Below are 104,287 nucleotides of genomic sequence, written 5' to 3'. Positions count from 1 at the left end.
TCTTAACACTCATTCCAAATTAATTTGTACATGGATGGGTGCACTTTCCAAGTTGCAACGAAATACACTGCACACAATTAACACGGATAAAGTTTCATGTTAAAAAATGTATAGAATCTGAGATATAGCCCTGAAAAGTTATATCATAAAACAAAACAAAAAGGGCAATAACTCTTATTTAAGAAAGTGTAGGGTTGTGGTTCTTGTGAATGACACTTCTCTTTATTGATATCTAAACATCCATGACGTCTCATGTTGAGGTCTTATATAGTTTATAAGAAAGAGCCCTGAAACGTGACAGACGACCGGACAGACGGACGGACAACGCCAAAACTCTATCGCCTTCGGCGACAGAATAATTAATACATAACATTAATACGAACAACTCATTAAGAGCACGTTTTTTTCTTTCAAACGGATGTTCTTTAAAAAAAATCGGATCTTCAAAATTCAGCGAACAGCATATTAACATCATTGTATCTGGACATAAAAACAAAATAATTAAAAACAAGAGGGCCTGAAAGGCCCACAGTCGCTTACCTGAGATAGCAAGATATTATTGGGACAAATCTTCTGACCAAGTTTCATGAAGATCGGAAAATAAATGTGGTCTCTAGAGTGTTTACCAAATTTTACTATAGCCATATATAGACATATAAGGAAAAATGCCCCGCTCCTCGGCAGCCATGCTTTTCAAGCAAACGTAACCATTTTCGAACTCATCCAAGATATCATTGAGACCAACCTTCTGACCAAATTTCATGAAGATTGGAAATAAATGTGGCCTCTGCAGAGTTAACAATGCAAATGTTGACGCCGCACAACGCACAACGCACAACGTACGACGGACAACGGACAAAAGGCGATCACAAAAGTTCACCATGATAACGTTGTGCTCAGGTGAGCTAAAAAAACACCAAAAAAACACCGTCAAATATAATTATATACATTGGTCAAATAGTATTGTAATTTATAGCTTTCAAGAGGTTTGTCGGTATAATGACGTTTTATGCGTTGATACACAAGATGTTATTGCATACCAATCTTATTAAATAAAACATATAAAAAGCATGTAAAACACGACCACTTACGAAGAATTCCGAGTAATTGCACAGTCAGAGTGTGTGCTCCATTGCGTACCAGAACCGAGTGCTTTGGAGCTACTTCCGGTTAGTGCGTCGTTCTTGTGTTTGAGCTTAATGCCTTGTTTCATTTCAGTTACTGGAGTCTGCTCCCTGGCCAGCCGACCCATCTGAGGGAGCTGGAAGTTCGAATCTCGTGACGCCAGTGGTGACTTGAATCGCTGGATTTCCGGTTATGCTCGGACTCGTGGAATGCACACACTGACATACACGCGTATGCGATTTATTCCACGAATTAACAAACCGGCGTTATGCATTCTCGTTATCAATTCACGTTTGATGATTCCCACTCACTTTTTTCCATGGAACTGATTTGTATTTCTTAAAATCGCCGGTAAACATGTATGTTACTTCAATTAATTAATATCTTAAGATTGAATTACCACAAATTATCAATAAGCGCATACATAGAAAGAAAAATCTACCTCATGCATAATCATTTGTGCTTTTTCAGTAATAATGCTCCTCTAATGTTTTTTTCCTAGTCTGATTCATGGGTTGGGTCGACTTTTTATTTTCTAAATAATTAATCAAGCCCAAATCTTATCACCAGCTTTATGATGAGCGAAGTCGTGTTCAACAACAGTTCGATGAAGTTTTCTTCAGTTAGCTGGTATGCATGCAATTTACAAAATTGGATTATTTACACTAGATCTAGTACATCGAACACTTATTTAAAATATGACGTTCAATATGCTAATATAATTAAATAAGCCTTGCATTGTATAATTTCCAATACTTTCTATGAAGCGACATATTTTAGAATCAGCGATTTTCTGGAAAATGTACCTCAGAACCCAAGACAAATGTGTACCTCACTACGACACAGTCACATTTAAAATACAGCTTTGATATTTGAATTGAAACGATTTGTTTACGTGAACAAATCATCTTAAACAATCAGTAAACAATATTCGTGATAAATTGCATAATAATAATAGGTTTTGTGTGTGTGTACTTCAAAAAAATAAGTATTGTTTCAGCAAAGTTTTTTTTCCAAAGTTTGACATCGTTGTTTCATGTACAAAAGAGAACGGTCGTGCGTTTTTTTCTTACACATTATAAAAACAACAAGAGATGTGTTTGTCAGAAACACAATGCCCCCTATTTCGCCGCTTTGAAGCCATATATTTGACATTTGACCTTGAAGGATGACGTTGACCTTTCACCACTCAAAATGTGAAGCTCCATGAGATACACATGCATGCCAAATATCAAGTTGCTATCATCAATAATGTAATAGTTATTGCAAAACTTTAACCAATGTTTAAATTTTGGGACACACACAATGAATGACAGACAGACAGGCCAAAAACAATATAACCCCGATCTTTCGATCCGGGGGCATAAAAACCCCTCTGAAAGTCAAAATGACTTTCCAGTACACGGTCCCAGCGCATACAAATAAAGGAAATCGGGAATCGTATGTGCTGCATTTAACTGCTCTGTTCAATTATGCACCGATCAGATTATTATCTGTCTTGGCCTGCCCTACGAAGGAGACGAATCAGGCAATTGTATTGGACTTATCCCCTCCATACTGAAGTAAATAGAGACGATTCATTTTAACGGGTGCATGTGTTTTCAGATGTCTACAATATAACTCTCTTCAGTAGTTTATAGCTATAATTCGGTGAGCATTGACCGAAGCGTAAATCTCATACACATAATTAGACATAACTTCTGAAATATAAAGTTCTTTCGTTTATTCGTATTACGATATTACGAAGAGCGTCCTTTTTATTGCCGTGCATACCATTATACACGTAAAAACATTGCACGCTTACAATGAAGATTGTGTCTAATTAGATCAACATCTACACAATGTTATTATGTCCCAAAACACTCTTGGAACATCCCAAACGCACCTTGCGGGTACGCTTAAAGGAAATAAGTAAAGTAACACAAATCATGAAGAAAATCAGGTATTTTATTACAACTTTTTTAATACTGCAAAGAATTGAACAAATAGTATCCTGCATGACCACTGACAGTCACTGCATGACACAGACTTTCGAGTATTCGTTCTTCACGGTCAATGGCAGCGTGTTCTCCCGCCTCTGTACCAGACTGTCCACAACCTGTAAATATTCACACAAATGGTTTAATTTGAGAAGTATTAGCAACTGAGCCTCGCTCTGTGAAGACCGGGTTAAATGCATGATTTGCACGCCGCACACGCGAATCAGTGACGGCACTTACTGCTTTTACTGTATTGTTCGTTTAATGAAAGTCTCTACTCAACAAAAATCCAGTATAGGCGAAAAAACTCGTCTCTGATTAGCCTGTGCGGACTGCACAGGCGAATCCGGGACCACATTTTACGCAAATTCACAAAACCCCGTTTTCCCAGGGCGAGGTACACCGGTTGTGTTTTAAGATATTTTATTGCATACACCTTGAAAGGAGTATATTTGGATTCGTAATGTCACAAACGTGACACTGGCAATTAATGCGTGATGATCCCCATAACATTTTGATTTATTTTAAAACTAGAGTTCGTCACAAAAGGCACGAAGAATACAAGCCGGAGTAAAGTGCCGTTGATATTATAGAATGTCTGAGTTGAAAAGGGGGCACAACTGTCTTGATTTTTAAGTGAAATGATACAATTCGGGCACGGACAACTTCATACGACATTGAACAAAAATTTGAAAATTGTAGGTTGAAAAAAGTTGATGAACTCTAGAGGAAACGTGTGTGCTTCCACACATAATGAACTGAACAGACAGACGGACAGATGCCCATAATGATCCCAGTATGTCCCCTTTACTTCGAAATCTACACATCTAAGATAAATTGAAAAGAAAAATAAAGTGATGTGTGAAGAGTATTTTGTTTGTTTTATATTTTCGCCAACTTTGTCATTATTTCATTCATTTAACGGCAGTAAGTTAATCTACATGCACTGTTTCTGGTTACGCTTGTGGACCACTACTTATGACAGTTTACTTGAATAAGAGGTGGTGGGGTCATGACCAATCACCACACCAGTTACGGGCCTGCCTGGAATCGAACCGCTTATGTGAACAATGCGAATTATGCGATATTCACAACTGTTTGGATTTTTGTCACAGATGTGAACAATATTATACGGGATTTTTTTGTCATAACATCCATAAAACCATAACCCAGTTGGCAATTAAATGTAGGTCCAAAGTATTTAAATCAATCATTTCAAAAGAACATCTCGTCAACATCGTATGATCATTGAAACACAATACTACTATGCAGTTGATGATCTATTAAATAAATGAAACGAAAGGAAAATAACTTTTAAAACAAAGGCAAGTATTCCATTATAAACACACGTGTTGAACTAAACATTCCAACATTCATTACCTCATGTCATCACGCACACATGACCCGGGTGATTATCAAAGTAACAGTACCAATGCACATAAAAATCTTTAAAACAACAATTACTCTAGTATGGTGGCAACCACAATTGTACACAAATACACGTAAAGACCATTTGGAACGCTAACATATCAATCACAGGTGGTAATCAAAGCTGCTCCACTCACCGTGAGAACCTCGAGGAAATCCAGTGTTCCGCTCTTGTCTGTGTCGATCTCGTTGAAGGTGCCCTCTATCGTGAGGTCGGAAACATCCTCGCCCAGTGTCGACTTCAGCAGGCCTCGCAGTTCACACATCTCTATCAGCTGAAATATGTATAGAACAAGGCTATTGTCGAGCAATATGGTCCCCTACCGGCTCCACCATTGTCAGAAATTCCACCATTTTCAGATTATTATTTTTTGGTTGCCATAGCAACCACAATTTTTTACGTAGGAACAAAATCAAATGACGTGCATAATGTCCATATTGCCATCTATCCATGTTGCAAGTTTCATGAAAAAATATTAAGAACTTTTAAAGTTATCGCAGGATCCAGAAAAGTGTGATGGACAGACAGACTGACAGACAGACAGAGCGCAAACCACAAGTCCCCTCCGGTAAAACCGGTAGGGGACAATAATGCAATATTGGGATGTTATCTTCCGGGGCTTAGAAACGAAAACCTTGTATGTGAATTCTTTTTACTAACTTACTAAAGGAGCACATCAAATAACACGAATACATATTTTATAAAGAGTCATGATAAACAACTTTCCAATAAACTGCGCGTTTTATTGTCTCAAAAGGAGTTGAAATACACCAAAGTTCACCATGCAGATTTTTTTTCATGAAAGCAGACGCTATTACGATAACAATGCATTCCATCAATTGTAATCAGATTCAGACATGTTATTTAAATATATACGACAATGTGCTTGTTATTTTTTAAATAGTTAATGACATATGTACCATATTTTACATAAAGTGTAATACAGTCATCCTTTGTATGTTACTGAACATGTTGTAGTAAATAGAAACATTTAGACATGGCTTGGAAAACAAAGTAAAGTTAAGAAGAAAACATCATGCACTAAATAATTTTATACTTTTCGGCTCAGGTAGACGAATGCAAGCAAAAAAGAGCACGCACCCCGCTTTGGTCGGCGTCTGCATTTATAAATTTGAGCTCTGTAGTTAGTGCCCGGTGTAGCGTCATGAACGGGAACTGGTCGGCGATTTGCTGAAATGAATAATGCACTGCGTATAACGATTTGAACGCCAATCAAATGTTGTGATTGCGATTGAAGTAAATAGATGTTGCGAAATTCCATGTTTTAAGGATATATACTAAACTAGTGTTCTTAATATTACTTAACATGTGTTTATAGCGTTGAACAATTGGTCTTTGTTATCGAAAGATGATTAAAAAAATGACACAAATTTAAGGGGAAAAGTATTACAAGCATCTGTCATGTACTGAAAATTCAATGGTAGCAAACGTTGAAATCATTTCAGGAGTGGAGCAAGAATTCGCACGATATTCGATTTACATCGTCTATGAAAATTTAGCATTTAATACATTTGTACAATATAAACACAATTTAATTGCACTCGTGTAAAATTAACATGTCGGAATATCCTATATTTAAATAAGTTGACTGTATGACGGCTATGTGTTTAAAAAAATGTGTTTTACTACCAGTCCGTCTTGATTTTCGTTAAACATATTTTCATGGGTTTCGTTGACCTGCTTTACCTTGACTACTCATGTCATCGGAATTTCAAATCGTTGTTTACTGACCATTGCTTCATCATAGCTTCCGGACTCTTAATTGGCCGATAAAAGAAGATAAATCGGAAACCTTACGGACAAACATCAGCGCGTATCCTGTAACTCACCCAGTAGAACATGCACCGGACGCCGTCGGGCGGCTGAAAACTGGGTATGGGAGGGTGCTTCACGCCACACGAACACTTGGGCCAGCTATATATGAACTCTTCTGGCTCACCTTCCTCGACTTCCGGGTGCTTTCCTTTGAGGCTGATTCTTCTTTTTCGTATTTTCTTTTTCCCTGGCTTTGGAATCTGGAATATAAAATACGATATTTCACAAAAATCAGCGTTTCATTTGCTTTGATTGGCTATTGATTTTTGCGTGACGTATATAAAGCAACACTTCGTCAAAACATGGCATGATCATGATTGAAAACGTTTTAACGCCGCTGTGACCGTCAGAATAAGATAACCGCTGTAGTGAGCAAGACTTACTAATCAATAAATATAAATTACGGCCTCATGCATAATTCATGTATACAAACTTGGCACTTTAACCCGTCAACTCACCTTGCTGCCTTTTTCGTTCGATTTCATGAGCGCTGCTAGCTCCTCCATTACGGACGGCAGACTGGCGTTCATTTCGCTCACTTGATCTTCGTCTGATATGTAGAAATTCAAAACATGGGATGCTAAACTATGTTGATATGCACGTGAAAAAGAAAGAACGATGGAATATACGAACGGCATAACCATTACGACTGACAAATAAAAGCAAGGAAAGGTGAAATCTAGCTTCTCGTTTGAGGGTCAATATAACGCCGCTTATTCTCGTCGAAAACTCAATGTATATGGGATATGACACTCGTTGTTATATTATTTCACATTTAATAACACGAGTTCAATAACTCTTGTAGCAATCATGAGTTTGTCGAGCTTAATAACGAAATTCGTAGTAATGCGTTTCATTTAGTGTCAGATTATTTTATTACTAGCTTTGAAACGACAGAATTTTCATTTTACACCAATTACAACAACAACAAAAGCTCGATGACTTCCGGCAACATTTGAGCTCGTACCGGAGAATATCATGCTGTAATTATTTAAAAATAAGTGCGACTGTGTACATCGAACCCGGGACACATGTTTTACATGCGACATGTCATATCCAAATGCTAAACCCTTGATTTGAGTTTCTTCAAACCTGTCTGTTAATACTGGATGTAAAAGTGTGAACACAAATGTATCGCGCATTATTTGAACGTTGACCTCTACATTGCCTTGATTTTTTAGCCAAAAACGTGAGTCTTCCGCATGAAACGACATATCCGCATGATAGAAATTCGTGGAAAGCTATTAAATACGCTTATTTACCATAAATTTTAATTGAGTTTTCAAACAAAGACAGCTTCCTGAATTCAGCCATTTCGTTGGCCATTGAAGACGATCGTCTAAAGCCGACAGTAGCGACCTAATCGCTCCTTCCATTGCTAGTGACCGACAACTTCCATCTGTCATGTTTTGCCATATTTTCTTACAAAGAAAAAATATAGTTCGTAAATTACAAACACGCCGAAGTCTGACGGTGACACGATCAAATTTCAACTCTAAACGAGTTTACCCACGTTATGAACGCAGTCAAATACGGTTTCAATCAAGATACGTGTGGAAACATTATTTGTAAGTGCGCAATCTCGTTAATGGCGCATACGTTTCGAAATTTCATCAGAACTCAGTGACATTATAGTTAATGGAATAATACTGCATGATACAAGAATAATACTGCATGAAATAAACAAAAGCAAATAATTTGGTGCACTCTCCGTGAGAAACAAAACATTCGCTGATACGGCACCCGAGTAAAGGCTAGCATTCCATCTATCCGCATCCGTATCCGCAAAATCATAATACGGACGCTATATTCCATTTATCCGCAGACGTCGAACGTATCCTTCTTTTATTATACGGATAAAACTGAACATTATAATTGAGATGATTAGTTTAAAGGACAAGGACAGGCGCGAATTTAAGTAGATATAAGGTACAAATCATCATTCTGTCTGTAAAAGAATACAAATGGCAAATACCTGAAACATATTCTTATAGTGCCTTGGCTATGCTTTTCCAAACATTTGAATTGAAATCAGAGTCCCGATATGCAGAACTGCGTTGGTTGTATAATTCCGGGTATTTTTTCACGAATTCGATTAGTTTTTCAGTTGATTTTTTAGATAACAGCCCCCTCATCGTGCTAAATGCCGTCCGTATCTTGTCCGCATCCGCATTAGAATGCTCACGTGAGCGTTCTTTTGCGGACGCCTATTGCGCGTGCGGATATGCGGATGCATGGAATAAGCGCAGTGCATTTCTACTTGTTCTATTTTTTGCGGATGCGGATACGGACAGATAGAATACTAGCCTTAAGGGATACGGACAGATGGAATACTAGCCTTAGTATTCCATCTGTTCGTATCCCTTAAGGCTAGTATTCCATCTGTCCGTATCCGCATCCGCAAAAAAAAAGAACAAGTAGAAATGCACTGCGCTTATTCCATTCATCCGGATCCGCATCCGCATATCCGCACGCGCAATAGGCGTCCGCAAAAGAACGCTCAAGTGAGCATTCTAATGCGGATGCGGACAAGATACGGACGGCATTAAGCACGATGAGGGAAGCTGTCATCTCAAAAATCAACTGAAAAACTAATCGAATTCGTGAAAAATTACCCGGAACCATATTTTTTTCCCAAAAAAGAAAGATACGTTAATGGAATATAGCGTCCGTATTATGATTTTGCGGATACGGATGCGGATAGATGGAACACTAGCCTTAGGTTTAAATTGCACAAAAATCGCGACAAATTTAGTTCAAAATACTGAATAAGGGTCATATATTGTTTAACAGTTACCCACTGTTTGTTTTGTTGTATTGTTCATAATCTAACACAATGCACGTATGTGTATATTAACCAGCTAGTAAAAATGACGAGTAAAACAAATTTTATTTTGAGAGTTTTTATTGTGCGCCGAACAATGTCGTGTTTATACGCAATATTTACGGTAAAGGAGAAAACCACTGTTATCCACTATCACTGAACTTAATATGCATTTAAAAATAAATGCATTTCATAGATCCTCGGAGATTCGACACATACATATTTAGGAAATTTACGCCAAAAAGTTGTTTTTTCCATTACCATCTCAAAAACATTTTTCTTATCAACTTCTGCTTTTACTACAACTCAATACTCGAGCCATTTCCCGCTTGAATAATGATTTTAATTACAGCGCCCATAATTAGAGTCTGCCGGGTAAGACGAAACAAACAACTGTTTTGTTAACGCCTTTAACACAAGTTCGCTCATTTTTACTCAAGAAATTAGTTTACCAGTACATTAGTTCAAACCTATTTATTTTAGCTCGAATGCATAGAAAGCCTAAGCATTATTTGAAACGCTATCGAGTCCGTTTCCTGGAACTACAACCAGTACTTGGTGTCTATATGGGGGAGATCTAAAGAACGCTCCCACAATAGTGATCGAACCGGGGACCTCCCGATCGCTAGTCGACACCATTTCCACTATTCCATTGCGACTAACAAATACATTAAAATATTAAATGGCATAACAACAGACGCTTAACAAACTTATTAATTATAGATTAAAATGTGTGTGTGAGACAAATGCTTAACACAATTGAATGCATCTTTGCAAGCATTTTCAGTCCACTGTTATATAATTTTAAGGCGTTTGCAAGGTTACAGTTCACATTGTAAATATCGTACGTTAGCCACGTTATCGTTCCCAAGTATGTTGTCCGCAAAAACACGATACATATGAGCCGAATCATGCGAAAATGGGTCTAATGCCATATGCGGCCTGCATAGCTCCTCATGGTCACGAGCTTCTGTTTGCTACTAACAAAATTCCATGTGTATGACGGAAGCGAGCTATATATGCTGGCCGTATATGACATAATACATATTTTCGCATGATGCGGCTCATATAACAACACCACTTACATTATGAAATCGTACTATGACTTCCTAGCTGAATTTTCCGCAAAATACAATGAAATCCATTTGATCAGACCGTCTTGGTCCACCCCCATCCAACGCTGTTAATTGTATGTGTCGATAGGTCTAACGTAACGACGTTATAACTGTAATGACGTCATTAACCATTGTGACGTTGTTGTTTTTTAAATACATCATTTTGCGGTGTGTGTATCCATAATAAAAGCGTGACATTTTAACAAGAAATAAAATTGGAACTTTATACACAATGTCTTGGAAACAAATGACGCTACACTAATTGTATATGAACAACAACATATATTACACCCACTTTATTGGCACCACTAGAATAAAGGATTTCTAACTCCTCCGTCCAGAAATAGCACCAATTCCCAAACTTATTCCATCAATTAATTAAACATCGCATAGCATGTAAAAAATTCAGTACACATCAAAAGTACATCTCTCAGTACACACCAAACCCTGATACATCAACATTACCTACCAACGCAACCGACGTCATATAGGGTCATTTATATTAATGTTGTACTCTGTATATTTTCACAAATTAAATGATAAATACAACTATTGTATTGTATTGCACGAACAAATAATTAGCATTTGAAATATTACGGTTTCTGAACAGTTGCCAGCGAACAAATGTGTAATCAATATGTTTACTTGTTTTGAATATACCGGTAATCGCTGTAACCCCAGCCGCTTGTGTAAATTTCAGTATTATTTAAAATGGATTGGCAGAGATGACAATGAAAAGAATGCTATATAATCCGCAAGTTTTTAATAACATGTGGGCTATCCATTGTACAAATAATCAATGAACAGATTTGAAAGAGATGTTGGTAGTTTGTGTTAGCTAAATCTGTAGACTCTGTAAATCAGATGTTAACCCATTTATGCCTAATGGACTCTCACATCCTTCTAAATTGGATCAATTTATGTCCAAAAGTAGGGATGTCTAGTATATTTATTTCTATATTAAGAATATTTCTTATAGAAATGCTTTTAAGCAAACAGCTTAGACCCTGATGAGATGCCGCATCATGCGGTGTCTCATCTGGTTCTACGCTGTTTGCCAAGGCCTTGTTTCTAGACGCAAGGCATAAATGGGTTAAACAGGTCACTAAAATAGCGACAATTTTGCAGTGTTTTTTTTTGCATCATTTTGAGAAAGGAGCTTTTGCCCTTTTAAATGACAATACAGCCGATTTCACTGAAATTGGGAGACAAGTTGCTTTTCCTTTTTGACTTACATAAAATACCAAAATTTAGAATACAATTTTGACATTATTACTTTTTATGTTCAACTTCTGCGTTCAAATGACCAAATATTGCTTTGACTACATTTTTACATGACTGAGAATAAAAAACAACACAATAAATTATTTGATGAATACAAACCAAGAAAGAGAATACCACCATTAATGACTGCATATAAAATACAATTACCATAATGTTTGATCACTTCTGTACACAACCGTTTTGCCCAAGTGTGATCAAGAGCCAGACCTAGGCGTTGTTGGACCTCCATGTTCACTTGCTGTGGACTAGTGCATGCATTTCCCTGTAGAAGTATGCAAATGAGCTTCGTTCTGGGAAAACAGTGCTTAATGCATGTGCGTAGTGTAATCCCAGATTATTCTGTACAGTCTGCACAGGCTAATCAGGGACAACACTTTCTGCCTAGACTAGATTTGAGTTTAGAAGAGACTTCCTTTAAATGAAAAATTCTATTAGTGGTGTCGTGCCCAATGAAGACTGCACAGGCTAATCTGGGAAGACACTTTGTGCCTAGACTAGATTTTAGTTTAGAAGAGACTTCCTTTAAATGAAAAATTCTATTAAAGTGGTGACGTCCCTGACACAGACTGCACTGGCTTATCTGGGAAGACACTTTACACACATACATAAAGCTGACACAGACTGCACTGGCCCACTGGGAAGACACTCCACACACATACATAAAGCTGACACAGACTGCACTGGCCCACTGGGAAGACACTTTACATACATACATAAAGCTGACACAGACTGCACTGGCCCACTGGGAAGACACTTCACACACATACATAAAGCTGACACAGACTGCACTGGCCCACTGGGAAGACACTTTACACACATACATAAAGCTGACACAGACTGCACTGGCCCACTGGGAAGACACTTTACACACATACATAAAGCTGACACAGACTGCACTGGCCCACTGGGAAGACACTTTACACACATACATAAAGCTGACACAGACTGCACTGGCCCACTGGGAAGACACTTTACACACATACATAAAGCTGACACAGACTGCACTGGCCCACTGGGAAGACACTTCACACACATACATAAAGCTGACACAGACTGCACTGGCCCACTGGGAAGACACTTTACACACATACATAAAGCTGACACAGACTGCACTGGCCCACTGGGAAGACACTTTACACACATACATAAAGCTGACACAGACTGCACTGGCCCACTGGGAAGACACTTTACACACATACATAAAGCTGACACAGACTGCACTGGCCCACTGGGAAGACACTTTACACACATATATAAAGCTGACACAGACTGCACTGGCCCACTGGGAAGACACTTTACACACATACATAAAGCTGACACAGACTGCACTGGCCCACTGGGAAGACACTTCACACACATACATAAAGCTGACACAGACTGCACTGGCCCACTGGGAAGACACTCCACACACATACATAAAGCTGACACAGACTGCACTGGCCCACTGGGAAGACACTTTACACACATACATAAAGCTGACACAGACTGCACTGGCCCACTGGGAAGACACTCCACACACATACATAAAGCTGACACAGACTGCACTGGCCCACTGGGAAGACACTTTACACACATACATAAAGCTGACACAGACTGCACTGGCCCACTGGGAAGACACTTCACACACATACATAAAGCTGACACAGACTGCACTGGCCCACTGGGAAGACACTCCACACACATACATAAAGCTGACACAGACTGCACTGGCCCACTGGGAAGACACTTTACACACATACATAAAGCTGACACAGACTGCACTGGCCCACTGGGAAGACACTTCACACACATACATAAAGTTGACACAGACTGCACTGGCCCACTGGGAAGACACTTTACATACATACATAAAGCTGACACAGACTGCACTGGCCCACTGGGAAGACACTTTACATACATACATAAAGTTGACACAGACTGCACTGGCCCACTGGGAAGACACTTTACATACATACATAAAGCTGACACAGACTGCACTGGCCCACTGGGAAGACACTCCACACACATACATAAAGCTGACACAGACTGCACTGGCCCACTGGGAAGACACTTTACATACATACATAAAGCTGACACAGACTGCACTGGCCCACTGGGAAGACACTTTACACACATACATAAAGCTGACACAGACTGCACTGGCCCACTGGGAAGACACTTTACACACATACATAAAGCTGACACAGACTGCACTGGCCCACTGGGAAGACACTCCACACACATACATAAAGCTGACACAGACTGCACTGGCCCACTGGGAAGACACTTTACACACATACATAAAGCTGACACAGACTGCACTGGCCCACTGGGAAGACACTCCACACACATACATAAAGCTGACACAGACTGCACTGGCCCACTGGGAAGACACTTTACACACATACATAAAGCTGACACAGACTGCACTGGCCCACTGGGAAGACACTCCACACACATACATAAAGCTGACACAGACTGCACTGGCCCACTGGGAAGACACTTTACACACATACATAAAGCTGACACAGACTGCACTGGCCCACTGGGAAGACACTTTACACACATACATAAAGCTGACACAGACTGCACTGGCCCACTGGGAAGACACTTTACACACATACATAAAGCTGACACAGACTGCACTGGCCCACTGGGAAGACACTTTACATACATACATAAAGCTGACACAGACTGCACTGGCCCACTGGGAAGACACTTTACACACATACATAAAGCTGACACAGACTGCACTGGCCCACTGGGAAGACACTCCACACACATACATAAAGCTGACACAGACTGCACTGGCCCACTGGGAAGACACTTTACATACATACATAAAGCTGACACAGACTGCACTGGCCCACTGGGAAGACACTTTACACACATACATAAAGCTGACACAGACTGCACTGGCCCACTGGGAAGACACTTTACACACATACATAAAGCTGACACAGACTGCACTGGCCCACTGGGAAGACACTTTACACACATACATAAAGCTGACACAGACTGCACTGGCCCACTGGGAAGACACTTTACATACATACATAAAGCTGACACAGACTGCACTGGCCCACTGGGAAGACACTTTACACACATACATAAAATTGACACAGACTGCACTGGCCCACTGGGAAGACACTTTACACACATACATAAAGCTGACACAGACTGCACTGGCCCACTGGGAAGACACTTTACATACATACATAAAGCTGACACAGACTGCACTGGCCCACTGGGAAGACACTCCACACACATACATAAAGCTGACACAGACTGCACTGGCCCACTGGGAAGACACTTTACACACATACATAAAGCTGACACAGACTGCACTGGCCCACTGGGAAGACACTTTACACACATACATAAAGCTGACACAGACTGCACTGGCCCACTGGGAAGACACTTTACATACATACATAAAGCTGACACAGACTGCACTGGCCCACTGGGAAGACACTTTACACACATACATAAAGCTGACACAGACTGCACTGGCCCACTGGGAAGACACTTTACACACATACATAAAGCTGACACAGACTGCACTGGCCCACTGGGAAGACACTTTACACACATACATAAAATTGACACAGACTGCACTGGCCCACTGGGAAGACACTTTACATACATACATAAAGCTGACACAGACTGCACTGGCCCACTGGGAAGACACTTTACACACATACATAAAGCTGACACAGACTGCACTGGCTTATCTGGGAAGACACTTTACACACATACATAAAGCTGACACAGACTGCACTGGCCCACTGGGAAGACACTTTACATACATACATAAAGCTGACACAGACTGCACTGGCCCACTGGGAAGACACTCCACACACATACATAAAGCTGACACAGACTGCACTGGCCCACTGGGAAGACACTTTACACACATACATAAAGCTGACACAGACTGCACTGGCCCACTGGGAAGACACTTTACACACATACATAAAGCTGACACAGACTGCACTGGCCCACTGGGAAGACACTTTACATACATACATAAAGCTGACACAGACTGCACTGGCCCACTGGGAAGACACTCCACACACATACATAAAGCTGACACAGACTGCACTGGCCCACTGGGAAGACACTTTACACACATACATAAAGCTGACACAGACTGCACTGGCCCACTGGGAAGACACTTTACACACATACATAAAGCTGACACAGACTGCACTGGCCCACTGGGAAGACACTTTACATACATACATAAAGCTGACACAGACTGCACTGGCCCACTGGGAAGACACTTTACACACATACATAAAGCTGACACAGACTGCACTGGCCCACTGGGAAGACACTTTACACACATACATAAAGCTGACACAGACTGCACTGGCCCACTGGGAAGACACTTTACACACATACATAAAGCTGACACAGACTGCACTGGCCCACTGGGAAGACACTTTACACACATACATAAAATTGACACAGACTGCACTGGCCCACTGGGAAGACACTTTACATACATACATAAAATTGACACAGACTGCACTGGCCCACTGGGAAGACACTTTACATACATACATAAAGCTGACACAGACTGCACTGGCCCACTGGGAAGACACTTTACACACATACATAAAGCTGACACAGACTGCACTGGCCCACTGGGAAGACACTTTACACACATACATAAAGCTGACACAGACTGCACTGGCCCACTGGGAAGACACTTTACACACATACATAAAGCTGACACAGACTGCACTGGCCCACTGGGAAGACACTCCACACACATACATAAAGCTGACACAGACTGCACTGGCCCACTGGGAAGACACTTTACATACATACATAAAATTGACACAGACTGCACTGGCCCACTGGGAAGACACTTTACACACATACATAAAGCTGACACAGACTGCACTGGCCCACTGGGAAGACACTTTACACACATACATAAAGCTGACACAGACTGCACTGGCCCACTGGGAAGACACTTTACATACATACATAAAGCTGACACAGACTGCACTGGCCCACTGGGAAGACACTCCACACACATACATAAAGCTGACACAGACTGCACTGGCCCACTGGGAAGACACTTTACATACATACATAAAATTGACACAGACTGCACTGGCCCACTGGGAAGACACTTTACACACATACATAAAGCTGACACAGACTGCACTGGCCCACTGGGAAGACACTTTACATACATACATAAAGCTGCGTTTTCCCAGAACTGGGCTCAAATATTTTGTTTTGCCAATAGATGACTTTAAGCAAACATTTAAAAAAATAAATAAAATTGTTTTAACACATCAAGTATTGGTTGTCTTCTTGGAAAAAAAATAAACACTGTTTTTATAAACATTATATTGTTTACAGTTTTCCCTAGGAATCTTTCAATATTAAAAGTTAATTTTATACTGGAAAGATCTTCTTTCTAAGAATTGCATGTTAATACATGTACATGTCAATATTTTTCTTACCTTACACGCATTTGTGGGTTCTATGAAGTTTTGGGCTTTTAACTGAAAATCCTGTGAACTCCCCGACCTGTAATTGAAAAGAGATACTGGCACCAGGTTGCATGCATACTAAATATGGTTATAAATATAAATGTCTGTTCATAAAGTTTTTATCCAGTTGATGCATTCCAAAGACAAAGCATGTCTTATAATTTATTCATTTATCGGTACTCATGGTACAGTAAGTTTTCATGCAATTGTAGTAAAGAACAAGTGAGGGCCTTAAGAAAGGTAAAATATTGTCAATATTTTAAAAGACACATGATAGTATCATAAATACCTGTAAATGTGCAATTTATTTAATATAATTATACATGTAATACATGCAACTTACTATTTTTGCGTACCGTAACTAGCAATCATTTGACATTTTTATGTAAAAACAAAATATTTCCATCAATTTTTCACTAACACTGACATTGACATTTGTTCCGCATCCACGTGTAAAGCCATTTTATGTTCGGTGGAAGGAACGCTAATACTGGTAGATACAGCATTTGGTGCTGATTGTTCCGCATCCACGTGTAAAGCCATTTTACGTTCGGTGGAAGGAACGCTAATACTGGTAGATACAGCATTTGGTGCTGATTGTTCCGCATCCACGTGTAAAGCCATTTTATGTTCGGTGGAAGGAACGCTAATACTGGTAGATACAGCATTTGGTGCTGATTGTTCCGCATCCACGTGTAAAGCCATTTTACGTTCGGTGGAAGGAACGCTAATACTGGTAGATACAGCATTTGGTGCTGATTGTTCCGCATCCACGTGTAAAGCCATTTTATGTTCGGTGGAAGGAACGCTAATACTGGTAGATACAGCATTTGGTGCTGATTGTTCCGCATCCACGTGTAAAGCCATTTTACGTTCGGTGGAAGGAACGCTAATACTGGTAGATACAGCATTTGGTGCTGATTGTTCCGCATCCACGTGTAAAGCCATTTTACGTTCGGTGGAAGGAACGCTAATACTGGTAGATACAGCATTTGGTGCTGATTGTTCCGCATCCACGTGTAAAGCCATTTTACGTTCGGTGGAAGGAACGCTAATACTGGTAGATACAGCATTTGGTGCTGATTGTTCCGCATCCACGTGTAAAGCCATTTTATGTTCGGTGGAAGGAACGCTAATACTGGTAGATACAGCATTTGGTGCTGATTGTTCCGCATCCACGTGTAAAGCCATTTTATGTTCGGTGGAAGGAACGCTAATACTGGTAGATACAGCATTTGGTGCTGAATGACTTCCAAGTCTCTTTGCTGCATTTTTGCATGATTTACCTATAAAGATAAATTAATCAATATTTGTGACTAATTCATTTGGTAATTTTTATAATATTTGAAAAGATCTGAAGGAATTGGCATTTAATAAATACCTTACAATTTTTTCAAAGAATTATTACCAGATTTTGGTATCAAGTCGCATATTTCCATAAGATCAATACATTTACAAGAGCTTTTTTCCAAAAAAAGTTTGAATACAAAATTGAAGCATGTAGACGTTTTCTAAAAGCATTCATCATCCTAATGAACAATCAAATGCAAAGGATCTAGTGTTCATATTTAACTTAATATTTTTGCAATTGTAATTAATTTATATGTAATGCAATATTTCATTTATACAAAAATTAACTGTTGTCAACCTTGCAACTCTCATTATTGTGTAATTGATAATTGCATTTCAAAACAAGAGATGTGTTTGTCAGAAACACAATGCCCGCTATTGCGTCGCTTTGAAATAAAATTTCAATATATCATTTGGCAGGTTTAGTAATTATCTCCCTTTTAAAGCTTATTACTTTCCTTGGATTTTTTTTTTTTAGACCTTTGATTTTTAAGGATAACCTTGACCTTTCACCACTCAAAATGTGCAGATACATATGAGATACACATGCATGCCAAATATCAAGTTGCTATCTTCAATATTGCAAAACTTATCGCAAAACTTTAACCAAGGTTAAAGTTTTGGGACACACACAATGAATGACAGACAGACAGGCCAAAAACAATATACCCCCCATCTTTCGATCTGGGGGCATAAAAAGCGTCTTTTACCTAGAAACCAACTTATGCAAATTGTGTTTAATTTTGTTTGTGTAATTTGCATATTGGATTTAAAATTATAATTGATTGTGTTGTAAAAATGAACTCTTTACATAATGTCACATTTATGTTTATAATGTCCATTACAAAAAGCAACTAGCAAATCTTACATAATACAGTTTTATGCTATTTGAACACTGTAATCATAGTTAAAGTGTAGTTGTTAATCTGAAAACCTTTTTGTTAAAAATCGCTCGTGTTTATACATAAATAAGTATTAACAAGAGATGTGTTCGTCAGAAACACAATGCCCCCTATTGTGCCGCTTTGATTTTTTTTTATAACTTTGACCTTGAAGGATGACCTTGACCTTGAACTTCCACCACTCAAAATGGGCAGCTTCATGAGAACACTGCTTTGAAATTTATTTATTTTTGACCTTGAAGGATGACCTTGACCTTGAACTTCTACCACTCCAAATGTGCAGCTTCATGAGATACACATGCATACCAAATATCAAGTTTCTATCTGCAATAATGCAAAAGTTATGGCCAACGTCAAAGTTTTTTTCCGGACGGACGGACAGACTGACATACACAAACACACACACACATACTGACAGACAGTTCAACTGCTATATGCCACCCTACCGGGGGCATAAAAAGGATTTAAGCAAAGTAAAATATGCTAAAAAGGAAGAAGAATTTATATACAAATTAAGTTTTGTGCATTTATTTTGATAGTTATTACACAGTTAAAGCATAAGACATATGGTAAAATAAGTATATGCTTGTACATGTCTTTATAAATTGATTGTAACAAATATTAAGACATGACTAAAACTTTTAAACAGGAAAAAATATATTAAATATTTTTGTGAACATCTATAGTAAAATAAAAATGATTAAGTACCTGTGCGAATCCGAAATGGGAATTTTTTATTGAGGAAATTTGCACAACTCTTCCAGTATTTAGTATCGGTCTCACAGGGCTTTATTGGTCGAGTGCTGATATACTCATGCAAGGCTTTCTTTTCTGCCAGGGACCATCGAGACTTGAGCTTAAAATCAAAAGCAATGAAGACACATCACAAAATAGATCAGTATGGCAAAATCTTGGATAATAAATTGTTCCCTGTTCAGAAGGAGTTGGAATGAAAATCAGCTGTTCTTGCAGTGCTATCAATAGCACTACATTACTGAGGGCTGTGTGCAAATTATTACATCTGCATACATGTTACATTATAATAACAAGAGCTCCGCAGTTGGAGACAGATGTCCCTCCCCCACTCCACTCCAAACAGGGCCTTGTAACAGGATTTTGTTGCAACAAAACTGACCATAAGACATATTAGTGTGAATAAGCCACTTAAATAAGTTTTGAGTTGACACAGAATTATGCACTTCTGTTCAATCATTGTTATAGTAAATGGGTTAAGAATATTATAGTATAATAACTAGTTATGTCACGATTGATCAAACAAAATCAATTAATCCCTGTTGGATGAAAAAGTCAGGGATCATCGATTTTCTTTTTGGAAAATCGATGTCGCCCATTTAGTAGATAATTACATAATTGCAGGGTTGGCACCAATCGACCGCCCCCGGTTTTAACCGGCGGTTTTTACCGGTTAAAACCGCCCTGGTCAATACTCCCAAAGTGGTCATTACTGGTCAATACTGGTCGATTGAACTTTACCCCCAATTTTGATTAATATTCCATGCTTAATTAAACAATATTGATAATATAAATTAAACAGACATGTTGCCAATAATGTCTTAAGCTATTAAAACCCACTATTTTATACCTGTTCATGCAATTTGTAGGCCAATTTCTAAAAATTTTGCAAATGAGTCAAGTTGGTCAATTGGATTTTGCTGGTCGATTGATTTTTTTTAAAATTCTAACGAATTATGAATGCTCAGAAAATTTTGTGATTGATTCAACAAGAACCTTTCAATAACTGTGTATAAGTTGTTCCCATGATGCCCCACTGTCTTCACAGTCTTTTACAGTCTTCAAAGCTATTCAAGTTAGGGCACCCAATATTGATAATAGGGCCTTACATCGCACCTTTGACACAACCCTTACTTGTCATGTATTCTTGCCTGGATTTCTTTAACAAAATAGTGAAACAATATTTTATTTTACCATTGATATAAAAAAACTTAAAAAGAAATAATTATTAAAAGAAAGAAATAATTGAAAAGAAGAGTCTAGAGTAGACCCACAATTGGTAAACATTATTTGTTGCCAAAATCAAGAACTTGAAGACCAATTGAACTTTAAAATAAAAAACCCTCTTAATATAGAAAGGAGACAAGTAAGAAGTAACTATTAAATTAATAACATAAATAGCAAGTTATCTCATTTTGTTTGAGTGAAATGAAATAGCCTAAGGGCAGATTTGCTTCATTGTCACTATCAGAGACATACCATTGCATGCATTTTATTACCAATTAAGGCTTAGGGGCCAGATCATTTATGACCCTAGAAACCACAAGAGTTCTGTTTGTCCATCAGCTTATCAAATCGATATATCAATAGATCAGTGAAATACTATGGTAACTACAATAGTTATAATAATTCAGTAACAGATGTGACACACTGAGATAAAGATATTGCCCTAGTTCTTTTGTATTTGAGACCGTTTTCATAAATAATAAGAAGTAATTTTTACAGCTTTGAAGCTTTTTTTTTACAATAGATAACTCAAAAAACGTTTATCAATTACAGAATAATGATTGATTTAATATAGAATAGCTTAAATTCTTCCTTTGTCATGTTTAAATGCTACAATTTTCAATCGACCAGTATTGACCAATAATGACCAGTAATGACCAGTATTGACCGGTTTTAACCGGGTATTGACCGCCGGCCCGGTCAATACTCAATTGACCGGTCAATATGCCAACCCTGCATAATTGACCTAAATTTTAATAGGGATTATCTACTGTTCAAGGTTAAATTAACCTTGAACAGTAGATAATCCCTATTAAAATTTAGGTCAATTATGCAATTAACTTAATGCATCTACAACAAAGTATGATGCCTATCACTCAATCCTTTGATGACATATCAAACGGAAACCAATTTAACATTTAATGTCACAGTGACCTTGACCTTTGAACTAGTGACTCCAATTTCATTAGGAATCATCTACTGTCTAAAGCCAATGCACATGTGAAGTTTCAAGCTAATTGATCAATTCTTTGAAGAGTTATTGGTCAGAAACAATTTTCACACTTATTGCGACAGTGACCTTTGACCTAGTGACCCCAATTTCAATAGGGGTCATTTAATGTCCAACACCAATGCACATGGGAAGTATCAAGCCAGACGGTTCCCCCATTCACAAGTTGATCAGAAACAATTTTCCCTTTTAGTGTGACAGTGAAATTGACCTTTGACATACTGACCCCAATTTCTACATGTATAGGGGTCATCGACTAACAAAGGCCAATACACATGGGAAGTATCAAGCCAATGGGTCGATCCGTTCAAAAGTTATTGATTGAAACGAACCAGTCTTATCGACAGACCGACCAACATTCAGCAAAACAATATGTCCCCTTTTCTTCAAAGGGGGGCACAATAACTCCATGATGATCTGTAACAGAAATACATTGTGTACATGTATTAGTTTCATGATAGTCCTTTCAGAAATTATAGTATGATGGTGCTTATCGTCGGAACGTTTAACATGTCTGCAAGAGAAAATAGTAGTTTCATGATGTCACTCATCCACACTGTATTAGATACATTCTTTTTTACAGGTTTTCATATTCATATGTAGTCAGATCAATTAAAACAAGAAAATGTTCACAACTCTTGAGGTGAAAATATAAGAGCCTGGCAGGGTTTAATGCATGTTGGGAAAATTATAGTCCCATATTAGCCTGTGCAGTCCGCACAAGGTAATCGGCAACGAATCTATCCGCCTTAACTGCATTTTTGCTTAGAAAAACATACAATTAAAGCAGAAACCCTTGTACCTGATTAGCCCTTTAAGCACATGCCAGTTCTTGAAGAACGAGGCTCATATCTAAGGTACAAAACAAGAGCACCGCCTTGCAGGTGCAGACCGCTCATCTATATTTCTTTTTAAAGGTGAAGGGACCTATCTCAATTTCAGTCACAAAGGAGGGAGGGGTGGAGTGGAGAGGGGTGTATAGTGTGGGTGTGTGGTCATTTGTTACATTAATATTTATTTTTTGGGGGGGGGTGTCTTGGGTGGGATGGTTGGACGGTATTTCAAAAATAAAATAATAACAAGATGTGTTTGTGAAACACAATGTCCCCCTATATGATGTTTGACCTTGTGGGATGACCTTGACCTTTCACCACTCAAAATGTGCAGCTCCATGAGATACACATGCATTTCAAATATAAAATTGCTATCTTCAATATTGCAGAAGTGACATTACATGAGCAATTTTGACCCATATATTTGACCTTGAAGGATGACCTTGACCTTTCCCCACTAAAAATGTGCAGCTCCATAAGATACACATGCATGCCAAATATCAAGTTGCTATCTTCAATATTGCAAAAGTATTCATAAAATTAGCGATTTGGGCCACATATATTTGACCTCTGACCTTGAAGGATGACCTTGACCTTTCACCACTCAAAATGTGCAGCTCCATGAGATACACATGCGTGCCAAATATCAAGTTGCTATCTTCAATATTGCAAAAGTACTCATAAAATGAGCGATTTTGGCCACATATATTTGACATCTGACCTTGAAGGATGACCTTGACCGTGACCTTTCACCACTCAAAGTGTGCAGCTCCATGAGATACACATGCATGCCAAATATCAAGTTGCTATCTTGAATATTGAAATACTGCAAAAGTGTACATTAAATGAGCGATTTTGACCCATATATTTGACCTTTGACCTTGAAGGATGACCTTGACCTTTCACCTCTCAAAATGTGCAGCTCCATGAGATACATTTGCATGCCAAATATCAAGTTCCTATCTTCAATATTGCAAAAGTTATTGCAAATGTTAAAGTTGGCGCATACCAACCAACAGACCAACAGACAGGGCAAAAACAATATGTCCCCCACTACTATAGTGGGGGACATAAAAATAAATATTTGTGTTTTTTAACCATGTTTAATAATTTGACCTTGAGAGTCAAGGTCATTCAAAGGTCAAGGTAAAATGCAACTTGCCAGGTACAGTACCCTCATGATAGCATGAAAGTATTGAAGTTTGAAAGCAATAGCCTTGATACTTTAGAAGTAAAGTGGATCTTAACACAAAATTTAACCATATATTATAAGTTAATAAGTCAAAAAAGGGCCATAATTCCGTAAAAATGAAAACCAGAGTTATGCAAGTTGTCCTTTACTGTCCCCTTATGATAGTTTGCGGGTGTTCCAAGTATGAAAGCAATATCTATGATACTTTAGGGGTAAAGTGGACCAAAACACAATACTTTACTAAATTTTCAATTTTCTAAGTATAAAGGGCCCATAATTCCGTCAAAATGCCAGTCAGAGTAACATAACTTTGCCTGCACAGTCCCCTTATGATAGTTAGTAAGTGTAGCAATTATGAAAGCAATAGCTTTGATACTTTAGGAATAAAGTGGACCTAAACACAAAACTTAACCAAATTTTCAATTTTCTAAGTATAAAAAGGGCACATAATTCTGTCAAAATGCCAGTCAGAGTTACATTACTTTGCCTGCACAGTCCCCTTATGATAGTTAGTAAGTGTTGCAAGTATGAAAGCAATAGCTTTGATACTTAAGGAATAAAGTGGACCTAAACACAAAACTTCGCCAAAATTTTCAATTTTCGAAGTATAAAAAGGGCACATCATTCTGTCAAAATGCACGCCAGAGTTATCTTACTTTGCCTGCCCAGTCCCCTCATGATGGTAAGTAAGTGTACCAAGTTTGAATGCAATAGCATTGATACTTTATGAGAAAAGTGGACCTAAACGCAAAACTTAACCGGACGCCGACTCCGACGCAGACGCCGACGTGATGACAATAGCTCATAATTTTTTTTCAAAAAATAGATGAGCTAAAAAAGAGTTCAAGGTAAGGCTCAGCCTTAAAGGTAGTATACCCCCTGATACTTTGGTCAAATTATGTACTGTTCCCCCACTCATAAGGGTATTTGAGAACTTTGAATGGTATTTTCATTTGAATACATTTTCAGTATTTGGTGTGATTTATATGCACAAATAACGAGATGCAGTAAATTATAACCATTTAGGTTCATCTTAGGCTCATATTAACTCACCACATTTGAAAGAACAAATGTACAGATTGCATTGTTGGCATATATTAACTCACCACATTTGAAAGAACAAATGTACAGATTGCATCGTTGGCATATATACTATTCCTGTGAAAGAACATCGTTTAACATTACCGGTACATCTGACTAAGAACCAGAATCATTTGCTAATATACTTTGAACTTTCATTTCTGTGCATATCCTCATGTAAATAAGATTTCTGACCCAACTTGGTTATTAATAAACTACTTTATTTTCCAACATTTCAATGATTTTTAGACAATTTTCAGCCGGAATGATGTTATGTTTTCTTGTTTGAATATTTGAAGGTGCAGTTGACACCTTTTAATGAGAAATCTAGATCTTTAGGCTAACTTACACTACTAGCTACACAGGATACTTGATTAATCCAGCAACACTGCTTAATCAATTATAAATACATACTGCTATTAAAAATGATACCTGTTGAGCACTTGGCTTATTGTTAATGCTTTTTATAATTTGTAATGCATAAATACTCAAATAAGGGTCTTAACTGGAGCTCTGATTACAACATTCTGGATCTTTCAGTCTTTAGAAAACTGTGCAAGATGAGAACTTGGCGTAAGTCTATGATTTGGTTTTGATATCAGTAAACTTTATGGCTACATTTTGAACACATTTTTTTAATGTATAACACCTTGCCGGTCCCCCATGTCGTTCTAAAACCAATATTTGCTTAAGCAAAACTGACTCATCTAAATTCAGCACTTGGACAAATGTATTAATTAGTTTAAATCCAGTACCAAATACCATTTGTATACATTTTACTTTTAATGTTTAATTGTTTTACCTTAATCATTATTACACACTGTCAGGTCAGTGAAATACTATAGTAACTGCCATTAAATAAATAGTATTGCTCTAACTTGATTAAAACACAAAAATCAGTTATCACATGGTAGTTCAGTATCATTTAAATAATAAAAATTAAGCATTTTCTGATTTGCATGCCTTTCATGATATCCAGGGCTAAGCGCCATAAAATTGTTAAACATTATTCTATACATTTCTATGCTTTCCATGGGGTTGTCGTGATGTTTTGCATGCAGAATGATTTTTGCACACTTTTTATCGAGACAATGGATCAACATGAAATACACGAGCATTGTTTATTTGAAGCAAGAATTTGTTAATGTTGCGTAAACATTAACATTCGGACGTGTGTTTCGGATTACAAATTTAATAATGCTCTTACGAGAATTAAACAAAACGTTTACAGTTTTGTGTAGTCAATTCAATGATAATTGCTTAAAACGTTTTAAGGGTCGAATTAATGTTTTGACAATATTATGCATGAAATGCTCAATTTCCACAAGCATAACTCCTGCTTGCCATCATCAATTTTCTAAGTAACTGGCCACGATTTTATCGTAGAGGTGTAAACCATAGAGTCCGATTAGCATGGTAGGTATAACAAAACCAACAAACTGCTACAAAACCACGAACTTATGGCAATTACGTCACATGTCGCCTGCATGCTTTTACTGTAGGTATTGACTGCCTATGCATGCTGTCGCTCATTGAAAGCGTGTGCTCTCATTGGACAATATTGACTTTCCAACATAACGACGCCCCACTTGCCTCACTTTTACGTTGCGTGACAAACGATTGTAAATCGGTTCTCAAAATTTTCAGTCAATTTGATATTGCATTGATCTTCAAAAAATACTTATGAATATTCAGCGCACTACTTTTCACGCACATATGCTGGAAATGTTCTTCAATCTTTGGAAAAACAGCGCGTTCTAGAATAGACACTGAAAATCTTTTCTTAATTGTTCCATTTAATGGAAAATCCTATTTTTATTATCAAAATTTGTCAAATAGATATACCTGATATTATACATTTTAACATATTGTCACATATAAAGTGGCCTAAATCAGAAGCTTATGCGGAACTTTGAAAACTGTTAAAAGCGTCTTTTATTTCTTTTTTTATAATCATCAATACAAAAGCAAAATTAAAAAAAAAAAATGTACACATTTATCTAAACATATGTCAACAATATTTAATAATACCATCATACCAACTCATCGCTAATCTTGTCCACTGGATGCTGAGGTAAGGATGTTGTTGCAGTGTTCTGTTCGTTGTTCACATTGCTTCCATAGTTATCAATGCAAGGCTGTGCAGGTCTGATGTAGTTGTGCTCAGTGTGAAAACTGGAGCGTAGTGTCTTATTTGTTTGATAATTTTTGGGACTCTTCGTGTAGCGGTGATCATGCTGAAATGTTTTTTGGACTATAAGAGCATAACTATAACTATTTACAAATACCTAGATTGCTCGAGCAGAAATATATCAGCAATATATGCATACATAAAAATTGGGATAAAATGTTTGCATAAAAACACATTATTTTCTGTTGATTAGACACATTATATAAAATGCTATCATGAAATAATCATTGATCTTTTTTCCCCTTATTAAATTTTACTTAAGTAAACTTCGAAGTAAAAGTGCATTAGTTGAAAAGTTCCAAACCGCTACTGACAGAACACTAGCTTAATTGGCCCTACAATGTATGGTTACTGGTCAGCTGGTTCTCACCCCCTTACACTACCTGCCCGATTATCCAGCTAAGCCTAAATTGAAAGCCACAGCATCCTGCTGTCCCTAGGAGCCACTGTGTCCCCTAAGACCTTTGCCATGCTTTTTATTACCTGATCACATAAATATACATGTATAGCTTTTTTAAGTTTCAATAAATAAACAGTGTTTCACTCTGAATATTAAATATACAAAAATTGTTTTAAATGAAACAACTTGTAATTAACATAGTTTCCTCAGATGTATATAGGCACACAGACAAAGCAAGAAAAAATTCAGAATACTGGTTCTCATGGCCTTACAAATTTAAAGAAAAGGGTTTAATCTCACAAGCATTATTTAGAGCCATTTTGACTAAGTGCATCCTGCCCTTTTAAAATCCTAGCTGGAGTACTCAGAGATAGAAATCAGTGGTCCCCTGTTTGTCTGAGAAAGTAGATTTAGGCAAGTCAAGTTAAAATGTTCTTATCCAAACACACCATAAATTCCATGTCATGGACGAACCATCTTTCGAACCTCTTAATTTTTGACACGTCAGTTATACTGAAATATTATGTTGAAAAAAGTGAAACATATTTACAAATACTATATTTGATAAATAACTTGTTTCTTCATGGCAGGCAACTGTAATTGCTATGTAAATCCTCTTTTGATAACATATTTTTGCAAGTTTCCAGCACATCCATATCATGTAAAACTATCAATACCGCCAAAACAATGAGTACCTGCTTTGGAACCATTCAGTGTACAACATTAAAAATAAATTAGTCACATGTTTTGACCATGGTCACGTGACTTACTGCAGCAGCTGAAATGTGTAAATTTTCAAGCAAAGTTGAGAACAAAAATGAGACCATGTTTTTATAGTTTTTTTAAGGAAAATCCTTACATATGTAAAAAGCATTAAGAAATACAATGATTTTTACGTGTTGTATGATTAATCAACTTATTCTACCTGTTTTTGACGCATTTTTGTCGATTTGCAGCTGCATGCGAGTCGACATAATAAATTACTAATACTTAAAAAAACGGTGATGTAGTGCGCACATGCGCATAAAATGTAAACTAATGAAGGGTTCGAAAAGAGGTGAGGTTCGAGAAGAGGTACTTTAACGATATAATTACTTGTTTGTAACTTTTCTGGGACTTTTTTAATCTGAACAACATCTTCTTCTTCTTCCAAGTAATGGTCACCTTCAACTGATTGAAGATTATTGCCATGGTGCGCGTTAGAGATAAAGAAAAGAGAAAGTGAGAGTAAAAAAAGTGAAGTATATACAGTGTGAGATAAAAGCGGAGGGGAAGTTAGATAAAGTGTTTGGCTAATTGAGATCTGAAGACCTCAACTGAGCCAGCTGACAGTATATCTGGTGGAGGGTTGTTCCATTCCCTGATGGTTCTCGGGAAGAATGATTGTTGGCGATAGAGCGTTCTGCAGAATGGGATGTGGAAGTAGAATAAGTTGTTGGTTTAAACATGGTTTAAGCTATGTTAATATACTGGTTAGACCTGTTATACCTTGAACATTCAACGATAATCCGGCAACCTTAAAGTTATGGAAGCCAGAAGTAAGCTCAATGAGCATAAATCCGAAAACGTGATAAACACGACATCCGAAATACTATGCCATTACTGCTGTGACTCAATATTTTTTAACAACTAAGTCTCTAACTAAAACCAAAACCTTAGCTGGTTATGAACAAAGTTATTTAAAAAAATGTGTTGCTAAATAAAGAAACATCAACAACGTGCATTACGTTTCGCCTTTTGTTTGTCCAGATGCTACTCGCCATTGCCATTAAAATTGGTTGTGATTGTAGTTTACTACAGTTAAGTCCCTTGAGTAATGCTTTTCAATAAAAGGGAGATCATCGGGTTTGCACTGTACCGCTCACATCAATTATTTGGAGTAATACACATAAAAATAAAGTTTTAAAACATAAATATATTATTTTAATAAAACAAAAACACAATTGTTTTTTGTGTTTTTAATTTTACTACAAATAATATTTTGTGACAATATTCTGTGATAAAAAAAATTATTGCTAATGTTATTGACATAAGCGGTTAAATATTAAAGAAATTAAAAACAGTTTTCTATTCATTGACATTTTAGTTTACTTCCAAAGAAATTGCAATAATTTACGGTTTTAGACGAGCACGCATGAAAGTAAGTTGTTTGCAATGACACAGAGTTTTTTTTATTTTATTAGTTCTCATCCAACGTAAAGAGTGGAAATTTGCGGTAATTCAAGTTTGTGCTTGTTGCACTGATTGATTTGATATATTTATTGTATATGAAATCATCTGAAAGTATCCAAAGACTCGAAGTTTATTCGAATTGTAAGCCAATTTATGAAGATGTGAATTAATGAAGCTGACAGATCTAGCTCCAGGGGCATCAGTCTTAAGATATACCCACAAAGGTCAAAAACTTATTGGAGCCTACAAGTGCGTTCAGCATATATCCTACCATTCCCTTACATCGAGCGTAGCATAATTTCAATCACTTGGTTTACATTAAGAAAGCAGCTCTTGAGATGATGTCTGACTCGTACACATGCGCCCCTAGTTTTTGTTTTACTAACATGACTATGCTTGAATTTTGAAAATATATAAAATACACACATGACTAAATAAGAAAAAAACCAGTATAATTGCATTTCAAATCTTACTTAAACTGAAATAATCCAAACAAATGCCTATGACATTCTTTTTTTTCAGTACTCTTCATTAAGAATGAACTTGCACAAAATTGCAGACAATTTTAGACACAAAACTTTCATGTATTTATCCCTATGCTCCGTATTGGAGGGGGGGGGGGGGTTTCTCGGCCGGCCGGCCATTCATCTGTCCTGCTGGCCACTATCTCCTCCTACACAATTAGCACTAGAACCTTGAAACTTAAACACATGGTAGATTTGAGCATAAGTGTGACAGTGCACTATTTGGAATTTTGATCTGACCCCTGGGTCAAAAGCTGCAGTGTGGGGATACGTGTCGGCCACGGCCGCGCCATTTCTAGTTGATTTACTGTAATAAATATTACTGGTACATTTTGTTTTAAATGTGAATTTATATCTTATTTAACTATCATATAAATTGTAAGGTTTTTGTATTTTTAATTGTTTACAGGCAGGACCCTCAATCTATCATATCTGTGGCCGAAATTCGGCCGCAGTCCCCCACCTGAAAAGTACATTCATGTATACTTTTTCCCCCCTTTTGGGGGGAAAAATTTCCCCTGAAATTAAAAAAAATTAATAAGATGTGTCTCATGATTATTATATCTCAATTCTATTTCAATTTAATCTTGTCAAACATACTAAATTATGAAAAAAGTAACGAATATAGTGCAAACATGTACAAATGTTATAATGAGAGAGTAAGTAAAAAAATCCCCCCAAAAGCGAAACGCCGCGAAAATTCCCCCTGATGAGGGTAGCAACCACATAAAATGGATTGAGGGCCCTGACAGGTATATACATGTACAAATCCAAAATTTTCAGGATGGACGATGATTTGGAGTTCACAGATGATGAGATAAGAGAGGAACTGGCCAAGCTTGGGTATCATAATGTCCCCACTTCAAGACTGGCTGAGTTTAAGAAAGGTATTTCTTACATGGAGCCATAAAAGTTGTAAGCTGTTCAAGTTTAAGTAAAGGTCTGAAGCAAAATAGCAGAATTCCTCACCCTGCTCATGCCCTCTTGGATTGTCAAGCAAAAAATGAAAAATCTCTTGTAAATTAGAAATATTTGTTTGCAAATCTTTAATTGCTAAGGCACATATTATTTTAAATAGTCTTAAATACAAGTTTTCAATTAAGAAATTCTTAAAATTTATTTAAGTATTCGAAAATGTAAGCTGCCACTGCCTGTCTGGGCTGTTTAGCTTTCCCCCTTTGAGCATCATCATGTGATCCTAGATACAATGTATTTCCATTTAAGTGTTTGTTACAGAATATATTGCGAAGATAAGTAGCGTGAAAGAATATTACATATCAATGACTGGGTAAAGGTCTGGTAACATGTTAATTATTACTGGCCAAAATTTAAATTTGAATGAAAGAAAACATTATTATTTGCAAAGACTCAATTTATCATAAAATTGTAAACAAGTTGTATTGGTGTTGTTAAAGATTCACAGTATGTAACCATTTTAGATCTCGGAAAGTTGATAGCGCATGAAAGAAGCAAGCAGAGTTCACAAAACACAAGCCTTTCATCTCACAAGCTGCAAGATTCATCATTGTTCAATGGTAAAACCTTTATTTAATTGATTTACAGAGGAATGAACAACTGAATCATGAGATCGCATTTTGTTCATCACTGTAAAGTAAAGATATGTCACTTGTCAAATTAGCTCATAATCATATGCATAAATTTACTCTGAAATTGTCAGTGAAAATGCTATCTTTCTGTTACATGAAGTTGGTTTAACAGAATACTTTGTGTCATGAATGCTTTTTTCCAAAAGACAAAATACATAAAGCCTTCACATCACTACCAAAACATTAGTTTAAATTTTATAATGAATGCTATGGAAGTCAAAAGGCTGATAAATCTAAAATGATGTAGAATTTTTAAAAAGTATTTATTTTGCCTGTATTTAAAAACATTATATTCCAATATACTCAACCATTCCATGGCAGATCATAGCATACAAGGAGCAAATCCTCACGCAAGGGTTCCGTTGGAAGAACGTCCCTCTGATAGACAGGTACGCGACCTGGCAGCAGACAGAAGACAGGTACAATAACATAATGGGAAGTTAAATGCTTGCACTCTGTGTCTTGAACAATTTGTGTTATTGTGTTTTAAACAGAAACACTAGTGCAAATTTGTAATTAATTTATGAAAAAAATTTACGACTTAAGATTGTAATGCATAATTAAATTGGTATGAAACTTTGAATAGCCTGTTTAGGGGATATAATTCCTTTCATATAAAAAAGGCTTTTTTAGAAAATATAATGGTTTCAAAATATGATTGCTTTTTGTACGTTGTGCCTAGTGCATTTGCCTTGTTAACTCTAGAGGCCACATTTATTGTCCAATCATGAAATTTGGTCAGAAGATTCATCTCAACGATATCTTGGACGAGATAATAATTGGTTACAGTTGCTTGAAAAACATGGCCACCAGGGGGCAGGGCATTTTTCCTTGAATGGCTATATTTGGCTATAGTAAAACCTTGCTGACACTCTAGAGGCCACATTTATTGTCCGATCATCATGAAACTCGGTCAGAAGATTTGTCCCAATTATATCTTGGACGAGTTCGAAAATGATTCCAGTTGGTTGAAAAACATGTCCCCCAGGGGACGGGGCATTTTTCCCTATATGGCTATAGTAAAACCTTGTTAACACTCTAGAGGCCACATTTATTGTCAGATCATCATGAAACTTGGTCAGAAGATTTGTCCCAATTATATCTTGGACAAGTTAAAAAAATGGTTCAAGTAGGTTGAAAAACAGTGCTGCCAGGAGGCGGGGCAATTTTCCCTATATGGCCATATATTGCCATAGTAAAACCTTGTTAACACTCCTCAGGGTTGTCATTATTAACCGATTGCCGATCAAATTCATCGGTTAAAATCGCAAAAAAATCGTTTGTTTTTCCTGAATCTTTAAAATTGCGATCGGAAGTTTTGATCACGCAAACCGACAATACTTGACGAGGAATAACCGTAGTATAGTAGAGCGACGCCCGGTCATTCATTCAGTCCATTAACTCCGCATAAGAGCTACTGTTTTCAAGGGATCTTTTCACGGTTTGGTAAATTGACAGAATTGAAAAAAGATGTTTCAGATTCGCAAATTTTCGTTTTAGTTATGATATTTGTGAGGAAACAGTATTACTGAACATTTACCATAGTCCAATATATCTATTATATGTATCTTTTGATGATTTGAAAACCTAAAAAATTATAAAGGTTGCAACGCGAAACGATTGAATAATTTGGAGAGTTCTGTTGTCGTTTAAATTTACGAAACTACGAAGATTGTTTATATAAGGTATAAAATACTAAAAGTGTGTAAACTTGGCGGAATAGCCGAGAGGGGTAATGCGTATTGAATTCTGACTTACTCCAGGACTCCGGGGGTCACTGGTTCGAGCCCTGGTACCGGCTACTTTTTTTTCCCTTTTTTTAAAATTTTATACTTGATTTTTTACTGAAGCTTTTAAGATCCAATGTGTACATTTATCAATATAAAGCATTTAAAGACAAACTGAATATGCCAAAATGTGTGAAAAGGCCCCTTTCAATGAATTTCTCAGCGAGTGGCCAATATTGATTTTCCAGCTGTCAATCAAATTCTTCTTGGAAAGCACGTCAACCAATCAGCGCTCAGGCAGCCGAATACACGCCGACCCCACGTGAAACTCTATCAAATAGCTGTACATTTCACAGATTATAACTGACCTATCTCAACGAATGTAGCACTGTAGAGCGTAATTAACTAGTTTTTTTAGTTAGAGAAAATGTTTCCACATATTAAAAAATGCTCTTCGATGTTCTACCAAAATAAAAGATATCAGCGACCTCTGCGCTACGAAGTTGTTATTCAGCATCTAAATATTCAAGTCCACGCTTTCCCCGAGGAAGAATGACGTGATGTTATACATGAAGTCTAATTTTGGCATGATTTTCATCTTTACATGAAAAACACGAGAAATGTGTCTCTGTTGCTAGAATTTTCTTAATTTTCCGTGAATAATGAAATCTGAAAATGATTTTGGATAGCACATTTAATCATACGTATTTTAAAATACTGAAATTAAAAAAGGCATTTTGTTAAACAAATGTTCATAACACATAATGTAATAAGTAGGTAAATAACGTGTTTTGAGATTGCCAAACTACGCATACATATAGGTCTACATGCATGAATGACCTGACACGTTACATCTCGATCCGGAATGAAAAGTACTCAGTAAAATTTAAAGAAAGACGCATTTTTATTCTCAGAACTTCACTATCACTTTCGCAAACTTTTCTGAAAGGAGGTACATGTAACAGTTTAGATTGAGTCGTTGATTTGTCGTAATTACTAAATATAAACGGCTCTCAATGCTCTCAAACCGTGTCACGTGATTCACGCATGTTCAATGGGAATCCCAAATCCCACAATTCAATTTGTATATGCACTTGCGTTAAATGGCGGACGACATTCATCGTCAATATTGGCCGTAATTTGGTTTTGAAAAAAAGAAATCGTAATAAAACTGGATTATCCGTTAATGGATAGAATTGGAACATGCAAAGATCTATCAATATAATATGTTTTTACATTGTACAGTATACTAAAAATATGAAAATCTTAAAATTTTCTATTCTTTTTAGACCTCATTTTAACTTTTTATGCTCTGAGAATAGCAGTTTTTTTTGTCCCTAAAATGTGTAGAATTCTTTCCCCCCCCCCCCCCCTTGACCCCCGGCCAAATCGGTTACTATTCCAAAATAATCCTTTGTTTACAATCATAATGACAACCCTGACTCCTAACGCCACATTTATCTTCCTATCTTCATGAAACTTGGTCACAAAATGTGTCCAAATGATTTCTTGGATGAGTTCGAAAATGATTCCAGTTGGTTGAAAAACATGGTCCCCAGGAGGCGGGGCATTTTACCTTATATGGCTATAGAAAAACCTTGTTAACACTCTAGAGGCCACATTTATTGTCAGATCATCATGAAACTCAATCAGAAGATATGTCCCAATGATATCTTGGATGAGTTCGTAGTGTTTTTCCCAGGACATTTTAGCGTGGCGAAAAGCCACGCCGCCCTCCCGGATCGCCACGCTGCCCTTTTCAAAGGCAAATTTCGCCACGCGCCCTTCTTTTCAAAGGCAAATTTCGCCACGCGCCCTTATCGATAACATCTTTATTGCCTTACGATCTAACTTGGTCCGCAAAATCAGCGTCCTTGATTGTCTGTGACGCTCCGACTGTGCTTGATTTACTCGAGAGACGTCAACGTCTAATCGACTATATTATTTGAGCAGATTTAATATATTACAGTGCTCGATTTATAGGTAGACCGCTCCAAAGCTGTGAATTAGTCATGCGTGAATAACCCCGTGTCAGTATCAATCGATAATGCCAGAGGCTATGTTATACCAAGCGCACTTTTCGGCCGGCAATGTGTACTCCTCCACAATAAAATCGTTACTTCGGAGACTTTTGATGAAAAACTCGATGTTATTCTCGTGGCAATTGTGCATTGCATGCATTATTCAATTATATCAAAACATATATTTTACGCATAATTACATTTAAAAACACAAACAAATTTATTCTTTATCGCTTTCGTCTTTAAGATAATTAGATCTTATTATTGAAATAATTACTGTGACGTATACTAATTTAACAAAATGCGAATCGCGTATACAATTTAACGTTGCTATGCGCACCTGTCGCTTACATCATTTGACATTTGAACAACATGGCGGACTATACAGAATTTAATTGCGACTCGGCAAAAATGGCAAATAAGGTCGTAAACAATCGAATTAACAATGGAGATTATACATTAAGAAGGAATTAATGAAATGTCTGTGATAATAAACGATGCATAAAAATGTTTTAGATAGCAAAAACATTATTTATTTATTTGTAATCTACTTGGTGGATGTATGTCACGGAAACGAGTGTTTGCATATTGTTAGCGATCAATTTACCCGCAATGTTATTTTAAACATCTGGCTAGATTATTGTAAGAAAATGGGATAACACAAACATGGTTTCATTTCTATGTTAGTAGATCTGTGTATAATCAGATTCATATGCATATATTGCTTTACTATGTTTGTCGTGCTGTACAGTTTATTGAAACAGCATGGAACTTAAATGTACATTGCAAGGTAAATATATTAATATAAATCATAGTAAGTTAAATACATCAATTACCACTACATGTGCTTGTTTATATGTTATTTTGTCCACAACTACTTCAGATGCGATTACATGTTGCCCCGTAATTCAGGTATTCAGGGAACGTTTTTGCCCTTTTTTGCCTAAACTGCGCACTAAAATGCCCTTTTGAAAGTAATGCGCCATGCCCCTTTGCCCTCCTGGGAAAAACACTAGTTCGAAAATGGTTTCAGTTGGTTGAAAAACATGGCTATAGTAAAACATTGTTAACACTCTTGAAGCCACATTTATTGTGCGATTTTCATGAAACTTTGTCACAAGATTTTAGTGTTTTTCCCAGGAGCGCAAAGGGGCATGGCACATTTCTTTCAAAAAAGGCATTCTAACAAGCAGTTTAGGCAAAAAAGGTTTAAAACGTTCCGTCGAAAACTGGTTTTGGGTGAAAGTTTCAGAAACATATAATCCAATCAGAGGCAGTTGTGGAAAAACATAAAAATATAAAAAGCACATTTTATGGAAATTGATGTATTTAACTTACTTTGATTTTTAATATATTTATCTTGCAATGATCCATTTCATTTTCATGCTGTTTAAATAAACTTTACAGCACGACAAACATAATAAAGCAATCTATGCATATGAATCTGATTATACACAGATCCACTAGCATATACTAGTAAATGAAAACATACACAGATCCACTAGCATATACTAGTAAATGAAAACATGTTTGTCTTATCCTATTTTCTGATGATAATCTTGTCAGATGTTTTAACTTTGCGAGTGAACGCTAACAATTTGCAAACACTCGTTTCCATGAAATACATTCCCTGAGTAGATTACTAATAAATATGTTGTTGGTATCGAAAACCTTTTCATGCATCGTTGATTATCACAGGCATTTCATTAATCCCTTGTAAATGTATTATTTCTATCGTTAATTTGATCGTAATTTGCCATTTTTGCTGAGAGTCACAATTTAATTGTTTAAAGTCGGCCATCTTGTTAAAATGATGTAAGCGACAGGTGCGCAATGCAACGTAAAATCGTATAAAACGTCCCCCTAATTCAAGATTTGCATTATGTTGAATTAGTACATGTAACAGTAATTGTTTCAATAATTAATTATCTTAAAGACGATAACGATAAATATATTACTTGTTTGTGTGTTTTTTAATTTAATTACGCGTAAAAATATATGCTTTAATACTGAATGATGCATAGAATGCAAAATTTCCACATTGATAACATCAAGGTTTTCATAAAAAGTCTCTGAAGTAACTGTCCACAATTTTATCGTGGAGGAAATACACATCACAGATCGATTAGTGTATGACAAAGCCACTGAAATTATCGATTGATATTGACACGTGGTTATTCACGCACCACTAATTCACAATCGCGCGAATCTTTGCTGCCTTAGGGCCATAATCTGGTACTAGTCGGCTTAGAAGTTTAGTTAAGGGGCATTAAGATGTTATCAATAAGGGCGTACGGCAGAAAACAGCAGGTGCTCTTGAAAGGGCAGGACGGCGGCCTTTGGAAAGGGGGCTAGGTGCTAAATTGCTTTGAAAGGGGGCAGCGTGGCGCTACAAAAAAGGGGCATGGTGCCCCGCCACGCTAAAACGGCCTGTGAGTTACACTAGATTTGTCCCAATGATATCTTGGACGAGTTCGAAAATGGTTCCTGTTGGTAGAAAAACATGGCCGACATTTGGTGGGACATTTTTCATTATATGGCTACAGTAAAAACTTGTTAACACTCTTAAAGTCACATTTATTGTCAAATTTTCATAACACTTGGTCAGAGCATGTTTTAATGCTATCTTGGACCAGTTCAGAAAATTTCCTTTCTGTTGAAAAACATAGCTGCCAGGGGTCTGGGAATTTATCCTAATATAGCTAAAGTAAAACCTTGTAAGCATTCCAAAAGTTACATTTATAGTTCACCCTAATAATGATAACTTGGGGCTGCACTGAGCAAGTCAGATCCTTTGTATATCAGGTGAGCGACTTTGGGCCTTTCAGGCCCTTTCGTTAATAGTTTTCTGTGTTTTTTTTGTTATTTTGTACCAATGAAACTGACATGTTTTTCTAACACCTCAATGATAAGTATGCAGAGCGATTCTAACACATTTTTGTTACATTTATACATTCAGTATGCGGAATGGAAGAGTGGAAAAGAAAACATGGTCCGATCAACCTCTCCAACGGAGGTTCACCATATACCCCGTAAGCCGGACTCTCACTTCAGCCTGTACAAGGAGGAGACTGATCTCTCACAGCTGTCTTTGCCAGATGATGTGTCTGAGGCTGATTCAGAAAGGAAAATGATGAAACGGAAAATATTGAGGTCAGGATGGATTTGTGACAAAAATCAGGCTTAATGCATGTGTTTAAAGTGTCGTCCCAGATTACCCTGTGCAGTCAGACACTGCATCATAATTGGATTTTTGCTAAGAAGAGACTTTCTTTTAACGACATATACCATAAAAGTGTAAAGTGCCGTCTAATTAGCCTGTGCATAATGCAATCTGGGACACTTTATGCTCCTGCATTAACACTGTTTTCCCAGGGCAGGGCTTATTTTCTTGTTAAGCCTATGAAGTTGCTGTAAACATATCATTATGTGAATAGCACTATAAATGGCTTAAGGTCTTCATGTAATTAAATATTGTTATGTTAGAGTACACATTTTATGTCTTGCTTAAATTTATTATCAGGAAAGAAAAAGACGGTTCAAAGAGGATAGACGAGTCCATGACAGAGAGTGACCTAGGTAAGGCTGTGCACTTGACATTCTTATATGTGTGTCACAGTGTGCATGTCAGAGTTAATAGGCTGTGCACTATACATTATATGTGTGTGTATGTCAGAGTTAATAGGCTGTGCACTATACATTATATGTGTGTGTATGTCAGAGTTAATAGGCTGTGCACTATACATTATATGTGTGTGTGTATGTCAGAGTTAATAGGCTGTGCACTATACATTCTTATATGTTTGTGTATGTCAGAGTTAATAGGCTGTGCACTATACATTCTTATATATGTGTGTATGTCAGAGTTAATAGGCTGTGCACTATACATTTTTATATGTGTGTGTATGTCAGAGCTAATAGGCTGTGCACTATACATTCTTATATGTGTGTGTATGTCAGAGTTAATAGGCTGTGCACTATACATTCTTATATGTGTGTGTTTGTCAGAGTTAATAGGCTGTGCACTATACATTCTTATATGTGTGTGTATGTCAGAGTTAATAGGCTGTGCACTATACATTCTTATATGTGTGTGTATGTCAGAGTTAATAGGCTGTGCACTATACATTCTTATATGTGTGTGTTTGTCAGAGTTAATAGGCTGTGCACTATACATTCTTATATGTGTGTGTTTGTCAGATTTAATAGGCTGTGCACTATACATTCTTATATGTGTGTGTGTATGTCAGAGTTAATAGGCTGTGCACTATACATTCTGATATGTTTGTGTATGTCAGAGTTAATAGGCTGTGCACTATACATTCTTATATGTGTGTGTATGTCAGAGTTAATAGGCTGTGCACTATACATTCTTATATGTGTGTGTATGTCAGAGTTAATAGGCTGTGCACTATACATTATATGTTTGTGTATGTCAGAGTAAATAGGCTGTGCACTATACATTCTTATATGTTTGTGTATGTCAGAGTTAATAGGCTGTGCACTATACATTATATGTTTGTGTATGTCAGAGTGAATAGGCTGTGCACTATACATTATATGTGTGTGTATGTCAGAGTTAATAGGCTGTGCACTATATATTCTTATATGTGTGTGTATGTCAGAGTTAATAGGCTGTGCACTATACATTCTTATATGTTTGTGTATGTCAGAGTTAATAGGCTGTGCACTATACATTATATGTGTGTGTATGTCAGAGTTAATAGGCTGTGCACTATACATTCTTATATGTGTGTTTATGTCAGAGTTAATAGGCTGTGCACTATACATTCTGATATGTGTGTGTATGTCAGAGTTAATAGGCTGTGCACTATACATTCTTATATGTGTGTTTATGTCAGAGTTAATAGGCTGTGCACTATACATTCTGATATGTGTGTTTATGTCAGAGTTAATAGGCTGTGCACTATACATTCTTATATGTGTGTGTATGTCAGAGTTAATAGGCTGTGCACTATACATTCTTATATGTGTGTGTACGTCAGAGTTTATTTACAGGTCATGGCTGAGTCTTCACGTCTTATTTGCTGACCTGGGACATTCTTATAAATGTAGGATCTTGCATGAGTGGTTGTTTTGTATTGAATTTATTAAAGGAGTCATCTTAATAAAGATAAAAACGAGGCTTGCAGAGCTTTTATCTTTATTTAGATGACGAGTTTAATAAATTTAATACAAAATGACCACGAATCTAAGATTCTATTTATAACATGACCAACAAATTTTCTTTTTATTTTATGCTCTTTTAACTGTTTATTCACATAGTAAAAGAGTTTAACTGAAGAAATTCGCTGGAATAATGACGTCATTTCATTTAAAAAATGACATCATTTCACAGTTATATTACTAGTGTAATAACACCCATGTAATAAACAAAATTGAGCGTAACGTTATTTCACTCCTAGAGCGAAGGTAATGTTATTATAGGTAATTAGACGTTTCACTGTACAATACGGAGATATATTTGGACGAGCACACAGTTTGACGTTTTATTGGACAAGCCATTAGGCGAGTCCAATATGACTTCAAACTGTGTGCGAGTCCAAATATATCACGTATTGTACAGTTTAAACGTCTAATAAGCTTTTTATTCTATATCCCTTTCTTCAGCTCTTGTTTCATTTTAATTTTGATTTTAAAATGCTTTAATTGCATCTATGCTATTTTCAAGACAAGCGCCCGTGTGAGTCGATTATAGTAGATTAGGATACTTTTTCTCGGTAACGGCTTTTATCGTTATAAAACAATTGCTTAGTGCACTTGTACTCAACTGTCCAATATGGAAAAAATACAGACTTTTTGGATCCAATACCGGAATATATTGGACGGTCACGTGGAACATATGAAGAATGCCGATTGGATGAATTTATTGGATATAGAATCATAAACATTATTTCTTTTAGTATTCCAAAGTACAATATAAAGTAATTTTTTTTTTTTGAAAGGCCCAGATTCTTTGCTGATAATGGCATAAGTTTTTAAATGCTTGGATTTAGGCCAGCAATGATCGCTCAAATCACTGAAATCTATGCAGTTTCTCTTTTGAAATAATTGGCAACTTGTATATGCAGATATGCCTGCCAAGTTATACACTTTACAACTGCATGGACACATGGATTCTGTATAAATGTTTACACAATGTCTCAATTGACTAGCACAATACATGCTAATGAGAGCAGATATATGGACGTCTTATGTCACTGGTTATATCCCCTGCAGGCAGTCTCCAGGATATCAATGAACGATTGAGGGAGCTTGGCATAGTGGATCGTGTGGACTTCTTTAATAAGAAACGACCCCAGTCAGCCACCAACCAGGTGACTTGCCTTTCTGACCAATCTTGCTCAGTTAATAAATGTACATAGTAAACAGAAAAGATCGATGATAAATCTAATGTTTCTTGAAAGTGAATGGTAACTATTCTCAAAGTTACCAAAGAAAACAGCATTCCATTCTTCATATATAGTTACTTGTACATTGTTATCTACAGTATAAAAACATACCCAGTATTATAGGTTGTTTTCAAAGTTATTTGTATGCCCCCCTTCGAAGAAGAGTGGGTATATAGTTTTGCTCCTGTCTGTCTGTCGGTCCGTCTGTCCGTCCACCAGATGGATTCCGGATGATAACTCAAGAATGCTTAGGCCTAGGATCATGAAACTTCGTAGGTACACTGATCATGACTGTCAGATGACCCCTATTGATTTTCAGGTCACAAGGTCAAAGGTCACAGTGGCTCAAAATAGTAAAATGGTTTCCAGATGATCACTCAAGAATTCTTAGGCCTTGGATCATGAAACTTCATCGGTACATTGATCATGACTGTCAGATGACCCCTATTGATTTTCAGGTTACTAGGTCAAAGGTCAAGGTCACAGTGACTCAAAAAAAAAGTAAAATGGTTTCCGGATGATAACTCAAGAATGCTTAGGCCTAGGATCATGAAACTTCATAGGTACATTGATCATGACTGGCAGATGACCCCTATTGATTTTCAGGTCACTAGGTCAAAGGTCAAGGTCACAGTGACTCGAAATAGTAAAATGGTTTCAAGATGATAACTCAAGAATGCTTACGCCTAGGATCATGAAACTTCATAGGAACATTGATCATGACTGGCAGATGACCCCTATTGATTTTCAGGTCATTAGGTCAAAGGTCAAGGTCACAGCAACAAAAAGCATATTCACACAATGGCTGCCACTACAACTGACAGCCCATATGGGGGGCATGCATGTTTTACAAACAGCCCTTGTTTTATGTTTTAGCCCCCATACAGACTGTCTCCAGATGATCAAAGACCTGCCTCTGGTAAGTATCTCCTTTCTCTTTACTGGAAGATATTCAGTGATGATACACACTGTCTGTCAGAGATTCTGCTGTTGTTCGCAAAGTCGCCGATTGCAAATTTTTTGGCAATGTCTGCGATTAAAATAATCATTTGGCAAAAACGCGTGGCGATTTTTATGCTCCCCAAAATTTTTGGGGGGAGCATATAGGCGCCGCTTCGTCTGTCCTTGCGTGTGTCCGTCCGTCTGTGCACAATTTTTGTCCGGGCTATTTTTCAGCAATAAATGACCGGAATTAAATTAAACTTTATGGGAAGCTTCACTACCAAGAGGAGATGTGCATATTATCAGCCGGTTCTGGTCGGATGATTTTTCACAGAGTTATGGCCCTTTGAAATTTTCTATAAACTGTACATATAGTGCAATTCTTGTCCGGGCTATTTCTCCCCAACTACTGACTGGAATTCAATGAAGCTTTATGGGAAGCTTAACTACCTTGAGAAGATGGGCATGTTGTTTGTGGGTTCTGGTTAGATGATTTATTTAGAGAGTTATGGCCCTTTGAAATTTTTAAGTTGCTAAACCATCCATCGTATTATTTTGTCGAAAGTTATGCCCCTCAAGACAGTTCCTTTTATCTGAATATATAGTGCAATATTGTGACAAAAAAAACTTTGGGAAGCATCACCCGTTTCCGACGGTTTCTTGTTTTTGTCTATTTAGTGCCGTTCAGGATAATCATATTAATTCCTTTTGTAAAACATTGCAGTCTGCAAAATGGATCTATTCGCGGTCAGACTAGGCCGACTCCCCCTGGGATAAGGGACACTTAAAAAAATTGACATCAAAGAATGTAACACAAGGTTGAATAATTATTGCTGATTAAATGATTGCTAATTCATACTTAACAACATTAAAGTAGCAAAGACATGATTAAATATGGATTTGTAAATAACATTTAGATTTAAGGATATCTCTTAAACTGAGCTTTCCTGCGTACGTATTAATTTTACATTAAATAAAAATAAATTACTTATTAACAAAGAGCTAGAAATTAGGTAATCACATAAGAGGAAGGTGTCAAGTGTATGAAACTGTATGGAAAAAGTTATTGTGATTACAAAAATTGATTTGTTTGACATTCTTTAGTGCAGAATGTGATTAAATGCAAGCAGGAAATAAACATTGTGTATGTTTGAAGAATCTGCAGTTAGACAAGGAATACAGTGGGTTGAACGATCTGATTTACAAGTGGTTCTTTTAGGCCACGCTTGGTACCGTAAATATTTATGGCCCAACCATCTTAAAGTGGTCACATGACTGTGGCCGACACCATCCTGAAGCAGCTACTTTGACTATTTCCCTTGACTTGCTGAGTGTGCTTATTGTCATCACCGTAGTGTCCTGTCGATTAAAAACACAATTCCAGGTATATTTATATGTTTTTTACATTAATATTGCATCTTCAAGACATGATACGAACTTTCAAAATGTTTGTTGATGTAATAATACATCATGGAAACACAACTCAAGATCATAACAACTTGCAGTGATATTGCGTCGGCCTGAACATCCGCACACAAAAAACATCAAGAAGTCGGACCCAGTGGCGCGGTACCAGCATTTTAGACAGAGTTGGGATGTACAGAAGGCGCCAGGGGAGAAGAATCACAAAAACCTTCGCTGGAACGTACGGGAACAGATGCTGGCACAGGACGTCGTTTATGAGAAGGTGACCATAACATTTCTCTAGGGGTACATTTAAGCATCACTCTGGGTAAAAAGGGCTTAATGCTTTTGTGTGAATGTTCATCCAACATTGGCTGTGTGAGCAGTCTGCACAGGCTAATCAGGGACGACACTTTCGGTCTTAATTGGATTGTCAATAAAAAGAGACTTTCTTTAAATGAAAAATACCATAAAATAGGAAAGTGCCATCCCTAATTAGCCTGTGCAGACATCACAGGCTAATCTGCATCGTGATCTGTTTTCCCAGAGCAACGTTCATTTATTTTCTAGGGTTTTACCAGTACACAGAAATGCTTGGTTTGGTCTTTAAGGTATTCCTTTCTGCTGTTCTGTTTTTCTATGGTTGTTTGTCAAGGGATTTAAAATAAAATCTATATGAGATTATGCAACAATGATATTAAAATCACTGTCTGCAATATACATGCATGATTGTTCAAATCATTCTTTGAATGTCAACACTTAATTGGTTTTGTAGAAAGACAACTAATAAATTGAAGAGAGTCAGACACATTTTGTGTAGTACCAAAACATATATTTGGAAACTAAGTCTACCGTAATACATGTATATACTCGTTTATTCATAACTTGGACATGTAGCAAAAAAAGTTTGTATTGGGTTCCTATTCAAATTTGTCTCATTTCACATTCAACGTCTCATTCATTAGACTACTTTGACTGTTAACTGCTGATCCAAAGACTGCCTAGCGATCTGGAAGTCATAAGTTCAATCCCCAATGTAGGAGCGTTCTTAAAGCGAGTATATACGATTTTGTCAAATATTTATGAATTTATATAAAATGTGTAAAAAACTTATTATATATATATTTCAATATAAATTAAAATAAAAGTTAAGAAGAACATGTGTCGAAAAATGCGAAATAAGCCAGATATTTAATTCTGAAATTGAAAACGTCTGTACAGCCGAATTCGCCAGGATGTATACCATACATGTACGATGTGAATCTAAATTTAGTGTAACGGTTTATTTGAATTCCTGCAACAATATCTATTTATACGACACACGAACACTAACTCCAATCTTAATACAAAGACGAATGCTTCGGTTATTGTAGGAAAATACGTACATCACAATCGGCTCGGGGCGCTAATTTGTCTTTGCTGCATTTTATGAAATTCGGCTTTAATGTATAATTTTTCTTGTCCATTTTATGTTATTGTAACATATTTTATCAATATATTACAATTAAACACAAAAAAAATCATATATACCGGCTTTAAGATTTCCCCCATAGACACAAAGAACTAGTTCTAGTCTCAAATAAATTTCAAATAAGCCTTAGGCTTTCTATGCAATCAAGCTAAAATAAATAGGTTAAAACTTAAGATTGAAGGTTCAGTGCCCTGGCCACATAATTAAAAATATTATTTGTGTGAGGATTGTTCATATTATTTGTAGGGCAATTCTCTCCCTCTTATTGTCAGGGTAGTTGTCGTTTACTGACATTAGTATGTGCACTAAGAACTGGTTAACCAGCTTTCACAAGAAATGTATGCAAACTGATCACTGTGATATGCCTGGAAATTTTAAGTCCTTCAGTTATCATCTAAACCATTGTACTGGAAAGAGAGATGAAAACATTTTTTAACATAGCCTCAGCTGTGTAAGTCTATGTTTACATTTCATCAGTGAAATTAATGTTGTGTTATAATATTTCACAGAAGCCCCAGAAAGTGTATGTACCCAATAAGTACACAATCCCATCTGACAAGAAACGCCAGGGTCTTCGATGGCAGATACGTATGGACATGGCCCAGGGTCAACTGCCACATCATGGATTTTTTGCAGAATACTAAGACGGGGGTTAAATAGGAACAATATGAGCTGATTCTTGGGAAAACTGGGCTTAAACCATGTGTGTTAACGGGTTGTCTCAGATAAGCCCATGCAGTCTACACAGGTAAAGCAGGGAGGATACATTCTGGACAGGGAGGCGGAATGTGTCATCCCTGATTAGCCTGTGCGGACTGGACATGCTACCAGGTAATCTTGGACAGCACTTTATCACATGCTTTAAGCCAGGATGGTGAATATGCATGGACATGGTGAAGGATTTGGTTCCACATCATGGATTCTTTGCTGAATACCGAGACTGGGGTTAATGAGGACTTACATTCCTGTCACTAGACCATCGTTACTTAAAATTGGTTTCTTTATTTGTTAGTCAATACATAAATGTTTTGACAATTTGCTATGTCTGTTGTAGCATTTTACTATAGTAGTGTTGAGATAATGTTAACATTAAAAACTTGATTAGTTGTGTGGCCAACATTTAGAATATGTTTTGCAGGCTGAAATTGAGGTGGAGACTGTATCATTTAGTTACAAGAATTTCCATCAAGTGTTTACATCAGCCTTTGTTTTAATACATAACCTATATTGACAGCATTTAAGCTCTCAACTTGTGTAACCAGACAACCCTGTTTATGGGCAGGGTAGATGAATTTGTATTTTACATGTAAAATGGCTATGTTGTGTAAATAAGTATTTTTAAATTATTGTGTACATACATATTCATAACCAAGAACTTACACAATGTGTCAGGCAACTAAAGTACACTTGTTCTGTTGTTTTCGCAAAATTTATTCCAAACATAACTTTCTGTTAATCTCAAATTATAAAAATATAGACTTCTTGACCGAAAACTGCCTTTCTTCTATGCCGTCCACGATATATTTTTTTAATTCATGCTTGTTTACTGGTATTTGTTTGATCATTGTTAATCATGAATATTTTAGCAAGAAAAACATTTTTATTGTTTGTAATAAACACTTTTGAGTAATGTATGTTGGCTATTTTTCTTTGAAGTCAATCTTCCTGGTATAATGTAGAGTGTTTTAAATTGGAAAAAAAAATGTTACTAAGGCAAAAATACTTCAGGTTCTGTATTTTATTTTGATGTTTTTTTGTAGCACTTTGATGTCACATTGCATCATATTATTCCTTGCCTTCTAAATATTTTATGATTAGATTGGCTTGGAGCAGTCACTTGACCAAATTGTTTTTTACTGTTTTCCATACACTGTGCGTAAAGATCTGCATAGTGCCCAATATAACTAGAAGTATCCAGTTTGTCAACATCTTTGAAGTTTATATGACCAATTATTATCATAAAACATCATCACCTCTATAACATTATCATTAAATCCCAGTTTTTCTGCTGATTATCAGCCTTTTCCGGATGTCAGATAGAAACAAAGAAATGATTTACCATAATCATATTTTAATAAATCAAATATATATAAATACATTTTATAAACCAATTTACAACGCAACCAACGCAAAGACATTAAATACTTCCTGTCTGCTAGTACAGGGAATCACACTCTTCATCCAAACATTTGATAATGATGGTCGAGTCTACGAGTCACATGATAGTTATCTCAACTTAAGTGTCTATGGGTACTTACTACCACACTGTCCCTTTAGAAATCCGCCCAACACCTATTGACCTACCTCATATGAAAATGGGACCGATGCAGCCAGTGTAGCTCTGGCCTGCGCATGCACAGAGTCTGGTTTTGTAGTCTCATTAGAGGACATGGTAGATCCTGACCTGACTGTGAGAATGTAAGGCTGGCCAAGAGCCATGCTGGGTGCATAAGACCCATTTTCGCATGATACTGGTTTTAAAGATGTGGTTCATTGCCGGGTTGTACAAATCAGTCTTGGGGTAACAGTCACTTTGTAGCCCACATTCTTGTCTCGTATTGCTTCTTCAGCTCCCCTCCAAACAGCTGATATAATTGGGTAAGTCTCAGTGTCGCAAAATAATGACTCGTGTAGCTTCAACCCCATCTTCCTGTCTATTAGTACATGTACCAGCCATCTTTATCTTAATACCTGATAGTGACATTGCAGGCTCAGAGCAGTGTTCATTTTCGATCTCAACTTCCTGTCTCTGAGTACAAGCCATCACACTGTTCCTTGAGGACCCCTCCAAACACCTGGTAGTGGTGGTTGAGTCCTGGGGTCACATGCAGTTTGTACCTGCTACCTAAGGCACCCTCGCTGTAGCTGCTACCATAGTAGACCCTTTGAATACGGGAATGGACCAGCGCCATGGAGCACCTGTTATAAAGATAGGGGATACAGATAGTAATACTTACTATTGAGGAAAATGGACTATCTATTTTTCCTGCAAGTCCCCTGGAACTTTACGTATGCATGCTTATTTAATATATTCATATGAAATGGAATATTGCAATGAGATTCTTTCATTATGAACAAGAGTGCAAAGATTCACAAATAAATACTTTTCCATTGTTTTCACCAAAAAGTTATTACAATGATTTCTTTAAATTATACCCTTGACTGAGAATTTATTGTTAGCTTCACCTTAGACTTAGTAGGCCTGGAGAAAGCAACATAAAGCTATGCTCTGGTCAAAAACTGATATGAAAAAAAACTGAAAACTGATATGCCTCTGATATATCCATATTTCCATGTAAGTCTATTTTGAAAAGGCTTATATATAATTTAATTAATAACATTTACTATTGCTGTAATTTTTTACCATGCACACGTGGAATTAAAGCAAATACTTCATAACAACTTTAATGTGCCAATATACAATGTACCTGTGGGAATGTTAAGGACGACCTTGTAACAAGGTGAATAGTTAAGTGTTTTGGTAAGTGTTCATGTGTGCGATTAACTTACATGATGCAAGGTTCTCTAGTGATGTACAGATGGTATCCAGTACACAAGTAGGGCTCAGTCTTACACACTGCCTGGGTGTCTATGTTGGAATCAGGATATGAATCACCATTGCTAGGGGCACTCCAGTGTAAGTTGGAATCTAAAATGATTTTTAGAAAATCAAATAAAAAAGAAGTAGATTGTGTATTACAGCAATGATGCAAGAGTTTAATAAAAATTTCATTAAAAAACTAAATGTATAACTACTGGTGTGCATTCCACGTCTCCTAGCAAGCTGTCTTTATTTAAGCTTTTTATCAGAAAACATCTGTTTGACACCGTCCGACAGCATAATAAAACCACATTCCAAACTATGAGAAATAGATGCCACTTTAAACTGTTGTAGTAATGAAAACAGGTATACGACAAAGTAACCTCAAAAAGTAACAAACATACTGAAAGTGAGAGAGACTACATTTTAAATGCGTTCAATTGTCACATGATTAACACTTAACATACCCTCATCATATTTCCACATGCCCCCTCCCTGTGACCTGGCAACTAGATCCACACATACCATGGTGGCGTGCTGGAGGGGGTATTGGTTCCTCAAGTCACAACACCGGGCTATCACACGGTCAGTACGAGGGTCTACAATCACTGCTCCTATAGCAACCTGAATAGAGTAGGTTATCTGTGGTGTTGTTTGTTTTAAAGAATTTTGATGTACAACACCAAAGATTTCAATAAATATATAATTACAGCACAAAAGACTTTAATAAATATATTGTTGTTCATGAACATTTTGCTTGAAAGCTACCCTAAGGCCTGTGATAAGAAACAAGGTTCTGACAGTATTGCATGCAATATAGGTATCACTAACAGGTTCAATTTCACTTTATCTTGAAATTTAAAAAGTTTCAGAATGAAATCAAGTATCCATTTAGAACAGCAATATTAAGACTTAACACTCACAAGGAGCCCCTTATCTGGAAATTGAAAATGTTTTAAAATGAAATCCAATATCCATTTAGAACAGCAATATTACGATTAAACATTTACAAGATGATTCACCTCTGGCAAGAATATAGCCAAATGTGTATACTACGTTTAATGTCTTAAGTACTTACAAAATTTAGTTACTATTTAAAGAATTGCATAATCCCCAAATAGCTATTGATAAGAATCCACGAAAATTCAGTACTTTCTAAGGAATTGCAGGGTTCAGTTTGCAATTATATTTTCTAGTTGTTTCAATGTTTGTATAGGAAAGATAAACAGATAAAGAACTTATTGGACAGAAAAATTGGAAAGTTTATACCCAGTGTTATGAAAATATCTTCTGTACTTGTTGAGTTCTTACGATTTTAAATGTAGTAATTTTTTAGTAACAGCAGCCAAACATTTGATACCATGTTTAATCAAAGTATCTTCAATACTTAAAAAAAATCTCAGGAACAGATTTTAGACAGATTGATGGACAGACGGACCATATGAGGATCAACCAATAGTCCTATATTTTTAAAACCAGAAGGGGACTAATAAACTTACTTGCAGCAACTGAGTATTGTACGTTCATGTAGGTACATGTATTGAACAAATAAAGTTCAAAGTGTAACATCATTAAAACAGAAGTCTGTAATTCAATTTTAATATAATCTTTTAATTTCCAAACGCCTTGGTAAATACATGAAATAATATTACACATTAATCTTAAGTTTCTCTTATAATTTTGTCTTAAAATACATTATAGCATATGCTTCATACCTGATTGTTTTCTTTGCCCAATATTGCCGTCTGGATAGCCTGTTGCATGTGTCTGGAAATGATTCTCAAATCTTCTGTTGTGAAGAATGTGCCTTTTACAAGTTGTGTAATCCTGCAAATAGGATGATAAAATTTGACATAAAACAAGAGCTGTCAAAAGACAGCGCACTCGACTTTTCAAGTGCTTGACAGTATAACGTAAGCCATCATGGTGAAATTGTTCATATTCAATAATGTTATGGTAATATAGTCATATTCAAACTGGAAGAGGACCATAATTGAAACATGTTAATCTCTTATGTTTTACAGAAGTGGTACATTATAGACGATTCTGAGTTCAGGTATATTGTCCACAATCTTTTGAACATTTGTAAAGACATAAAACAAACTAATAAGATTATTTTTCAAGTTTGATAGCAATAGCTTGGGTGGAATGGTTGGACAGTCTTTCAAAAATAAAATAATAAAATAAATATATGTGTTTTTTTTATGTTTCAAAAAAAAAAATATTTTTGTGGGGGGTGGGGTGGAGAGGGGGAATAATGTGGGGGTGTGGTCATATATTAGATGATATTTCAAAAATAAGAAAAACAAGAGCTGTCAGAGGACAGCACGCTCGACTATTCAAGTGCTTGATAGTATAACGTAAGCCATCATGGGTAAATTGTTCATATTCAATAATTTAATAGACGATCTTTCAAAACTAAAAAAAGGGTTTTTTTTTTGTTTTTTTTGGGGGGGGGGGGTAGGGGGTTGAGAGGGGGGTATAATGTGGGTTGTGGTCATTTATTAGATGATCTTTCGAAAAATAAAAAAAGGAAAAAAAAAAAAAAAAAAATTGTGCGGGGGGGAGGGGGGGGGGGGCAGGGATTCTGGGTTGGGGCGTGGGGTATTGATTGGGTGGAATCCATTATGGTATTCAGGTAAGTGTTGTTTTGTCGAAGTATTAATAAAATCTGATCATAAATAAAGAAGTTAAGGCAATGTAAGTAATATGCATATTATAATGGAAAAAGGGCCATAATTCTTACAAAATGCTTGATACAGTTGTCTGCTCTTGTTTATAGATTGGGGTCATGTTGGTAAAGTAGTTTGCAAAATATGAAAGCAATATGTCAAGGGACATTGAAAATATTTGAGGTGGTACGCAAACTTTAACATCGATTTATCAATAATATGCATATTCTAAGTGGAAAAGGGGCCATAATTGTTACAAAATGCTTGATAGAGTTGTCTGCTCTTGTGTATGGGTTTGCAAAGTATGAAAGCAATATGTCAAGGGACATTGAAAATATTTGGGGTAGTACGCAAACTTTAACATTTGCTGCATATTCTAAGTGGAAAAGGGGCCATAATTATTACAAAATGCTTGATAGAGTTGTCTGCTTAGTGCTTTTGTATATAGGTTGGGGTCATGTTGGTAAAGAAGTATGCAAAATATGAAAGCAATATGTGAAGGGACATTGAAAATATTTGGGGTAGTCGCAAACTTTAACATTTGCACGATAACGCAAACGCTGACGCCGGGGTGAGTAGGATAGCTCCACTAAAAATATATTTCATATATAATAGTAAAGCTAAAAAGGAAAAAAATATATATTTTTTTATTTTTAATTTTTTTTTGGGGGGGATTCGGGGTGGGGCGTGGGGGATGGTTTGGGTGGAGTCCATTGTGGTATGTCAGGTAAGTGTTGTTTTGTCAAAGAGTGAATCAAATCTGATCCTAAATAAAGAAGTTATGGCAATTTAAGCAAAATTTATTTATTTGACTTTGAGATTCAAGGTCATTCAAAGGTCAAGGTCTAATTCAACTTGCCAGGTACAGTACCCTCATGATAGTAAGAAAGTATTTGAAGTTTGAAAGCAATAGCCTTGATACTTTAGAAGTAAAGTGCATCTAAACACAACATTTAACAAAATATTCAAAGTTACTAAGTCAAAAAAGGGCCATAAGTCCGTCAAAATGCCAACTTGAGTTATGCAACTTGTCTTGTACAGTCCCCTTATGATATTTAGCGAGTGTTCCAAGTCTGAAAGCAATAGCTATGATACTTAAGGATTAAAATGGGCCAAAACACAAAACTTAACCAAATTTTCAAAGTATAAAAGGGGCCATAATTCTGTCAAAATGCCAGTCAAAGTTACAAAACTTTGCCTGCACAGTCCCCTAATGATAGTTAGGAAGTGATGCAAGTATGAAAGAAATAGCTTTGATACTTTAGGAATAAAGTGGACCTAAACACAAAACTAAACAAAATTTTCAATTTTCTAAGTATAAAAAGGGGCATAACTCTAAACATAATGCTGACAGAGTTATGCACCTTGATCTACACAATTGTCTTGTTGTCATAAAGAAGTATTCCAAGTTTGAGTTAATTATCTTTGATAGTGTTAAAGTTATTTGACTTTATAAAAAACTTTAACCAACGCCAACGCCGGGGCGAGTAGTATAGCTCTCATTTTTCTTCGAAATGAGAAAGGTTTGCAAGATTATTGCCAACAAAAATGACAATATAACTTTAATACATGCATCTACAAACTTTGCATTCGGATTGTTTTAATCAGGCATTCAACAGGTATGTCTTAATAGGCACTACATGCATTTAAAGGGGCTTTTTCACAGATTTTGCATGTATTGAAGTTTGTCATTAAATGCTTTATATTGGTAAATATAAATAATGGATATAAAAAGCTCCAGTAAAGAAACAAGAATATAATTAAAGAAAGTAACTGGGCTCGAACCACTGACCCCTGGAGTAAAAGTCTATCGCTTAGACCACTCGGCCATCCGTGCTCATACAATGAGTAATGTATTTTATACTTTATATAAGCAATCCTCGTAGTATCACAAAATATAACGATAACAGCAGAACTTTTCAAATTGTTCAATCGTTTGGCGTTGCAACACTTTATAATTTCCAGGGTTTTTTAATTGTCAAAAGATGCATATATGGGATATTTCAGAGCATGGAAAATGTTCAGTATTACTGTTTTCTCACAAATATCATAACTACGAAAATTTGCAAATCTGAAACAATTTTTTTATAAGTTTGTAAATTTACCAAAATGTTTAAGGGTCAGCTGTTATAATGATGCCTTCAATCTAGATAAAATCTGAATTGCAATAATTAACAATTTTGTCAATTACAATTTAAGTTTATAAATAACAGTCTGGACCTGACCTTTGACTTTAATTGTGAACCTGGCCTTTGAGTGAGGGAGACATTACACACCATCTCCACATGAAACGGTGAAATGAGTGGTAAAATATTTGAAAATTGCATGATGAAAGATGAAGTTAGTTTAGGGAGACAGGTTTTACTTGCTACACATCATCTTCTCACCACAAACATCCGTGATAAGTTATTTAAAATTGAATGATGAAGATACAGTCTCTTAGTGCGACCTTGACCTTAGAGGTATTGAAAGGGATCTACCTTTATACTCATGTCAGTTATTTGTTGTTATTTCAAAACTGCAGGATACATAACAAAGTAACAGTCCAGACAATGTGTGTGAGCCAAATTTGACGTTTGCTTGCTATGTCTGACCTTGACCTTTGAGCTAGGGAGTCTGATTGTAAACAAGTCATTTATCTTCTCATGGTGGTTATTTGTGATTATTTTAAAGTTGCATGAAGAATGACAAAGTTACAGTCCATACAAGCCAAATTTTAACGTTGACCGTCATCTCTAAGGTAGAGAGACAGGTTTTCCACTCAACATGTCATGTTAGAATTGTGAACATTTGTAGTAAATTATCTAAAATTGCATGATAAATGACAAAGCTACAGTCAGACAAACTTTCAAATCGTATTCCATGCACGCACATACACATTACAATAATGACTGCTATATCAAGCCTTTGTCAAATGGGTTCGACATTGAAATAATGGTCATTATTGGGTATGAGACATACTCTTTGTTTTCATGGAAGTTGACAGGCCACAGCATAACACTGTCCTCAAACTGTTGCCGTGTGAGCGGGGCCGACGCAGGTACTGTGGCAATTCTAATGATGCCAAGGTGAGAGGCGATGGGAGACAATTCTCGGTCCAGGTCTGCTTTGCTTATCTCTGATGCTTCACACAACAGAACCATTACAGACTCTGCAAAAAGTTTTTTTTAACAAACATGTGGATATACCTTATATTTTGGAATATAGGAATATTGTTGACAAACTTCAATATTCTTATTAAAACATTAAGATGTCAAACTATTTAAAATTGTCAACTACCTTTAATACATGTATTCTGGTACAATAGCAACGTTTTTATTTAACATGTGAACATACATGTATAACTTAACTGCTTAACAAATACTAGGTAAAAGCAACTAGTCTATTTTGAATAGTTAGACAAAATGGCAGTACTTATTTTAACATAGGTTTAAAAAATGTATGTAATGTTTTAACAATTGATACACCTTCTTTAGATAATAATTCCTAAAATGTTAACCACAATAGCCTATTTAGGTTTTTTATAACTGTTTATTGAGGCCATAATTTTGTCACAAAATCTTGGTGTCAGAACAAATTTTGAGACACATGTGAGTATAGCCTGCCTAATGTCAATCCTAAATTACATTAGCGCAAATACCTTTTGAAGACTTGATTCTTTTCATATGCTGATATTTATCTAATGGAAATTTCTGTGACAAAAATCTGAAAAATACCACAATAAGAGCCATATATAATGTATTTTCACAATTGATTATTCTAGTAATTCTTTATAGTAAAGTCTTTGTACAGTATACTTTATATATTTTTTCCTATTCTAATAGAACGATAGATAGTGATACATGTACATTAACTTCCATACTAAATGAAATGGTGGCAAACCAATTTGCTTAATTGTTTTCCTAAATTGCTAAACTTGACAAAAATGAACAGACTTTGTAACAGGATTTTGTTGTTATCAATTCATGTTGTCCCTTACTTTAGAATAGCTGAAGTTTTTTGCTTGTCGAGTACCTCACAGACATGCATCTCAACTGCAACAGAAACATTCATACTGAAGTCAATTTGTGAGTACATTTTCAAACTGTGTGTATGTGCAAACAGATAAAACAAATAACATACACCTATAAATATTTATACTAGGGATTGAAAGAAAATGTAGGGGAGCCCAACCCCCTTTTAATATGTATGCCTTATCATTTTAAAACTTGTATATCGTCTGCAATATGTAAGGGTCCTATCCATAAACATGCATGTCAAACCAGTTCTCATTATGGATTGTCTCAATGCGTATCAACATAAGAGTATGTTTTGTACATATAAGATACAATTAAGTCGTTATTGAAAATGCCAATAACAACAAATAAAATAAACACACTTTGAAAAAGCCTACTGAGGCAAGATGTAAATGGAAAGATTGATGAGTTTTCTGTGTCATAAAATGGAACATATCAGAGAAATCACACATCCAATGGTTTGCAAGTTTAAACTAAGTTGGGATAATGACTCAGAAATAAGGGATCCGTTATTCATATCCTGTTAATCCCTGGTTATTTAGGAATCATTTAATGTTTATATTGTATTTTATATGCCTTTGGCTCCAAACACCATGAAAAAAGGATAATAATCATAGGTACAATGAAGTATTCAAAAAAGATAAAGGGGTTTCACTCTAAAATATTCTGTCCATCCATCTCATATATTATAAATTGAAACAAATTTTCGTTGATGTTATTAATTACCAGTTGAGATCGGTTTTAGGTACTTGTCATCAAGTATTGGTAGCATACTGCAAGTCACAGCGCGTAAGTCCATGTCATTTTCTTCCTGTCTTGGCCTCTTTGACAGTCTTTCCAATTCCATCTCTTAAATAAGAAGCTAAACAGACAGTGAAATCAGTAGATAAGTATGTATATTTGTTAATTGACAATTGGTGTGTTAAAAAAAACTAAGTGTTTTGTAGCCCATCCGAACTTAAATAATCGGAATACTATGCAAGTTAGTAGTAAGTTAATATATAAAACAAATCGTAGATGTTTTTCAAAATTTGACAACAATTAACACTCTCTACAATCCAAACTTATATAATTAATTATCAATTTACATGCAAACATATTTAAAGACAAAAACTTATGATTTTTGCACAACAGTGACCAATATGGACCAGGTTGCACTGCACATTTTTGTACGTATCGCTAATCATGGTCTCGGGTCGTTTCGCCCTTAATCCCGTTCGCCCTCTGTCACCCCGGGTCGTTTCGCCCAGGGTCGTTTCGCCCTTACAAGTGGGTTGTTTCGCCCTTATTTAATTATTATGTAATATTAGGCTTTTGTAAATGATTCTTTCGCTCCGAATAGTATTTGTTTAACATATATGGAAACGTTATGATTCATTGTGTTACAAACGTAAAGTATTACGATTAATTAGTTTGGCAGAGGTATGATGCACTGATTTGCCAATTAAAATAATTTCGGGACCAATTTAACAATTATCAAACACACTTAGATCGGAAGACGTGTGATCAGATGATTGACTAATTACTAGCACAGAAACATCAAAAGGAGACATTATAAAGGCATGATATTGTTTTTATAAATTTTAAGCCAGTTTGCATCTTTTGATCTCAAGATATTCGCCGAAAGTGTATATAAAAAGCAACTTGGCCATGGCAGCGTCATTCGTGAATTTATATTTCGACACGTTCTTATGGCAGACGAATTGTGTATTTCGTGTGATCGGATAGTCTCACCTCGCCAACATGCCATCACATGTGATTTATGTGACAGATGGCAACATCCGACATGTGATACAGGTACGAGATGCTTATCTATTTTATTTATATTTCGTGTCGGCGCTACTTGTCTGCATGTCGTCGTTGTTACAAAATACGCTGTTTGTCATAAAATTTTATATGTAATAAAATTTTCATAGTTTAATAATTAATAAGTCTGTCCATTTTTCGATTTGCGGTATTATTTTGATATTACTACATACTTTTCTTTTAATATTTATTTCAATATTTACACACATTAACAAAGCTTTACAATATGTTTTATTTTTTATTTACACAATGAGACATACATCTTTATATTTTTTTTTTAAGATAGAAGTTTACGCACTTGCGTTAAGACCCGGTTTCTCAAAGCAATACTCATTTTGTAAACACATTTACCATTTGGAAGTTCAAATAATGCTTGTAATTTATGAAGTTATAGAAATATTTAATACATGAACAAATAGTAAGTAGAAAATATAATAAATAAACAAAGAAATAATGCATGCACATATTTATTAATAACTATTTATTATTAAGAAGTTAATAATTTGTCATAAAACAATTAACGAAGATCCCGTTACGTATGGAAAACTTATTGCGCACACAATTATAGGAAAAAAACGTAAACCGCGCATATATGTTTATTATACCTACATGTATTTGGTTGTACGAAAAAATGATTAATTTTACAATAATTCTCAATCATACAATTTTTACAAAAATCAAATGTTTATTTATTTAATACTTTAATAAAATTTACCAACATTTTTAAAATTTGTACATGAGTTACGGTTCTACATTAATTAGTTAAATATTAAATTGTAAAGAGTTAACAAATTAAAAAAATATTTATTTAAGTATTCCATACTACAGCCTTATCTCTATACAACCCCTATCAGTAATAGCCTTATCTACTCCTCGATAATCAGTACCCTCATCAGCTCTGAATGACTGACAGATTATCTAGTTTATTGTAATTTTAGTGGTGAGAAATACGGTATTGTTACTGATTAGGAGACAGCTGTTTTCAATATCTTTCATAGCTCATTTAAAGTAAAAAATATAAGCTTATACAAAATTTAATTTCATGATTATTTATTAAGATTTCGCTGTTAATTCTTTCAGCTTGACACAGAATACCTGAAGTGTGCTGACTTTTTGCTGGCCGACATCCGAGTGGGCGACCAAAGACACATAATCTTCGCCACGGAATACCAGCGTAACCTACTTTGCCATGCTAGGCGCTGGTTCATGGACGGTACCTTCAAGGCGAGTGTACACTGAATAATGCATCTAAAATTATCTTCTCAAATTCAACACTTTCTTATATATAGGTATACTAAGTTGTATTATTCGCTCAAGGGAACATATTCAGTTACGTAGCGTGTGTCCGTCTGTGTTAGTTAGGCCATAACAATATTCTTTTGATTTTCAGGTTGTTAAAGACCCGTTCAAGAAAAGCGGCCAATTGACGCCTTCATCCAGATGGATGGGATGAAGAAACAGCTCCCGCTGGTCTTCGCATTGATGTCCAGGAAGACGGAGGCTGACTACGTTGCGGTTCTTACAGCCATCAAAGAAAAAATCCTGTCGTTGACAACTTTGTGCTCGACTTTGAGCAAGGTAAATAACCATATTACATTATTTATTACATATTATATAATTTATAAGTACTGTTTTCATTGCATTGACAAATATCGGTTATCTACTACATATTAATCTCGCAATTTAGTGTTTTAAAAGCTTTATTAATTAACAATACATTATAATTACAGCTGCTTGGTTGGCTGTACGACGCGTTTTTCCTGGCGTTACTATCAAGGGTTGTGTGTTTCACTGGACACAGGCTGTTTGGCGAAAAGTCCAGGACCTTGGGTTAGTAACCACGTACAGACGTCGACAGGCACTGTACAACTACATGAGGCAGCATGATGGCGTTGCCCTTCCTACCAGCTGCACACATACGGGAGACGTTTGCAGCGTTGAGAGACCGCGCGAACACTCCGCAGCTCGATGCCCTCGTGACATAGATGGATCGTCAGTGGTTCCAGCACGTGCTGTTCAATCCTGAACACTTGTCCATATTTAGGCGTTCAGTACGGACAAACAATGATGTCGAAGGTAAATAATAGTATTAACATGCGATGTTCTTACTTGTACACCATATTGCTTATGAATATAATTAAATATAATTGATGCTTATGTGCACGTATAAAATTATCAAATCATATATTATTATCCATTATAATAAAAACGGAAAAGCGATGTTCTTACTTGTGCACCATATTGCTTATGAATATAATTAAATATATTTGATGCTTATGTGCATGTATAAAAATATAAAATCATATATTATTATCCATTATAATTTGTTTCTTTATTTCTCCAAACGCAAATGCTTGTTGTTGACCTTCATGTTTACTGTCCACTCCTTGTTATTCGTTTCATTGCCATTGTTTTGTACTGTGTAAACATCATGTGTTGATGTATTTTGTTCAAACATATCAGATAGTTCGTCTTCTTCTGCGAAGTGAACACGAACGTTAGCACGACCACGACCATAGCCACGGCTTGGCCTAGTGCCACCACGGTGCTGCCAACGACCTCGAGTTGTTGCACGTCCTCTACAATAGCTAGACGCCTTAAAATGTCCCTTTTGACCACATACATCGCATCTTTTGTAGAATGCTGGACAATTTTTAAGCGCATGCATTTTTCAACACTTTTGGCAAAATGGCATGATACTATTTGAATTGTTTTGTCTTCCACCACGTTTGCCATATTTATCCGGACGCGCCACGTGTACAGCTGGATGTTCTTGCAAAGTCTTAATGTGAGCGTTTGTGAGTTCGATGTGACGACACGTTTGAATAACCCTTTCCAATGTTAATTGATCTGCTGGAATTTCCATAAGCTTTTCCGAACACTTTTTGTCGTTTATCCCATTAATAATCATGTCACATATGAAACCATCCTTGTGCGCTCCATATTGGCAGTACTCAGCTTTTCGTTGTAATTCTGATATGTAATCCATAACAGATAATTGACCTCTTTTGGTGTTCAGAAATTCCTGCCGCTTAATGTTTCTGAAGTTGTGGACACCAAAATGATGATCAAATTTTGTTAGCACAGTGTCCAAATCATATCTATCTTCTGCGGGTCTGTGTGCAATACCGTTGTCTTCATCTGCCAACACTTCTGGCATCCATATAAACGAATCATAAATTTTGACACATTCACGACCCATATTGGATAACAATACTCCAACTTTTCGACGCCCTGGTTTGTCATGCAGACCTAATGCGTCCAGGTGAACTAGGAAATTACGTTTGTAAATCTCCCACTCTGCGGCTCCTGCATCTGCTGAATTAAATTCCTGCAAATTTCTAATTCCCTTTGCAGCCATACTGCTCCCAGTTGTCTAAAACTTCATCAATAAATGTCTAGCATCTATTGTTTTCTGTATTCCAGCTATTTATTCACAACCATTCTGACACCATGTAATAACTCTGAACTCGTTGGTGGGTAACTCACAACTGACTTTATTCATATATCCACACAGATATAAACCACAATACAAATAACTCATGACTGCATGCTTTAACAAGACAATACGAGTTGTGTCCCTTACATTACAATACATGACAAATGTTTTGTTTATACATGTGTATTCTTATTATTCATATTAGAGCTATCAAAATATATGCAATATAAATAACTTTGTAGTTTGTTTTATTTCAAAAGACAAAATAAACAGTAATTAAAATAATATAATACTGTATTAAACAATATCCCATTCAGCTTCTGACAAGCCTACGATAAATCCTTTAATATCGCTATACGTATAAAAATTAGGGCGAAACGACCCAGGAATTAGGGCGAAACGACCCAGGGCGAAACGACTCGGGGGCGAAACGACTCGGGGGGCGAACGGGATTTAGGGCGAAACGACCCGGATTCGCTAATCATCCATCCATCCATTTGTCCATCCAATACTAAGATATTCCAGGAACATTTTAACCAGTATTTGTAATAATTCTATGTGAATGTTTTGAAAATTGTATGTTATAAAAAGTTAATGATCCGTATATTTTTACAAAATATAATTATAGTCCAAAGTTTTTTTCTAGATAGTACAAACTGGTAACAGTATGTTTATTCGTTCTAAAATTTACAAAACCCCAAGCATTTCTGGAAAACGAACAACGGCAGCTATTTTGTTAAGATAATCGTCAACAATGGTACTTTTTTATAACAGAATAACATGTGCCTTTGGTATTTATGTGATTGTTTAATTACATTAATTAATGCAGTTTGATCGTGATTGGGTATGAAACGACCAATTTATTTGCTGATATTGAGTGGGTGGGGTAGCGCTTAATATAAACACAGATTTGTTTACACAAAAAATGAAACAAGAAACACATTAAATTGATATTTAATATATTCATAAGTTGTGTGTTTGGTAACAAGTATTAAAAAAGATTGCAAGTAAACTCTTTTAATCACTTGATTTTCCATTCTTCTGGGGATTTCAAGCTTTTAGTCTCACTACCCAAAGACCTATAGAATACAAAGATTGGAAACTTCGCGCCTTATCAGGCTATCTCGCGGCGGGGTTACGTGGTTGAGAAACTGATAAGAACACTAAGGATCAGCAGACAATTTATTCCATAAATCAATTGGAGGAATCCGAAGATAGCCGATGTATTACGATTGCGATAAGATAGCGACGTGTCCAGTAGCAACGGCTACAATTATCGAGCAAAGTTATGCAAAAATGTTACTGCGCTATAGAAAGGCGGCTGTAACTTAGTCAATAATGTTCCGATTTTTATAAAATAAAGTTTCATAGAAACATGAGTAATTATGCTTTTACAGATTTTATTTACCTAAACAGGGGTTCCACTGGCCCAAAAATAGTTGTCGCCACTTTTTCGCGGCGTGAATACTGTCGGTTATTCCACCTTATTAATAAGAACAATCATTTTAAGAAACCTTACTACATTAATGTCATTGACTATATTATCACTTTAAAAAGTATGTTATTTCATAAAAAAAAAAAATAAGTACCTTCATAAGTCATACCTTCATAAGTCTTAATAAGCTTTATTTGTATATAAATAACATTTTTTTCAACTTGATAAACAACACAGATAACCAAAATAATATAATAATGTTAACATCAATGTATTAAACAGTATGCTGCATAAATGTTTCGAAATTAATTATTTAAACATAAAATCACACCAATGTTCATCATTTGAAAGGGAATCATAAAATAAAGCATCTCACTTCAAATTGTTTAACAGTCATATTTGGTCATTTGGACATGATATACATCAGCTTCTGTTGTTAACAAGTTTTCTGTTAGTGGTGGATGATTTCCAGGTTCAATTAATTGACTGTTGTTCAAGCCTTTTTCCTGCCAGAAAGGCCCAGATAATTGCCACAATCCATTCTAGTTGCCTGAAATAACATAAAACATATTTTTACAAACTATCAACATCAAAACAACACATAAAAGTCCCTATCTTCAAATGTCCGAATTTAACATATACGAAATATAGTACATCGAGTGAATTTTTTATATTTAATTCAGAAATTGTTGTTATCTTAATCAATTTATATCCTTCCCAGAACATTACAATAATGAATCTATAAACAAGAAATGCTCACAAATACCTGTTGAAACAAGTTTTTATTTGTTGATGTGGAGAAATTAAATGCTTTTGCCAGCCCCATGGTTTTGATTTTAACAAAGAAATAGCGGCCCTAATAATCATTATAATTATTGATCGTCGTGACAGTTTTTCCCCGTGTTACTTAACTTATTGCTTAATATCATAAAGGAGCCGTTAATCCGATAATAACCCCCATAAAACTTGACAATAGCAGTAAAAACACCGTTTGTAACACTTACACGCTTCGGTGATTTCTAATGCACTCTGCACTGTAGGTCGCTTACATCGTCGTAAATCAATATTTACAACTGACAGACGCTGGCCGCTAATGCTCGGTCGCGTGCTTTCGACTCGCAGTACATTTTCGGATAGGATTTTACCGATTTTTTTAAATTCGCCACTTTTAAAAAATTGGAGCCACATTAAAAAAATTAGCGCCATTTGGCGCCAATGGCGATCGACAGCGGAACCCCTGCTAAAATAAGAATTTATAATGCCTCGATCGTTGAAGTAATAGCGCTATAAGAATTTCCAAATAGCGGCGAGAATGCCGTTGAATAATTTATTTGAAAGGCTTTTGCTGATAAAATTTTCTTGTATACATTTTTTATTCAAACATTTAAAACCTTATAAAATAATATTATTTCAAAGCGGATAGATATATGTGGACACATAGATCTAGGTCTCTGATAAAAACAACATTACAGTATATAATAAATGCTATGATCGTTCGATCCAAAAACGGTTTCAGTTAGTCTCATTTCAATATTGATTCTGTGGATTTTTTCAATTTTTAATTCTTGGTAATTAATAAAAGCTCTAAGTGTCATGGACTAGGCTTTCGCGAAAAGAAAAAAACAAAACATTTAACGCGCGTGTTAATTGTCGGATCAATTGGCGAACTGAAGAAGATGTTATGTTTGTATAAAAAATGACAGAGGGTTTTCACAATGAACTAAAGCATGTGACGACAGGTGTGTTTTCACAATGAACTAAAGCATGTGACGACAGATGTGTACAATAGGGTATAAGAGCTAAAAATTGGACCAACTTTGTACAAGGCCAAAATCCTTTTAAATGAACATTTTCCTCCAGTTTGTTTAATTCAAACCTAGATGAACATATCACCAAGCATAACAATCTGACTTTATCTATTTGGGATGAAGAATGAAAAAGTTTATCAAAAAGAACAAAAACACGTTTGACAGCAATCGTGTACAACAGAGGAAAAGAGCTTAAAATTGTACCAACATTGTATAAGGCCAAATCCTTTAAATTGAACATTTTCTTCTACGTTTTTGTAATTTATACTTAGATTAACATCTCTCCTAGCATAAAAATCATACTTCAAAAATTTGGGATGAGAAATAGAAAAGTTTTTCAAAAAGAAACAAACCACTTTGGCGACAGGTGTGAAAATGATTGAATGAAATAACAGTATAAAATTGTTCAAAGGCAAAATCCTTTAAAATGCCTTATTTTCGTCTACTTTTTATATATCATACCTAAATTAACATCTCACCTAGCATAACCATCTTACTTAATCAATCTGTGATAAGAAATGAAGAAGTTAAAAAAAAAAATTCGTTTGGGCCTTTCAAATTTTCAAAAATTATCGAAAATGAACAAATCCATCGTTCTCTTTCAAATTCCGATTTATTAATAATACATAAGAATAATAACTACCAAAACCTGAAGCATTATCAACAAAGAAAATAAAAACTTATCTTTATTTACACAAAAAAATATTCAATATGTCTGTTTGCGGCGACCGACTTTGCCCATAATTGATTGCTTTAAAACAAAATTGCCGACAGTAGCTGGAACAGAGAAGAATCTACTGGTACACTGGCATCTCCAAAATCAATGTCACGTGACTCACGTCCGCTGTTGGAATTTTAACGCATATCGCTATAGCGAAGACGACCGTGTCCAATCTGTGTATTCTATAGGTCTTTGCACTACCCAAAAATATTCCTTGTTGGGTCCCTTTTGCTTTTCACTCTAACTAATGTTCCTGACGTGAACCTTTTCCCTGCCTATAATACTCGAAAGAGCGGTTGGCAGTATACAGAGATAGTTAGATAATTAATATTGATGGTGTTGTTATTGTAAATATTCAACTGAAAGGAAAATATATCGTCAGGGATGGAAATGAATTGCTGCCGGTCAGCCCATGGCCAGTAGATTTTGGCCTGAGCAACTCAAATTCAAAAGTTGGTAGTACGGCTGGATAACTAGCTTTTTTTCAATGTGAACATTAAGGGTATCACAATAAAAAAAATATAAACGTTTAAACGAAATGAAATAAACGAAAGGTAACCGTTTAAACAGTATCCCTATGTCCGTTTTAAAAGGATCACTGCCATTGCATTTCCAAACTGAAAGTAGTAATTATTTCTGGAAGTTATATTTAGTGCATATCCCAATAGCTCAATGATGTCATATTAAAACCAACTGATCTCATCGTTGTTGAACTACCTGATTACACTTTGTACTGACATGCCGTAATATTTTGTAACAAACACAAATTAATATCCAACCCACATTTTGTCAATAAGAGTAAGAAGGTTTAATTTTTTATTGTTTTACTTACCAAGATGTTCATCATTAAATTAAAAAAAAAAAGCTGATGAAGAAACGGTGGGAAAATTTTCTTGTGTACATCGTGCCCACGTGCATCAAATGTTTAAGACGGTTCGAGGCATGCTCATGCAACAAATGGCGGAAAATTTTAGTGCTGACTTGCACTAAATATTCAAGACATGTAGTCTGTTCATGGTGTATTTTTACGTTTATGGTATTGTGACATCTGGCGCACGTGATACAAATACAAGTCTTTTTCAGCAGCTGTCAATAAGTTTTGCAACGTCGTATTGTAATGAACTAAAATGTATTCTGTTGATATTGACTGTCGTTTAAACGTTTACTATTTTTGTAAACATTTTTTGGCAAAACAGGAAACTGGATCGTTTAAACGTGATAACCTTAGTGAACATGCAATGTTCTTTCATAGCAAGTTAAGATATTGATGTCGCTTTTGAGATTTTGATTGTTTAAAAATTTTAATACTAAATGTTTGACAAACTAATTAAAATGACAATTAAACTAAGTAGAAGAATGAACACTCACATTTCTGTTTTAAAATGGTTAACTGAACATGGTGAACATTATGTATAAAGTTTGCAGGAATGAATTGGGAAACTGAATATTGGGAACATTATGGATAAAGTTTTCAGGAATAAACATATAGCTAGTTTGAAGGAAGTTCTAACAAATCCTTGGTCTTCATGTACAATTTCAAATGACCATGTACGTTATGTTGTGTCACATATATTTATAATGTTCATTAATTATGTGTTTATGTTTACAGAGTCACACAATCCTTCTTGTGCAGCCCAACACAAAGCCTGATACACGCACATATAGCGACTATGAATCACTAAACGAATGTCTTGAGGGTAAGATTTACAAACTTCTTACATGAATTTTATTTAATCATGATCTCTGCATTATAATTCAATTTAACTAAATGTACAAATATTTCAAGCTTTCCTGTCGTCTGACATTAACAGCAAATACCATTTTGTAGTTCTTTTGACACATCAAGCTTTCCGCCCCTAGGCCTTCAAGCGCAGAATAGCCACTGTGCCAGAATTCCAAATCTGGAGTACCCACATGCTTGAATTTCCGAATCTGGCTTAACTATTGGCTTGAATTTCCAAACATTATTATGATGTGCTAGTTCAAGGTTTAATGTTATGAAGAAATTTATGTATGACACATAATGTTTAAACAAAGGAATCATATTTTCCAACTAGTGTTCCTTGCACCTGTGCCGTGCTTTGGTGAACTGAACCTTAGGTTGTGGGAACTTAAATTTGGTCATTTGTCTTGCAATTTTAACATAACTTATAGTAATTGTTTCCCATGATGAAACAATATGTTGTATGCAATCCCTACCTTTAAGATTAAGGTCACTCTCAGAGGTAAAATGTATTTTTTCCATGTAACAGCTTTTGCTGATTTGAACTTTGTCGAGTATAGTTAAAAAGACATATAGCTTACCTCAAATGTTCACCATGAGGAAATTTTGTGTTTAACACCTGTCTCCCTACCTCAATGGTCAATGTAACACTCCTGCCTTATGGGTTAAGATCATGATTTGAGGTCAAAGGGAAAAATTGTAACTTTTTCATCATGAATTTTTAAAATAACAATACATGTACACCAATACATCATGAAAAAAGTCGGACTATTGCAATTTACCACAAATGTGCACCATGTGAAGTACATGTAAGTGTGTCACCCCTTGGGCATATTGTCACACTTTAGGCCAAAGGTTAAGTATGTGCAAAACTGCATAGTTCAGCTTGTTAAATAATTGCTAGCATCGTTTACAAATTGCTCGAAATGTTGCAGGCTACTGGTATCTAGCCAGTATTATAAAAAAATGAGATTCAATATTCTTTTTGAAATGTTTCCCATTATTAAAAGGTCTTCGTTTTTCTCTAGTCTATCTGTAATCAAGCTGCTAATCTGATCATAATCATACAATTTCTTCTTACCTTACTATTTGTATTATTGCTATGTACAGGCATCTGCAAGATATATGAAGAGCATCTGAAGAGACAGAACCCAGACTGCCCCAGTATCACATATGACATCAGCCAGTTGTTTGACTTCATTGACCAGCTCATGGATCTCAGCTGTTTAGTGTAAGTGGTCTCTGTCTGGGAAAACTGGGTTGAATTCATGTGTGTATAACAATGTCTCGGGTTAACTTGCGCAGTCAGCTCAAGGTTATCAGGGACGGCACTTTCCACTTTTATGGAATTTTTATGCTCCCGGTAGGGTGGCATGTAGCAGTTGAACTGTCAGTCCGTTTGTCTGTCTGTCTGCCTGTGTGTCCGTCTGAAAACTTTAACATTGGCCATAACTTTTTATGCCCCATTTCGAAGAAAAGGGGGCATATAGTGATCGGACTGTCCGTCTGTCTGTCCGTCTTAACGTCACACTTTGCGTTTAGGTTTCGAAAAATGCTCTTAACTTCTATGTCCCTTGAGATATAACCTTCATATTTGGTATGCATGTGTATATGGACAAGGCCTTTCCATACGCACAAAAATGTTTACCCCTGTGACCTTGACCTTGAACTTAGGGTCCGCGTTTAGGTTTCGAAATCTGCGTTTAGGTTTCGAAAAATGCTCATAACTTCTATGTCCCTTGAGATATAACCATCATATTTGGTATGCATGTGTATATGGACATGGCCTTTCCATACGCACAAAATTTTTTACCCCTGTTACCTTGACCTTGAACTTAGGGTCCGCGTTTAGGTTTCACAGGGCCCTCAATCTGTCAAATCCACGGCCGAAAATTCGGCCGCATTTCCCCCCCTGAAAAGTATACTTTTTCCCCCTTTTTTGGGGGAAAAATTACCCCTAAAAAAAATATATAATATTTTTATTTTATTTTTATATATAGATAGATGTCTCATGATTATTATATCTCAATTCTATTTTAATTTAATCTTGTCAAACATACTAAATTATGAAATGAGCAATGAATATAGTGCAAACATGTACAAATGTAATAATTAGATACTAAGTAAAAAAATCCCCCAAAAAGGGAAAACGCCGCGAAAAATTCCCTCTGCTATGGGTAGCGACCCGCTACCCCTAAAATGGATTGAAGGCCCTGGTTTCAAAATCTGCGTTTAGGTTTCGAAAATGCTCATACCTTCTATGTCCCTTGAGATATAACCTTCATATTTGGTATGCATATGTATATGGACAAGGCCTTTCCATACGCACACAAAAATTTACCCCTGTGACCTTGACCTTGAAGTTTGGGTCCGCATTTAGGTTTCAAAATCTGCGTTAAGGTTTCGAAAAATGCTCATAACTTCTATGTCCCTTGAGATATAACCTTCATATTTGGTATGCATGTGTATTTGGATTAGGCCTTTCCATACGCACAAAAATGTTTACCCCTGTGACCTTGACCTTGAACTTAGGGGATTTAGGTTTCGAAATCTGAGTTTAGGTTTCGAAAAATGCTCATAACTTCTATGTCCCTTGAGATATAATCTTAATATTTGGTATGCAGGTGTATATGGACCAGGCCTTTTCATAAGCACACATTTTTTACCCCTGTGATCTTGAACTTAGGGTCTGCGTTTAGGTTTCAAAATCTGCGTTTAGGTTTCAAAAAATGCTCATAACTTCTATGTCCCTTGAGATATAATCTTAATATTTGGTATGCGAGTGTATATGGACAAGGCCTTTCCATACGCACACAAATTTTAACCCCTGTGACCTTGACCTTGAAGTTAGGGTCAGCGTTAAGGTTTCTATATCAGCGTTTAGGTTTTGAAAAATGCCCATTACTTCTATGTCCCTTGAGATATAACCTTCATATTTGGTATGTATGTGTATACGGACAAGGCCATTCTATATGCACACAAATTTTGACCCCTGTGACCTTGACCTTGAACTTACAGTACACTCCACGCGTTTTCCCCAATTTCCCTCCATACTCCGCAGGTTTCGACCTGGAGGGAGATTAAGAAAATCCCGCTATACGCGGCGTTTGCATGATTTTGGACGCGGCGGTTAACGATCGGCAAAACTGATAAGCCGACGCGGCGGCCCTCGGCGTTGGCAACGCGGGGGAAACTCCGTGTTTTACGAGATAACGATCAATTTAATTTTGTTTGACTTCCTGATTTTCAAATAAAATTACATTTATTACAAGTACATACATGTACATGTAGTATAATATTTACAAAAAAAAACAAAAACAACCAGGATAGATCGATCCCGACGTGGTTGTAGAAGTAGTTGTTGTTGTATAGAAAACTCGTTGATTTACGACACACAAAACGTCGTCTTTTAACTAATACTTACCAATTAATATAAACACAGTTTGCAACATTGTTTTTATTTTGATAATTTAATCCAAAGTTTTCATGTTAGCAGGTGATTTTCTATACTGAACATGTATACAAATGACCAAGGACCCTAAAAACCCCGCAAATCTGTGTGAATTGACAGTTTGACGTAATCAAAGAAAAGCCGCTTCCTGTCTAAAGGCATAACTTAAGTGAACACGTTCAACGAATGCATAAGGAATGGTTTTAATTGTCGGAACAAAGTCAATTCTCTGCTCGCTAATGCATTGATTTTCTCTTTGTTTGTAGGTTATTCCATTGATTGCTAAAAGGTGGTAACTATTGACTTGATAATTGCATTTAATATTCACAGTTGTATTCTTGTTGCGTCGACATTCTAAACAATGTTTACCAGTAATAATGGACCAAATCGGCAGTGACATTCACACATGTTAAGGTTCATGTAGAGGCTTCATTTTGAAAAATGTGGGACCCCAAGCATTGAACTCAAATTTGACTAAAGGAAGAGTGCCACATTGAAAATGTATACATGTATGCTTTAAAGGATGTTTTTCCTTCAAACTGCTACCAATTTTGTACATCAACGTATCATACCATCCACAAAATCAATCAAAATACAAAGCGATTTTAACACTAAAATATACATTATTTTCAAAAATCTGAATCATGTTTATTCCACGTATTTCGGCGGAAAATTATATAACTAGTGAATAATATCGACATTGACGAGGGCAAGTTACGCTTAAATAGTAAAAAAAGTTTACATATCTAGAAATATCAAAACTCGAACACATGTCATTTCATCACCATGGGGGCAGCCATTTGTAAATTCATAACATAGAAAGAAACATGCTAAAAACTAACTCATCGCCTAATTGACATTCCAAACGGTTGACGATGACAAATGCATTGGATTGTAATCTTTCCGTTGATGTTTGCAAACTGCACGATCAGACCCCATAAACACTCAAAAGAATAACTATGTAAGAAGCATTTCACCAATGTTTACAATTGTTGTCGAATCACCATACTTTTATGTATTGTCCTCGGTGGTAATGAAAAGGTCATAGACCGGACGGACTCGTATGACTTGAAGGAAAGAACAAACACAATATTGTTGATTGAAAACGGGCATTTATTATAAAATGCCATAAAAAAGATAAAAATAGAACAGATTCTTTCCAGAAAGGCATAATGGGTGGTAAAAACACGCCACGCGTATATACACATACAAAAACATGAATTTGAATGTGATGACGGCGGGAAAAACACGCCCAAAATAAGTATAAAAGAAAAATATTTGATGCGTATAACAGTAAAATAAGAAACAAATGTGTTTTACACACAGGTAAAAACATACATAGTACGGGAGTCAAAACCTTATGGCGGAGAAGGGGTGGAGGTGGGTTGTTAATTTCGACCATATTGGATTCCTCGTTAGTCTAAAAGGATACAAAGGGCCACAATGGCCAACACTGAATTTGATTGGTCAAAAGAGCCCATGTGACCCCACACTGAGGTTATACACAAGTAATTAAATATAAGGCTTGAACCAATATAATGTTCAACAATTAAGAAATCGTACAATGACATAAAATCTTTTATGTGTGCATAAAATATTATTTATGTATTGTCCTCGGTGGTAATGAAAAGGTCATAGACCGGACGGACTCGTATGACTTGAAGGAAAGAACAAACACAATATTGTTGATTGAAAACGGGCATTTATTATAAAATGCCATAAAAAAGATAAAAATAGAACAGATTCTTTCCAGAAAGGCATAATGGGTGGTAAAAACACGCCACAAAGGGGACCGGAACGGGAACCCCGCCGCCCATGATGGCCAACACTGAATTTGATTGGTCAAAAGAGCCCATGTGACCCCCACACTGAGGTTATACACAAGTAATTAAATATAAGGCTTGAACCAATATAATGTTCAACAATTAAGAAATCGTACAATGACATAAAATCTTTTATGTGTGCATAAAATATTATATATTATTGCGCATAAAATAGTACGCTTACAGACTGACAGAAAGATCGATACGTAACTCCGTTAAATTCATTTCGGTATACTATTCTATTGATAATATATAATAACACATCGCTTTAACAATCTAAAAGGAGAAATAATTCTTTTAAACAAAGTTTTTAATAACGAAAGTGAAAACAACGGAAGTTAGATGGATATTCTGTGAGATGCACTTCGGCTCCAGAAAAAACAATACAAATAAACTAAAAAAGACGTGTGGGGGACAATTTTCAGCTGGAAAATATTTGAAATAGGGTAAGTGATGATATCTCTACGTGGTCATTTCTGTTATTGAGTGCGATCTCTTGCTGATTAATGTTAATAGTTGTTTTACTAGTTGCGAACCAACTGTCAAAATATGTTTGTGTTTTCTCAGGTATGTGTATACACATACCCGGTTTTCTCACTACTGCACGTGGTTTCGACCGATTTGTTTTGCACGTTTTTCTACGGAGCACAGCGAGGGCCACGCTTTCAAAATGGGTAGAAGTAATCGAAATATAAAATCAATCGGTTTGCCAATTTCTTTATAATTCTTTACAATTTTATATGTCGTCTGCAATCTATTTCAATTTTAGATGGTTTAAATTTGCAATTTGGTTGAGAGGTAAATAACACAATTGTTAAGCCTTTGAAGAAGAATTGTGACTCTTACTATCCACCATACCTGGATTTTTAAAAAGTAGTTACGTTTTAGTTATTTTTAGAACTTTGTTTAGGAAATTTTTCCAAAATAGGCAGTTGAATAAAAACTCATTTGTTGTTTTATGACAATAATTTTCTGTGAAATGTTGCTAACTTGACCTTGTATATGTATATAGCTTTGTATTTATTCAACTTAAGGTAGTGCATATCCTTCCTAACTTTAGATTGAGATTTTGTAAATTAGTGTAAAAATGTATTGGTATTAAACCAAAATATGAATAAAGCACACAAATATTGAATGTCAAAAATGTGTTTATGTTATTCTATCCGTCTTTAGCTTTAAAATGATATATAGTTTGACCATATTGTACCACATTGAATGAAGAAAAGCCAAAGCGAATTTTTAATGAATTTTATCCCCCCCATGAACCTTAATCCCTTTTGTCAAAACACCGCAGACAGCAGTCTACACAATTGGTCAGTAGACAAGCTTTGCGTGTTTTCATAACGTCAAACACTTGAAATCCAGTTCCGCCCAGATGTCTTCTTTATTCAGTTTACAGTACAATTAGTGTTAAAATAATTACTCTACTAAAATACCGTAACGATAAAGATTCGGCGTGTTCGATTTGAAATTATTTAAGAGGAAATATCAACTTATTCGCGATATAATTTCGTTAATAAATACCAAAGAAACTTTTAACCGAAATCAACAAAATTTAATGTTCTCTGCGCTACAAAGTTTGTATAAAAAAATCAATACACGCACGCTTTGCAGGAGTATACATTGTACCTTGACCTTGTACATTGCAGCATAATTTTCGCGCGCTTTTGTCGGGAAATATATACATGATGACTGTATATTGGAAGCATTTGTAAACGCCGTGTTAACAATTAAAAATCGTAACGTTAGTGTGTTTCGGATTACTAATTATTATTCTGATATGGAAATTTTACGGAACATTATTCTTGTGTCATATGTGTTATGATTTAAATATTAATTTGTCAAATGTATTATATTAGACTAATTAATATTGTAGACGTACCTGTGAATTAAAAAACATAATTTTTATACGTATTAATTTTCTATACAATTATCTTTTTATACATGTACTACAGTATTTAAACAATTTATTATAACAATGTTTTTATTTTTTTGCATGCCCAGTAGCACACTGCTAACGCGGCGTTGCGCGGCGATCACAAGAACGGAAAGTGTCTGCATTTACCGACTAGCCTAAAGTAATACACGCCGCGGGAATTAGCGAACGCGGCGTAACGCCGAGCGTTTTATCGAGTTCACCTCGCTCTTCCAACGCCGCGTGAACACTCGCTAGCAGAAAAAAACCCGCGGAGGGAGCGCGTTTTTTGGGGAAAACGCGTGGAGTGGAGTGTACTGTAGGGTCCGCGTTTAGGTTTCGAAATCTGCGTTTAGGTTTCGAAAAAAGCTCATAACTTCTATCAAGCGTTTATAGGTGGCATAAGTCATCCTATGGTGACAGCTCTTGTTCAATATTAAATATAGCAACTTGATATTTGGCATGCATTTGTATCTCATAGAGCTGCACATTTTGAGTGGTGAAAGGTCAAGGTCATCCTTCAAGGTCAAAAGTAAAAAAATACAATCGAAGGGAAGTAATAAGCTTTAATGGGAGATAATTTCTAAACCTGCCAAATGATATATTGAAATTTTATTTCAAAGCGGCGCAAAAGGGGGCATTGTGTTTCTGACAAACACTTCATCTCTTGTTCATTTAAAAGCAGTCTTTTTGAAATGAAACCCAGTCTGGGCGGAAAGGAATACACCACATTAGCCTGTGCTTTAATATTGTTTGCCGTTCCTTTTTAGCTCACCTGAGCACAACGTGCTTATGGTGAGCTTTTGTGATCGCCTTTTGTCCGTTGTGCGGTGTGCTTTGTGCGGCGTCAACATTTGCTTGTTAACCCTCTAGAGGCCACATTTATTGTCCAATCTTCATGAAATTTATTCAGAAGATTGGTCTCAATGATATATTGGATGAGTTCAAAAATGGTTTCGTTTGCGTGATAAACATGGCTGCCAAGGGACGGGGCTTTTTTCCTTATATGTCTATATATGGCTATTGTTAAATCTTGTTAGCTCTCTAGAGGCCACATTTATTGTCTGATCTATATGAAACTTGGTCAGAATATTCATCCCAATAATATCTGGGACAAATTTGAAAATAATGCCGGTTGGTTGAAAAACATGGCCCCCAGGGGGCGGGGCATTTTTCCAAATATGGCTATTTTAAAACCTTGTTAACACTCTAGAGGCCACATTTATTGCCCCATCTTCATGAAATACAGTCAGAAGATTTGTCTTATTGATATCTTGGATGAGTTCGAAAATGGTCACATTTGCTTGAAAAACATGGCTGCCAAGGGGCGGGGCATTTTTCCTTATATGGCTATAGTAAAATCTTGTTAACACTCTAGAGGGCACATTTATAGTCTGATCTTCATGAAACTGGGTCAGAAGATTCATCCCAATAATATCTTGGACGAGTTCAAAATAATTCCGGTTGGTTGAAAAACATTGGCTGCCAGGTGGCGGGGCATTTTTCCTTATATGGCTATAGTAAAATCTTGTTAACACTCTAGAGGTCACATTTATTTTCCGATCATCATGAAACTTGGTCAGAAGATTTGTACCAATGATGTCTTGGATGATTTGAAAATGGTTTTGGTTGCTTTTAAAACATGGCCACCAGGGGCGGCGCATTTTTCCTTATATGGCTTTATATGGCTATAGTAAAACCTTGTTAACTCTCTATAGGCCACATTTATTGTCCAATCTTAATGAAATTTGGTCAGAAGATTGGTCTCAATGATATCTTGGATGAGTTTAAAAAAAATTATGTTTTCTTGTTTAACATGGCTTCTAAGGGGCGGGGCATTTTTCCTTATATGGCTGTAGTAAAATCTTGTTAACACTCTAGAGGCCACATTTACTGTCCGATCTTAATGAAACTTGGTCAGAAGATTCATCCCAATACTAGTAATATCTTGGACGAGTTCAAAATGATTCTGGTTGGTTGAAAAACATGGGCTTCCAGGTGGCGGGGCATTTTTCCTTATATGGCTATAGTAAAACCTTGTTAACACTCTAGAGGTCACATTTATTTTCCGATCTTCATGAAACTTGGTCAGAAGATTTGTGCCTATAATATCTTGTTATCTCAGGTGAGCGACTTCTGTTTGCTATGAGATTTGCGCAGTCTGCAAGTACTCGCATATTAAAGTGCTTAAATAATTGAGCACTCCATCCTGGCTTGCAGATTCCAGAAGAACCTTGGCACATACGTCCCACACAACAAAGACTGGCTGAAAGAGAAGATCTACATCATGCTTAGGAAACAGGCTGGCAGATAAATGAGTTGTCTACCTTGGACTGTGTGTGGTTTACAAATGCATGGGACACTGTATGGCTGAAAGGTCATGCTTGTGGTAGTGAAACTTATATCATTTCAAAAGGTTACAAATGTAGGTGTTTTGTAATGTAGTTGACATTTTTCATTTGTGTTACAACACTGTATTGTCTTTTTCCTGTATGTTTGTTTTTAGTTTCATAGATTATAGTTATTCAACACATGTGTGGGTTAAGAGAGCGCGTTGAGTATGGTAGCCTATTATTTGGTGTAACTTTTTGTAATGCTATCATGTTTTGGGGTGTCTGTGTAAGTTTATGAACTATTAAAGCCCAACTTTTCATTCAGTCTCTTCTCATTGTCATTCATGTTTAAAATCACATAATTGTAGCTTTGTGAATTGTTTAAGTAGAATGATATATGTGAGGCCTTGTTGTGGTATTTCTAAGGAAAAATAATTGTATTGTGTTGCAACTGTTGGAATAGAATATTGAAAAAGAATGTTTCAGAACTTAAACCCTAATTTCATTAAACATTGACAAGTGCACTGCTTGCTTATAATACTTGGTTAAATAAGACATGTATTGTATTTTGTAGTTTTTGTCCCCTACCGGTGAAACCGAAGGGGACCTATGGTTTGCACTCTGTCTGTCAGTCTGTCCGTCACACTTTTCTGGATCCTGCGATAACTTTAAAAGTTCTTCCTATTTTTTCATGAAACTTGAAACATGGATAGATGGCAATATGGACACTATGCATGTCTTTTTATTTTGTTCCTACGTCAAGAATTCTGGTTGCTATGGCAACAACAACAATAAAAAAAATTACTGACAATGATGGAGTTTCACAGGTAGGGGACAATATTGCTTGGCAATCTCTTGTTCTCAACTGTTTTTAGCATATTCGTAGTTTATGGTAAAAGGGGACTATAATTTTTATTAAAGGAGAATTTCAGTGTTTATCTGCTATAGCAAGTTTATAAGTTATTTTCTTTTAGTTGTTAAATTTTCATGGTATCATCATTGATTTCTGGGCTCGAGTGTGTTGGTTTAAGGAAGTCAGTATATGAGCTTGCTGTACCATAATATTGCAAATTAATATTTTATCTGCTTTCTTTTAAGTTCGCTCATTTGTATTTCATCCAACCTTTTGTATAATGTATGAAAATTGAAAGAAATAAAAGAACAACACTTTCACATTTCTCCTACTTTCCCACAATTTGACATGCCAGTATGGAATCCAAAGCTAGGGTTTTGGAAACTAGTTGCTTTAATTGTTACAAGTCAGAGCAATTATTTAGGTATTGTGGCCAAAAAAAAGAAGAAAATATGCAATCCATATGGCAATATTTGAATGAAGATAATTGTTGGAGCCATTATCAAATTTACTTTAATAACCATAAATATTGTTTTAAGTTCCTTGAGAACTTTATGTGACACTAAAGTGTATTGTGTTTTCAGATAACTCATAACATATCATAATTGGTCAAATTGAAGAAAATGCTTGTTGACATTGGAAGTCACATATATATTCAAGTCTTAAAGAAAATTGGTCAGGACATTTGTTCTTAGTATGTGTCAGTTGATTTTGAAAATGCTTCCAGTTTGTAGAAAAACATCGTTGCATGGGGCAGGGCAGTTTTTCCTTATATGGCTATAATTGAACCTTGTAAACACTAGAAGTAACATGTTTAGTCCAATCTTCATGAAACTTGGTCTGAACAATGTCCGAATGATATATTGGACGAGTTAGAAAATTGGTTTGGTTGTTTGAAAAACATGGCCCCCAGTGGGCGGGGCAGTTTTCCTTTTATGGCCATAGCACAACCTTGTAAACACGCCAGTTCCATTTTCATGAAACTTAGAACATTTGTTCTAATGATGTCTTGGATGAGCTCAAAAATGGTTACGGTCTGTAAAAAAAACATGGTTGCCAGGGGGTGTTTCATTTTTAGCTCGGCTGTTTTCGGAGAAAACCCTAGGTATTGTCATAGCCAGCTCGTCGTCCGCCATAGGCGTCATGCTAAAACCTTAACATTGGCTCTAAAATCAAAGTGCTTCCACCTACAACTTTGAAACTTAAAATGTAGATGCACCTTGATGAGTTCTACACGCCACACCCAGTTTTGGGTCACTAGGTCAAAGGTCAAGGTCACTGACCTCTAAAAAAAATAAATCGGACAAGCTTTCGCAGCAGAGCGTTGGCACCGGTTATGCGGTGCTCTTGTTTTCCTTGTATGGCTGTACTAAAACCTTTTTAACACTGTAAACGTCACTTTTAGTCCAGTCTTCATGAAACTTAGAACATTTGTTCTAATAATATCTGGGCTGGGTGGGAAACATGGTTGAGAGGGTGCGGGGCATTTTTCTTTATATGGCTATTGTAAAATCTTGTTAACATTTAGTAGTCAGAAATATGGTCGAATCTTCATAAAACTTGGTCAGATCATTTGGTCTAATGACAGTTCGGGTGTGTTCAAAAATGAATTTGGTTCGTCGAAAACATTGGTGTCTGCGGTGGGGCATTTTCCCTGATATGGCTATAGTAAAACCTTGTTAACAATCTAGAAATGCCATTTTAAGTGCAATCTAAATGAAACTTAGTCAGAAAATTTGCTGTAATGACTTCTCGGCTGAGTTTGAAAATTCTTTCGGTTTGTTAAAAAAATTGCCGCTGGGGCGGGCAATATTCCTTAGGTGGCTATAGTTAAAACTTGTCGACTCTATATCTATACCACAATTATTGAACAATCTTTATGACATTTTGTCAGAACATTTGTACCAATGAAATCTCAGATGAGATTGCAAATGGGTCATGTGAGCTCAAAAACTAGGTCAAATAACGACAGGACTTGAAAGGTCCAACGGTCCAACGTAGCTCACCTGAGATACAAAAGAACTGACTTGTTATGTGCAGCCCAATATATCATTAGAACAAATGTTCTGACCAAGTTTCACGAGCAACATGTTTTCCTTATACGTGTATAGTATATATATTTTAAAATGAATCCCCAAAACTATAAAGCTTTATGAGTGCCTAGATACTAGTATATTTGGTCTTAAATCATGTAATGATCCCTTACAAAATTTCTTCAATTGTTTGCTATGGGGTCAAAACTGGCGACGCCCCAGGGGATGGTGTGGTATTTGTAGATATGTGTAGAAAATGACCTTAAAAATCTCATCGTATAGCGGTCCTGTACCAAATTTAAATCAAATCTTTATTAAGACCAGGTCGGTTTGATAAGAAGGTAAAGCGATGGGCTACATATCCGAGGATCGTGGTTTCGATCTCTAGCCTGGGGCGGGGATTTGTCATACAATTGTTTCTACGGCCACTCTTCCCCTACCTCTGAATCAAGTAGGGCACTTATCAGTTTCAGAGTGTGCACAGTGCTAGTAAACCAGCTATTGTGAGTTAGTTTACTGACCGCTGTGATATAACTGAAAACGGTAAAAAAAAAACATACTAAACAAAAAATATCTTGACTTTGTGATAAAACATTTCTCCCACCCTTCTGGTTACATGGTTTCCTGATTGTACATGGTGAAAGAAATATCCCGGCTTAAATCAGGGACCTATACACTGTTTGTATAGGTCCCTGCTTAGATAAATCTAGTATCACAATGTGTATTCAGGTAAACGATTCAGGGTCATCCTTTCCTACGTTATTATTCTAGCTATTGATTTGCGATCAAAACATTAGTCGCGTTAAGGAATGCACTCGCAAAAAATATCCGGTAAATGCAACTATTTTGGAACAAATCCCTTCAAGTAAAATGTCTTTGAATAACTGCAATATTAATTATAAATTATAGTTATGTACGGCATTTGTGTATTTGTATTCACATTATATATAACTTAACCCATTTATGCCTAGCGTCCTGAAAAAAGGACTTTGCAAACAGCGTAGACCCAGATGAGACGCCGCATGAGAGATTTGTACCTGACCGAGAATCGTGAAGATCAGAAATATATGTGGGCTTTGGAGTGTTAACAAGGCAAATGATGACGACGGACAAAATGTGAAAACAAAAAGCTGACCATTGAGCACGTAGTGAGCTAAAAAGACATTTGATTAGTCTAGAAGTCACTTTTTGGTCCAATCTTCAGGAATCAGCTAGCACTCTATCAGAACAGTCCAGCTCCTTTTGGTTTAAGGTGAGCGCTTTAGGGCCCATGGTTCTTTAATTTATGCTCCTGATGTAAAAAAAATGGCCCCGCTCTGGGGGGTGGGGGGGCAGCATGTTTTCCTTATATGTATATATTATATATTTCAAAATGAATCCCCAAAACTATTAATCTTTATGAGTGCCTAGATACTAGTATATTTGGTTTTAAATCATGTAATGATCGCTTACAAAGTTTCTTCAAGTGTATGCTATGGGGTCAACATTGACAACGCCCCAGGGTATAGTATGGTATTTGTAGATATGTGTAGAAAAAAGACCCTAAAAATCTCATCGTGTAGTGGCCCGGTACCAAATTAAATCACATCTTCATTAAGACCAGGTCGGTTTGATAAGAAGTAAGAGCGATGTGCTATATATCCGAGGATCGTGGTTTCGATCTCTAGCCTGGGGCGGGGATTTGTCATACAATTGTTTCTATGACCATTGTTTCTCTTCCTCTGAATCAAGTAGGGCACTTATCAATTTCAGAGTGTGCACAGAGTGCTGGTATACCAGCTATCACATTGTGAGTTAGTTACTGACCACTGTGATATAACTGAAAACGGCAAATTATCAAACTAAACAGACAATTATCTTGACTTTGTGGTAAATCATTTTACACGCCCTGCTGGTTACAGTTTCCTTTGTGTACATGAGGAAATGAATATCCCAGCTTAGATCAATCTAGTATCACAATGTGAATTCAGGTATACGATTCAGGGTCATCCTGTTCTTAACTTATTATTCTAGCTATTGATTTGCGATCAATTAGTCGCGTTATGGAATAAACAATTACCGGCAAATTCTACTACTTACAAACCCCTTTGAATACTGGCAATATTAATTGTATAAAATGTATGTACGAAGTACATTTGTGTATTCGTATTTACATTATATATTACTTAATTGCCGAAAAATACAGGCGTTTGTTAACAACAACCAGTTTTATCTCATAATTTTGATGCACATTTTACTTTTTAACAAATCTATTAAATTCAGGTACGTGTTTGTGCTATGAACATCAACAATTTTTTAAGCACCAAATAACACACTGATGTACATGCTTATATATTTTATTTCTCGCATGCGTTAAGAAACTTGTGTACACAGATCGATATATCACATTGGTTTGTGGAATAGAACGTAACAGCTGATCACAGGAAAGGTTCGTTCAGCGAGTTCGAATTCACAAGAACGCAGCAAAGGCATGCGCCGGTGAATTCCGTGTCAGCACAATTACTTCAACAACGTACAAGTCAGGCACATTAATTCCAGTTATTTGGCACAATACAAGATTCTAGGCGGAAACACGCATAGAATCAGTCATTCATATCTCTGGGGTTAGATATCACAGATATTCTTTGTGGCATTGGATGCTGTTTGTATCGCATTCATATTAACCTAGTATTGTTCAATAATACAGGTATTTGAACACTCGCCAGCCTCCGTAACCTGTCGGCATTGTCCGAGATTATTCTAGTCCACATATATATTCATTGCACACTGAACCATGTGGTGTTCCGTCACATTTTGGAATGTAAAAAGTGTCACAATGGCACATAAAACATCACGGCATGACATACTTATGTCACGTGTAGACGCACCGATATCTTATGTATCACAGTCGACATTGTTTGTGATATTATCAAACGCCTTTTCAGTTCAAACATTTTCGTTGGCGAAGGCAATTGCTATACAATTTATTAATTTGAATCAAAGTGATCACACCGGCAGAGTTCCATTACATTATTATGCAACCACAACAAGTCGCTTCTTTAGATCTACACGTGACTGATTTCTGCACTGTTTCTATGATTTCCCGTATGACGTCACTGACACCCTCTGATGTCATTGCTGAACACTCGACGTATGACGAGGCGCCGCAGCGATTGGCCACCTCGGAGGCCTCTTTGAATGACACGTATGGTTGGACGTCCACCTGAATGTAACATGTGCATGTATAAACACAATATACACATATAATATTTATTGTTACTATTAATTTTGCAACTGTAGATGCATGTTGTGGGATTTGTGCTTATAACCCATTTAAACACCGTTGCGTATAGACAAATTCACACGACAGTTTCATTAAACAAAGGTACTAAATTGACGAATGTCAATCAAGTCTCTGAAGTGTACATGTTGTTTAGCTGCGCTACTTGCATAGATTTACACTATCTTAAAGGAACCAATAACTAAGAAACCAAACAGACAATAAACATAATAAAAATAGTTAAAATTTCATACCCCGTCCGATTTTGGCGTGCGTCTGTCAGTTTGTGTCGCGACAAGTATGTATGGCGTCTTGGGAAGGTACTGCTTGATTTCCGGCACCCAGTGTGCCTCGATATCCGCCAGGGAGTCCCGCTCGTGCACGGAGTAGCAGACGAGAAACACGTCACAATTCATGTACGAGATCACGCGCAAACGGTCATAGTCTTCCTGAAAACAATACAGTCATCATAATAAACAAAACAAAAATCAACATTTTATGAGTTTTTTTGAAGACGCTGGACTCACTGTAAGATTCAACTTCAAACATAACTATTGTTATTGACGTAAGATGTACTATTTTTTAATCTTTGTCCAAATATATATATATATATATATATATATATATATATATATATATATATATATATATATATATATATATATATATATATATATATATATATATATATGTATATATATATGTATAGAAATTGTATGAGTTTTTGATGACGTTTGTTTGCCTAGCCCATTGTTTTGCAGCTTTAAGCAGAGATAATTTACAGACGGCTACACATTATCTGGAGGGTTGGCAAAGGGCCAGTAAATCATTTTATCATTTTTAGCCAACTTCTGCATTATGAAAGGATGTCTAATATTGGAAATGGGATCTATCGGTATTCCCGAAATATGGTGTTAAAATGAGGCGGAACGTTTTATTAGAACAAATGGTGATGAAATATAAAACCTTCTGATCCTCTATTTACAAGAAAACTGAAAAGAATCAGTTCAATTTAAGATGACTAAAATTCTTACATCGATACTGAAAGAACAAGTATACATATTCATGCAGTTCGTAAAGTATGGAAATACAAAGTGTTCCACGCGGACGTAAATACAATCCGGTCATTTTTCCTGCATTACAAGAATGCAAGGAAGATTTAAGTGGCCCAATTATGTACATGTACTTTATCAATTGTTTACGACAATTCAACGCCCAATAATTATGATGAAATCGATAAGGAAGTTCGGTAACAGACTACCATATCACTTATACACGCATAGGACATATACATGTTCACATAAGCAAAGCAATATATATATACAAGTCAACATAACCCTTAATGAGAATGTCTCTCAAATTCAGTTGTTATATGCATATATTTTATTGCAAATTAGAACCGGAGTGATAGATCTTTTGTTTAATGTTGTCACATGTATATTTGAGAGACATTCTCATTAAGGGTTATGTTGACTTCATATTGTAATATCGACCTATAAACTGTTATTCGAATAAATACAAATTACGGTTATTCCAACTATTTAATATGTATGCACCAGAATATATCGGAGCAACGAACATCAGGCCAGACAATCAGGTCTTTGTTTCCACTGAGATATCGACAACAAAAACAAGGGTAGGCTGGTCAGTCAATATTTGTTTCTTATCTTTTTTTAGTGTAAAAATATCCCACTTAAATAAGGATGTCAACTGGGCGATTAAGACTATTACAATTGATCGAATGTAGCAGAAATATTGGAAAAAGGTGATACAGTTTAGGATCGGCACCAAAACAAAGGGTTGGTCGCGTCAGTGGGAACAAACAACTTTTTGTTGTTCACCTTATCACATATATTCGGCATATAGGATGATTAGAAAGACCGAGTTGATAAACCTGAGTTGCGCACGCGCATTTACCATAAACATTATGTAAAATCATTAAAGGGGCCTTTTCACAGATTTTGGCGTGTTTTGAAGTTTGTCATTGCTTTATATTGATAAATGTAAACATTGGATCTTAAAAGCTGCAGTAAAAAAAATCAAGAATACAATTTTAAAAAGAAAAAAAGTAAACCTCATCAGTGCTTGAACCAATGACGGAGTTAAAAGTCTACGACCTTTACCACTTAGCCATCCTTCCAGATACAATGACAAATGTATTTTATACTCTATATAAGTAATCCTCGTAGTTTCACAAAATATAGCGACAACAACAGAACTCTCCAAATTATTAATTCGTTTCGCGTTGCAACGCTTTATAATTTTCAGGTTTTTAAATCGTCAAAAGATGCATTATAATGGCTATTTTAGAGCATGATAAATGTTCAGTATTACTGTTTCCTCACAAATATCATAACTAAAACGAAAATTGCGAATCTGAAACAACTTTTTTCAATATTTTCAATTTACCCAAACGTGAAAAGGCCCTGTTAAGCAATTGTGACTGAAATAACTTCGTACAATTTGCGAGTTTATTTGCTTTGAAGTTGACCAAGGACAGCCGTGCGCCCTGGAGGGACATACAATGCGATGAAATGCCATATGTGACAACGACCGAATGAACGAGTCCATTAGTCAATATTTAACTTACGCGCTGACTTAAGAACGGTTTCATCACAGTGCACATTATGTAAATAAAACGTTAACAATACAAAATATATGCCATATAATATAAAAATATAAAAGCATAATGATAATTAGAATGATTATGCTTAAGCAAATAGTAATGCAATAATTGCTGGTTTCTTGCAGAAATTCTTTCAGTCAGTCTGTCAGTTCCAATGTCTCATTGAACATTTTAATTTGATTAAACAGTTTCGCCGTTTGTGAGATAGAAAGACATGAACACATCGTCTTGACAGAAACTAGAACATGAGATATGATATCAATTACGCTACTCATAACATGAACAGTACACATGGTAGATTCACTTTATAACATTCTTGCAATCAGTTTTCTGAGCAATGTTTATTAATTGTATGAGGACTGTTACAATCTGTTTCAGGCTATGTGCATTTAGACCAGTGTCGTTGTTTTTAATTCTTACGTACCGTTTTTTTTATCCACAAGTGACAATTTATCAAAAGTACTATTATACACATAGTTGTATAGCCACACGCGCCACGATACTGACACCGCATGACTTATTTCTTTTGTTATACTTGGTTTGTTCATTGCGACAAGTGTCATGTAAAGACAATTGTACTCACCTTGCCTGCAGTGTCGAACAGACTGAAATGGAAGGACTTCTCGTCCAGCGTCACAGTTGCTGCAAATAACATTAAAAAGCCATTTTAGACACATGAAGAAGAAAAAGCGGAGACCGTTTCATTACGCTTTCGTTAGTGAGTTACAATTTATAAGCCTTCTGCGATTCTCGCAACTTAAACATTTTGCGAATCAAAAATTCTAATCAACTGATTCACAAATCGCAATTTGCTTACACGTTATTAAAATTAATATAGTTTTCAAACTTAGTCTTTACTGAGAGGCGGTTAGAATAGTGCGCTAGACATCATAAAAAGCTCTTAAAACGTTCTGTTTTTCATGCCAAATTAGTAATTAAGTAAGTAAGAAATACCATTCTGTTTTCAGATGTTTTACAGAGGATAATTGAAATTATTGGTCAATTCATTACCTTAAGAAGTACAGCAATACATCGACAACATGATCAAGTAGAAACAAAACATAATGTTATATGTAATTGACGAATACTATTTTTTCTTTATGGGATTTGTTTTCTTCGATTGTATAAGTGATCACAACAATTGCAGAGGTGGTATTTATACTACATGTAAGTGTTTTCCCAGCAAATCCTACCAGACACCTCATTGAAACATTCAACGACAGCACAAAGGACACCACTTCAGTTCGCAGATGTTTTCATGAGAACAATGGCACTGTCTTCAACAGTTTATATTGTTCATAAATATACTGGCCTTCACAATGTCTTTGTTTATCAACAATAAAAAAATGTATGAGTGCTGTTATTCGATATCATATTTACTTTTGAATATAGGATTCACTTTTTAACGAATGAGTAAGGATTTATAGCATGTGTATGCCATGGTGATTTTTCAGTGTTTACTTAACACTCCACATGAAGTATCAAACGAATAAAGTATAAAGAATTAGCAAAATACACAGAATGCTCCGATGCTCAGTTAAACCAAAGATCAACGAATACTTTTACACCACGTGTATTTAAAGATACTTGTATTGTATGCTTGTCAGCTTAGATTTAAATTCATATAAGATATATTTACGCGTGACCGTTGATTTCAGTTCAAACATGAATTTCGGAGTTGAATATAGTGGCGGTTGGCCGTTATGGACAGGTGGCCGTTAAATTCAGTTGTTATATAGAGTGTTTTTCGTTTGGGGGATTCCAGACTGACCGTTGTCTGCAGGTGACCGGTAAATTCAGGTGGCCGTTAGGTCAGTTTCGATTGTATATATGTATTTATTTGTTCGTATAACGCTGGGCTTTCTTTTTTTACCACATATTACCACATTCATTTATATATTTTAAAAAGCTAGACAACATAGACACATGACACTCGTGAACTCAATTAGCGTACAGTGTACTCTTGGATTGTTTCCTAAATGTGCATCTAGACTGATCCCGGAATTCGCTCGAGTTTAGAAAACCCCACTAAACACCCCGGTACAAACAACGCTGGTCCGGTATGTCAACCAATGATTTTGAAACGATTATACATGGGTCACCTTTATTTGTACCAGCAGATTAGTGTGTTTTTTCCCAAACAGTTTGCTTTTCCGGGATACTTTTATCTGGAGCTGTTTGTGAACGCTGTGCACGATTGTATCGAGGCCATTTAAGTAAACATGGTAACGGCTGCTTCAAGCGATTGACATCACGTCCAGTGCGGACACAAGTAGAGTGATCGTGGTGGTATTTTAATAAATTAATGCATGCTTATGTCAGCGAGCAATAGACATGACAATTTATATATTTGTTCCTAATAGGGAAGTTTTTCTTTATAAACGAACTCATAACGTCCGCAGTACCGTGGTTACACCCAGCATGTGTTGGCCATCGAGATTATTCGAACGCGAAGTAGAAAATGATAAACTTAAACAGGAAGTTAAAGGGCTGAACAAGAAACTTGCAGATCAAGAAGAAGTCAATTCCAAACTGGCTAATTCAATCGCCAAGAACGAATCTGAAAGGAGAAATATTGAGAATGAGGCAAATCAATATAGCCGAAGTAACAATGTAATCATTAGCGGAATTTCGCATATTGAAGAAATCGTTGAGGGAAAAAAACAATTCAAGAGGTTTGAAACCGCTGAAGAAACAACCAAATACATGGTTGAAACCCTGAACACCAAACTGGGCTGCCGGATAGACACAAGCGATATCGACATCGCACATCGTTTGAAGAAAGGACCAGACGGTAAGAAGGACATTATAGTGCGTTTCCAGTCGAGGTTACTGCGAAACTCAGTGCTAAAACAAGGTCGTGTTCTCCGCCAATCAGGCATATTTGTTAGAGAAGACCTCACTCCTCTGAACTTAGAGGTCTTCATGAGTGTCAAACGAAAAATGTCTGACGAAGTGTCCAGTGTATGGACCCGTAATGGGGTTATCTTCTTCAAAAACACACAGGAACAGGTCACCCGCGTCCACTATGAGGACTATCAGACCTGGCTAGACCTGCCCTGGCCAAAACGAACAACAAAATAACGACGGTCAGTGCCGTCATTATCTATCACTGAACAGTATAGACTTGTGAATGATTTAAACTGTGCTATCATGCGTAACAGAACTTATAAATGGATGTAATTATAACAGCTCTCGTATCATCATAATTTTCAGAAGCGGTTAAATAGGTTCACGAAATAAACGCATTTCTTTTGTGTTGTCACCTTTTTATAGACAAGGTCAACAAAGAATAGCATAAATGATAAATATTGATTTCACGTAAATAAATATTACAATAATAAGCAGTTAACAAAATCAACGTTTTTGTATTGGGCATTAGCATAACATGACAAAATAAGTAATAATACGTTTGATAATATTTATTGTTAACAACTTCTTATGTAAAGTGCTTACATCAGAGAAAACTATATAGAGAACATAATAGAGCAATAAATAATAATATAAATATTATATAAATGTTACATTTAGTTTACTAATTATTGTATACTGATAGCTACACCAATGATACATCAAGCTCGCGATGTTTACATAGTGTATTTTGTATAATATATGTAATAGTGTAATTAAACTGTAAAATAATAAAACTATATAGAGAACATCAACTATAAGCAATAAATAATAATATTTATAAATATCATAAACATGTTTCACTAAATAGACATATTATTTTACAGTGATATATACAACAAAAGTTAATCTAGATCACAATGTTTATATGTTGTATTTCTGTATGCTTTTGTATAGTGTAATTAAATTGTAAAAAAAAACTTTATAGAGAACATCAACTATAAGCAATAATAAAATATTTATAAATATCATATACATGTTACACTAAATAGACATATTATATTATAGTGATATATACAACAAAAATTAATTTAGATCACAATGTTTATATATTGTATTTTTGCATATATATTTAAATAGTGTCATTCAAGTGTAAAATAATAAATAAGTATTCAAATAAAAATAATAATCAAACTGTAAAATAATAAATAAGAATTCAAACAATAATAGTAAATACATACATCACAATATATACATATGTTTTCTCTTTATTATAGTGTGGTGTATTTGCGAGCACTATTCTTTAAAACCGTTGTCGAATATATTGCCTTCCACCGTTGTTTTTTTTCTTTTGGGGGGGGGGGGTTATTCCTTTTTTGTTAAAGGCACAAGAGAAGCATACATACATCTGTTGTCCCATTTTGGGTCTATATCCATATATTTACGATGCTAATATATAAATATTTTTTTTTTATATATTTTTTTATAATACCCCTTTGTGCTCTTCTTCTCTTTAGAGAAAAGAGTAATATTCATAAATTTTGTGGCTCATTTTGCTTCTATATCCATGTATGTACGATGCTAATATTTCAATTATAGCACTGTATACTATTCTTGCAAATATTTGTCAATATACTGCCTTTTCACGGTATTGTTTGTAAAAAGATCGAACGTGAAGCATGCAATTATTTGTTGTTGCAATTACATTTATACCTATGTGTCTATTTTTTTAGGGCAGAATTGTTTCATGCAATGTTTCCAACTTTCTCTTAAATATATCTCTCAATGTTACGTGTGTTAAATTCCTAAACCGCATCTCTTTTTTTCGTTTTCGCAAAAGAGAGCAACTAAGGAAAATGATATAGCATATTTAACACTGTGTAGTATCTCCATAAGTTTCTTCTATTGGAAGATTCATTCCCACGGGGATCCGCACATACTGTGTTTTCTATACAAGCCATTTATTAAGTACAATTCGTACTAAATTGTGTAGTTACTTGTACATATTTTTCTGTATTGTGTATGTTCGGACTACACTATCCTCACAAACAGTTGTCAAATACATTGCATTTTCAACAAACGTAAAGTGGTATATTTGCGATGCACCTTTCTATTTTCATATTTACTGAATTTGTTTTGGCAGCACTATCAGTAAGTTGCGCAATATATTGCCTTCCGCCTTTTTTTTGTTTCTGTATTGTTCCAATCTATTAAAGGCAAAAAGGAAACACATAAATTTGTTGTCTCGCTTTGCTTCTATACCCATTTATCTACAATGATAATATTTGTTGCCTCTATATTCATGTATGTATGTATTTACGATGCTATTATTTCATTTATAGTGCATGTCCTAGTAAACATTTGTCAATGCATAGCCTTCCACGGTATCGTTTGAAACACTAACGATAAAGATGTGTAAATATGCGCAGTGCAGTGCAAACTGAAATTCTAGTTAATTTAAAAGATAAGAGAATCTTGACACTGCACTAAATCTGGAATTAATTTTTATCAAATATAATTCCTTTATAGGATATAATTGTAAGAATTTATTACAATCCACAAAACCTTCCAATTTTAATCCTTATTCATTTAATCACTGTTAATATAATAAGACGTGAACTAAATTTATGCAATGCACTGCATATTGTAATAATATAGATGATTTAGTTCATTTTCTTGTATTAACACTCGGTATGTTTTCCAGCTGTATATTTTATGTCGATATAGCTATACATTGTCACAAATTGTATAAAATGTGTTTATAGAGCTAATCCATGCTTAGGCTGTCTGACTAAATTGTCAGGTATTGTTTTTGTACATATAATGTTTTTTTGTTGTCTCCTTTTAATCTATATATGGTTGCATAGAGAAAAAAATACGTTCTCACGTATGATTTTGTTAAGCATAATACAATGTATTGTTTATGAAACATCCATTGCTGAGACTTGGGACATGAATTTTTGCATACAGAGTACTCATCTGACCCATAACTCCATTACGCTTAACCTATTGTGTAGGATGAATAGCTCTTCTCTATTTTTCAAAATAAAACGAACCGGTCAAGCACACACACATAATCATTCACATCACCTTCCACCTTTTTAAATGATTAAAATATGTACTTTGAATGTAAAAGGGCTAAACAATAAAGACAAACGAATAAAAATCTTCAAATGGTTAGACGAAAAAAAAATAGTGTATGCCTACTACAAGAAAGTCACTTGACACATACTTTAGCACAAACCTTAAAAGATGAATGGGACGGAGACATCTACCTCAGTGGGCAACATACTAATAAACAAGGCATTGCCTTTCTGATTAAAAACAATATAGGGATCACAGTCGATAACTTTAACGAAATAATAATTGGCAGACTAGCAAGTATAGATATCAAAATACATGAAACACAATTAACATTAATCAACGTTTACGGCCCTAACATAGATGATTCCACATTTTACGAAACATTACACTCGTTTGTAATTAATAACCAAGATAAAAACATTATAATCGGTGGTGATTTCAATACTGTTCTTAACCCATTATTAGATAAAAAGAGGGGAAACCTTTATGCTCATTCTAAAAATAGAAACATTTTGAATAACATAATTGAAAATTACAATATGATAGACATCTGGCGTACAATAAATCCAAACGAAAGCAAATTCACCTGGCACTCAAACACAAAACCAACAATATTTTGTAGATTAGACTATTTTTTAATATCTGAGTCACTTTGCAACATTATTGACACATGTAACATAAAACCAGGATATATGACTGACCACTCTCTAGTTGAACTTAAAATACACAACATAGAGCCTGAAAGAGGCCCAGGATACTTTAAAATCAATAACAGCATATTATTAGATACACAATACCAAACGCAAATAAAACAAGAAATACTCAATACAGTTCAAAATAATAAAGATGCGAACCCAAACACCTTATGGGAAGTAATTAAAGGAAATATACGTAACACAACAATTAGATACACATCATTTAAACAAAAAGAAACACGCAAACTTGAAACTGAAACCATCAAAAGCATTGAAACACTTGAAAAACAATTACATGAAACAAACACAAACGATACCAAAGACATTGAGAATGAAATAACATCAAAAAAACAAGTATTAGAAGGAATTTATCATACACAACTCAATGGAATTATATTACGAGCACGTGCACAGCATGTTGAACACAATGAAAAAAATACAAAATACTTCGCAAACATCGAAAAACGTAGAAGTGAACAAAAAACTGTACACAAATTAGTAGTTAATGGCGAAGATATAACAAACAGAACTCAAATACTAGAAGAACAACGTTTATTTTTCGAAACCCTCTATAAACGAAAACATGTTGAAAATAACACCCTCTTTAAAAATACACATCATGCTTTAAATCAAGAAGAAAAACAACTGTGCGACGGATTACTTAATGAATATGAATGTGGATTAGCACTTAAAGAAATGCAAAATAATAAAAGTCCAGGATCTGATGGCATCACAGTTGAATTTTATAAAATATTCTGGAACGATATTAAAATACATTTAATTAATTCACTTAACTATTCATTTAACAACAAAAACCTAACTACGCTACAAAAACAAGGTATAATATCACTCATTCCAAAACCTGGAAAAAACCTTGAATCCTTATCAAACTGGCGCCCGATTAGTCTACTTAACAATGATTATAAAATTGCAACTAAAAGTATATCAAACAGAATAAAAAAAGTATTACCATCAGTCATTTCAAGATCTCAATCTGGTTTTATTAAAGGACGATACATTGGTGAAAATGTACGTCTGATACAAGAATGCATAAATTATTTCAACCAACCAAACAATTCTGGCCTCATTTTCTTTGCAGACTTTGAAAAGGCTTTCGATTTACTAGACCATTCGTTTATGTTCTCTTGCTTAGAAAATATGAATTTCGGTGAAAGTCTTATTAAATGGGTAAAACTATTTTATACCGATATTAACAGTATAATAATTAACAATGGCTTCTTCTCAAACAGTTTTAACATCGAACGAGGGGTACGACAAGGATGTCCACTCTCATCCTCACTATTCATTATATGCATCGAGTATCTATCACACTATATCCAATCAAATAAACATATAAATGGAATATCGCTAGAACCAGACGAATATATTAAACAGTCCCTATTTGCTGACGACGCAACTTATTTTTTAAATGACAGTATTGACTCATTCAATAATCTCATAGAATCGCTTACCCTTTTTGGAATGGCATCGGGTCTTAAACTTAACAAAAGTAAATGCACTGTGCTACGAGTAGGTAAATTTAAACAAAGTAATATTCAACTTAAAAAGAAATGAAATTCCACTGGACATCAGATGAAGCAACAACGTTAGGAATAACCTTTACAAACAATGAAAATGAAACAGTTCAACAAAACATACTGCCTAAATTACAAAAATTTAAAAATTGTTTAAAATCATGGCAGCATCGTAAACTTACACTAATCGGAAAAAACACGGTGTTGAAAACGTTTGCACTCCCTAAATTAATTTATACACTAACAGTTCTCCCAAACCCACCAAATGATATTATTAAAGATATACAATCAGAAATATTTAATTTCATATGGGACGGTAAACCTGATAAAATTTAGCGAACTCAGTTAATTCAATCTGTAGAAAATGGAGGCATCCAATTAACGGACATCGACTCATTCTTGAATGCAATCAAATGCAGCTGGGTTAAAAGATATCTAGATAATACCAATACAAGTAAATGGAAATTATTTTACCAGAAAATCCTAAAAAAAATATGGTGACTCCTTACTTTTTGAATGTAACATCAGCAAAACCATTTTGCATGAAATTGCAAACGAAAACATATTTCTATCTAATGTTTTATCGGCATGGACTAATGTTACTCATAATCTAGAAACCCAAATCACCAGTAAAACTATTTTATGGAACAATAAAGACATAACTTCAAACAATAAGACTTTTTTCTATAAACTTTGGTTTGAAAAAAACATTAAATATGTCGACCAATTATACGATTACAGAATAAAAGACTTCTATTCTTTTGAGAATATATGTTATATATACGGAATACCTTCAAGCAATTTCCTAATGTATTACACATTAATTAAAAGCATACCCACACATATTAAATCTACAATTAATACTAATAACACACCATGTACTCAAACATCATTCACGGAAAACATACTTGCAAAACAAAACAAAACAAACAAAATATTTTACAAACTACAAATTAAACACCCTGCAGAAAACTCCAAGATTCAAAATAAATGGCAAAGCCTTCTTGGGGAACAAGAATTTAATTGGAAACAAATATTTATCATGCCATATAAAACAACTATAGATAGCACACTGAGAAATTTTCAATATAAATATGTCCATAGAATCATAGCTACAAATAAATACCTTTTTAAGTGCAACCTATCCAACACAGAACAGAACAGAACAGAACAGAATATTTTATTTTAGCTAAAGCATACAGCTCATCGCCATAAACATACATATGCAATAACAGCATGCGTGACAATTATATACAAAACATACATCCTTTTGAGGAAAGATCAATTTAAAAAGTAATGACATACAACATGTTTTAGTGAGAATGTCACATGGATGGGGTTAATACAAAGTGATCATGTAATGTTAACACGAAATTTAATAATTGTTACAAATATAACATTATTCTAAGCTTATTGTCTTTGTGGAAGATATATCATTTATACTACACATATAGCACATCTTCTCGTAACTTAAAGCATTTTAAACAAAAAATGGCAAGTTTTCTTAACACTATTTTGTTTGAACAATTAAGTAGTTCGATAAACTTGAACATACTAGGTCGTGATCTGTAATACTTTGGAATTAATGTATTCCTGTATCACAAATTTATGTGATATATGCAGCGAACACATTGAAACAATAGAACACCTTTTCTGGGAATGCAAACATATTCAAATTCTATGGAACCAGTTAACATCATTTCTAGAGAAACAACAATTAAAATTAAAACTGTCTCTCTTAAATATCAGTTTCGGTGTGAATACTTTTAAAATACCAGAAATTGTTAACACTGTGAACCACATTATCATATTAATGAAATATTTTATATTTAGCTTCAAATACAAAAAACAAATACCTACTTTCAACTGTTTTATAAACTATTTAAAACTAAAGATCCAAATTGAAAAAGAAATAGCCCTCAACAACGATAAACTTCATATTTTTGAACAAAAATGGAAACGCATAATCTTTCATAACCCAGTCCAGTTGTCTTCTACCTAACTCTACGCAACTCATCTATAGGATTGATTATTACATTTAAAAATAACAGAATACACCACATGCAACCAAGAGAAAAAAAACAGTATATCCTAGCATATCATGTATAATATGTGTTTGACATGATTACTGTTGTATTGTACCACTTTTGTTCTTGCTTATGCACATATTTATATTGTATGTTTTTATATTGAATAATAAAAATAAAAATAAAATGTGTTGGCCATCTTTTACCGTACGTGGTCTAAACACTTAGTGAGTCGTTTCATGCGAAAATGGGTCTTCTACCATATTCATCCAGCGTAGCACCAGTCTACGCATTCGTGCAGCCTGGTCTACAGCTAACCTTTCCACTATAAAGTCACGCAATGTTTCGTGGCCTCATCAGCGGATAAAGTAGCTCCTGGCCAGCCTAATTCGGAGCTACGCTGGCCTCATTTGGCATAAGACCCATTATCACACACCGCGACTTGTATAACTAAGGTACACATGATACATGCATAGTATGTAGTTAACAGTAATATTTCACTGCGTAGTAACGAATTGTGTTGTAAATATAAAATGTTTCAATGGATTTAGAACAAACAAATTGCTAGATAGATATAAATCATCGGTCCACTTATATCTAGATCAGTGAATCATTTTGTACACCCCATGTTGCATGCCTAACAGATCGATACCTCCACTGCACGAGCTTATGCTTACGAGCGCACACAGATGCGTTTGTTTCGCTTGATAGACGTTTAATGTTACACGACAGTCCCAAACAAACTTTGTGATTCATGGCTTACATCTTCTATAGTGCACCGGCGCGGTCATGGAATGTTAAAGAAGAGGTGAGGGTAAACACCATCACTGAACTAGAACTCTTACTTGAGTGACGACCCCCTCCCGATGCTGCATGTAGTTATATGTAGCAAATTGCAACAATGAAAACTTGGGCCAAGTGGCTTGGTCAGTTGTGACCACGGTGGCATTATTGTGTTAACCCATTTATGCCTATAGCGTATATAAAAAAGGCATTTGCAAACAGCGTAGACCCAGATGAGACGCCGCATGATGCGGCGTCTCATCAGGATCTGCGCTGTTTGCTTAAAGGAATTTCTGTAATAATATTATAAATATAGAAATAAATATACTAGACATCCCTAATTTTGGAAATAAATTGATCCAATTTAGGATGGGAGAGTCCACTAGGCATAAATGGGTTAATTTCATTCTAAGTTGAAAAGGGGACACAACTTATGTATATTTGAATGAATCATGAAAAAATCGCACTTCTTACCATAAGGAACCATGCATGCATGCAAGTTTGTATGGTGGTTTACGTTGTATAGCAGAACTTCCTCGGACAATTTTGCGACTACGCTCAGAGAGACAGACACAATTAGAAAAAAGGAGAGGCAGAAGGACAGATGTCCTCGGTTGTTTCAGTATACACCCGTTCAATCCTTACCGAGGACGGGAGAAAAAGGCTGCTAGCAAAGACCGAGGCGTTCGGTCCCGTGTCATATACATGTGTACTAGCATATTGATATCGCAGAGGTGCGACAGCAACAGATATAGACTCATAGATTTTCATTTTATTGGATATTCTGTTAAACAGGTTCAAGAATTGTCCTAGGAATATCTTTAAAAAAATGTTATCTTTAAAAAGTATGAGATATATTTCGGCCATGGCTTTAACCGAATGCTACATACAAGTTTAAATTGCACTTAGAAGGGGTAGTACGAAGGTGGGGCGGGTTTTGGCAACCAAATAATAAATGACGGTCGATTCCAGAAAAGGTATTGCAATTTAATAATTTTTTTTCGAATCCGCTTGAAATTATGCAATTCGGATCAAACATTAAGAAATTGTTTCTTACTTGGTCATTTTTATAGCGTCTGTTTAGAACTGCCTGTTCCGAATCGAGAATTACATTTTGCGTTTTGCGAGTTGCGATTTTTTTTGGCGAATTGCAAACGTTTTGCGCGTTGTGTTTTGCTTAAGTATTTATTTAATTTGTATACTGTGTGTAGAAATTCCGAATTCCTCGTAATTACCAAATTCCCATTAATTTACAAAAAGCAATTTATGAATCACACTTAGCAATTCGCAGTTCACAAAAACACGATTGTTGAAAAGCAATATACATGGCTCACCAGCTTTTTACAACATTGGGTATACAGTATGCAATGTATGATGTGCTCCCCACAAGTAACTCCGGGATATGAGTTTACCCATTTATTCATTGATTGTGGGTATGAGTCACGGGACCAACATCTGTTTCGTTCATTTGGCAAGCCTGGTGCCCGCGATTCACGTTAATTGTCGACTTTAATACATCTGTGTGTTCTGTGCAGGTAAATCACGCGTGTAAAATATTCTTGCGAAAGGTGGAATGTTTGAACATTTTACCAACATGTCAATATTTATCTCATTTCTCGGTTCTTCAATAAAAGTACGGACACACTTTAGCCAATTGAAACACGAACATAGGACTTATATTGTCCGTGGAAAAAATACACAGAGCAAAGCAGGAGCGCAGTAACACAAAGCGATATAATAATGATGATTTCAATACTTGTCGGAAACCTCAGAATCAATCTCCACGCAAATCTGCATGTTTCAGCTTCTTATAAACGACTTAACATAACATAAACCTATCTTTATCCCCTTTATACCTAGCCTCTAGAAAAAAGGCCTTGGCAAACAGCGTAGACCCAGATGAGACGCCGCATCATGCGGCGTCTCATCAGGGTATACGGTGTTTGCTTAAAGGAATGTATGTAAGAAATATTTTAAATATAGAAATAAATATACTAGACATCCCTAATTTTTTAAATAAATTGATCCAATAAGAGAAGGATGGGAGAGTCCACTAGGTATAATTGGGTTAAGTATAACAATATACTTTTTTCAGATATAAGCAAACACACGTATAACCCCGATAAACCGATAAATCAGTGTTTGTTACTAAAAATAGTAATCATTTATTATATCAATTTTGTTCCTTTACGAAAACCTTATTTGTTCATTGTATATTCAAGATTATTATATAATTCATTTGTTATTTAAAAGCAATAAATGCCAGATTTCAATCACATCGCGTTTTAAAAGCAATAAATGCCGTAGTTCAATCACATTGCGTGCGTTTTTTCTTTCAATGTCATAACAGTTTGATCGATCCTTAGACGATTCTTTGAACATCATCATAGAATATCAATGTATACATCAATGAACGAACGTGAGCGAATCAATTTAAGGATTATCTTCACTGCATTGATGATGTCAATAAGCTGGGTGCACTCTAAAGTTTAAGCGCGTGGTGAAAATGACGCATCTGTGTGTTGTTTATTTGCATTACAATCCTACAAATTAACATGACACTTGAGTCATTAATGGTATCATTGACATTTTGAAAGACTGTTATAAATGCAAAAAGGAAAGAAGAAATCACAAGAGAATGACACCCTTATAATAATAATAATAACAATAATAATAATACTACTACTACTACTAATAATAATAATAATGATAATAATAATAATAATAATAATAATAATAATAATAATAATAATAATAATATTATTATTATTATTATTATTATTATTATTATTATATTATAAAAAAAAATTATGATAACAATAAGAAGAAAAATGATAAGAAGAAAAGTAGAACAACATTATTAACAACAAAAACAACCATAATGATTAATTACCTGCGTAATTATCGAACACTGTCGGCACGTATTCCTCCTTGAACTTCCTGGAGGCGATCCTGGCAGCCAGGCTGCTCTTGCCGACGCCGGAGTCGCCGACGAGGACGCACTTAATGCATGTGGCCCGAGGATCACGGAACTCATATTTCTGCTTCATCTGACTGTACTCCAGACTGGGGTCACGTGACATCGAGTTAGAAATTGACATACCTTGAACAATGTCCCTTCTGGGTCATTGTATTTTGGGTGAAACCGTTTGTTGTATAACTATTGATTGTTGTTTCTGATTTTCACGATAATTATGTTATTCCTAATAAGGAATTTTCATAAAGGGGTAAGATAAGGTTTTATAAAGGTGTACAATCCAATGTGCTGTATCCTATAAGGGTATGTCACCATTCAATGCGTTTTTTTTCTTCTAAATAACAGGAACTAACAAAACTTTTGTTTCAAATTGAGAACACAAATAAACTATCCTGATTAATAACTGTCATACACAAATTAAATATCCGTTATTTATTAGTATATTGTATCTGCGCTGTAAGTTATATCCCAATACAATTATAAACGTTACTTCATGCGGCATTGTAAGTAAGGCACTGAGTTACAATTACATCCCGTCTCCAGTTAGATATCACATCATCGATCACATCATCGATAAGTCATTGTTATGAAGCATTCAGACGGATGACAAGGTTACGTTCCTAGAACAATACCATGATGAGATCCGAGATAAGAAAATATTTCTTGGACATATATCTCAATATTGTTCACTCAAGTCCCGAGATCCGACTACGTAGTATTATCAATATAAGAGCGTAGCATATCACCGATTTTCTTATAACTTTTTCCCACGCGCAAAGATAAATACATAAATCCTCCGATGTAAATGTTATAACAATAACACGCAAAGCGCACACTCAGCATCCAACCTATTGCGCCTTGTGCATCAGCTGTCACTCTCTGACATTTCGGTCGTGGATAATGGAAGGCGCAGCGCGTTTTTCGAACGATTAGAATTCGGACACCGCCTTGAAATGGTTACATCTTATTGTCACTACTGTCACCGAGCAAGTGGCCCGGATACTACGAAATCACTTAAAACACTACGAAGAAGTCCCATTATCTCGCTATCTCGAAGGTCCATGTCGCGATGTAGCAGGAAGATATGTGAAGTGTCCGCTGTCGGATGTTGCTACTACTGCCTTCTTAACTTCCATAGCTTGAGTCTCGTGTAGTTGTAGATATTGGTTTTGCGGTGTTGATCCTTTGTTTCTTTCAAAACAAAATACTCCTTTATTCAAATAATTGGAAACGCGTTACAGCGTCTGGCGCAACGTGCATGCACAAGCATGTGAAAAATGATATTTCGCAAACTTTGCACATTATCCAGCTGTTGTGAAGCGTGTAAATAACTGCTTTGTTCAAGCATAGGGCACATACAATAACAATAAAATAACAGGGTGCTAAAATATTTTAAAACAATTTAAGTGCTCAAACAGCATGCTTTATTTTCTCTTTATCTTCCGCAAGTATTTTTCGAAACACGTGTATGATTCCTCATCTATATTTTCCGGTTAGATTGGTTATAATTATCAGTCACTTTATGAGAATAAAGCGGATGGTGATGATGATGATGATGATAATGATGATGTTGTTGTTGTTGTTGATGATGATGATGAGAAGGAGGAGGAGGGTGGTGGTGGTGGTGATGATTATGATGATTATGATGATGATAATGATGATGATGATGATGATGACGATGATCAGCGGAACGTTGAGGAATTCTCCTTTACTACCGATGCAGCAGCTTCGTAGCATGGCAACTCAGGGTGCAGGATCACGTGACTTTGTGGGTACCGGTGATTATTTTCGAATATCTTAAAAAAAATCTTACGAATTTGAACTAGTGAATAAAATACAGATTTGTATGCTGCTTATGGCAATGTAAAATACACCAGAATTACTTTATTTAATAAGAATGTGGTTATGTTCAAAAATTATATGTGAAATTCATTCATTTTTACGCTTAAACTTCACGCAACGTGAAATTTTGTCTCCGATATCAGACTTATTGAAGGATTCATTATTATACCTTAAGATATCGGCACGAACTGCAAGAAAAACTGTCTTATATGTACTAAAGATTTTGCAAATGAATTTCAATAACTTGAGATATTTGCAAAAATAAAGTTCCTACCGGTGTGTTTACATTCTGTAAAGCCCGTGTGTTAACTTATGAAAACCCCGTTGATTCTGCACCCAACTGGATCTTTTCAGATGGTCAGAGGGGCACTGTTCGGGTCTGTCTCACGATGCTGCCGACGAGATGGAAGGGCCATTGATCGACTCACTCGCTATATATAAATTTTCCAGACAGTATTACGTAAATCAAAGCGCTGAAGGGACTGAATTTGTCCGCTGTTGTATAATCTTAGACGCAACTCAGTTTGGAAACTTATGTTTTTTATATTGCAAGTTTGAAATGACCACAACCCATTTAAATTTATAAAGAGTGTGTCTTAAAGCACAGGTCGATATGTGTTTTTTTTAAATCATTAATAAAAAAATATAATTTAAGCTTCATTTTAGGAAAATAGGGCTTAATGCATATGCATTAATTGTCATCCCAGTACCAGAAACTTTCTTTAAACGAAAAACACCATAATGTAAGAAAGTGTCGTCCTTGTTTAGCCTGTGCGCATTGCAAAGGCTAATCAGTGTGCACAGGCTAATCTTATTTGACATGCATTAAGCCCCGTGTTCCCTTAAAGCAGCCAATATGTATAGATTTCAATGATAAACACTAGACTTGCCAACGTTGTGTTACAAGCTGTTAAATACTTTTGAATACATACACACTATCCCAGTGGGCATCAAACGTTTTACGAACGTTACTGAAACGTAATATTTAGGTCGCAACGTCGGCAACCATTAACGAACGTTGTCATAACGTTGCATACAAAACAATACCAGGACGTTTCATCCTAACGTTGAAAGGACGTTTCCGAAACGTTGCATTCTGATCGCGACAAAGGTAACTTCTTCCGAACGTTTCTGCACGCGAAACGTCGGTCGAACGTTTGAGAAGTATGCTGCAACAACGTTGCTTCTAGGTAATTGTGCATTCTTCCCAGTGGGCACCCAAACGTTGTTACAACGTTGTATTTAGGTTGCATTCAAACGTTGCAGTTTGGTTGTCACAATGGTGTATATGAAAGTTTTCCCGACGTTTTTTCCAAACGTTGCTGCAGCGTTGTATTTAGGTTGCATTCAAACGCAGTATTTTTAAATTCTATTTTTTTAAATTATATAAAAATAAAATTTAAAAACAAAACAAAAAAACTATTAACTGCCAACCGCTCTTTCGAGTATTATCGGCAGATATGCACACTGTCGAGTCCGTTTCCTAGAAAGAACCAGCACTTGGTGTCTATAGAGGAGATAATGAAACGATCCCCGAGTAGGAATTGTACTTTATAATAATACAGTTCCTGCATAGCATCAATGAATATATGATTTCTTGTAAATTTTAGAAATTTATTTTTTTAATTTTACAGATCAGTTGCTTAAACTTAAAGATGCTTAAGATGAACTTTAACTCAAAATCGCTGGATAAAATATATTGTTTAAGTTGTGTTACCGGTATGCATTAAAATGGTAGAATCTAGTTTCAAAGTTTCAACCAAAAATAAATAGTCAACAAAGTTGGCTAAAACTTTCAAATGTCGCAGTGGTGTATTGGATGAGGTGTCCGCCTCGGGAGTTGGTGGGTTCGATTCCCACTCCGGGAGCGTTTAATTATCTCCTCTATAGACATCAAGTATTGGTTCTCTCTAGGAATTTTGCCTCGGTCACACTGTCACGAATCAGAGCTACGAATGAGCTACGATTCAATCGGCTACGAATGACTACGAAATTGTCAAAATTCGTAGGCCGCTACGATTTCAGTACGGAGCACAACGATCTGAGTACGGATTCCGACAAATCTACCATAAAAATGTTGGAAAACGAACGAGGAAAGGTACGGACTGCTACGGATCGACGCGATTTAGTACGGAGCGCCACGAATCGGTACGATCAAACTACGAATCCGATGCGGTCTGGTACGATTAAGTACGATGCTACGCGAATTAGTACGATCTAACTACGGATCCGCTACGGTCTAGTACTGGTAAGTACGAACTAGAACGGTCCGCTACGAAGCAGTGGGAATTGCGACGGACTGGTACGGACAGGTAGGAACGAACTACGATTGAACATTGCGCCCACAGCCTCTTGTATTGTGATACGCAAAATGCAAGAACATGCAAGCGGCAGAAACAGCGCGTAACAGAAATAATGGAATCAGCTACATGCTTTCCATCTAGAGCTCCATTGGCTTGTGGATATTGCCATTTAGCCGCGAGCTGATCGGCTATGGCCTTCCACTCCTCCTATCAGGCAGCCACTTACCTGCAAATAAAAAATGTATTACTAGTAAGTTCATATCCTTATATTTTTAAAATACGTAACCTTTAGCACAAAGCTATACTAGTTATACGATATTGAATCATTATTACCTCTGTGCATATCGTCAAGCAACTCGAATACGGCCTCTGCATTGTGTGCCATATCAACATCCAAGTGTAACAAATTTATTGCAAACGCAATTTGAT

General features: G+C 35.8%; 5 protein-coding genes across 11 annotated transcripts; 2 read left to right on the top strand and 3 right to left on the bottom strand.

Annotated features, from left to right (window-relative positions):
• Positions 1-3,054: 3,054 nt before the first annotated feature.
• Positions 3,055-29,871, bottom strand: LOC127871752 (uncharacterized). 4 transcript variants are annotated; one of them, XM_052414916.1, is made up of 12 exons: positions 29,755-29,871; positions 27,476-27,673; positions 20,051-20,198; positions 18,299-18,376; positions 17,512-17,608; positions 17,061-17,127; positions 11,740-11,854; positions 6,828-6,919; positions 6,384-6,569; positions 5,635-5,724; positions 4,670-4,807; positions 3,055-3,223 (listed from the first exon to the last, which is right to left on the bottom strand). In XM_052414916.1, the coding sequence occupies exons 1-12, from the start codon at positions 29,794-29,796 to the stop codon at positions 3,137-3,139; spliced, it is 1,338 nt and encodes a 445-aa protein (XP_052270876.1). In that variant the 5' UTR covers positions 29,797-29,871; the 3' UTR covers positions 3,055-3,136. The 4 variants fall into 4 exon arrangements, with proteins under 4 accessions (XP_052270876.1, XP_052270877.1, XP_052270878.1 ...); XM_052414917.1 differs by having other exon boundaries at positions 17,518-17,608; XM_052414918.1 differs by having other exon boundaries at positions 17,512-17,606; positions 18,336-18,376.
• A 157-nt stretch (positions 29,872-30,028) lies between these two features.
• LOC127871728 (centriolar and ciliogenesis-associated protein HYLS1-like) lies at positions 30,029-47,942 on the top strand. Its single transcript, XM_052414880.1, has 10 exons — positions 30,029-30,167; positions 31,507-31,610; positions 32,163-32,258; positions 32,652-32,749; positions 39,038-39,231; positions 39,602-39,657; positions 42,319-42,416; positions 43,368-43,410; positions 44,939-45,120; positions 46,818-47,942. Exons 2-10 carry the CDS (start codon positions 31,508-31,510, stop codon positions 46,950-46,952), a joined length of 1,005 nt encoding a protein of 334 aa, XP_052270840.1. The 5' UTR covers positions 30,029-30,167; position 31,507; the 3' UTR covers positions 46,953-47,942.
• A 420-nt stretch (positions 47,943-48,362) lies between these two features.
• On the bottom strand, positions 48,363-57,720 carry LOC127871727 (probable inactive tRNA-specific adenosine deaminase-like protein 3). 4 transcript variants are annotated; one of them, XM_052414877.1, is made up of 9 exons: positions 57,619-57,718; positions 57,264-57,400; positions 56,501-56,555; positions 56,162-56,226; positions 55,483-55,672; positions 51,565-51,676; positions 50,317-50,473; positions 49,819-49,957; positions 48,363-49,227 (listed from the first exon to the last, which is right to left on the bottom strand). In XM_052414877.1, exons 2-9 carry the CDS (start codon positions 57,382-57,384, stop codon positions 49,044-49,046), a joined length of 1,023 nt encoding a protein of 340 aa, XP_052270837.1. In that variant the 5' UTR covers positions 57,385-57,400; positions 57,619-57,718; the 3' UTR covers positions 48,363-49,043. The 4 variants fall into 4 exon arrangements, with proteins under 4 accessions (XP_052270837.1, XP_052270838.1, XP_052270839.1 ...); XM_052414878.1 differs by having other exon boundaries at positions 57,264-57,399; positions 57,652-57,681; XM_052414879.1 differs by having other exon boundaries at positions 57,264-57,399; positions 57,626-57,644.
• A 4,676-nt stretch (positions 57,721-62,396) lies between these two features.
• Positions 62,397-78,162, top strand: LOC127871739 (enhancer of rudimentary homolog). The gene is made up of 4 exons (XM_052414900.1): positions 62,397-62,539; positions 67,356-67,443; positions 68,580-68,700; positions 76,879-78,162. The coding sequence occupies exons 1-4, from the start codon at positions 62,537-62,539 to the stop codon at positions 76,970-76,972; spliced, it is 306 nt and encodes a 101-aa protein (XP_052270860.1). The 5' UTR covers positions 62,397-62,536; the 3' UTR covers positions 76,973-78,162.
• A 4,035-nt stretch (positions 78,163-82,197) lies between these two features.
• LOC127871731 (cdc42 homolog) lies at positions 82,198-100,927 on the bottom strand. The gene is made up of 4 exons (XM_052414887.1): positions 99,630-100,927; positions 86,346-86,404; positions 83,391-83,585; positions 82,198-83,079 (listed from the first exon to the last, which is right to left on the bottom strand). The coding sequence occupies exons 1-4, from the start codon at positions 99,835-99,837 to the stop codon at positions 82,882-82,884; spliced, it is 660 nt and encodes a 219-aa protein (XP_052270847.1). The 5' UTR covers positions 99,838-100,927; the 3' UTR covers positions 82,198-82,881.
• Positions 100,928-104,287: the final 3,360 nt, after the last annotated feature.

Source organism: Dreissena polymorpha, chromosome 3, assembly GCF_020536995.1.
Source record: "Dreissena polymorpha isolate Duluth1 chromosome 3, UMN_Dpol_1.0, whole genome shotgun sequence".
Taxonomy (NCBI): Eukaryota; Metazoa; Mollusca; class Bivalvia; order Myida; family Dreissenidae; genus Dreissena; species Dreissena polymorpha.
This window is presented reverse-complemented; position numbering and strand designations above follow the sequence as displayed.

What these genes read in the sequence shown, in the direction of transcription:
- LOC127871752 (XM_052414916.1), bottom strand. Translation starts at nt 29,796, where the DNA reads ATGGCAATGGCGAGTAGCATCTGGACAAACAAAAGGCGAAAC. An exon ending in GGACAAACAAAAGGCGAAAC is followed by an intron (nt 27,674 to 29,754) that starts GTAATGCACGTT and finishes AAAACATTTCAG; the next exon opens with CATGATCACCGCTACACGAA. An exon ending in CGAACGAAAAAGGCAGCAAG is followed by an intron (nt 6,570 to 6,827) that starts GTGAGTTGACGG and finishes TTTATATTCCAG; the next exon opens with ATTCCAAAGCCAGGGAAAAA.
- LOC127871727 (XM_052414876.1), bottom strand. Translation starts at nt 57,384, where the DNA reads ATGGAATTGGAAAGACTGTCAAAGAGGCCAAGACAGGAAGAAAATGAC. An exon ending in AAAACTTCAGCTATTCTAAA is followed by an intron (nt 56,227 to 56,500) that starts GTAAGGGACAAC and finishes GGTATTTTTCAG; the next exon opens with ATTTTTGTCACAGAAATTTC. An exon ending in AACTTCCATGAAAACAAAGA is followed by an intron (nt 51,677 to 55,482) that starts GTATGTCTCATA and finishes TCCTATTTGCAG; the next exon opens with GATTACACAACTTGTAAAAG.
- LOC127871728 (XM_052414880.1), top strand. Translation starts at nt 31,508, where the DNA reads ATGGACGATGATTTGGAGTTCACAGATGATGAGATAAGAGAGGAACTG. An exon ending in AGATTCATCATTGTTCAATG is followed by an intron (nt 32,259 to 32,651) that starts GTAAAACCTTTA and finishes ATTCCATGGCAG; the next exon opens with ATCATAGCATACAAGGAGCA. An exon ending in CATGACAGAGAGTGACCTAG is followed by an intron (nt 39,658 to 42,318) that starts GTAAGGCTGTGC and finishes TATCCCCTGCAG; the next exon opens with GCAGTCTCCAGGATATCAAT.
- LOC127871739 (XM_052414900.1), top strand. An exon ending in ACTAAACGAATGTCTTGAGG is followed by an intron (nt 67,444 to 68,579) that starts GTAAGATTTACA and finishes TGCTATGTACAG; the next exon opens with GCATCTGCAAGATATATGAA. An exon ending in ATGGATCTCAGCTGTTTAGT is followed by an intron (nt 68,701 to 76,878) that starts GTAAGTGGTCTC and finishes CCTGGCTTGCAG; the next exon opens with ATTCCAGAAGAACCTTGGCA.
- LOC127871731 (XM_052414887.1), bottom strand. Translation starts at nt 99,837, where the DNA reads ATGTCAATTTCTAACTCGATGTCACGTGACCCCAGTCTGGAGTACAGT. An exon ending in AGTGTTCGATAATTACGCAG is followed by an intron (nt 86,405 to 99,629) that starts GTAATTAATCAT and finishes TGTTATTTGCAG; the next exon opens with CAACTGTGACGCTGGACGAG. An exon ending in TGTTCGACACTGCAGGCAAG is followed by an intron (nt 83,586 to 86,345) that starts GTGAGTACAATT and finishes TATTGTTTTCAG; the next exon opens with GAAGACTATGACCGTTTGCG.